General features: G+C 44.1%; 4 protein-coding genes and 2 non-coding genes across 12 annotated transcripts; 4 read left to right on the plus strand and 2 right to left on the minus strand.

Annotated features, from left to right (window-relative positions):
* Positions 1–8,467: 8,467 nt before the first annotated feature.
* Positions 8,468–47,342, plus strand: rbpjb (recombination signal binding protein for immunoglobulin kappa J region b). 3 transcript variants are annotated; one of them, XM_072376985.1, is made up of 11 exons: positions 8,468–8,695; positions 28,444–28,482; positions 35,427–35,522; positions 38,903–39,068; positions 39,339–39,534; positions 40,486–40,623; positions 40,749–40,861; positions 41,025–41,165; positions 41,268–41,423; positions 41,505–41,608; positions 43,190–47,342. In XM_072376985.1, exons 1-11 carry the CDS (start codon positions 8,676–8,678, stop codon positions 43,512–43,514), a joined length of 1,494 nt encoding a protein of 497 aa, XP_072233086.1. In that variant the 5' UTR covers positions 8,468–8,675; the 3' UTR covers positions 43,515–47,342. The 3 variants fall into 3 exon arrangements, with proteins under 3 accessions (XP_072233086.1, XP_072233088.1, XP_072233087.1); XM_072376986.1 differs by having other exon boundaries at positions 8,469–8,695; positions 39,339–39,513; XM_072376987.1 differs by lacking the exon at positions 28,444–28,482.
* cckar (cholecystokinin A receptor) lies at positions 47,336–58,829 on the minus strand. Its single transcript, XM_072376989.1, has 5 exons — positions 58,504–58,829; positions 57,706–57,957; positions 51,100–51,361; positions 50,672–50,799; positions 47,336–50,259 (listed from the first exon to the last, which is right to left on the minus strand). The coding sequence occupies exons 1-5, from the start codon at positions 58,628–58,630 to the stop codon at positions 49,652–49,654; spliced, it is 1,377 nt and encodes a 458-aa protein (XP_072233090.1). The 5' UTR covers positions 58,631–58,829; the 3' UTR covers positions 47,336–49,651.
* trnas-gcu (transfer RNA serine (anticodon GCU)) lies at positions 56,237–56,318 on the minus strand. The gene has a single exon. It is a non-coding gene; the product is annotated as a tRNA-Ser (tRNA).
* A 909-nt stretch (positions 58,830–59,738) lies between the features above and the next one.
* Positions 59,739–77,624, plus strand: tbc1d19 (TBC1 domain family, member 19). The gene is made up of 21 exons (XM_072376732.1): positions 59,739–59,987; positions 60,106–60,178; positions 60,263–60,308; positions 62,476–62,551; positions 62,705–62,779; positions 63,081–63,144; positions 65,011–65,057; positions 65,149–65,259; positions 66,436–66,508; positions 66,848–66,886; positions 69,534–69,646; positions 72,050–72,124; positions 72,270–72,332; positions 73,873–73,957; positions 74,055–74,099; positions 74,184–74,216; positions 74,505–74,614; positions 74,696–74,787; positions 75,230–75,345; positions 75,483–75,553; positions 76,226–77,624. Exons 1-21 carry the CDS (start codon positions 59,892–59,894, stop codon positions 76,298–76,300), a joined length of 1,578 nt encoding a protein of 525 aa, XP_072232833.1. The 5' UTR covers positions 59,739–59,891; the 3' UTR covers positions 76,301–77,624.
* A 1,768-nt stretch (positions 77,625–79,392) lies between these two features.
* On the plus strand, positions 79,393–121,647 carry stim2b (stromal interaction molecule 2b). 5 transcript variants are annotated; one of them, XM_072376396.1, is made up of 13 exons: positions 79,393–80,015; positions 80,594–80,749; positions 98,767–98,897; positions 111,022–111,133; positions 112,430–112,541; positions 113,664–113,779; positions 113,856–114,033; positions 114,134–114,311; positions 114,651–114,812; positions 116,301–116,401; positions 117,217–117,455; positions 117,542–117,785; positions 119,482–121,647. In XM_072376396.1, the coding sequence occupies exons 2-13, from the start codon at positions 80,623–80,625 to the stop codon at positions 120,101–120,103; spliced, it is 2,322 nt and encodes a 773-aa protein (XP_072232497.1). In that variant the 5' UTR covers positions 79,393–80,015; positions 80,594–80,622; the 3' UTR covers positions 120,104–121,647. The 5 variants fall into 5 exon arrangements, with proteins under 5 accessions (XP_072232497.1, XP_072232498.1, XP_072232501.1 ...); XM_072376397.1 differs by having other exon boundaries at positions 79,393–79,971; XM_072376400.1 differs by having other exon boundaries at positions 79,393–80,749; positions 117,542–117,731.
* On the plus strand, positions 112,626–112,697 carry trnaq-cug (transfer RNA glutamine (anticodon CUG)). The gene has a single exon. It is a non-coding gene; the product is annotated as a tRNA-Gln (tRNA).
* Positions 121,648–142,752: the final 21,105 nt, after the last annotated feature.

A 142,752-nucleotide genomic window follows, 5' to 3' on the forward strand; every position in this document is an offset into this window, starting at 1 on the left:
ATAACCCTCAAAGCACTCAGAATCAAATGATGATTTTTTTTTAAAGAAAATAAAACCCACTAATTTGAGCCGACTTCATTTCAAAACATCAAAAAGCAACCAGCTAAATGTTATACACCTAAAATGAATTAAGAAAGCAGACCAGCAGCTGTGTGACAAAACCTGGTGAGTTCAACAGCAGATAAAATCATCCTCACTGACAGTGCATGACACAGCAGAGCCATCTGCTCCAAGGCCGAAACAACAGTTAAACTTACATTACAGGTGCTCTCCTCTGACTTTCTGCTCTTACATTTTTCAGATTCAGCTGGCGGGACTCACTCCTCTTTCACTCCATTACAGCTGAACAATAAGAACAAGAACACCGTTCGCTGCTGTGGGAAAGAGCTGCGCTCGCTTCACATTGGTTAAAAAAAAAAACGCCTTGTTCAGGTCAAAATTTAAAATATGAACGCTCATTTTGGCGCTTTCATGCACAAAACTGCTCTCGTCACAGTAGTTGTCATCATTGACGTGATTTAAGATGTTTAGAGGTTATTTCAACATAAAAACATTCTCATATATCTCAAGAAATGTAACAATTGTTGACATTTTAACTAGCCTGTTAGCATGCTAAGTCATTGGGCTATGCCTGGCAGTGGAACTAAAAATGTAACATTAGTTTTGCTGCAGCAGCAGTTAGTATCTCAGATGATTTGGTGAACAGTGTGACGTATTCCGAAGAGTGGAATCGTGTTTGGGAAAGTTATTGGGAAAGATTTCAGTGCTCTGTATTAGCAGTTTCTAAAAAAAAAAAAAAGCTAATTTGGTGTTAAAATGGTAGCAAAGATCCCAGGAGCTTTAACAAAAGGGAATATTTGAGAATTTGCCCATATATTTTGCATGTTGGCTGCACCTACAGTTCTGGGATTTAACACCACTGTCATAAGGACAAATCTTTGTGTGAACCCTGTACATGCACAGCCATACAGCCGAGGTAAAAAGGCCACAAAGACGCCAATTTTTCTGGAAACATTGAAGTCAGTCTACTTCAAAATGAGTCGGAAGCATGTTGTCTTAAGATTCAGAAACGTCTCTAGTTGCTTTAATGTTCTGTGGATAAGCATGAGCTGTTGTAAGTATTGTAAAAACATGCCGCTTTCTGAGCTGGTGGTTGGCTGAGGCCTCTCTGTGTTGAGTTTGGATGTTCTCGCTGTGCCTTTTCTCCAGCTTTTCTGCCTTTTTTCTTACACTGCAGAGACGTGTGTGTTGAGTTAATTGATGGTTGTCTCTTTGTGTGGACTGGGGATCTGTTTGAGGTAATAACTAGGAGCTTTAAGTTAAACACTAATGTCAGCAGGCTCACAGAGAAAATGCAAACAGCCACTTTGGTTGAACATGCTAGCATCCTAAAATTTGCCAAGCAGCACCAACCACAAAGGACAAGTGTTCAGTTATTTTTTAAGATTTTGTTTCAAAAGCAAACCTTTGTTTATCAAGTGGCTTTTCAGTATTTTCTTTTATTGCAGAGCAGAACTAGAACCCAAATTACAGGCCATCTGGCTGACATCCATACAGCCAAACCTTGGCTTAAAATCCTATCATGCCGTGCAGTGTGTGTGAGTGCGGATGTCCACTATCTGGTCTGTGGGTGTGGAAACATCACAAACACACGCAGGGCCTCCTTCACTGCTCTCTTGAAGCAGCAGGGCGTCTGCCAGGAATGGGACAGAGGGTCAGGGGTATGCTCACCCCTCCTGTCATGCCCCCACCTCCCAAATCCTAATCACCAGTGCTTTCCTGCCCCTGGCTAACCCCCCGCCTCCCTTGTCTCTATCAGCCCACAGACAGATAGCCGGTGAGTAGGAGTAGGGAGGGGGGTGCAGAGGGTCACGGCCTCAGTGGTGCAGCCACTTGGTCAGAGAGCGTTTGAATTAGTGTTTGCGTGCTCCATGTGTGGGCGTTTGAGTGTATCTTGAACTGTATCAGCTTTTCCCTTTTTGTTTGTCAAGAGAAACTTTTTTTAAAATTTTCAGAACAAGGCAGGCTGCAAAATGCTGTTTGGATATATTTGTGTGTGTGTGTTCTTGTTGAGACACAGAGTGAAAGAGTGTGTGGGCGTCAAAGAGGCAAAGGTCAAGGTTTGAGAGGTTCACTTGGCTGAGGCTTGTTCCCTCTAAGCCCCCAGCAGCCAAATATGCTGTGGTTACCAAAGTAAGGCTGTCTATCTAAACGCCATCTTCTAAACAACTGCAACAGCAGCCCACATTTTTTAACAAGTCATAAATATACAATGCATAGTGTTTTACAAGTTCAGGAGCAAGATGAAAACTTAGAACAAAGTATGAATATTAGTTTAATAATCACTGGAGCAGCTTCTATTCTTCATTTTACCAAAGCAATTTATCAGAGAAACAAAAATGCCGTTCTTTGAGGTTTGGGCTGCGTGTAGCGAAGCACTTTGTGCCCACAAATATCTGTCCATCAATCTTTTTGTCATGATATAATGCAGCCTGTTGCTCACTCTTGTTAAAAAAAACAGAGTCTCTGCATTGTAATCTTATCATGCCGCTTGTGCTATGAGCCTTCACCACGCTTTGGGTTTAGAAATCTTAACTGACAAGGAAGCCAGGCCAAGCTAAACGAGTTATACTCTTAGTTTACTGAATGTGAATATCCCATGAGCGTTTGTACAAAGTGTACAAAGAGCTTTACTTTTGTTGGACGGTCCCGTTGTTATGACATTTTTGACCCTGTTCCTGATTAGTCTCTTAAGGATTTGAATTTTGGAAATGCTTCTGCTCTTTTTCTTGTCCAAAGCGTCTCTGAAAACACTGGTTTTCATTCTGGCAGACCGCTACGCTGAATCGTTAAGGCTCGGAAGATGATGTTTCAGCCACATCATAACAACAAACAATGTAAATTGTGTTGAGGTTGGATGATTCTTGCAGGATGCACTCCGTATAGCCTCGATAAATCCTGCATTGGACTCATTACACATGCAAAACGGGTCAAAGGGGGACTGGTTTTGGTGCTGCACGCACTGACTCATATTTTCTAAGTTGGAACATAGACGGAAGTGTTGCTAAAGTGCAAGTGATGCATCACAGCTGAGTCAGAAATAAAGTGCAGATGAAGAGAAAAATACGACTATCTGCAACAGTTCACTGACATATGACACAATTAATTCTGATCATGTGAGATACGTGGCTGTCATTATCGGATCTGATTCATCCAGGGAGGGTCAAAACTTACAAAACTCACCAAAAAAAGAACACTTAGATACTATTCAGCAGTGTCTGTGGTAGTTATGTAAGAGACTGGAAGTTCTCACAACATCCTCCAAACCTCAAAGAAGCCTGATCAGCTGCTCTCATGGTTTCCCTGTTCTGAAGTTTGATAATGACTGAATTATCAGACTTTACCACACATTTACCTCTTGTTTTCTTTTCAAGAGTGAGACGATAAGAGGACTGATCTCATGTCAGTGTGTTCAGTAGCTGGAAAAGACACATGGTTAGCCAAGACTTTTTGGCATTTTTTAACAGATTGTTTGGTTTGTCAATGAAAAGAAAATGATTTATTCCTTCTTTGTATGTTTTGCATGGAAAAATCTTGATGTACAAGGTCTGATGAGTGGATTTGTTACCAGAGTCAGGTTGGCAGTTAATCAACTGACACATATTTCACCTAAACAAGAGTGGTTACAATTTTATCTTCTTAGTTTTGGTAGGAAATGGAATAAGTGTGTTTCTCAAAATGTTTAAATTGTTCCTGTAATGAGCTCTTTGGTCCTTTTGTCTTGCTACCAGGAAAGAAACAAAGAAGTCTTTCTTCACCCAAAATGCGTAACTCTATTTAATTCATACTGAGAACATCTTCAGATCTTGTTATGCCTGAGGTGAGTACAAGAGTAAACTAATGCCTTGTAAATATAATAAGAGTACTACAGTACAGAGTCAACTTCTAAAGTCTCCATTATGTCTTTTCCAGGCTGCCATAGAGCTCCATCAAAGTATTTTTAGTAGCAGAAAGATGTTTTTATAAAGTGTTTCACAAAAAGAAACGCTAAATATGTGGTTGATGCCCACAACTATGGGACTCTACTTGTCACATGTCACATGTTTTCCAGAGGAAAGGCATCCATTTGCTTTTTTTATTCTCCATAAAATAATGCATTCAACATATTTTCAGAGCTATGCTTTTTGAATCAAAGCAAAATACTCCGAAGCAAAGGCTGATTTATAAAGATGGCGACAAGAAACAAAGCCAAGTCGGCCCAGACCGGCGCTCATATAACTTTTTATGAAAACGCTTCCCTCTAGTGAAAACAAGAATGTAATCTCCTGTGCTCAATCCCCATCAGGGTGATTTTAAAAAAGTGCTATTACTGCAGAGGAGACGCTCTGTCTTTTGCTTATTAAATTCATCTGTGCTTGTTTTATCTGCTGATAACCATCATGCTAATGGATTTAAGGGTCCCTCTGATTGTGTCATGCTTGTGAAAGCAAATACTTCAGTTCTGTTTCATCAATATGAAAGAAAAAAAACACACAAACTGAGGATTGATTGCGCTTCAATATAAATTCGATCAGTTATCAGACAAAAACAGCAGATTTTTCAGGCTTTTATTAAAACCACAGGTCATTGATTGCGTTTCTAAATGCAGATGCTTCAGAGCCACTGTGGTACAGGTCTGTCATTGCAATGCTTTCACCCTCTAATGTCATACACAGGATATGTCAAAGCTGCCAAACAGCGTGCATTTCTCACCCCGCATGCGTTTGGCAGCTTGAACTCACCGTGAACCATTAAAGTGCAGGAAGGGGGAAACGTCTCTTTCCTCATGCCTCTGATTCGCGTCTCTTTCAAAAAAAAAAGCCCGCTTGCAAAACAGGCAGCTTTAGCTCCCCTGACAGTCTGCAAACTTATCACCCTGTCGTTTTTCTTGTTTTTTTTTTTAGAGAAAGCAGCCGAGCTCGGTGATGTCTTTGGGAACTAATTGTAATGACAGTCATGTGATGAAAGCCGGAGGCTTTGGATGCTGGAGGGAAAGGGGAGGGAAGGCGTGTCCCCCTCAGACTCATCGTCCTTTCCATTTGTCAAACCGTCTGCTCTTGTCCACCCCTGGGTTTTCCCTTGTGGCCGGGGAGCAAGACAGATGCCGGGCGGATGGACAGACGCCCTTCTCTGCAGTGAACCCAGACTCACATTCATTTGTTTTAGGTTTTCTTTTCTTACACTCCAGACGTCCGCTGACGGAATACGATATTATATCAAGTGCTCTGGTTGTTGTTTGACTTGAAAGGATGAGTTTTACTTCTGTAGACGGATGACAGGCCAAACCCTGACTTCCTTTTACTGGCCGGTGGTCGGCCCATCCTTCACGTCCAGTCATTTGCATGTCTGTCCTCTCACAAGTGTTACACTTGACCCAGTGTCTTTAGACCCACCTGTCTGTCACTGTCTGTTTCTCGCTTTGACTGAGCGTCTGCGTGTCTGCTCATTTCAGGAAGTTTCACCATCCCTCTGGCTGCATCAAATGACTTTGAGTCAAGAGAGCTGCTAATCATGAAACTCAAGCTGCACTTCCTTAATCGTTTGCCCTCTCCCTTGTTTTGTTTTCACTCATCAAATCTACAGGAGTTATTTGCGTCTTTTCCATCTCCTGCATTTATAAGACGTTCCAGCGGTGCTTCAGCTTAGTGGATAAGTTTGATGTGAAAACTGCCTGGACTGCAGAAAAATAAAGCCTTTACAGTTTCATATTAAAAGAAAATGAACTGTGAGACTTTTCTGCTAATTGGTTAACCAAATAGGCCAAATCTATACGGAGACAATACAGATGGAATGATGTACTTGTGAATAGCGTTTCCACATGGGGATGAGGATTTTTCTTTCTGTCTGTCTCAATCTTTCTTTCATTTTGAGCCACGAGCTTAAGCAGTCAAGTGAGTGGATTTATAGACCTGAGGCTTATGGCTTAGCCATGATTGCTTGCATTGGCTCTGCCTCTGTGAAAATAAATGGTTTTTACTCCTAATGAGAGAACAAGACACGGCGGAAGATTGAGATGATGAAGAAAAATCAGAGGCATGGCAAAGAAAAGAGACCAAAAAAAGCCTTGAGGATGATTTAAATCAGGCTTGTGAGTGGCCTTTTAAACATGTTGCGTTTTACAAGGAGTTCAGATCTTGTAGTTGTTGAATTAGCAGTATATATTTTCTCTTGTGTAAAAGTGAACCAGAGAGTTCTGCTTTTCTATTTTCCACTCGCAGTTTCTCTGAAAAGGAGTTGCCTTTGAGTAGGACCTGCTCCTTTTTTTTCTCTCTACTGTGTTCAGCTGTAAAACATTTGAGGAAATTTTATGCTTCCCTATTCAACTCTGAGTGTAACTGGAGGTTCTCCGGCGGCTATAAAAAAAAAAAAAGAGGGGAAAGGAAAAATGGTTGAGGGCAGGATGAGGTCCTCGTCTCTGCATCTTCGTATCGTGGGCTGCAGGCCAGGCACGCTCTTTGTGGCTCTTTTCCTTTTCCCCCTTTCCTCTCTCCTTCTGGCAGGACAGTGAAGCTCTGTAAAAATGAGTTATGCATCTGAAAAATATAAAATGTGCAGATTTATACGGCGAACACTGGGGGATATCGCATCTGCTACTTAGTAGGAAGAAACCAGCGGTGTGGTTGCACCCTGAACAGAGGTGGGGCAAAGATGTTATTTTGTGCACTTGAATCTTATGATTTGCTCTTGATGCTCTTGTTAGTTGAACGGATCACACTTTTAAATGCAGACTTTTAGCTAAACTTGTAGCACAAACACTGGAAAGTACATTTTCACAGGTGGGCTTTCGAGGCAAAAAAGAGCCAAATTGCCCGTTTCTCCATATCTTCTTTGACAATTTGTTTATCCTGCTGAAAAACCCAAAGTTTAAGTAACCTTTACAAGAACAAATGTCACAAAATATGTCACAAAATGTTGATGTTTCTCAAATCTCATGCCCACATAACCAACTAAGCTTGTATTTCAAAAAATATTCAGCGAATTTAAACATGGCAGCATTTGCAAATCTGCCAGCTATTCCATTTGTTTTTTATTCTGTCTTAGTTTTTTTCAGTCAACCAAAAGCCACTCTTTCCCATACAAAACAGCCACAGGCAGAGCACACACGCAACATCTAACAAGCCCGAGCACTAACTTTGCCGTCAGTGTGGTCTCTGAGGCCTTCGCTTTGTCTTTGAAGTCAGAAAAACTCCCACCAGAAGTCACTTGTTAGGTGAACAAAGATGCCAAACACATTTAAATGAAGGCCGTGGACCTACACGACAGTTTATGGCTCTCTGGCCCCTCCCAGATAAACAAGAATGGTCTGACTTGTTTGTTGTGGGGATGATATAACGCACACACACACTTTAGGAATGCACTCAGGCTGGGGGAGAAACCCAGACACACACACACACACAGAAAGACTAATAACGCTTATGCCACATTTTCTAGTGTGATCTTTCTAAATAATAGGCTCCCTTGTACCTTTGACAGAGGTTTGGTTTGGAGGGTGGTCATGGGACTCCCCAATGTGATGGCAAATGCACTAATCTGCCCTGTATGGCCCATTCACATGTGTTCACACCATTGTTTCCACATTCTAAATGGGGAGTGCAATGTTACCCACGGGAATTGTAAATTTGGTGTGTAGACTGCCTCCATTAATTCCTGTACTTTATTTAAAGTCAGCGTGTCCTTGTAGCTCGTCACCTCTCATGCTTGTGTGTGTGTGTGTTTTATTTCATTTTATCTTGTTTTTTTTGTACTGTGCCGTCCCTGATGTGCAAAACACAGAAACATCAGACAAAACAGAACAACAAAGCCAGAGACAAAATTAAGAAAAAAAACAGCATTTCAGCCTAAAACAACATTTGCCAAACATAGAAATGGCCTGTAACGAAACCAAACATTTCTTCTTCTTCTTAAAACATATCAGCAGAGAGAAGGGAACAAGGTCACAGAAACACAACATTTCAGCAAACATGGAGGCTATTTTGTCAAACGGTTCTGTTTTTTTTTTTTTTTTTTTATGAGAAACGTTTCCTGTTTTGTTCTCCTCTTTTCTGAAATGTTGTTGGGTTTTTGGTTTTTCTGTGCTGTTCTGCACCTCAGGGGTACTATACACGAGTGTAAAGGAACATTATTTTGCCTTTAATTGCGTGCAGCTGTTCGCGCTGAAAACCCGCATGAGAAGACAGGATACATACAACATCATGCGCGAGCCTGGGAAAACCGAAGGTTCCCCCGCCACCAGCGGTTTTCCCCCTTAAACCAATCGGTGCTGTAATTTATTACCCGGTAAACACGTGGGAATAGTATTTCAGCGCTACAAGATAAACAACTGCTCTACTTCACGCACATCTCGCGATAAGGGACGCTCCCTCTGTGCTCGCCTATTGTGAGAGTTTTCCAACTCTCGCGTTATCTTCGAAGTTTCCCACGCCTGTTGTTGTGGCGTCTGCCCTTTTCGCTCACTCTGTGTGTGTTGCTGTTGCGTGCCGCCTCCCCTTTCTCTCTGTCTTCCTCAACCACCCCCTTTCTCTCCGTCTCCCTAGTCCCTGCACCTTCAGTCTGCTTCTGTTGTCTCGGCGGATTGTTGGGCTGTGGGAGAGAAAGGATATCGCGAGTATTGGAGTTTTGGTGAGAGTTTGTGGAAGATGGCGCCTGTTGTGACAGGGTGAGTCTGAGATTCGGGGCTGGCGGTGGGGGAACGGAGTTGAAGAGAAAATAAGTTATTGACATGATATATCTCAATTTTACTCCACGTTATCCTGCCTGTGTACACTTAAGACTTTTGTCCACCGATTCAGTGGTCAGAAGTCGTTTCTTTGTGTGAATGTGCTTGCCTGCGAGTGTATTTTCCCTCTTTGACCAGTTATCGTTACTTGCCTGAGCTGACTGTTGCTGCAGTGTTTGGTGAGCTAGCCCCAGCTAAAGCGTTACTTCACCCCCGGTGGTCTTTTCTCCGAACTGTTAGCCGGCTGGCTAACATGTGAGCTAAACACAGCCACCGAGGCGGGTTTTTTAAGAGTAACTTCACAGCGATTTGCCTTCCTATTCCCCCGACTAACTCACATGGAGGGCAGTGTCTGGGTCTGCTCAGCAGCTAGCCGGGCAGCACGTTTACGAGTCGGATTCGGGACTTCGTTAGCTGTCCGATAATGGACGCTAGCTAGCGATGTTGCACTGAAACACGTTGCTGCTTTGTGACCAGTGGCAATGTTTGTAAAAACGTTGCCCGTATTTTCTCCACTCCCTAACATGGTCTCATTTTACATGGCGTGCTTACTGTAAATAGTTAACCCCGGAGCCACAACACACGTTGAGTAACGTGTACTTTTATTACTTCAGCTCTCTGCAAGTTCTGCTCGGAAGTGGTATTTACGGCACGAATAGCGACCCAGATCTCACGAAAACTCTTATTTTGATACTGGTTTCTCGATACCGGGAGCATCTAAGCATAAATTCGCATATAAACACGTACAGCCATGTGTTGTTAACCCTGTCGTCGCCAGAGGGTTAATTTGTGAGTAAGTCACGAACCCCTTTTTGTGCGAGTCAAGGTTATCCGCACATATTTACAGTTTGAAAGCGATTATCATGAGAGGCATTTGCCACTAGACTCTTCATTTGGCACACACTTTATCTGCAAAGACTTGTAATGTAATTTCTGGCGTTACATTTTATTTATATTATATGCTTTGATGTGTCAAGTAGCGGTCAGTAGCCTGGTGATAGTGTTTTCCACATATTTAGGTCATTTTCTGAGCCTGGTGCCAAGTTTAAATTGGCTTTTTTGCTTAGTAAAGCCTGCTAAAATTCATTTGTCCTGACGTTAGCTAGACACAACCCAGTTTTTTTGCACTGTGAAGGCAGTAATCCCCACAGACAGCTCAGTGGGTGACAGACATTTGCAGGGCTTGTTGAAGGTGGGTGTGTGTGTGTGGAAGAAGAAGAGGAGGGGGGGGGTGGTTTGCTGTGTATGTTCATTTGAGGCTTTCCAGCAGACCTGAACTGATTTCAGTTGGGGAGTGTGTGCAGAGGGCGGAGGCAGAGGGGCCGTGGGGGCAAGCAAAAGGGCACGGGGGTCAGGTCTGGGTGGCTGGCCGGCCACCTGTCCAGATGATATCTCCAGATTCGTGTGTGTTTTCCTGTGAGTGGGGGGTCAGTGTGGTTGTGTGTGCTTTAACAGAATACAGAGTGCCATAAGGGTCTTATTTAACTAGCAACGGGCCTTGTTCACAGTGACGGTTGAAGGCATCAGAGAGGGCCGGCCAGTTTGCCCCCACAGACTGTGTGAGTGTTTCTGGCCTTACGTGAGGAGGGGCTGCGTAACCACAGGGTGGTTAATGGCATTATGACTCTCTGCCGTGCTATTGCAGGATGAATCTTTGTCTTTCAGCTTAAGGTTGTTGCTCACCCAGGGTTGTGCATCATATTGGCACTTATGTGTTACATTCCAGCCTAATTTACTTCACTACTTTGACTAATAACAGTTGAAGATGGAGTTTGGTTCCTGCTGGTGGCGGGTGCTATTTAATTTGGCAGTTGTCAGAGAGAGTGGCGCTCTGGAAACACGTCTCAGCTGGGATACGCTGCTAATGTTTTGTGTCAAACACTCACTCGCTGCAGGCCTGATAGGTGGTTAACAAGGGTTTGCAGTTCACTCCTCTACAAAGGAAATGAGCTGCACTTTAGCTGGATATGATGTGAGTTATAGCCGCGCCATCGACCGTAACTCGTGGGGATTTCTATTCACCAAACACACACTGCAATGTTGTTTAGAGGTAGATCTTTGGTGTGATGTAACTCACTATCTTCGATGCTTTATTTGGGGTCACAATGAGCAAATTTCTCAAAATGATAATGATGATGGTGTCAGATTACAACTACTTTAATTGCTGAGCGATTAGGAAGCTGTCACAGTACCTGCAGCTATTTGAAATAATCCCTGAATCATCCAAATAGGGGCTTTTTTATAGGGGTCAGTTGCATGACTGACAGTTTTAGTTCCAGCTTTGCGTGTGTGCTTTTTGATTCAGTCATAACATGAAAGCGAAATCCCCCGTCATCTGCCAAAGTGCACGAGATCTTCTCCCCAAGTTCACCGCCGTCTCATTCTGAGCATTAAGGTGGCTACAAAGGAGTGAAAAAAACCTCCCGGATCTCCATCATCTGTCTTTATGAGGGCCAGAAGATGGAAATGAACTGTTTTGACTCAGTATTTTTTCCCCTTTCCTCCTGCTAGAGGAAGTGATTGTGTATCTGAAAGAGCAGCACTGTTCACCTGAGATGATAAAAGCATGAATCACTTATTTCAACACTGCTCTGCCTTTGCTGTGCCCCTGGGAGATGCGATTCCATTTAGCTCAACTCCCCCCAGCACCACCCCTCTCTTTCCCCCTGCCTTTTCAGGCCAAAAGCCAAGCATTTCAGTGCTGGTGTAGTGATACTACTGAGCCTTTCTTTGAGTCCCAACTTGTGTTTGTTAGCCGGGGCGTGTGGTTCTGGGGCTGATCAGATGAGTTTGTGTGTGTGTATGAAAGAGAGAGACAACATAAAAGTTGTGTGCTTGTATCTGTGTGTGTGCACGTGCACGTGCAGCCATTCCCCAGGGTCCTCTCCTCTTCCCTGCTTCCTTTTATAAAAGGAGAGATTCAGAGAGAGCAGCAGATGTCGAAGCGCTGACCTTTATGGTGGCAAAGGCTCAGACGGGAGTTAAAAGACATGCCGAGTCACCCTCCCACTCCTCACCCCTCAAAGCAAGCAGCCCCACGTCTCCACCCGTGCACACACTGGCAGTCTGCTCCCTCAGCTGATGGTAGCTTCGGTTAGGCTTCGGTTAACCACGGAGACACAAACTACCTGATCTGAGCGTCACCTCTGGGTCCTGCAGCCTCCAAAAGCTGCATTTTATCCAACCAAACTTGCAACTTGGGGGGGATACAAGCCTGGGTGGGGGCTCTCAAAGCAAATATGTTGTTATTCTTATGCGTACAGTAGCCTATTGTTTTGGAAGTTCATACATATCCATTACGTCACATGATTGAAGTCCCCCGAAGCGTATAGTTTGGCTCAGATTTCAGATACAACTTGTTTGGTCAAGTGAGGCTGGGCCCGTTAAAGCAGCACACGCCCAGGTTTACTCAGCGTCTTCATTCTCTTGATTCCAGATTAAGGCTTTTTGTGTCTGTCTGTCGCAGGGGAAACCACTGCGGGAGGCACCCCGGGGGGATAGAAATGCACATTTTTTTGTGTAATTTGGCTTGGATCACAGCCAGCTCTTGGCACTCCTCATTCTTGGTTTTCGGCCACCTGTTCAAGTGTTCCACACACCATATACACAGTACAGCACGTACCTGCACTCTCACTTCCCCTCTGTTTACTCATGGCACTGCGGCTCTCTGTATTTATAACACCTTTATTTTCCTCCGTGCAAGGTTGAGAAAACCAGTCCACTGACTGTTTTAATAACAATAAGACATAGAAACATATTGCAAATATTGCCACTGAGACGGAGAAATACGGGAAAAATATGGGCTCATCTTGAATTTGATGGCAGCGACGTTTCCCTTTAAAAGTTGGGACAAAGGCCATGTTTACCCCTCTTTTAAAAGCATATTGAGAGAGGAATATTATACCATTATTGCCTGATTTCCAGTTAAAGATCACGGGCTTCCATTTTCGCTGTTAAAACATACTGTAGTTGGTGGAATATTTGAAGTCTTTGCAGATGCTGAAGTCCTGCTGCTGAGAGACTCGGCCTCTCTTAAGTGCTCCTTTTCACCACCGAGCTGTTGCCAGTTTAACCTAATCAGTTGCAACCTGCTCTAGCTAATATTTCCATCACTTTCAGCGTCTGAGCAGCTTTCTTTTTAACTATAATATTGTTTCATGATCACCACATTCTGTATTTAACTGCATTTTTATTTCACACACCTTCCCAACTTGTTTTTATTTGGGTTGTATTCGTGCACGGCATCTTTTCTGAGCCTTATAGATTTTTTGACTCCTCCGAAAAGGTCTTGCTGGGGCGACGCATTCGGATGGAAACCGAAAGCCGGCGTGGTTTTGAAAACAACCCCGGCGTCATGTTTGAAGGAGCATCGAGTCTCTTGACGGTGTTGTTGTTGGCCGCTGCTTAGCTAAGACAGGAGGCTCTGAACGCTAACAAGGCAAACACAAGATGTGGTGAAGGGACACACATCTGGGGATGGCTCTTTCTGTCTCCTCATCCAAGATAATTTCCTCACAATTGCCCCAGAGTTTGTGTGCCCCTGCCACATTTCCTTTGCTGCTTGTTGTGAGTTCAGCTTCGCCGAGGGAGCGAAGGTTTCTACGCTGTCAGCAGCTTTTGTCCGTCTACATTCAGGATGTTTCATTCAGAAAACACGAGCCGATTCGCCCCCGTCTGACTCCAGTTTGCTTTCATTCCGCTTCAGTGAGCAAACTCTTCTTTAACTTACTTCCTCTGCTGGGGCGGCTGACATTTGTTTGTCACTAGATGAGGAGGATGTGCAGGAAAAGTCACGATGAGTGATGATTATTCTGCTGAAACAGAGCTACAGTCGGGGTAGAAATGCTTTATTATCAGAGCAGATAATTATCATTTGATCCCGGGAGCTCTAACGTATGGTTCAAACGCCTCATTGTTGTGATAAAGTTCTGTCTGCTCTCATAGGGCCACGTCCAATCAGAGGAAAGCTCAGAACATACACAGGATCTCCCGTGATGGGAAAACCCCTCATGACACCACCTCCCCCAGCTATAAGCAACTGCCACTATTACTGTATTAGATAAGAGAGGAGCGGCGAGCAGTTAGCCAGCCCTTAATAAACCATCCACTAACAAATATTTTGGCTTTGGGGCTTTTTGTGGCATCATATAAGGCCTGCTGATGACCTCAGAGCCCCATCCTCAGAGCCCCAAAGAGATAATTGCATTGTTTAGTAAAATTATTGGCTTCCTATTTAGTTTTTTGTCAAATCAGGCTTATTTTGGGTTACTTTTCCCCCTCTTTTTCATAGCCGTACACACACATACTGCAGTGTGTCATCTTTTAAAGCCGTACGCTGTGTTTCTGCACATGGTTTCTGCAAGCCAGCCTCCGGGGAGAGAGCGCCGCGTTAGCCTCAGACGAGTGATGGCTGCCCCGGGGAGATGAGCCACCTTCGCTCTCTTCTGCGGGAGGAAAAAAAAAGGCGTTATCGAGTGTCCGGAACAGAGGGAGAGGGGTTGAGATTCCAGGAAAGGAGAACTGTTATCTCCGAATGTTTCTTTGCATTGTCTGGTTGTTTAACTAAGACTGGCGGAGGCTTTTTTTCTCAGAAGAATCCGCCTGGTGGCATTCCTGTGGCTGTTGACGTCAAGAGGTTTTGGCCTTTGCTTGGAATCACAATGAAGTAATGGACATGTGTGTCGTTTTCTAGAGATGTGTGTTGATTGTGGTTTCGGAAACAATGCTTTCTCTTTTCTCCTTCTTGATGAGGGGGCTTGTTTGTGTTGTGGCTGATCATCTTGCACTTGTGGCCGGAGTTTGATGTCCTCTCCGGTTTTCCATCACTTTGGAAAGCTCTGCTGGAGAATGTGTGTGAGGGTTTTCACATGAGCTCATGGAAGAAAACTTAACTGGTTTATTCGAGTAGGTCACCAGCGAAGTTTCTGCACTTATCAGCTTGAAGACTTTCTGCTGACTTTAACCCCCGACTCTTATAGGAGCCTGAAAGAAAGTCTTATCAACTTTCTGCCTGGTTTCTTGATAAGAATCTGTGTGTGTGGTCAAGATCGATGAAACTGCACGCCTCACATCTTCTTCGTGACAGCTGCCGTTTTCTTTTTGAAAGCTCGAATGCTCTGAAGAGGAACAGGTTGCAGGAACAACCCCCCCCCTTCCCCATCATGACAACACTGAAACCAGACGGCCGTCCTGAGCTGGCAGACTCATTGCTGAACTGCACGTACACTGAAAAGCGTGCTGCGGTCTCCACATTTGCTTTGCTTTGCCGGGGATCATCTCTCAGCTTGTGGGCTAAAGGTCATGTCTTGCTCTCCCTCTCTCCGGTTCTGTCAGGAATTCAGTTTTTTTTTTTTGTTCTCTCTGCTTTGGGTGGTTTTGAGGCTCGATCGGGGCATGGCGGTGGTTAGTTTGCCTCAGCTGATGAATCCCAAGAGGCCGGGCTTCATTTTGGACCCTTGAATGATGCGTTCAGTGCCGCGTCGAGCTAAAAAATGTCACATCTGTTTCAGTTAAATCCGCCTGGTTTGCAAACTGTTTTGATAAAAAACGACACATTTATTACTAATTGTCATCTCTCCTCTCCAATGTCACCATTTGCCACTTTTATCTGTGTGTCTTTGTGCTGCTGGTTGGATCAAACGAACCCTCTCCGATGTTGCTTTGAACTCTGCAAAAAGAGACGGATGATTTTCAGCCACTTTGTTGCCTTTATGCTTTGTAATTAGCGCGATGGTTTCAACCAGAAAGTGCCTGCTGAGATTCTGCCGTTAAAATGTGACTCGCTGAGAGGTGTTGCTGTGCAGCTCGACTTTGTGGGATAAAATCATTTCCACGTAGTTGTAAATGTGTTTTAGTATGTTTTTTTTTATTTATTCATTACCTTTAGGACTATCAAAGAAAGACTTTAGGACTTTGCAAAGGATTATTTGACAAAAGGGGGCATCTTTTGTCTGATTTAAAGGGTCAAACCCAGACAGAAATCTTCTATTTACTGTGAATGTTATCTACCTATGAATTATAAGCAGTAAAGAGCTTAAGGTTGAAGTTGTTTAACTCATTTTAGCATCTTTAAAACATGGGAGGAGGTTTTCCAGGCGCGGTGGACTTCTCCTTTAGCCGAACCGCTACCTGCTCCCTCGCCGAAGAGCGTTTCACACCGAAGCGCGAGCTGCTGTCGCGCTGCTGCTGCTGCGGTCGACGTGGACTCCACACAACGTTCCCCCCTGGGCTCCTTCTCCTTCCAACACTGAGTCATCAGCTCAGCAGAGTGAGAAGGGGGAGTGGGGAACAGGAAAGGACGGTTCACTCAGGGTTCAAATCTTTCTTTGCATCTTCCTCTCTCATCCTTTTCCTCACGGTCTCTTGGAGCACGTGAGCTCTCTCGGCCTTAAACCCACAGGCTTCTTCTTCAGCTGTAGTCACACTTGTGGTCTCTTTTCCATCTCTGCTTATTGTTCTGTATCCTTGGTTTTATTTTTTAAACGTGGGCCCGTTATATCGGTGCTTTGCCCTGTTTGCAGAGTAGCTCACCTGCGTTTAAAAGGAAAAACATCCCGGGGCTAAAAACAACGAGACAGCAGCCCAGATATTTATTATCGTGGGCTATGTGTAATTGTTGGTTGTTATCAGTGACTGCGAGTCACCGTCGTGTGTTTATGGGCTCGGTGATTAATTGAATTTTACTGTGCTGCATCCATCTCACAACAAAGCTCCCGTTTAGCCGTCTGTGATCAATGCAGCGTCCCTCTTTCATCGTGGCACCATTAAAGTTGTCTGTGTGGATGTTTATTTCAGCCCGAGTCAACATGACAGACAAGTTGGTTACAAGCTGGTTCGAGGAAATGTGTCACAACAACTTACTGATGTGGAAACTTCCACATAGGTGTGCTTTCTGCAGCCTGCAGGACCAGATTTACTAACCAAGGTTCTCATGATACCAGCTAAACATCTGCTTTTGTTGGTGCTGTACAGTTGTATATTTATCTTATCTGAAACTCGTGAAATCTCATGATTAAAAGGCAAATTTGGTTAAAAAAGACGTATAACTTAATGCTGCTTTGGCTGCTGTAATTGAATCGGCTCAGTGTGTGTTATAAGATGAGAGCAGATTAAAACAGGACATCAAGAGGTTGGTTTGTTGTTGCAGATGCAGGCAAAGATGGTCACATTTAAGTGGCAGATGTCGCCCACACGTTAACCACAAGCTTCCCGTGTCAAAGCTACCTACACAGAGTCCAACGCTCACGACTTTTACCGTGCGTGTGCCTCTCCGCCTGATCTGTTCATCTTTGTCAGCCACACAGTTTCCATCAGGGCCCAGATTTACCTTTGCTTTACGCTGTTGAATGTGGTTTAAACGGGGGGGAAATGAGTCTGGATCCCCTCTGACTGGACAGGGGTGTTGGTCTCAGTTTAGTTGGCAGGTTATCTGAGGACTGAATGCAAGCAGGTGGTACTCAGTGTGGAAGTCAGAGCTGTGGGATGCACAAAGGAGGCTTCATTAAAGATAAAACGAGTGTCAAGAGGCTGCCCGTGTGTGCGCACATGCTGGCTACTGCTCAGCACACACTGGAAATTTGATTACTTTGTTTTCGGGACATATTATATGTGCACAAGTAATGGAGTATGTTCTTGCTCAGTATGTTCCAGCCTCTGCGCCAGATTACACTCATTAAAGTGTACAGTTGGTGTGCGAGTAAGAATGCGTCTAGAGGTCTTATTGATTGTGTGCCAGGCCAAGAAGAGTTTTTAAAAAGTCTGTCCTGAGTGCTCCATATGGAGCATTGATGTCGGAGAGTGCGGTCAAGAGAGGGAGAGAGGTGGAAGAAGAGGAAAATGAAGGGAGGGAGACGGGACGAGGACTCTTTTTTTCTTCCTTTGGCTTCTCTGCCTCTGTCATTAAGCTCTCCCATGTCAAAGACAGATGGAGCTGGTGCTGTTTGTGTATATGTGCATGCCATATTTTGCAAGTGCAGGCTGATGTGACCCGCCCAAACACACACACACACACACACTCTGCCTCGCAGTCTGCCCCCAGCAGGGTGTCTCAGGGCAGCTACCAGACCTCTGCCATCTGCAGTCACTCAGCCTCCAGGGACGGACAGCTCATCAGCAGCTACTTTCGGCTCGCATCTGCACATGCAACTTAAGCAACTAGGGCCACTCCGGTTCTGATTAAACACCCATTTTATTTTCGTCTCATCACTTTCTGACACGAGTAGCACCGCCTCCGATTGAAGTCGTTTGAATCTCATTTTGGGGGCAAATATGGTCATTTACTGTTGATGTTTTCCTACTTGCAGATACTTTAGTGTCGGCTGAGCTTTGGGGAGCTTAAAAAATGTCCAGTTGCATACTTTTTACGGCTTTACAGACATACAATAATGAGGAGTTAAATTTCAGCAATTTATTGATCATATTTCTAAAGGAGGAGGGCGACGGATCTGAGCACTCACCTGCTGAAATGTCTCGTTAAACCAGACGACAACACGATAAAAGACCGGGTTGAGAGGGACGTAACTGAAGTAAAAAGAGCTATTTGATACATTTTTATTCTGTAACATGAACCCTGCTCTTTGATTAAATATCAAATGATCTAATTATTTGCCACATAGATGGAAAATAACCTCTTAAATACAGAAATGTTAAGCTCTAAACCCGACTGAATGGACTTCAGTTTAGTAAATGAATCTTTATATGCATTAAATCACCTTTTAAGGGAGAGATCCAGAGTGGTTGTTATTGGCCAATATTCGTCCAAAATAATGCAATAAATTACTAAAAGGGTCGTTAAGTACGTAATTTTAGGGAAAGCGGCTCAATCTCAAGCAAAGCCTGTTGGAGAGCAACACAGCTGCTGAAGTAACTTATTTAATTTGAGTTATTGAGGCTTCAAAGCCGGTTCAGATCATACAGGAACATAGTTTTTATGTCACAGTTGGGATTCCTTATTGACAAAATGCATTTCCTTGCTTTTTGCCCAGACCGTAACCATCACAGCTACCTAAATTTAACCAAAATAAACCTACGGCTCTAACCCTAGAGGCAAGTCTACACCCTCAAAAATCTCTTTGTACTTCTGCAGACCGCAATTTGGTCCCCACGCCTACAGAAAATCTTAAAAATGGCGTGCTGTCTGGTTTAGTTTCCCCATCACAACATAAAAACATACACACAGAGACTTTGGTCCCCCTTAAGTATAGTGGATCCTCGTTTTCTGACCCTACAGGAGTAAATATCAACAAAAAGCACCACGAGCAGCGAGATTAGAGCAGCAAAGCGTCTATCTATATTTAAATCACTCGGTAGATGTGCATAACTCTTACTTTCTTTCCTCCCTTAAATAGAACGACTACAGCTCGCATTGATGCTGCCTTCACTGTCATCAGGGAACAGTCAGTGTTTGGTGCTTCATGGTTGTTTCAAGGTTAATTGTTTTGTTGGACCTCTTGTGTATGAAGCGCCGTCTCATTCTAAATGGAATAAATCGATCAATACGTCAGTAGTTTTGACTAATTTACTAACAAACCTATCGTTTTATTTAAAGCTCTCACTGTTCCCGGGGACCAAAAACAGGCCTGGCTGCTGATCTGAACAGTAAATTAGCAAGTAGTGTTGGGTTGTAAGTCAGAGATGGAGGCTCCTTTTTACAGCATATACAGGTATCTTTTTAGTGGCGGTGCGTCCGCTGGCAGGCGGGAGATGTGGTCGTATCTGTGGCTCTGCGCTCGCCACTCCCAGCTGGCTGCTGCCGGTGTGCGCGGTGGCACATGCAGAGCCAAGCGCGGGGCGAGCCTCCAACCCGAGCAGCGTCTCAGTTTCTGTCTGGGGAGCTCTGCGTCCACTCCTCCCCTCGTATTCAGGCGTAGCTCTTTGTCCTCGCCTCCACCCCCTCTCTCAAACACTCATTCAGGGTCGACTTGGAATCCAGGTTGAGTGCCCAGACCGCCGTTGTTTCTTCTTAATGATTAAATATGTGCTTGAAAGATGTGTTTAATGCGCACGCTGCTGGCCACACACAAGCAAGCCACAGTGCTGCTGAGGAAGTGAGTGTGTATTAAAGGAAAAGCCTTGTGTTTATGCTCGCTGCGTGTTATTACATCAGTATGCAGGTATTTTTCCCTCCACTGCCAGGACTAATGCAGCCAGTGGGCTTGGATTTCCACATTTCTTTCACTGACACGCACATTCACTTGCTTGGTGAGACTTGTTATTTCCACCCGCTGCTCTCTGTCGGGTCTTGATGTTAAAATGCGTAACTGCAACAAGGAGCACAGTGTCTGAATCTCAGCCCGTTCTTGTCTCTCAGACGGCGCTCGTTTTGGGCCTCGGGGCGCGTTTGAACTCCTGAAAAGTTTCTCGTAAGCCACTGGAAAAGCTCGGCAACCTCAGCGCTCAGTTGTCGGATCATGCCTGGCGACGTCGATGCGTTTCTTGGCAGTTGTTCTCTGTCCTCTCACCTGAAGGCGAGGCCCTCTTTCTCTCCCTGGACGCTTTAGGAGTGGCGCTCCGATGATGTTTCTTTAGCCTCCAGCTTCTTCACCAGCTACAGACACATCTGTCAGCGCTTAATCAGCTCCCTTCACCTTTCTTTGTTCTGATTTGTAACACACCTTCAGTATTCAACAAAAACACCTGGAAAGAACTGAGAGGTTTCCCTTGCTAACTCTGTCCTCGTACCCTATTTTCAGCTATGATTAGAGCAGAGTTCATCTATTTGGTGTCACAGGGATGGCTCCCGGGCGGCGGACGCTGCGAGGAGGGCCGGTGTTGATAATGAGGTGTACCATCACTCCGAGGAGTTGTGATATCTGCTATCGGCCCTCAGGCAGGGAAACCAGACACCTTAAATCCCTCATCTTTCCCTGTGTGTGTGTGTAAATGCAGATTCATACACACAGGGAGATATGTGGTTTCATATTCACAAACGGCCCGTGTCAGAGGCAACTTGATCCACCCCGTTGTGCTGGACTGACACTTGTGTGAAAACATCTGAATTATGTGGAGCCTGAAACTGGACCAGCTGGCTTAAGCATGTAAAAGTACATTTAGAAATACAATTACAGCGACGAAGCAGGCTTATTGAAGGCTTGATGCACGTTATTTATGTCCAAATCTAGCATTCGAAATCAGTTGTTTCCTGCTGATAAACGGGGTCGTGCTTAAGGGGGTAATTTAGGGTGGCGGGCGGTTAAAGGTTAGACTGGATATCAGCGTGGACACACTACCTCTTAATTGACCCCAGAGGCTGCGCCCCAACCCTTGACCTGACTCGGTGAATGATGGCGTCTGGCCTCGTGTTGTGTTTTGGTCCTCTGGGAAGCGCAAACATCCACAGAAAACAGATGTGTTTGTGCGTTTGTTTGTGCTCCTCCGTCCCAAATCTAGCAAACACGTTTTGGGGCGCTCATCCGAGCAGGTTTGATTTACGATGGAAGTGACTCTGCAGACTCCTATGAACTCTGTGGAGTTTTTCTCATGCAAAGATCATCATTGGATGTCAGACTTTGGGCGCATACGGTGACAGCTTTACGTTACTGGTGGTCAGTGGAAGTCGCATAATAATAAGAAATAAGTTGATCAACGATCTGTTTGTCTCTGTTCATGTTTCTGCTGCTATTAGCTGCACCAGAGCCTGCTAATATTTTAATAATTCAGCTCAACTTTATGAAGAATAAGGATTAATGGAGATTAATACAGGTCTGCAGAGGACAGATGTGCAGCGAGATGACATCATTAAAAGGGAGGCAACTCTAAAAATAAAGTAAAACTACTTATTTACTCATTTTTCTTGGATAGTTTATGCCTGAAACTAAATAAACTCCTTTTGTTTTTACTAAATTATAATTCAAGTCTATTGAAAATGCTGGAAAAGATCATGAAATAACCTGTTTTCAAACCGTTTTGCAGCCACCAGCGTGATCACCTCCAATAGGAGGACTTGATGGATTGTTTCATGTGATTATTGTTCAGGCGCCTTGGTTACGGTAGATTTCTCCGTCTGAATGTGTCTCATCTTTAGTCACTTTGACCCACTTCACACGTCTCGGACTCACACAGCGAGTGCTTTTTACATGAGAGCGTGCAACAGCGTGGCCTCTTACGATACAGTCAGTGTGATGTCGCACTGTGTGCCGGCTTTACTCCGAAGACGCCAGCAGTTGTCTGTGTTTCAGTGAAGCTGGCGGTGTTACGGTGTCTTGCTTCCTGTTAGGGGAGAAACGGTTTCATTCTGTGGTGCGTTCAGGGGTTCGGTGCTCTTTGATCTGCGTGTGACGCCACCAGTGACGCGGTGGCCCTGCAGCTTTGTTGTAGATGTACACTCACACCTCTCAGAAAGTGTTTGGTGTGGCGGGTGGATGCTGAGCTCATCTCTTTGTTTGGGACACATGCTCCTCTCGGTTTGCTCCCACATTTATTGGCACCAGTTTGCAAACCCTCCATTCACTTTCTGTGAAGCTGCACTTGGAAATAAAGCGGCTCTTCGCCGCTGTGCGTGTGCCACGCTGCGTTGGAGACGTTTGCGGGGGACAACTTAAAGACGCATCACATGGCAGCAGAAGAGATAATGCGTCTTTTCAGTGAAGCGGACACACTGAGAACATGTCAGGGAGGGTATTTCGGTCCCTGCCGAGCCTTCGGCTGCCCCTCAGCGCCGTTTGGACGGCAGAGTTCACACCCTCTCTGTCAGCCCACCCCCCGCCGCTGCATGTGCGTGTGCTGATACTCGTTTGTGTTATCATGAGAAAGTGGGTGGTCGAGGATTTATTCCTAGCATCTGCCACCTCTCTCTGTCACCAATACCTCGTATGTCATGCTACCTGTCAGAGGACGATGACAGAACCGGCCCTGTTTACCCCGCTGAGCCCCATCCCAGAGGCTCACTTTACTCCATTACCAGTGTGTCGGTGCATCGCAGACACACTTCTCCGGTGTGTGAAACTTGGGCAGATATGTGGGAAGTGGCCAGTGAAAGCTGCAGTTAGAGGCCACATCTTAAAGCCACTTTTTCTTCATCAACTTAAACCTAAAATAGAGATGCTTCATGATTTCTGACTAATGTTGATATCTGGGAGAGTCCAGCGCAGTTTTATGTTATGATCACACAAAGAAATACTTGAAAAACGAATATTTCTAATCTGCAAACGCCAACAATCAGTCAGTTATTGTCACATACTTGATGGGTGCGACACCTAACCATCAGTCGGAAGTCGGTGGTTCGACTCCGGCTTCCCCGGCTGCATGTCGAAGCGTCCTTGGGCAAAACACTGAACCCGACGTTGCCTCCCGACGTCTCCATCGGTGTATGAATGTGTGGAAGAATGGTTAGAAAGCTGGGTGGGTGAATGTGGCGTGTTGTGTTCGAGGCGCTTTGAGTGGTCAGTTAGACCAGAAAAGTGCTGTACAAGTACAGTCCATTTTCCATTTGATGCATCGGTCTATTATCAACATATTTCTGCTCTCATTTGGTAACGTGAACGCGTTTCATTTTAGTTTTCAGGGTTAACAAAACCTGGAAAAATGACTGTTTCTGTTTCTTGATTTACATTCGTTTTGCGGCCTACGCAGTAACTGGATATCTTCTCCTCTAAAACATGCCAAGATGAACATAATCAAAGCATTTTTATAGAGGAAGACGTTTGTTAACCCTGATGAATAGCAGTTAAACGCTGCAACAGTAAAAACTCCCTTCTTATTTCTACATGATGTGTCATTCTCTCTGCCAGCTCTGGCCTAATCTGGACAAATGTGGACTTCTTGTTGTAGAAGGTGCTCACAGTGACTTGTGGTTTCATTTGTAAGGTCTCTGAAAAGGGGTTGAGGGGTGATTATCATCTTCTCTGGTTATGATTCATCAGTTTAATGGTAGAAAAAAGTGAAATCCCGATTGATCACTTTATGCTGCTGCATCAGCTCAGCTCAACCTGACACATTTACATGTGGCTGCCACAGAAGTACAGTCTTAAATTACAAATCTGGATTAATGGGATTGTTCGGAGGAGTTTTTCTGCATGAATACGACACCTAAAAGCATGACTCATGCTTTAAATGTCTGCCTTCAGGCCGTGTAAGTGCAGAATGACACACAGCGGGGTCGACTCTACACCAAACCAAACGTGTTTGCTGCCGCCCTGAAAGACAAACGGCACAGTTTTTACACTTCAGGACGCCATCTTTCAGGGTTCACCTTCACACGGCCCTGCCAGGTCGCTGCCCCACCTTCTGTAACCTCTCAGCAGCCATGCCGGGGTGAACTAACCGGCAGATGGTCTCAGTCGCCTGTCGGCCTCCTCTGTGGCAAAAAAGGCACAATATGCAGTGTTGATTTTGAATGAAGATGGTTCCACCTGGTTTGTGTTACGCCTGTTTATTTTAGGCACGTACTTGACTCTGGGAAGAAGAAGTAGGCCACCGAACGCTGGGATGAAACATCGCTGTTATAAGAACCGTCATCAAACCACTTCTAATCAGTCTTTTTCTCCTTCAGCCCAGCTATTTGATTACAGTATCAAGGAGAGGTGGGGGGGGAGCAGATCAAACACAGTGTCTCTGCTTGTTTTAGGACATCGTGTGCAGAAGAATCAGATCAGACACATTTGTGTGATTAAGATGCATTTCAGAAGAAAAGTTTTTTTAAATTGATTGAGCTTTGAGTGATTGTGTGTAGATTCATCCTGATGAAATCCACCACCTTCGTTTGGCTGATTTCTGAGCAAAGCCCCCTGAATTTCGCCGAACTCTGCAGCGAACTGTGGCTCTTCGCTGTCATCGAACCTTTCTGAGACGCTGCAGATGCAACAGTCGGCATGCTTTTTCCTCTGCAGCTCCACCTTTTGTGGTTTCCTGTGCTTTGTCTTCCTCTCTTCTTGGTGTTTGTCTCGAGCGAATGTGCTGAAGTGAGTCTGTAGGTGAGCAGAAATGTGGACAGTGGTTTTTCACAGAACTGGTAAACCCGAACTATGTAACATGTGACCAACTTGATTTCTTCTTTGCGCTGCAGCACTTCAAAGTAAAAACCAGCGACGCTATCCACAACCTTCTCATATAACCCAGTTAAAGCTGCTAAACATGGTGGAGAACAGCGGCTGTTAACTGTGATGAATGCATTCTGTATCATCTTAAAGGACTTCACTATTATTTGATCTGATAATAATAAGTAAACAGACGAGATGAAGTTCTTTCTTGGTTGAAAAGGCGTCTCCTCGTCCCTGCATCCACCTCTAAACCCGTACACTTCATCTCCACCCAGATCCCGTTCCCCCACAGTGCTCCACCCACCTCCTCTTGCCTGTAACCCAGCCCTGCACCTTCCCTGCAGTATCGCCTCCTCCACCGCTGCCTGTGTGCAGTTGTTGGGGTGCACTTTGAAAAACGAGGGGAACAGAGCACAGAGAGCCGTCTGGAATCCATTAGCCAGTGAAGGCATCACTGTTTCACTGTGGGAACCTTATTGATTGCCCTCCTTTATAATTATTCCACCTCCATTCCCTTCTTCTGGTTCTGGCACCGATCATCCTTTTGGATTTTCTCTTCCCTCCCTCCCTCCCTCCCTTCATCTCCCCCTTTTTACTTCTTTCCCCCACATATATATTTATTTGTTTGCTATTTACATCCCTCTTTGCGGTTTTAGTTCAAACCGTGAGCTGAACATCTTTGCCAGCTGAATATCAACTAACTCCTTCTGTGTTTGAGGCCGTGCAAGACGAAAGGAGAGAATCTAAATTGACACAAAATTCATTGTTTCTGGGGTTTGTTTGTGTTTCTCTCCTGGAGGAGCATGTTCCAGTGGAGGCAGCGAGCTCGAATTAATTGAAATATGTGTTTTTAAGCAACCTTTTTGTCCTCTCGGACGTGAAAATACATAAAAATCCATATTAAAGAAAGTAGTTTGGTGGATTATGCAGCGTTGCTTCGTTTTAAGGAAACATTCGGGGGTTTAGGGCTGACCTGTGGGAATAAGTCGCGGCCTCGGCTCTGGATATTATTGTTTCTGTATCCTGATTGAAGCATGAATGAAATTCTGATTCAATAAATAGACAACTGACTCATGTTTTCTAGCTCTTTCAGTCCAATGTCTTTGTACTAAACATGGATGTTGCCAAACCACCGAATTACAATATCTCACATGACTGACAGTGAGGCTAACTGGTCTCGATGATGCAGCTTACTAAATGGAAAAATAGGTTTTTGTGCAGCTTTTGTTCTGTGAAAGCGAGGCTCACTCAGAGCTGATGCTTATACCTTTCAAGCCCGATGTGGTATCATTATTTGTGATTTTTTTGGGGGGGGTTTTAAGACGCTTTAAACAGCTGCGACTGCACAACTTGCTTCAGTGTTTTAGTGAACCGTGTTTTCTCGCTGTCGGGCAGCTATGACCACATTATGTCCAGTGAAGTGTCATTTTATTCTCTCTGCTGTGCCCTCAGGAACTGAGCCGTGGCACCGAAAAGGTTGTAAAGCAGATGGAAGTCTCTCTCACGCCCTCTACGTTGATTTTTGTCGCAGAGTTTCCATCTGATCCTTATCTGGGACGCAGTAACGCTCTCAGACTGGGAATCTAAAACTCTTTGTAATCCCTGTGAGGATAAGAGCTCCGGGTGCGACGCTTACTGTAGTCTGAAATGACGCAACGCTAAAGATTTGCAGGTGGAACTCACATTTTTTGAGCATGACCTCCTCGAGTGCCGTGACACGGGCTCTTAATTTAACAGAAAGAGATGAATTAACCTTGTTTTTCAGTTCATAGGCCAACTGCTGTGTGATTGATGCCAAACACATGAACTCTTGTTCAGCCTGGAGAGCCGAAAAGGCAAAAATTCTGCTTCTGATTCTCACTATTTCCTTTTTTCTTTGCCTCTGATGTGTTCCTTTTTGGTATCCTGTGGTTTTCCACTGTGGATTTGATTAAAGATTGCATAATCCACCAGTTTAGGTTTTACTTTTTGGCATGTTCTGCTGCAGATACTCACCTGATGTGGAAATGAATCATTTGCGATTTGTGGAGGTATTTCTTTGCTCATTTGTCAGCTTGATTTCACAGAAACGTTTCATGAAAGCAGAGCAACACCTTTCGGATTCCTGGCTTCTGTCGCACATTCAAGTGTGCGCTTTTATCACAGGAAGATGCTAAAATAGCTCTGGCCAGATGGTGTTGCTTATGAGACCCTGAACGCATCGGCGCTGCCTTCACCAACAAATGACCCACAGATAAGAATGAATATGGCAGGCCTCAGCTGGGATGTGTTGGAAGACTTACTGTCCGTTCCTGTGCTTCATGCATCTTTACTTCAGTTTAGTGATTTATCAGCAGGTAGTTGGCTTTCCACTTTCAGGTTAGAGGTGTATGATGGTGCCAAAAGTGCTGCATAAATGATGAATTGAAGGCAGTAAATGTCATGAAGACACAGCTGAAAATGCCACATGGTTAGACTGACTGGAGGAGAGTGAAATGAGCCTCGATGCGTGTGTCACCCCTCCAGCTTTGAGTTTGAACTCTGCAGTTTCCTGTGTGTTGATTTCGAAAGCATTCGGATCACAAATGTTGCCAAAAGTTGTAATTGTGACTCGATGTGGTTTTAAACTGACTAAAGCTTGAGGATTGTGTTCAGTTATGCTGGTGTGATGCGACTCTTACAAGATTTGAACCTCTTTTCCTCTTAAGGGGGCAGTCTTGTTGGCATCTTACCTCAGAGCAGGGAGCTATGCTCATGCGGGAGCCAAGCTAGCGGCTACTCGCCCTGCATGGCGTATCCTCCCGCTGATCAGCTGGCTCCACCAGAACACTGCATCAGACTCGTTGGATATCTTGCTCCTTCGCTCTGTCTCTGTTCCGCATCTCTTATCAGCAGCTCTTCTTCTGGCTCATGCAGATATCCTCTTATCGGCCCCAGAAGTTGCATGTCATCGTCTTTGGCTTTTGTAATCGCTCATTTTTCACTGTTTCTGATCAAACCGGCGGAAATGCGAGTCACAGCAGATCGGCGGCAGGATACGACACGGAAAAAGTGGCACGAAGCTTCTTTTTTTTTAGGATTGAGTTGTTAAAGATGGTGAAAATTCACTGTTGGTGTTTAGCTGTGAGAATTCCTCCCGGCTTCTCCTAACGGCCCACTCAAAAAAGCCCAAACTGTCCCTTTAAGTAAAAGTTACACCATTTACAACCATTCTGCTTTTTTAAGTGAGAGTGCAGTGGTGAAACACTCTGTTACATCACTTGGCATATCGACCAGATGTTGCATTTTGCCTCCAGCTTTGTGAAATTCACCCCCCGTTTGATGCAACCTCCAACTGGAAGCTCCGTCGGATGCACTCTGCAGACGTTTAATTCTAATTTTTATGGTATTGTTGTCATATAGTCCAACATATAGTCTATAGGCTGTGTACAGTCTCAGATAAGAAAGATAAGACACTTGGAAGTTGGTCTAATCTCAAATTGTACACATGGCTGATTTTGTGTTGGTGCTTTTGGGCAGACGTTAGTTTGGGCGAAGTTCAGCCGGTGTTTCTGCTGACATGACAACAAACACAGGCACATTTTGCTCTGTGCGCACAGTGCTTCCACACTCTGTCAAGGCCACAGTGTGTGTGTGTTTGTGTGCAGCGTTTTGTAATGCAGTGTTTACCCTGCGTGTGTTTGTGGTCGATTACCGGCCCACTCATGCTTTCTTCTCGCTTTTGTGTCTTTGCAGGAAGTTCGGGGAGCGCCCTCAGCCACAGCGCCTAACAAGGTGAGTGTGACTGTGTTGTGATGGTAGAAGATGAAATGCATCACTCCTTTAACACCCTCGTCTTATTATTGCTACAGTTTGAGCTCCAAAAGCAAAGAACCAGAAAAATTGGGGTGTCAGAGACGAGTTGCTGTGGTTGTTTAACTTCTTCTTCTTCTTCTTCTTTCTATCTGCTGTTATTGATTATCAGTCTGAGCCCTTTTGGATGCATTTTTCAAAAGCTTGTGTGGAGGTGAGCCAGAGAAATAATTCACCTTATCCAAGGACTTGTGAAGCGAACGTGCACGCCGTGCGCTGCATTCAGCCCGGCTTTGACGAGCCGGCGCTGCAAGTTTTTGATTACTCTATAGCTCTAAAGTTTATTCCAAGTCATTTGAGTGAACACAGAGCGTTGATGGATGTTGTGGCTTGCTGATGGAGGTTTCTGTGTGTTGGAGGCCGTATGGGTGTGTATGCACTTGTTCGCTGACTGGTTCTTGCCTTTGTTATTAGGAACGGCCGTGGCTTTGCCTGTGTGTGTGTGTGTGTGTGTGTGTGTGTGTGTGTGTGTGTGTGTGTTGCACGTGGCGCTCGGTAGGGAAATTGAGGGGTTGCATATTGCCTGGAACAGCCAAGCATGGTTTTGGAAAAAGGGGCCCCAGCCCTTTTTGATGTGTCCCCCTCTTCACTCATGTGCTGCCAGTTCACTGGCTCTTGGACTCGTTGGATGGTTTTTTGAAGGCCAGAAATATGGTGGACATGGAGTTCTGTTTCTCGGGCAGCTAAGAGGCATAAAAACAAGACTCCTTTGGTGTGCATATGTGTGGTTGCACTGCTGTGTATCACGGCTTTCTGCTCTTTCTGTTTTCCCAACAAAGTCTCCTCATGTGTGCTGGTTCACTTTCACCCATTTGCCACCCCTTGAGTCGATAATGCTGCACCACTCTCTTTCGGGCAGCAGAACAAACCACAAAGATGCTGCAGCATTTCTGCAGGAGCTTTTTAGGGCAACTAAAGTCAGTGCACCTCTTAGCCAGCAGCGGAAATGGCTGCTGATTATATTTAGAGCAGGGCGGCAGATGCCAATGAGTGAGGCAAAAAAAACGATTAACTTGGATGAACGTGCCGACAACAGCATTGTCTTCACTGGACTCGGTCCACGTTGGTAATCAGAAGCATTGCTTCACAGAAGCCACACTGACAAGCTGCCTGCATGCAGATGTTTCTGCATTTGTTTTTGCCTTCATTGGCCTCGTGGGATCGGGCCGATTACGGGTCCCATCTGAAAATTGGTCCATTACCAGTGTGAGCAAACAAAGTCAAGCAGCGGCACGATAACACGGGGGTCCGTGTAGTCCCATTATTAGTGTAAAAAGTCTCTCCCCGAGCGCACCATCTGATTGGATACTGACTGCATTTGCTGGCTGTAGTAACCAGGAGCTGTATTTCAAGGACCAGTGTATGATAAGAAGTTGCAATAAACTATGGTTGTTGTTTTTCATTTAGCACAGATGTAGCTGCTGGATTCATTAGAGTGTAGCACACATGTCTTTTAAAGCCTGGACGTTTTGTGTCGTGTCGTATGAAAACAGAGGCGGAACGGCGGGTTGTCGTACATCTGCTGCACCTCTGCAGTGAGGCTGGTGGTTCCGGCTCGGTGACACGGGCCACAAATCACAGCTCGATAGTTTTTGGCTAAGTTGACATATGACATATGTCTTGATTTAGTTTTTTCTTGTAAAGGACAAATAAAAAGTACTTCTCTTCCAAGTGATTTCGGTTCTGTGGCTCAGATATTGGGTGACGGGTTTTCAGCAGCTGCATGGATCCGGGATCGTGTCCTCAGGGATATGGTCGGCATCACTGCTGCTCATCTGAAGCGAAGGGTTGGGCTGTGAAGTTGTGTGGTAGCCTGGGAGAGGAGAAAAGGCCGACCTCCAGACCCTCTCTGTACAATTCTAACGCAACATCTGTATCAACGACATTTTCTAATCCTCTACCTCGTATGAAATTATATCGATATCATTTAAAAACTCGAGATATCGCCAGCCCCAGAGGTCTGAGATCGCAGACCTCGCCAACGGCGCCGTGGTCACTCAGCTTATTGCGCGATGCCGGCTTGATGTGTGTGAGCACACAGCGATGTAGCGCTGAGCCTCTTCTGTTATGTGTTCCTGGACCACACTGATGTAACTGAGCAGTCTTTGAGTTCTCAGTTATGTACACGGTCTGACTGACATGTGCTGGTTAGAAACCGGGAACTGGTCATTTCATGACTAATGCAACTTCACTGGCGCCGACTCGGACTATATTACAGCAGCTTTTCTGTTGCCGTTTTTGATTTCTGCTTAGACCTGAATAAGAAAAGGCAAATGGAAACAATTTTTGAACAATGCCTGCTTCAGACAGCCGTTGATGTGCAGAAGGGGGCGTTGAAACATTTTTGGGAATCACATCTGACCTGGCAAAGAGTAAAATGGCACGACTCACCAGCTGTTTCTGGCCTTCGCCAGCACACAATAAATTATAATTCTAATTTCCCAGAGATGAAAGTGTTTCTGGAAGGAGACTTAATTTTCCTCTGATTTATGAGCGCCACAGTTGTTGTTGTTGTTTCTACTTTTACTCGCTTACAGCCACTAAGATGTAGCGTGTACCTCCACCCTCTGACCAGCCTCGTTCATCCATGTTTTATTCGCTTTTACACCACACGGAAAAGCTTTCAACCACCTCTTTCTTTGTTGACGCTGCGGCCTGTCGATGACTAGATTAACCCGTCAAAAGCTGTTGCTGTTCAGAGGCTCGCAAGAGTCCCCCGGAGGTCGGGCATCAAACGCTGAGGCGGACGTTTGTTTGAAGGTCACTTCTCCTCGATCCTCAAATAGAGTGAATGTTTGACAGGAAGCTGCACAGCCCAGAACGGCTGATTGCTAAGGTTTTAATAGGTTTTAATCCAAGCATGGCACCATAAATGTGTCTTTTCTGTCTTTTTTGGTGCATAAGGGCGCACGTAATTGCAAGCTGATCATCATAATTGAGCTATTTCAAGGCTGACGCATGTGTTAGGATGCCGCCTCGGTGTTTTCGTGTGTGTGTTGGAGCATGTGTGTTCACATGGGGGTCTTGTGACATTCCCACTCTGCTGTAGACGCTGTGACAGATGTATGGGCAGATGCTCTGCTTTGCAGCATCTGCAGCCTGGCTGAACCAAGCCCCTCTTTACACCCGTGCACATGCACACAAACAGTGCCTGCTGTTGAATATTTCTTTCCTTTTTGAGTGCATCTGACACATTTTTGTCTCACTTCTCGAGTATTTCCCTTTTATTTTATCCCTGACTGACCTTTTGTCTCTTTCTGCTTCCACTCATACACGCAGAAGGCTTCTTAAAGCGACTGCTTTGGTGAAGTTCCTCTATCATTTTGTTCTTGTTTCAGACTTCCTGCGGTGGTTTGTTTCTCTGCTATGACACCTCATTGCTTACCGCTGATAACTAGTTATTCCACATGTGGATGTGCTTTCGATTGCCCCCCTTTTTAATTGTTTATGAGCATGTTTTTGCTCCTGAATGCATGATGATATTTCACAACAAAATGTGTGTCTTCGTGCTGCTTTTGCATAGAAACTTGAGCTGTGCATCGTCTCACTTCTCCTTCTGTCGTCAGAGATCATGAAGGGAGTGAATCTGTATCCTGTGTTTATATTTCTACGTATAATCTCTTCAGTTTTGGCTCAACACGTCTCTCTTATTCATTGTCTTTACACCAATTTGGGAAACATAATCCTTCACAAAGACTTGTTGCCTGAGGTGACTTGAGGAGATTTTGGATGCTGTTGCATGCTACAGCAACCATCTGAGTTCTTGTTTTGCATCACTACATGCGTATTAATTCAGACACGTTGAGTAAGATACGGTTCAGGCGCAGTACATGTTCAGACTGAGTCATTTTGCTTCAGTTTGGGTGTTTTCTGCTCTTTTGTTGCACGATCTGAGCGAGAATTCGCCGCCCAGCTGGCTGATGAGTTGTTTAAACTGGCGTGCACAGATGTTGAGATGGTTTGGACCTACTCTGACATTTAAGCAGAAATCTCACATCAACACTGTCAGGAAGACCTTGAGCCAGGTTCAGGACTCCAAGTTGACCGGCGTTGATGGACTGTTGTGTTGTGTTGGATTGTCGGAGTTTACTTCAGGTTTAGAAGCTGCCGACTCGTCTGACTGATTTAGATGTCGGGTAGAAAGCTGAATATCTCTTTGGTCTGTCGAATGTTCATTTTCCTTTCACAGGATTCACTCTGATGAGTCACCTGACTTGCTTCTTGCACTCTCATTGGCTGAAGCTCATCCCAGATATTCTGTCTGGGACTGAGATCTGTCAGAGCCTCTTATAATGCGTCTTTGTGGCGATGACACTATCGATAACTGCTGATTGACCTGTAGATATGACTCAAATCTGCTCCATTTTGTCTGTAAAGTCAAACTGAAAATCCTCCAGTGTGAACTAGGTTTTAATCAGCTGGATTTTAAGTGTAGAATCAGGCCATTTCGCAGTTTATGGTATACTCTATTTGATTGTAATTGAGTTTATGTTTGTATCTGTTCATCTTCACACCTCTAATTCAAACCACACAAGCCAGAATTTCCAGGTGTCTCATGTCTCATTTAGTTGAACTTATACCTAAATTCAACCTGACATATTTGGTGTCTATTTAAGCCTTAGATTCCCCTGAAAACTGTAGATACTTTTGTAGGTTTGAACGATGCTTTGCTACACAACACAAGTTTGTTTTTTGTTATTCATTTGATCAGAGGCTCTACATGTTATCCATCTTTATCTATTGAGGCTGTTCTACTGACTCCCGGCACTGAAAGCAGTGGTTCTCAAGCTGTTTACATGAAGAATGGCCTCAGAAAACAGGCTCATCCTCAGTCCTGCTCATTTGGTTGAAAGATGCCCTTTAAGATGTGACGGCGTCATGCATTCGTTGCTCAGAACTTGAACACACACCGTGGCCTTGGCTCTTCCTCTCCTCCACAAACTCAAATCTGAGATAACTTGACTCATATTTCCTCGTTGTTTTGTGCCTTTTGTTGCTATTAGCTCCGCTGTATCCTTCACTGGCGGTCGCTCAAGTTGCAGCTAGCACTTACTCGTGATTTCACTCTTGTTCTCTTCAGTTTGGCTGCTTGAAACGCACCTTTGGAGTGGAAATACAGTTGCCTTTAACCATATGCACGCATGTTTACCATGGCAACCTCGCATATCCTGCGTCGACACAAGCAGCAGTATATAAGTGACGGGTAGGGCACTTATAAGCCTACTGTTGATGTGTTTTGCTGTCAGTTTCTCGCACTGTGATTGGTTTAGGTGATTAGGTGTCTGCCCTTGTGGAATCCTACTCTAAACAAGCTTAGTACGCAGTCAGGTATGTGAGAAGTTACACTGAGAATGAAGATGGTTGCTTATTATCAGCCTTTTTCCAAGTGATTCCCATTTGGAGCCGAGATCGTAGTGTATTTGAGCCGCTCATCTTTTTCTGCCTCAGCTTAAGAGCTCGTCGTTACGGTTTAACTTATGACAGACGGTTAGCTTTTTTAACTTTGAAATTGGTTGATATAGAAATTTCTTCCGTGTACCTCTGCGGTATATGAATAACTTTGATGAGCGAAAGCTTCTTCTTGAGCCAAAACATGTCTGTCTTGATTGGGAATGGTGTCTTGTGGGTTATTATCCTAATTATAAAGACTTGTTGTGTCCTAAATACCCTCTTTAGGACCATTTCTCTATCGGGGCGATCAGATTGGTCTATTATTGTTTTTTTGTGTTTTTTAGAGACTTATTAGAGTTGGTACTCAATAATAAGTTAGCAGCAGGAGTTTGTAAAACCAGGTGAAAAGATCATATTTCACCTCATTTCAGTTCTTAGAAAAAAAAACCCAAGTGTGTTAGAGGGATGATGGGAAATCTGATGTGATTGATACTGATACGGTCTCTGTAAGAAGGTGCAAAACTGTGCATCCGCTGTGTTGCATGTGTGATGTTTTTCCTTCCTGAAATAGCAGCAAGTCAAAGGCACCATCAGAGGTGTGACATTTGCCTGCAGGCCAGACTTCTGCAGCTCTGGACGCTTGTGTTGTCGATGTAATCAATCAGTGCTTTCCCTGGAAAGTGTGTGTTGCATGACGTGAGTATCGTCAGCCTCCCAGGAAAGGATTACATCCTTCAACGCGATCGCATCTTGAGGACGTCGGGGGCAAAACTGTTGAACGTTTCTTCTTTTGAAGCAACAAGCGTGATGCAGCTTTGCTTTCCAGTTGGTGGGGTCACTCACATCTGTGCATGTGTGAGATGTGTCCTCATTGTGCACATAAACACGACCTGTCCTCTCGGTCCGCTTTAGGTCCTCGCGGTCTCGTAAAAAAATTAAAATAATAAGCTTATGCGTGTGAAGGAGGTGGGGAGGTGGAAGGTTTTGGCAGAAGTAGTCGGAGCTTTTCTTGCAACATTTTGACACGAAATGAGGAGTCTTTGCTGGTGAGCTCAGCTCTGTTGTTTTTATTTTTTCAGCTCTGGTGTTTCCTTTTTTCTTCCCCTCTCGGCTCCTCCATGTTTCCGTGTCTTGCTCCTCAATGTCCCTCTGAGCCGGTCGTTAACGGTTCACCCCCCACCCCCATCTCAAATGGACCCAGCTGGAGCAGAACATAGCTTTTTGGAAAGCAGATTTTGCTCTGAGGTGTTCCAGAGGTCATTTAGAGTATGTCCTCATTCCATATTTCACACCCTCATTCATCTACACTTGGCACGATAATCCTCAGTGACCCCAACACGGATCCAGGAGGCGTCCCCCCGTTTCAGATTTAAGTTTGCTTGCAACCGATCCAGTAACACCTCATCTGCTCGATTATGACACGGTGGCCTCTTAATGAATCCCTGAAACATGTTTTGCGCCTTTCCTTCTTGCAGAGAAGCGATGAGGAATTACCTGAAGGAGCGAGGTGACCAAACCGTCATGATCCTGCACGCAAAAGTCGCACAGAAATCCTACGGCAATGAGAAAAGGTGAGTTGAGCAGCTTATTCCTCAGTGTTTTATGCGTGAAAGCTGGATTTTACAGCAGAAATGTCTGAGTACAAAGTCCAGAGAATGTCCACATGTGGGATAAAAAGCTCTTATTAAGAGTTTTTAATGGTCATCTTTTACCTGCTGATTCGGGAAACTTTGCTTCCGATCCGGTCAACCATTCACTTCTTTTATCGCGTCTTGAGCAATTGTTGGTTTAAATCATATTTATCTGACAGGCGTTTTTAAGTGTACAGCTTGGAATTTTCTTCTTCTGTGCCCTCTCTTTCTTGTGGGAGTACCTCAAGGGTCCATTTTGGACCCAATTTTGGTTGTTTTGGCTCTACATGCTACTAAATTAGCTCTGTTAAGATTAGTTTTTTCCAGCTACGACTGGTGGCCAAAGTGAAGCCATACTTGTCTTATAACGATTCAGAAAGAGTTGCACGTGCTTTTATAACCACACGACTGGATTATTGTAACTCAAAATGTTGCAGATTGTCTCTCCACTGGCTTTCCTGTCCATTTTAGAATTGATTTTAAGATTGTATTGCTAGTTTTAAAGGTTAGAAATGGGCTGGCACCATCGTATTTGAGTGACAGTCCTTGCAGTCCCCTGATCTAGACTTTTTTGATGGCCGGGCCGCTCTATGGAACGACCTTGTGTACAAATAAGAACGACTTGCTCCGGGTGAGCTTTACACATCTTGTTATTTCATATAATTTTGTTTTGTGCATATTATTTCTTCTGTTTGATCTTTACCTGTAAAGCACTTTGGTTCAGCTTCTGTTGTTTTTAAATGAACTATATGAGTAAATTTGACCTTGACATCACAGGCGTTTGTCTACATTTCGCTCTTTTGTTGATGTCTCAGATGTGCAACCGTTGAATTCAGCACAGAAGCAGACGATACAGATAATTTGACAGCATCCTGGACATGCTGTAAGCAAACCAGTGCAGCTTCTACGGCACGTTTTCTACATCGTGTCCGGCCCGTTGGCCCCATTCTTCAGACATTGTCTGGTCTTAATATGTGAAAACGGTATTAAGTTAGCTTAGTTTTACGCCCCCAGCTCTCTCGGGGAAAAGGGGAGGTAACATAAAGGATAACCAGGATTTAATGGACAAAATTAAAGTACCCAAATCTGACATCACAACCAGGTAGCTCAGGTCGCTGGCACCAGGGGGCCAGCGACCTGAGCACCGGGGGCCAGCTACCTGAGCACCGGGGGCCAGCTACCTGAGCACCAGGGGGCCAGCTACCTGAGCACCGGGGGCCAGCGACCTGAGCACCGGGGGCCAGCTACCTGAGCACCGGGGGCCAGCTACCTGAGCACCGGGGGCCAGCTACCTGAGCACCGGGGGCCAGCTACCTGAGCACCAGGGGGCCAGCTACCTGAGCACCAGGGGGCCAGCTACCTGAGCACCAGGGGCCAGCTACCTGAGCACCGGGGCCAGCTACCTGAGCACCAGGGGGCCAGCTACCTGAGCACCGGGGGCCAGCTACCTGAGCACCGGGGGCCAGCTACCTGAGCACCGGGGGCCAGCTACCTGAGCACCGGGGGCCAGCTACCTGAACACCTGGAACAAACGGGTTTAAAGGCCCCTGGCTGGCTCCAGGATTGGTGCATCTGTGGAGGATCTGGAGGGGAATGGACCAATCCCAGACAGGCAACTGCACAGCCTCCGATGAATAAGAGATGAAGGGAGATGGACGAACTGTTCCTTTAAAGTAAAATAAATAAATGAGGCTGTTCCGGCCCTTTGAACACCAGCATCTATTAGCTGTTGTGTAACACACTATTGGAGGCCTGATAGGTAGTTATTAGCATTAAGTATAAACACAGAAACCTGGCCTCTAATCATTGTCTGCCTTTGGGAAGTGGAGCCCTCTTTGTGGAGGATTTATGGACAGGTAGTGTACATCACTCAAGGGGCTCCGGCTGAGGAGTGGATGGAAAACGCATTCCAGCTCCTGCCTCTGCGCAGAGTGGGCAGCTAAACGCCGGAGGAAGCGAGTTGGAGCCCTTTTTCGCACGAGGTCCCGTTCAGGTGAAGGCTAAAGACACGAAAAGGGAAAGGGAGCACGAAGAGGGGAGTTTGGAGATGAACGTCTCCAGAGGGAATGTTCTGGTGAAACCAGGAAAAATGCAGACAGGTCCCGGAGGTCGGCAGGGTAACCTAACCTGCTGTTGTAATCCTTCTGCAACGCCAGATTCTGCAGTTGGAGATCGCCGCGTGTTGCAACGCTCAGGCTTTTCTTTTCTTCCTCAAACCCTTTCCTGAAACTCTGCTGTCACCTTTCTACCTCTCTCTCTGCTACTTTTTATAGCTTTTTTTTCCTCCCCCACCCCCCAGCTCTTGCTCATTTTGCAACTCGCCGTCCTCTCCGTCCCCCGCCTGTTTTTTTGGCTGAGCCGCAGCGCTGCTTGCGATCTCATCAGAGCTCTATCTTTTGGTAAATCAGATGCTGCACGCCAGCTCCGAGACACCTCGGAGAGTTTAGGAAAAAGACGAATTCTTCAGATAGTATTTAGGAGTCTCGTCCAGTTAAAGTGACAGCGGCGAGGAGGCCGCTCAGACAGGATCAGCAGAGCTTCCATCTCTATGCTCAGTCGTTACTTTGTGCCTCGGTCTGAGCCTATGAAACCCCTGAAAGTGGGTGCATGGAGAATGTTAATGTGCCGTCTCCCTCTTTCTCGCTGTCTGCAGCTTTTTATAGGAGGTGAAAGTAGACAAACACCCACAGAGACAGACACTGGTGTTGCGAAATAGGTCGCTCTCCAGTTCCACGCTGACGCACACGAATTCATTTGAAGTGCGCTGGTTCCTTAATGAGCCGACTTCGCCTCTCACGAAGCCAAAGTGGCCTCTTATCTTCAGTTGTTTTCTTGACATTAGATGTGTTTCAGAGCAGGAAATGTGGATATTTGAAATGGAAAAGAGATGAGTTTTTTTGTCATCTGCTGGTTTCTCTCTCTCAGCGTATCTTTCCTGTGCTGGACTGGTTGTGATAACATCTGCTAGACTTAGTTTGACAGCTTTAAGGTAAAGTTTCGAGCACATGCACGAGGATACAGGTTTTTGACTGTGGGGGGAAGTTGGAACAAGTCTGCCCCCTTCTGGTTTAATCTGAGACGTGCATTCTTCACCACGAGGTGTTGTTTTTGTTTTCATTCGCCATAACTAAGAGTTGTGATTCCTTTCCAGCATCTTTTCAGTTTTTAAATCAAGCAATTGAGCTATAAAAATGAAATAATAAGTTTTCTTATTCTTCTAAATACTCCGGATCAACAGCCTCATTGAAGCACAACTTTGATCCAACTGAGCTTGTCTGGAGATTTGATCCCAGGTGTTAAGAGAGTCTGCTTGTGTCCAGGTTCTTCTGCCCCCCTCCCTGCGTGTACCTGATGGGCAGCGGCTGGAAGAAAAAGAAGGAACAGATGGAGCGAGACGGCTGCTCCGACCAGGAGTCGCAGCCTTGTGCCTTCATCGGCATCGGCAACAGCGACCAAGAAATGCAGCAGCTCAACTTAGAGGGAAAGGTGAATGAATAACGCACAGAATTTGTTCTCTAGAGGTGATAAATGGAGGTGGGAACGTTTTAAACTGGACTGGTGACCAGCTGATAATCGCTCTCACATATATGTCTGATATCTTTGCACTTCATGGTAGATTTTCTTTTGCTAAGATGACACAAATCTTTCAATCTATCTGACGTTTTTCTTAATTTACGCATCTGAAAACGACCTTTCTGTTCACTTATCGCAGAAACACTGAATTCTTTTGTTTCGTTCCTCTGTCTCTGCCACCAGAATTATTGCACAGCCAAAACCTTGTACATATCCGACTCTGACAAGAGAAAGCACTTCATGTTATCTGTCAAGATGTTCTACGGCAACAGTGCAGACATCGGCGTCTTCCTCAGCAAGAGGATCAAAGTCATCTCCAAGCCCTCCAAAAAGAAGCAGTCCCTGAAAAACGCTGACTGTGAGTTGTGCTCGCATGTGTGTGAGTTGGTTCGTGTCAAATCTCCCCGACTGTTGCGGTTAAATGTGTCGTTATTGCATGAAACACTGTGGCAGCAGCTGCTCACTGCCAGGACAGGCCAGTAACCGCCTCCCCTCAGAGACTGTGAATGAATCCATTTGCAGGGTGCAGCCTCAGAGGCTCTCGGATCTCATTTCGCTCGTTTCTGATGGTTTCGGTTGTGTGAGGACTGGCTTGAACTGAAACTTTCCTGCAGTTTCTCTTCTGCTTTACGTTAAAGTGGCACAAGAGGAACCATCTGTCTATTTATAAAGGGATACAAACCATTTGAGGTGTTTTGCCTTTCTTATGAGGGGTTATTTTCAATCTAATGCTGCTGTTTTACAGCAAAGTGTTCACATTCATTGTTGAGTCGCTTCCTCTGGGTTTGATTTATTTCTAAAGCAGCTCATTTCCATTGATTTTGTCTCATTTGTGGACATTTGTAGGTTCTCTTTAGGCGTACGTTGCCTGCACTCAGGGTTTTAGCTAAATGAACACAGATTTTGTGAAACCCTTTTCTGTTCTTAGAGAGATTTTGAAGAAGAAATCCTTCTTCTTCTGCTTCCAAAAGGCCTTTTTTCAGCAGAGCCGAGCTCTTGTTGCATTTCATCTCAGAAAAAGCCACCAGAACCTTTTTCAGGTGGTATTTTTTATTGCTTTGTAATGATGGAATGGAAATTTCAATCAAATCCAGGCTCAAATGAGCCAAACTTTGAGTGGGATTTAACCTTCTCTGAGCGTCATGGAAGTTTTCATCAGGGCTGTTTATACAGCTCAACAACTAAAAAGTTAAAAATGATGTTAGAAATGAGCTCTGTGAGGCTGTAACCACGACGACTGTCCAGTGACCCGGTTATGCCTCAGACCGGCTGTTTTTGCACCCCTCCTCACACCATCTCTGCATCTGTCTGCTCTTGCCTCTGTCCACAGTGTGCATTGCATCAGGGACCAAGGTGGCACTTTTCAACCGGCTGCGCTCCCAAACGGTCAGCACACGCTACCTCCACGTGGAGGGCGGCAACTTCCACGCCAGCTCCCAGCAGTGGGGCGCGTTTTACATCCACCTGTGTGAGTCTCTCAGTGGAAGTGTTCAGAGAAGCTTCCACAGCTGGTTCAGAGTTTGTTGCTGTAATGAAACGGTTTAAGCATCAAAGAGAATGACCATCAAACTGTTTTTGTCCCCCCCCCCCCAGTGGATGACGAGGAGTCGGAAGGAGAAGAGTTCACTGTGAGAGACGGTTACATCCACTACGGCCAGACGGTCAAGCTGGTTTGCTCCGTCACCGGCATGGCTCTGCCCAGACTGGTAACAAGTCAAAGATTAAAGATCAAAGTGCCTGATCACAGCAAAGAACACAAATCAGGCCTGAATTTAAAGCTTTAAAGCAACAAATCCAACGATTTTCCAGCCAGAAACATGAAATCTTTCCGTTCTGTCTCACACTAACGTGTCCCCGCCTCTCTTTCAGATCATCCGAAAGGTTGACAAGCAGACGGCGCTGCTGGACGCCGACGACCCCGTCTCCCAGCTCCACAAGTGTGCCTTCTACCTGAAGGACACGGAGCGCATGTACCTGTGCCTTTCCCAAGAAAGGATCATCCAGTTTCAAGTCAGTGTCATCTTTACGTCTCGAAAATGGTGTCCGGGTCGCAGCGCTCGGTGCTGTTAGGTCAGGAGGCCTCACGTCTCCCCGTTCTGTCCCCTCTGTTAGGCCACTCCATGCCCAAAGGAACCAAACAAGGAGATGATCAACGACGGCGCCTCCTGGACAATCATCAGCACAGACAAGGCCGAATACACGTTCTACGAGGGCATGGGCCCCGTCCACTCGCCTGTCACCCCCGTGCCTGTGGTAGAAAGCTTACAGGTACGCAGACATCAAAGCTGCCGCAGCGCCGGCTCGCTGCGTCCGTTTTTGCCGAGCTTGCTGAATTATCTTTGCTTGCAGCTAAACGGTGGAGGTGACGTCGCCATGCTGGAGCTGACGGGACAGAACTTCACTCCAAATCTGCGAGTTTGGTTCGGAGACGTTGAGGCTGAGACCATGTACAGGTGGGTCTGAAGCTTGGTGTTCTCTCAGGTTTTCTGATCATTCCAGTCCGTTCAGTAGGATGTTTGATTAATATGATAAAGACGTGAATAAAAGCTCTCCAAATGCTCTCTGTCAGACTTGATGTTAAATGCTGTGGAGATTCATTCACAGATGCATGTTTTTATATGTCGAGTGACCTTTTTTCTACTTTCATGCACATTTTCTGAGGTTTATTAATGTGGCCGATGTGGCTGTTGCCTGCAGTGTCGGCTGCTCGGAGAACAAACTGAAGCAGATGTTTCAAAGGTTTAATGCTGCGTCTCACTGGTCAGAAAAGCCCAGTAACACCTGGTTTTAGAGGGCAGTGACACAGTGTAGAACCTGCAGTATTTGTGGGTTTTTATCGGCTCCGGCTTGGCTCAGCATTGATGGGGGACGTCCAGACAAATGCTCGCTTTTTCTGTACAAAAAAAGGACTTTCTACACTTGTAACGACTCGCCTGGAGGCTCCGACTCTGGAAGCAGCAGCTTGTGGACAAAAAGAGGGGAAAATGATCAAGTTGTAGCCCCTGCTGTGTGAGGCTGTCCAATCAGAAATAAGAATGTGGTGCGATTATTTCAGAGAGTTGATTAATCCCAGCCTGCAGGATACAGCGAACAGCTTAAAGCCGATCTGGGTGTAACTCCATGTAAATGTGCTGATGTGCTTTGAGTGGGGCCCCAGCAGGGTGGAGGGGGGGTGGGGGGGTATGGGCTGCTGTGGTCAAGGATGAGCTAGTAGGACCTTTTCAGGCTGAGGATTAACTGAAAATCAACTCTCAAAGCTGCTACCCGTCTCTGGAAGAGTTTCTAGATAGTGTTACACAAAAAGGCCACAAGGGGGCAGTGATGAGTCACATTCAGCTGCTGGGATCCAAGCTAAGACTTCAGAATGATGACCTGAACTCTTCGTCTTCCCTTGACTTGAATCCTGTCGAGGACTTTAGAAAACTTGTAAAATGGCAGATTTAGAGGGAAAGAGTGTTTCGCATCTCTGTGAACAGCATTCGGACGGCTTCAGAGAACATTTGGTCATAAATGTGGTTGGAAGGAGGGCCGTCGCTGCCATTGTTCAACATGAGGAGAGAAGCTGTGCCAATGAAGGTCGAGGAAGTTGTCATGAAGCTCGGAGACATCACATCGAACCTCAGGATGACCAGAATCGACTGTCATGAAGGCCATGAAGAAGAAAGAGTGCTCTGGTGAGCTCTGTAGTCACAAAGGGAACGGTAGGCCAAGGAAGACAGAAGACTGTGGAAATAACTGCCAAGTTCCAGTAAACGCCTCCAAGCTCATAGGACGGAGCCACAAGATGATGATCCCAAACACCAGAGTTTCTCACAGCTTCCTGAATGAGCCGATTTAAATCCAGCTGAGGTGTCTTAACTTAAAGGGACGATCCGCCGGAACAAGCCGGAGCTGCCGGTGGCAGAGCATCACCGCTGAAAGCTGTGCGTCTAATAGCAGCAGTAATGAGCTTTCTTCTTCTGCTCAGGTATAGATGTTGCCTGCCAGCTTGCTGGTTCTTGCCCCCCAGGCCTAACGTTTCCCCTCTCACGCAGGTGTGCGGAGAGCATGCTGTGCGTGGTGCCCGACATCTCCGCCTTCCGCGAAGGCTGGCGCTGGGTGCGGCAGCCGGTCCAGGTGCCCGTCACGCTGGTGAGGAACGACGGCATCATCTACTCCACCACACTGACCTTCACCTACACGCCGGAGCCCGGGCCGAGGCCTCACTGCAGCGCCGCCGGCGCCATCCTGCGCGCCGGAAACTCCAGTCTGCTGAGCAACAGCGGCCAGGAGGCCGGCTCCGCCGTCTACGGCCCCAACAGCACCTCCAGCGCGGGAGTCACATCCTCATCCTCCACCGCCGCGGCTGTGGTGTCCTAACGCACACAGGGGGCCACTCATTACAGTATGCCTTGAGAGCAAATATACCGCCAGGTATAGAAAGACTATAGGAAATAAACCGAAAACTGACTTCACTCTAAAGTGCTGCGTATTACTTTTGGATACAAAGAAGCTGAAAAGAACAGAAGCGGCAGGACAAAAGGAGCAGGCGCAGGGGACATCTGAAGGGGTGTGGGCTGCGTGCCGCGCCCCCTCCCCCCCCCACACCTTCTCTCCTGTGGTCACTCTCAGAGGACCTGCCTTCCTAGTCCTGGTGTGTGGAGTGAGTGAAGTTCCTGCAGGCTCAGAGCACCAGCACCTTCCTTCAGCCGTGAGAAACCACAACAACAATACATCCACCGTGTACAAAAAAAAAAGGAATATATATTTTTGCCCTGCTTCTCCCGACCCCTTCATCCACTTGTTTTTTCTAATGATTCCTCTTCTTTTCTTTGTCCTGCATTCATCTGCGGATTCCTAAAAGGGGGCTGGATGTATTGTTGTTGAAGGGAGCGTCAGGATGCAGAGGGACACACAGAAAACGTGACGATAACATAGTTTTTATGGACCAAGGATCTTGTATAAGCTTTAGTAAAGGTACATTTTTCTCCATACCTTTTTTGTATTAAACATATAGTACACTTTTGTTACCAAATAGTTTCTATTCTTCCTCTGAGCTTGGGCTTTGTTTTCCCCCGTTTTGAGGTCCAAAATCCCCGACCTGTATGTTGTGACCTTCCAAAACGCCTGCTTTTCAGTCTCTGGATTGATTTGTTTGTTTTGATACTTCTGCATCTTCTTTCTGGGGATAATCTGAAGTCTGGGGTTTGTTTGGGGAGGGGGGGGGGTAACCTCAGAGGGCCTATTTTTTATCATTGGTTTTTATGAAGTCTTTAAAAAGAAAAGCTTTAAGCAACGCCTCTGCCTTGCCTGCAATACTCTACGTGCGCTATATCTCCTGGAAAGTATACACATCAGTACCATCTCACACGGAGCTGTAGCAACATTTGCAGAAACAAAAAGAAAATAAGACTTTTGTGGTTACAAAAACAAGCTGGTTTTGCCATTTTCAAACTTGTAATAAGCGTAGTCATGACTTTAAAGGATAGCCTTAGTACTGTATATTCTACTGTGTACACAGTTAGACCAGTCACATATCTAATATCCTCTATCTGTTGCTCACTGCTAGCGTATCAAAACAATGTCGTGAAACTTGTCTCGAACTGCACCCGGCGAGGTGTCTTCCAGTGTTTGCTCTAGTTCTGGTGGCATTAATATCTGGTGGTTTTTAAAGGAAAAACAAAAAAAAATCCGAAAAGACAAAAAAAAAAAAAAGATGTGGCCTTATTGAAAAGTTCAATTCCATGAAAAAATAACAAAAAAACCCAACTTTTTCTTATCTGCCGTTTACTCACGTTGGAAGAAGCTGTGCGTAGCACAGAGCCTGGCGTCTTATCACAGGAGCTCTGCCGTCTGGAGCTCGCCGCTCTCCAACCACATTTTCATGCAAAGCAGCCTTCGGAGGGGACCTCTCAGCCTTCGTTCTTGGTGTACAAGTACAAAAAAAGCCCGTTTATTTAGATCCTCACTGTTGGTACAATGTGTGACGAGCGCTTGGGAGCTCCTCTCGGCCTTCTTTTCTTTCCTGTGATTTCTCGTCTCTGCAGAGCCGGCGTGGAAACGCCGTGAACTCGCTGTCCGACTCGCTGCACTCACGCATATTCACGGCGACTGCATCTCCCGTGGGAGCATAAAGGCCTTCTACATGTGTGTTATAGAGTGAATATGTGCGTTTTTCCAAACTATAACAGCAATATTGTACAGGTCATTTAGCCGTTTTAGTTTTTTCTGTTCTGTTCTTGTCCGCCTGAGCACTAGTTCACCAGCCAGCAGGAAGCGTATGTGCGTGAGTGTTTGTTGTCGCTGTTGTGGATATTTGAGTCAGACTCTTTCCATTTCTTTTTAAAAACATGTGTTCCAGCTCCTCCAAGAAGAAGAAAGTATTGGGTTTTTCTGTCTTCCACCAGGATCCAAATGTCTGCAAACATTCATTCAAAGGCAATACTCTTACAGTTCAACTGTAAACGCTTTGGGGAAAAAGAACAGCTATACTGTAACTTGAATGTCTGCTTGATGAAGTATTTCAGAGTTTTGTTACACCTTGAAATAGGAACAGAAAAGGATTCGCTTGCACCCCCTTCCATGTATGAGAAAAAAAGAGGAAAGAATTAACTTATGCCCCCGTTTCGCCTTCTTTTGCCCACCTGTTTGTCATTAATGTTAAATGTTTTATATTGTAATATTGATATTTTTAAATTATTGGTACAGAGTCTCCCCTTGTCTTATGTCGGAAAACAAAAAAAGGAAAAAAAAAAAAAAGAGAAGAAGAAGAAGTGCATTATTGCCCGTGCTGCCTAGGTTGGTTTGGGACGCCGCTTCCTTTCTGTCCCGGAGCGGCGGCGTAGCATCCAGCCCGAGTGGTGGCGCTTCTTCACGTGGAGCTCCTGAGGCGAGCCGAGGTCAGCCTGAACCCTTTACTCTGCAGGAAGAAGGGCACCAAAACTGTGGATTTTTAACATGAACCTGTTTCTACGCCTCTTCTAAAAATAGTTTTTAACAGAGCCTCTGCATTACCGTCCCCCCCCACCTCACCTCACCTGCCGGTCAAGCTTGGATATTTTTGGGGTTTTGTTTACATTTGGCCACCCCCCCCCCAGCTCCTCGTCGTCTCTTCCTGCGAGTCTAAACAGAGCAGCTTTGTCACATTCGCTCAAACTAATAAAAGCGGTGATGCATGCTTCCCACAAATATGTCGCCTTGACAATCGGAGCCGGTTTACAGTTTGGGGTTTTTTCCCCTCTTCGGACGCGCAGACTTTTAAGGGATCGCTGCGCGGCGGCGTGAAGGGGGCGAACTGTCAAAAGGGGTCAAAACATGTTACAAACCTTCTCACGTTGTGTTGATATGAACCCGGCGGCGAAGCTGTCGCAGAGAACGGCGTCTCATCAGCGTTTGCTTTTTGCAGAGTATCTTAACAGTTTTTTCCTCTCCTACGTGTCCGGTCATGTTTGTTTTTACACCTCCAAAAAGCAGCTGTTCTTGTGTATGTGTTTTTATGAGCTCTGAACAATGTATGTATCCTCTAATATGCCAAATGTCTTTTATAATGTAGTTTCCATGCACTGCTATACAAAACGGGGCAGAGTGAGAGGCAGCTTTAAACGATTACATAAAAAAAAAAGGAGTGTGGAGCTCTTCTCTGTCGCACTCAGCCTTACTTCTCCTTAAGACTATTTGGCTGTTTGCACTACAGAGCGCTAACCTTTCTATTTCTCTCACACATTTCATCCTCACTCTTTATGGCTCATGTTTTTCGGATGAACATTTAGAGCGTGCTCACCTTTTTGTGTTTCTAACAGCCTGTTTATGCTTAGCTTTGCTACAGTTTGATCACCTTTTTTGTTGTCGGCTTCTCCCTCCTCTTCGTCTTCTTCACATCCTTCCACTATCTTTAACTTCTCTCACTCTTATCTGTGTATTATTCTAGTAAATGGTAAGCAGAGGTGTCATTGTGGTAGAAAACTCAGTGCTCAAAGGGTTGCTGATGGTAGAAACCTGTGCCGTTTGTAACATTTAGCAATAACGTCAAAACAAAGGGGACGTTTTTTTTGTTTTGTTTTGTTTTTTTTGATAACATGTTAGTTTGTTTTTGTACATATTGCAGCTCCAGATCATGCTCAAATCTGTATGTCATTAAAAGAAGAAAAAAAAACAAGAAAAAACTTGCAATATTGGCATAAAAACGAGAATTAAAAAAGTGATATAAAATCTTGTTTTGTGTGTTTTTAATTGAAGCTTTTAAACAAGTACATTTAATTTTTTTACTCTTAATTATGGTTGATGGGTCCAGACGTGTCCTTTTCGTATTTAAAGCATACTCCTTTGTGCTCCGGGGCTGTGCATCAACAAAGAAGCCCCACTACAGTCCTTCTAAATCCACTTTCATGAAAGCTGTTAAAAGCATCGAGTTATTCTTCCCCGGCTCTGCACACCATGCCAGTCAAAGTCTTTACACTTTCAACCACAAACCGGATGAGGTTATGGGTCATAGAGAACATGATACGTCTCGCAGAGCCACACTTGGATGAAGGTTACAAGTGAGGAAAATCACTGGGATTGTGTTTATACATTCAGCTATGTGCCTAAAATTGTCATATGTCATGCATCTGAACAAAACGCTTAAAGTTACAACATTTTCCTTCAGAAAATGACAGGAATTACAGAGCAATATTGTCGTTATCAACATTAGAACTTACATAGAGACACAAAGAAAACAGGAATAAATTGCTACATCGACGCTGCTATATTTAATAGAAAGAATGTGTGGAAATCACTCAGGTAATGGCAGGAATTTACTCTCGTAAGAGAAGTTGCAGGTGTTCAAAATCCCACAAACTGATAAGGCCTCTCCAGCTTCAAAGTGCCTTATGTACACACATACACAGGGTCAAGGACGGGAACTATTTGTACAGTGGGGGACTTTGTTGTGGAGCTACTGGGTGCAATAGCATCTCAGTGTGAAGATGACAAATAAGTCGGTTTACAAATATCAGAATACCTGCAGCTGCATGTTCAAAAGTGATAAATAGTTTTACTGCTTTTCTTTCTCCAAATGGGTTCTCTCAACCTTCATATATTCCAAGTATGCGGTTATTTCAGAAATATAAGTGGTGTGTTTTAAGTTTTTCATTCCATTACTGGCTGCTAAGTGAATAGTCAAGTTAAAACTTGGTTTGTCTGGCAGTTAGCTCAGATAGCTTAGCATAGATAGCACTGATTCGCATACAAAAACGCTTTTATGTTTGACTACAGATACAATATTTTTTAAAAAGGATGGGTATTAAAGTGTTTGCCATCTCAAAAAGTGGGAAAATCACAACTAACTAGTCCTTTTTGAGGATTTGACAAGCTAGCTCTTTCCCACTATTTTGCTTGTCATGCTAGCCGCTAAGCTAACCACACGCAAGCTTGTAACTTCAGTAAACCTCCACTATTGCTGAGAGTTTGCTTCAAACTGTATTATCATGCAACAGTTGGAGTAATACAGCTAATTACACAAACATGGAAAGTTTCTGAAGCAGCATAACATATTGTGAAACAGTTATACAGATATAAATGGAAATAAATGGCTGCCTCGATAGACGGGCACGCCAAACCTGTGAGGTCTGATTAGCAGCTGTTGAAGACTATTGGTTATATTCCACTGCATGAAACAAATATGTAAAATGTCTTTTTGGTTTTGTCTCTTTTTTCCACAACACTTTAAGAGGGGCTATTCTAAGTATTTAATTTAGAAAGAAAGTTCTGGCATTGCTAATCAGCTAGCTGTAGCCCATTCCCTCCTGCATTTCCTTTACTGCAGGCTTTCTTTTTTTCTAGTCTTATTTTAAAAGATGTTTGACAGGAACAGGGTCAGTGGGCCACAGGTCGGGACTCTTAACCAGTCCAGCTGTGTCAAGGAGCTTCAGCCTCTGTACATCGGGCGCCAGACGTCAGACGGCTCAACTGGTTGAGCAGGTGCCCCAGGCTCTAAGTTTCTGGCAGATGGCCGGGAAAACTAATTAACACCGTGACTTTAGATCTGTAACTGCTTGCATGAGAACATTAGGGGAAGCCAAGTAGGGCGGGTCATGAAGAATTTTATTTGGTAGTAAGTCGTAAAATTAAGTCCTTTTTATAGCAGATTGTCATTTTAAAAATGCGCCACCTTTATGCAAATGGAGCACAGGAAGAATGAGATATTAACTGGTTTCCCTCTGTGTCAGACCACCTCATGTCAAACTTGTGGTTCCTGACACTGACAAGCATCTGGCGTCAGTCAGTAAGTACTCTTGGACGCTGAAAGTTTTGAGTAAACATTTTGGCTGTGCTGTGTGCTGTGAGAGTGCTGAATGCACAACAGAGCTGCTCCGCAGTGGCTAACCCCATACACCCATGTCATGTCACACTGAGAGAAAGCAACAAAGCTGCTCATAAACCAGTCCAGAAAACTCTGCGAAGGCTTTACAACGCACCACAGATTCCCTTCATGTGTTTGCACTCAGACCAGCACTCCTGCACAGACATACCAGTCCAGGTTACGTCAGCTCACTCCAGGCAGATGCACGGATGCCAGTGTAGGTGAACCGTGTGCTGGCTCCACTTGGAGGAGTATGACCATTCTGCTCGGGGGTCCTTGGCTCCGTTCTCGATCTGCCCGCTTCCCCTTTGGAGATCCTGCTTCCAGCTGACCTGCCTAAGCTGCTGTTCCATCTGAAGCCCGTCCTGAAGCAGCTGCAGCAAGTGAAGGTGGATAACATGCCCTGGCGGAAGCGCTTGTTCATGAAGCAGTAAATGATGGGGTTGACGCAGGCCGAGGTGTAGGACAGCAGGTGGATGAAGGAGATGGGAGCACCGGTGAGTCGGTAGGCAGAGCGACGGTCGAAGGCCTGCCACGCGTTGACCACAAAGATGGGGGTCCAGCACAGGAAGAAGAGAAAGACGATGACCAGGAGCATGCGGATGACGCGCTTCTTGGCCATGAGGTTGGATGTGGAGCTGTTGCTGAACACTCGCACCGGCGTGGGGGTGCTGCTGGGGTTGGCTCCGGTGCTTGTAGTCACCATTGAGCTCTTCTTTTTAGAGGGTTGCAAATAACAGCCGTCACTGTCACCTGGCTTTATACTGCTAGTGCTGGACTGCCTGCCTGTCAGGGAAGAGAATATTAAAAGATAAGTGAATTCGTATCAGCTGCACATGGCATCTGTAAGCTTCACATTCTGCTTTAAACTGTATGATCAAACAATAAGTTATAAGAAATGTTACACAAAGAAAGAATGCTTCAGTCTCTTAATGCCATTTATGTGCAACCAGATGTGAGTGGCTTATTCATTCTTGATCAACCATGCAATGTGATTAAAATGGGCACCGCGTTATATTTCAAATCAGTTCCAGAGACGCTGGCATGTTAGGAATGCTTAATGTGTGTTAGTCCACAGCATAAAAAGCACATGTTTGGGAAGTATTTGGTTAGAACGTTTGTGTCCTAAAGTTGTTTTGATGGTAGAACAAAAGAAGTACGAAGAGAAATATTTTGTTTTAATCCGTTGTTTTCATACCTCTGATAGATTTCCTGCTGGACAGCTCAAACCTGATTCCCCGGTAGAGTTCCAAGGAAATAAGTCCATAAGCTGTCATCATAACGATGCCGGGAATCAGAAAGAGCAACAACAGCAGAGACACGTACCTGAAATATTTAAGACTTATTAAGAGCAATGAGTGCATGGAAATGAGCATTTCTTTTATCTTACTGAAAGAAAGACGACAGCCAAACGGCTCTGTGAACAGCTGTGTTTTTTAATGTCATCTGTAAACATGCTGACTTGGCAAATCAGCAGCAACTGAGGTGTTTGCTTTTACTTTTTTAAGGGTCAGAAATGTGTGTTGCCATTTTCCCCAAAGGCTGTGTCACACCTGCAGCACCAGGGTGAGAAAATCAATAAAGTTGCCATCTGAACCTAACTCTTTTTAAGTTAACTCAGCTCACCAGGACTGTTGGATGATGTCATTTGGCCACACCAGGCGGCACATGTGCCCGGTGCTGTTGTCGAGGCGGGTGAACGGCTTCAGGGTGCTGGAGATGGGGTAAGGCAGCATCAGTACGAAGGACACCACCCACGTGGCAGTGATGACCTTGGCGGCGTGGGATTTTGTCTGCCACGTCCTGGAAGTCAGCGGGTTACAAATGGCGCTGTAGCGCTCCAGGGAGATGGCCACCAGGTTGAAGGTCGAAACACTTACCGAGACCCCTGCACAGAGAACAAAACCCAAAAATGGATCAGAGGAAGCTGATTGATTTCAGCGTTGAGCTCTGATTGGCTGACACCCAGCAGCCTCTTATAGTTCCCTGTTCTTTAAAACAAATGCCTTAAAAACCTACAGAGGTTATTAGTGAGTTATTATCCAGAGTCCATACAGATGCATGACATAATTTTCTTTTAAAACTTGATCTGATTTTAAGTTCTCACAGTTTTGAGAAGCTAATTGATTGTTCAGGTTGTTAGCTTGCACCCCTTCAGTCATACATGCTAATCATAACCCACTGAGCTAACGAACCAACAAACACAGCCTAAATACAGAAAAAATTTATTCGATTTAATCCATTTTTATGCACTGAAACTGTCTTTGAATTGGCCACGTTTTACTAACCAGTGGAATAAAGGACTTTGGAGAAACGACTTTACACAAATCTGTTTCTATTTCAGCTCAGAACCAAAATAGTTATCAAAAATTGTGAGCAGATATATATTTATTAAGATGTGTATGCTGTAACTGCTTTTCCACAGGTTGGAAAAAGTAAATGCTCAGTCCAAAAAAAATAGCATTTAACTCGAAATCTTTTAGTTAGTTACTTAACAGTGATTTTTGGAGGAATTTTCTATTTTCTATTTTATTGTAAAAAAAGTGTACTTATAGTCTTAGATTCACTCTTGTACCTGTATGAAGCTACAGCCAGAAGATGACCCAGATAGCAGACACATTTGAGCCTTATTCTGGGATACTTTGGGGTTAGTTATGACACTGATGTGTGTTTGAATGGGCCAGATGTGGCCCAAATGTCATAAACCATCTTTTTATGGCCAATAAGGACCAGGCGAGGCCCAAAGAAAAATGCAGATTTGGGCAATTTCTAGTGGATATATGACTGCTTTGTCAACCACAATCAAAGTCAGCATTGGCACCATCTAAATGTGGGCCAAAGAAAACTGGAGATGTCAGCCATTTGTAGGCTAAACACTCTTTGCTAAATGAGGATTAGCTTAGCATTAAGAGGGTAAAAAAGGCTAGCATGTCTAAGGTTTCCCTGATTAACATTTTACGTCTTGTTTATACAATATTTAACTTAACTTATTAGATGGGCAACAGTTAAATGGTTAAGTTCACGCATGCATTAAAAACTATCAAAAAGTTTGAGTAAAATTGCAATTTGGAGTTTTTAACACTTGTGTTTTTGTACAAATTTCACAAATAGCACATCATATGTTAAGCTAGCTCAAGCATATCTTAGCTAACTTTTAAGCCACGCTAAGCTAACCGGCTCCAGTTCTGTAGCTTTATATCCAACGTAAATTAATCTTATTTTATTGATCATTAATCTTTTGTGACTCGCAGACATCCTCAAAACATGTCCACTGTAATGTTTTCGATAATTTGGCACATTAATGTTTTGTCACAATAAGTTTAACTACTGAGCAACAACAGAGCACATCCTGGGTTGCCTGATCAGCGTTAACACACTCCATAACAATAACAAGAAGATCTATAAATACACACAAATTACTGCTGCCTACAATCCAAGAGAGCGACACACAAACAGATAAACACAAGGAAAAATGATGTAGTAATCCCAAAGGACAGCACACTGATCTCTGTGTACGGCTAAATGAAGCAACAGGAAGTGAAGAAGAAAAATTAAAATCACATTTCCTTGTTGGCCAGTAATTGGATGAAAATGAAAAATAAGTATACAGAGCATCATCTGTAATGATTCCACCTTGCTGCAAAGATCTCTGCGGAGGCTTTCTGAGAGGCAGGAGAAGAAGTAAGCCGGTATTTAACAGAATAAAAGGCAAATTAAATCGACTGAAGACCTAATTCACATCCCTGAATGCTCTGACTCTGCTTCCTCGAAGCTGTCTGGGTGGAAGATTTCAAACACTTGAATGAAAAGACCTGGAACCATTGAAATAAAATGCAGTGCAATACAGCTATGAAGACGTAATGTTTCCTAATGAAGACAAAAACATGTAAAAAGTTGAGATATTTGCCGTCTAGTTGTGTAAAGGAACAATTTTTCTTATTATGACATTACTGTTGATCTACTGTCGATAGAACATAAAAGAATTTGGCAGCACTGTGAAGTTATGTTTGGTTTATAGATGAATAAGTAATCATATCTGTGGTTTAAAGGGGAAAAAGCAAGTGTTTACTCTTGCTTTACAGCTTTAGACTCTATATGGACATTCATGCACCCTTCAAACACCATCTTAAATTAAAATGAGAGCTTACTTTGAAGAAAGACGGCAAAGAGGTTTGTTTTTATCAACAGAACATCTTTGTAATTTGTCTTTTGAAGCGTGTAAATATAATTAAATGTGTTTAAAAAGGTGGGAACTTGTCCAGACTTTGGGAAAAGACCAAAGTATCTGCTGTCAGAGGTGTCCGCTTTGCCATTTTGTGTCAAACACTTGTTCCAAGCAAGGAAGCACCGTAAGAGCATTTCTGTCTTCATGGTGTTCTTATTTTGCCCAATTTAGAGGAAAAAACAAGAAGGAGTCGTGTGGATTTAATGTGGAGCGTCAAATAAAGGGAACAACACAGAGTAAAAAAACAGCCAGATGAGGGAATCAACCGCTATGTGGTTTTGTATCTCAACCTCTCAGCTATCGGGTCATAAACTGCTTCACAACAGACAGAGAGCAGAGCAGAGATCTGTGAGCAGAAGTTCTGCACATAGAAGAGTTAACTGATGAGGGGTTAGTCTGAAATACATGAAACCTGTGAGACTGTCCTCCCACAGACAACCTCATGCAGTGTTTACCCATGGTGCTGACGATCATGCAATAAAAAGAGTAGATTTCAGCCCTAACTATGGTAGTTTTTTCTAACCCTAACCAGCTAATGGTGAAATCCAACCAGGACATAACAGAAAAGTCCCTTTCTGCTAAAAATCTGTTTGGTTTTATGCATCATAAGACATCACAAGCAAAATTACCCATCAAAATTACAGCCTTTAGGGCCACCAAGACCTCACTTCGTGGAGGAACCGGCACCAACCAGTCCAGCAACGTGGAGAAGCAAGTTTAGTTGGTGTGTTTTCCTCTGGTTGCCAAAACGACAGATGTGACATGTTGTGTTTATGACTGCGATGGTGTGAAATCAGATTCCTGTCAGCCGTCATGTCTTATTCAAAGAATCAAACTATACATAAATTTGGAGACCTTAAAAGTGCCAGAGCTCCAGAGTCAGCAGATAAACCAGCGGAACTCGTAAACAGCTCGGTTTTGCTACTAAATTAATTATAAAGCTTGTGAGTACGAGCAGCCATGTCTGATGTTTTCATGCTTGACGGCAGGTCAGATAGCCGTCTGTAGGCTGAGGTTTCCTGCTGTGGCCGCCGGGTCAACTTGACCGGGTCAAAGCGAGACAGAGAGGTGAACTCCTCTGGGAGTGACTCTTCTCTTCCCCAGCTGGGTTTACCACTAAACTTATCGTGAAGACTGAAGCTATTCCAACCATTTATCTGGGAGACACTGCAAGTATGAGAGGGCATGTCGGTAACTTAATAGTTTCCAACATGTCTTCTCTGTCTCAATTGTTCGCCATTCATGCCGCCGGGGGAAAAAGCCACGAGCAGCCCGGCCATAACTGCCTGTATTTCCAGGTCTTGTCCAACGTATCCCAGGAAAACGCTCAAAATCCTGCTGGGAAGCGGGTTTTTCCCAGCTTCGAGCAGCAGTGAGTCACACCGATTTGTCCCTGAAAACGAACTAAGCTCAACTGCTGCAACTTATCTAAAAGGAGCGAGACTTTAAATAAATATTGTAGATCTGAGGGGAAAAAAGAGTTCTCATATGTGGGTCTTGAACACGCCTCACGAATGCGTGAATGATTGATAGCGCTGCATGTTGCCAACCTTTGTTCGTCCTCCTGATGGGGATTTTGTGACTTCTTGAAGGAAAAAACTTTAAAATGACATCTACTCTGACGTGGAAATGCTCATCCGAGTCGTATTTCCCTCCTGCTGGTTGCTGGGTTGGTACTTTAAGAGATTAAGATCAGATTTTATTGCCAAATACATGCAGGGAAATCCACAAAATCCACCTGTTGAACCCACACATGCACAGGGTCACACACTGTGGAGCCAGAGGCCACACACTGGAGCAGTGGGCAGCCGTTCACAGCACCCAGGGAACATGGGGGTGCAGTGCCTTGCTCAAGGGCACCTCTGCCATGGCAAGGAGGGGGACTGTCACACCTCCAGCAATCTTTTTGAGTGGCAAGAGAGGGAATCAAAGCACCAACCTTTGAGTTATTGGATGACCCACTCAATATGTTGTCAATACCAATCAAGAAAGCTCCATTTATTTAGGTTGATGAGTTGCACTCAATCGACAAAGAAAGGTGTAAAAGAAGCTTCCAGCTGAGGATACATTCATTTAAAAGTTGTGCTTGAACAGAAAATGCAACATAAGACCTAAGTCTTGTCGGATTAACGTCTCACCGAGTTTATTTGCTTCTTCACAAATCATTAACACCGAGTCTTCTTCCTCCTCACTGCAACATTTCTGGGAAGTGCTTGGTTTCCAAATCCTGTTCATACGTTCTTGAACTCAGACTGATGATGTGAAACATCTGAGTGAAGCTGTCAGGGACCCAGACTTCCAACAGGTTCTGTTTACCACAGCGACTGACATTCATCCTTTTTTCTGAGGCATGAACATGACTTTTATAATTATGTTTATGCATTTGGCAGAAATGTTTTTATCCAAAGCGGCTTTGAAGGAAAATGACGACTCAGGCTGTGTCAGTGTAGAAATAGAGCGAAGGCATAGAGGGAAGTAAAGGGTTGGAGATGCTCTCTGAAGAGCTGCGGCTTCATAGCTTGTTACGGTAATAAATGTCGACGAGGATGGGATTCGAACCCACGCGTGCAGAGCACAATGGATTAGCAATCCATCGCCTTAACCACTCGGCCACCTCGTCTCCCTCTGCTGCATTCACTGACCAGGAAAACAGACGCTTGGAAAGAAACTGAGAAAATCAGTAGATGGAGAAACTAGACTTGCACCAACATGCCCTGAGTTTCTCTCACATCAAGTCTCCCTTGACCAGGACTGTCTTTAGCTCAAGGTCATTAAGCCTCGTGGAGCATTTGAACTTCCAGGGAAACAAACATAGCGCAGGATGGCCTCAGATGATTTGAATGACCCTTTTATGAGTGCAGCTATAAACACTGAGAAAAATATGAAACCATCAGATGACACAAAACTATTTCATTCAACAGCTAAACATTCTGGTTTGGTCATTTCTAGCTTTCTGTTTTTAATTGAGAAGAGGAAAAATGATGGAAACACGAATCAAACAGTTCCCAAGTTTGTACTTTGTTGCATCTCTTTTGGTTTTCACGACAGCTTGAATTCTTTGATTCACTTAATCAGAAACATTGTTTATCAGTCGGGTTCCGACTGTCTTGGACAGCAGCTGACGGCTCAGCTTTGTGCCAATTTTCTTCAGTTTCCATCAGATTCAGATTAGTTCGTAAATCTGGAAAGATGAATTATCATCCTGCAAAATGTCCTGAACATCACCAAAACTCCTGAGAAAAGACTCCAAAATGTCAGTGTCTACCTGAGCTTTTACTGTAGAGCCCATCTGCCCTCGTCCTTCACCTGATATCAACCACATATCATCTTTATATGTTTCATTGGACCTACACCAAACTAAAGCGATTCATCACTGAATATCACTTTCATCCAATCATCCACAGCCTCTCTTTCGCCCACTGTGACCTTATTTTCTTTAGCTGTCCGTGATGGGTCACATTTGGCTTTTCTGGATGGAAATCCCTTTTCCTTCAGCTGGTTTGTTGCAGCTGAGTCACTAACATCGACTCATGTTTCTGCCCATTTCTCTTTCATTTCTTTGGTCGTACATTTTCTAATTTCAGACATATTGAGTCTGAGTTTCCTGTCCTGGTGCTTTGACTCCTTCCTTGGCTGACATGTATGTTTTCCTTTTACAACATTCCCATTTTGTTTGTTCTCCAAACACTCCAAGCTGAATTATCTTGTTGAAGGAGTTTCATATTCCCTTCTTCCGTTTCCACTGACAGCTCTCTTATTGGGGCCCGTTAACAGCCCATTAACCTCTTTGAGCTTCAGGTTCATTAGCATATTCAGACTTGTGCAGGTTTATGTCTTAGAAATGCAATTTAGGTGTGATTCTATATCTATTTGCTCTACTTAATATGAAAAAAATAATTAATTGCAACATTCATTTTTAATTTATAAGGTATGTTTGATGCAGCCTGAATGTTCAGCTGTTGAATGAAAGACTTTTGTTCTTATAAAACATCAGCATATCCACATACCCATGAAATACATGACCAGCTTGCATATGCCGATGCCGAAGATGAAGTCCCTCATGAGGTTGGGGATGAGGGTGAAGGGGATGCACACCAGGGAGACCATGAGGTCACTGACGGCCAGGGACAGCAGGAAAAGGTTGGTGACGGTTCTCATGCGCCGGTTCCTCACCAGGACAACGATGATGAGGCTGTTGCCCAGGACACTGAGGAGGAAGATGAGGCTATAGAGGGCGATCCGAACTGTCTGGTTGATATCTGAGAGAGACACACATACACGCGTAATAGTTATTCTTCAGTTTGGGTCTTTACGCACCCTTACCATCTCCCCACCTCTCATGCAGCTAATATTTAGGCTATAGTTTTAAATTAATTTATGTCCTCTGAGCAAACATCGCTCTATTTATTCCTAAAATACCCACTCGTGTACAACACACTGAGGATGCTTGGTACGCGCATTTTCATCTGTGCATGACTCCGGGCTATAAGTGCGTGGGTTTCCCCCCCTAAAATACATAATAAACGGATTATTCTGTGCTCTCTGTCTGCGTGTCCTCAAAGTGCACAGATGCACTTGGGTGCACTTAACCGCCCAGAAACCAACGTGCGCTGAAAAACAGCTCGTGGAGGACCTGAGCCATACGCGTAACGCGCACTGACGCAAGAACAAAAAAAAAAAACGAGTTCAGATTATGTTATTCTGTTTAGACTAATCTTTATCAGACATTTTAATTGACTCGTTAGCTGTTTCACGAGCCGTTCTATTGCATTTAACTGTTATAAAAACCCATAAAATCACTTTACCTTGAGGCTCGGGAGGCAAGTTCTCCTCGCTCTCGCACTCCGAAATATTCTTGATCCCAAAACTGCACAAAATCCTGTTCAGATCAGTGGAATTAACGAGCACGTCATGTATGGTGAACGTCTCCATGTCGCTTTCTTTACGTGAGCTCAAGTCAAGTCTGTCACAAGAACCGCAGCAGTCATGCTCATTCAAGAAAAAAGAGAAAAGCTCAAAAGTGTGAGGCGAGGCGCAGTTTTAAATATCCCTTTGAAAATGAAGCTATCAGAAAGGAGAGAAGTGGTTCTCTTCAAGTTGTCGTGCTCTTGCGCTACGCACCACTGGTACTCAGCTCATCCAGCGTCTGGTAACTTGTGGAAGGATTCCGTAGAGCTCAGCCCGCCTTTTGGACCCCCAACCCCTCCCCCAATGAAAAATAATTAAAAACAATAAACAGAGCGAAAAACAACCACCAAGTGAGATATATTCTGGGGAGATTTAAGCACTCCCGAATACTCTTGGAGGGAAATTGGTGCCAAGTTCAAAGCCGTCTCTGTCGAATCTCAGTCATGTTGTTACAAGCTCTGGTATTTCACGTTTCTCACTGTGTCAGACTGCCATTGTTCTGATGTGAGAGGAGACGGCCTGTCAAACACCTCCCATGACGCCCTATCAAGTCACACGCGCAGCAATTAATGCGCTCTCACTCCCTGCCACATTTTGACTGTCGTCTGAGAGAAAGAAAAGAAAGAAAGAAGCCTGAGGGCGTAAAGCTGTGAGACTCACAGTTGATGATATTTTAACTTACTTTAGTTGCTATTGAAGGCTGAAGTCTACACAAAAGACTAATTAATTCAAAATGCAACATAATAAGTTCCGTGTGGAGCAACTGAAGCAAACAAAAACAGCAAATTAACTTAATTTATTGTTTCTTAGACATAAGGAAGCAATAACTGACAGAACTGACGGCACTGGGGGCTTGTTTAATTGTTGGAGCAAAGCATCCACAAATTAATCTTGGAGAATATCCTGAGCTCAGTCACCTCTCAGTTATCTCATTCAAGGAACCAGGACCTCATATTTACTGCCATCGACATTTGCTACGAGGATCCATCTAATTATTCAGGTGAGGGTTTAAGGTGATTATGTTTTTAAACCTATGAGAAAATCAAATTAAAATGATAAGTGGCGATCTAAATGAGATGTGTATATTTATCAGATCTGATTTTGATGTGAAACCTCTTTCTGAGGTCGGAACCAAAGCATCTGGGCGTTGTTTCTCCTGCTGTTAGCTGAACCGACCGCAGTTGCTAAGTAACCTCTGCGGGGCAGCAGGTGCGTTGATGGATGCTGAAAGTGTCGCAAAGGAGTGAAGCCGCGCCTCGTCAGACATTTCAGCTGAACCAGGAGGATGGAGGAAGACACCGAGCTGTCTGTGAGCATCGCTCAGGTGGTCCAGCGGCTCAGCGGAAGCCATTTACACTCTCAGATAGAGAGGCAAGCCAAAGTGAGTCGGTTAGCATGTTGCTAACGCTGCGGAGCGGCTTTCAGGGTGCACTCACCGTTTAAATCACCGTTTAAACGTCTTCTCACAGTTTAACACAAGCTACATGACTTATTTTCAGGACTGTTTACATCGACCTGACATAAAACTGGAGTCTTTAAAAGAGGACGTGCGCAGTTTCCTTAAAACATCAGGTGCCACATCAGTAAATGACCCACTTTTTATTTATTTCTTTTACTCTGTGGTGCGTTTTTATAATATGTCTTTCTGTTTTTCAGGCTGGGAGAAGAAGCTACAGAATGCAGTGTACAGAGAGCTGCACATGTAAGTGTTACTGTGAAATGATGAATGTTTTTTTATCCTTTAAAAACACTGATCAGGATCCACCTTTCTGTTGTTTGCCTTCCAGAGATGTCTTTAGGTATTCCCCTTTCAGTGTGTTGGTATACTCCGGTTGGGTGAAGTGATCAAACTTTCCCAGGTCATGGAGTTACAAAGCTCAACGTAAACACCACAAGGCGTTCTAATCTCCCACAGAGACAGCTGCTCCTGAACTACCCGCAGAACCTAACTTTTAGACCTGTAACTTTTATGATCATTTCTTATTGCCTGCCCAGCGGTTATAATGGCACGCCTCAACCAAAGAATGAGCATGTTTTGCTCGTGCTGCTGTATGTGACTAACTTAGCTAACAGTCGGAGCAGACTAAGGCTTTAAGGTAACCTGAGAAACCCATGACTACATGCTGCTTTGGAAAAATACGAACAGCTATGTATCATCTGGCTTTTTGGTGCAGGAGGAAAGTGTTTGATGGGCATTCAGCTCTCATATAGACTATTTATATTACACTCGGATAGGTGCACACGCTCATTTTCTGATGGAGTTGCAGCTGTCGAATCTACAAAAGGAGGCATGGTGGATTTATTTCTGTACAGAAACCGTGTTTACTGTTTTACTTGCAGCACGGAGGTTCAAAACTGCTGTTTGGGGCTGATCAGAAATGGTAAACGAGCCATATCATCTCAAAAAGTGGTCCAACCCAGCCTGTAGGCGACAGCGTGATTAGCAGAGTGCGGTTTCACCTGTCAAACTGTCAAAAGGACGGCCTTAAAGAGACAGAAGCCCAAACTGAGAAAGAAGGGGACGGCGTCGGTGATGGAGCCGTGTTCAGCACAAGAAAAATGTTCTTTTTGAGCATTAGATCATGTAATCGTCCTCTAAGAGACCCCAAAAGTAAAACTATGACCCTGCAATTGAGCTCGATTGGTTGCTCTTTAACGTCACAGGATACTTGCAAAACCCTGAAACACTTTCATACACAAACGAATCTTTTAGAGGTTTGTCTGCTTCTTTTTTAACCTCACTTTTAACCAAGTGCTCACGTTTCATTGGATCGGGTTTAAATTGATCAATAAACGCTGAAGGATGGTTTTTAGTCCATATCAGGAGCCGTTTCAGGGTATTACACAGTGATCCAGTCGATGATAATCACTCATTTTCAGGCTTTTACAACCAGATAACTGAAATGTAAAAGTTATTTGGGCTTGACTGTGACACATCTCACTTTTCAAAGCATTACTGCTAAATGCAGATGGATTAAAACAGTTTTCTACTTCTTCAAGGTTTTCTCTTATCGTCCAACCTTATTCGGTTATATTAGTTAATGGGGCCGACGTCTGTGATGAGCACGATGCAGAATTATCGTATGTTGTTGTTAATGTTTCATGGATGGTTTTTTGAGCGATTAATGAGGTGGATAAAGTGGATAAATGAAGACATTTGGACCCTTTTTTATTTAAAAGACAAAAATGAATCTTTATGAGAACATTAGCTCATCAAAAAGGGAACTTTATTGTTTTTAAAGGTTCTGGGAACTGAACGGGACAGTAATCCAGATCTCTTCACCCGTTTTCTTTTCAGGCTTCTTTATAAGAGTTTTCCAGCGAACCGTCATTGGATCTCTGTGTTTGCCAATAAAAGGCCCTGAAAAATGTGCTGCTCTCACTCGTCTTTAAGGACATCTTACCCTCTTTGCTCTTTAGTGGCTCATATAGCAACATTGGATGCTTAATGACCGATTCCTTCTCTCTCTGGCCCGTAGTCAGCCCTATACGCTCTTATATGTGTTTATGTTAGGTCGAAGGCTGTTTAATGCACTCAGACCTTGAGTCATACAACATGCCGGGAGCTGCCTGAGCGAGACACTTGGAGCATCTGGTGGAGATTTGTTCTGACTCATCTGAGCTCTATTCACAGGGAACTAATGATGACAGATTGCCTGTTTTTGAAGGAAAATATTAAAAATGTTCTTTTTGGTTGACAAATTCCTCCTTTTGAGCGCTTTTCTTTCTTAGATGAAGCGACGCTTGTGCCTTTTATTGGTGCCTTTTGGCCAAAACGAAGCGCTGCTGTAACGTGTTTTCTTGATCAACCCTCAAACATTTTCGCATTAACACCCTTTGCCTCCAACTCTTGTATTTGCTGATCCCAGTCGGCTGCCTCTGAGCCATCCCACGGCCCCTCCAGAGCATCTCAAAGAGCCGCTGGCCTACATGCGCAAGGCTCAGGTCAGTATGTCTCCTCTTGTCTCCATCACTCCCCACTCGCGCTTCCTCTGTCTCATATCGTTTTCGCCTGCTAAATTCGGAGACGTAGCCTTCATTTCGTATAACTTGCATGGTATCTGAAGGCAACTGGATGTGTGCGCTGTCTCCTTGCAGGCCAGCTGGGAGAAGCGTGTTCTCAAAAGCCTGAACAGCATGAGCACAGAGCTGGGAGTGCCTCTGGCTCGCATGGTAGGTAAAACGCAGTCCGTCACATCTGATTTGGCTTAATTTCAACACATCTCGACTCAGGTTCTGTTTAATTGGAAAATCCTTCGTTATATTGGATTTGTCCAAACAACCTGCTGATGTTGTTTTATTTTCTCCTCCAACTACAGTTTCAGATGATGACAAGCAGACTGGGTTGTTTGGGAACTGTGTATGCTTTTGTATCCACAGCTAAACAAACTGCTGTTCTGATGTGACTTTTTCTGGATCCGCTTTCTCCTGGCAGCTGCACTATTGTTTACTCGGGTCTCCTCTTGCTCCGCAGAGGCCGGCGGCCGAGCAGAAGGAGCTCACCAACAAATGGAACGAGATGGGCACAGATGAACCAGGTCTGCAGACATTCCCCAGGGGCCGGGCCTCCTATTATAGATTAGTGTTGACTCGTGTATGTGCGCTGGTGTATTTAACATGAGGCTAACAAACTGTATCTGTAAACCAGCTCTACGGCTTCTATGTTTGCTCTGTAAGCCGTATTTATCCAGCGTAGACTTTCTCAGACAGCGGACTTCTCAGGCCACAGTGTGTTGATTCTGGTTTTGATTTTATTGCATTTGGGTTTGCTTTAAAGGCGTCAGTCGAGAAGAAACGCAAGAATGTTGCTGATCCTGTGGGTCAATGTCCGATTATCAGCTCACGTGCGTTTGAAAAGAAACACCAAGAGTTGTTAAATCTGGGATTTCTACGCTCATACCTGCCTTGTTTTCGAGGGAAGCGTTTCCAGACAACACGCTAATCTGGTGTCCTAACAGTGCTATCGCGGCTCAGGGGCGTATCATAACATTTAGGATGTGCAGTCTTCTGGCTGTAAACACTTTGGACTGTGAATATAGAAGCTGTCCAGACCCTCTTGCACGTAGCTGCGATAACGACCAGCACCCCTCCTTTCGCCCCAAACGCCCGTCGTGGGGATGACGCGCCACTTGAATTTACAGCCATGCTATGAAGACGATGGGTGGAAGTCCCTCTCGGAGCCGGCCTCAGCTCCTCTTTTGACTTGTGTGAATGCAGCCAGCTGTTGGAAGTTTACAAAATGACCTACAAAATAACTTGATATATGCGTGTGTTTTAGATCTAAATTCTGTAAATGCATGTTTCAAAAAATCATGTTTGCACTTTTGACTGTTTGGGTTTGAACTGGAGGGATTATCCGTGTGGTCAGTTCTGCTCAGAGGCTCATTTGGTGCTCCTCATCTATTGAGAATGGATACAAAGGGCTCCGAAAGAGATGGATATGAAGGATTATCTCTCTGAGTATCATCAGCATGGCAATGAAAATTTATATGTTAACTAATGCAAGCATGTATAAAGTGAAAAGAATCGGTCCAAGCACAGAACCCTGAGGAACTCCATGACTTACTCTGGCGAGGAAGATTGTTCATTAACAAGAACCAACTGGAATCTGTCAGATAGATATGACTTAAACCAGCCTAATGCAGGTCCTTTAATCCCAATAACACGTTCAAGTCTGTATTAAAAAAAATTCTGTGATCAATCAACAAGAACAGACACTATCAGTAAACGCAGTGATCGATAAGTTCCAGCTGGTAACAAGTTAGTAGTGAATAGCTTCTCACTTCTCAAGCAAAGTCCTGAAACTACAGAGCTGGGGTTAAAAGCTGTCCAACACATTAAAACCTGGAAGGATAGTTCTGAACCATCATCTTCAAGGAAGAAAGTGTTAAATGTTCGACTTGGAGGGAGTCAAAGGTCAAATTAAGAGCATTTTCACGCACAGTTTAACCCAGTTGGGATTAAAACAGCTGCTTATTCTCAAGAAAACCACTCATTAGTGAGGCTGATCATTGAAAAAAGCTTCCATTTTCTGGTGATCATAAAGAGACGGATGAAGCGCTCCACCCATCGCGCTCAGCTCAGCGTCAGCATCACATCATGTCTTATGTGGATTGGCCACTTCAGAGTCCAGACCAGACTGTTTATGAGAAGATTTTACGCAGCACTCCAAGATTTTGTTGTGAAATCGGTGTTTCTCTGGATGGAAATGAATGTTGTGATGATGCAGGAGCTTTTTAGGCCCGGCAGGGTCTATTTCCTGGTGATCTGTTGCTCGCTGACTGTCACTGGCCCAAGGAAGAATTTCCCCAAAGGGACCACTTGATTGTATTGATTAGAAGAGCCAGATGGAGATATTTTTAAGCGGTGCTGTTTAGTAATACATTTAAAATGTCTTGCTGCAGATTTAAGTCGCTTCCGGCCTGTTTACGCCCCGAAAGACTTTCTGGAGGTAAGCGTTCGTCCACGCTGCTCAGCGCTCTTCTGCGTAGGTTTCTGCTGGATTTAAACTCCATGACGTTGCATCTTTGCTGTCTAAACAGGTTTTAATCAGTTTGAGGAACCCTAACCATGACAGCAGCGAGGACATCAGCGCCAAGAGCCACTGGGGTCTCATCCAGGTTCCCCTCAACGTTGGGGACATCCCACAGCTGGTAGGGATCTGTGTGCAATTACTCACATATACAGCTCTGGGAGAAAACGATGAGACCACTGCACAATGGCCAGTTTGTCTGCTCTTACTGTGTTTTAGTAACATCAACATTTGTTTTATTCTGCAAACTGCTGACAACATTTCTCCCAAATTTCAAAAAGAAATATCTTTGTTTAGAGCAGAAAATGACAAATATTCAAAATGACAGAAGAGATGCAGTGTTTTCAGACCTCAAATAACGCAAAGTAAACGCGTTGAAACAACTCAATGCTGATGTTTTAACGTAGGAAGAGGTCAGAGGTCAATATTTAGTGGAATAACCCTGATTTCCAATCACAGCTCTTGTGCGTTTTGGCGGGCTCTCCTGGCGTCTTTCACACTGCTGTTGGGTGGCTTCAGGCCACTGTTGGTGCAAAAATTCAAGCAGCTCAGCTATGTTTGACGGCTGGTGACCATCCATCTTCCCCCCGATCACATTTCAGAGGTGGCTCATGGCCTCTCCAGGTCTCCGTCTAACCATTAGACGACCAGATGTTGGGCGGAGCCTGTTTACTCCAGTCCTCTATGGTCCAATCTGGGAAAACCTCACCCTGGTTCTTCTGTGCTTCTCATTGATGAAGAGATTTTTTTCTCTCGGAGCCTGTTTCGAACTGTTCTCTCCGTGCACCGTTGCCCACTGACATTGACATTGAGTTGACGCTCATCCCGGTCAGCAGAGGGTCGTTTTCGCCCTCGAGCTTTGACGTCCCCAATATCTGCTGCAGTCTTCGACATTTTCTGTCATTAAAGCCAGAACTGAACCCTCCTTTTTGTCACTCAAAACCTTTCTTTTCACAGTCAGTTGTTATTTTTTGGTGCTGTTTTTGCCTGCCAGCTGGTCCTATTGGAAGAGTTTTTATGCTTTTCCTGGCTGAATAAGATTTGGATCAGCTGGTCGTCTTATCGGTACCTTTAAGTATTAAATATTAAGTAGACTGAGGTGGAAATCGACAGACATTGGAATGAAATGGCTGTCATACATGTAGAGATGCTAATTGCAGAATTTTTCCAGAGCTGTCTGCCAGTGTTTTTGTCCATTAGCGACCTCATGAGCCGAACCCAAACAGAAATACTGACTGTCATTCTGGCTCATAGAGTAGCACACTGAAGTGGAAACCTGTGTGTTGCTCCCTCTCAGAGGCAGACCTACGCAGAGCTGAACCTGAACACCGGCCAGTTGGGGATTGACGACTACGCACACATCCATCCAGGTATGCACAGAAAGTTAAAGAAGTCCAAGCCTTTGTTACTGTGATGAATATGAAGCTCATCTCAACCCTGAAGTCAGAACATTCCTGCTTTGTAAAAGCAGACACAAAGACATTCAAGTCTCCATTAATCAGACAAACTTCAGAATAAAGTTTGTTTATTGACAGAAATGTCTGTATATCAGCACGTGTTCCTCTTCGGTGCCTCGTCTGGTGTTTCTCAAACAATCTCTTTGAAGTCCAGAGATACAGTTTGGTGTTTGTGCTTTAAATAGAATCGTCTGTGGGTTCGTAAATCAATCCGATAACTTCTGCTGTTCTTTCTTTCTGGTCTCTGTGCAGATTTGTTTGAAAACGACTACGTTCAAATCGGGAAAAAAGGTCAGTGTTTTTCGGCTCTGCAGCGCTGTTCCCCAAAAGGTTGGGAAGATGTTCAGGACAGAGGTGAAAAATCGAATGTAGTGATATTATTTTAGCTATTTTAGCTATTTAAAGGGTACGAGTGTCACAGATGTTGGAAACAAAGTCCGGTTTATTGGGTTAACTTTCGACGGGTCGGTTCCAGTCCCGGACACTGTGTAAAATGTCAATAACAACAGAATTCAGTGATTCATAAGTCTCATAAACCAATATTTTATTCACCAAAGAACATAGAAGAAAGATCAAGTGTTGAAACTGAGACATTTTACCATTTATCAATGATTTTAACTCTAAGATTAAAAGATTTAATTTGATGGCAGCAGCAGCACGTATCAATAAAGATCCATGTTTCCCAGCATCCCCGTCTGTAAACATCTGGATTCTAGCTGCTCAGCAGTCCTGGGTCTTCTTTGTTGTGTTTTACATGTTTTCAGGCAGGTCAGTCCAGCACCTGGACTCTTCTTCTATGAAGCCACGCTGTTGGAATAGATGCAGTGTGTGGTTTTAACACGGTCTCGCTGAAGCATGAGACGACATCTGGAAGGGAGCAGATGTTGCTCTAAAACCTGCATATACCCCTCAGCATTGACGGAGCCTTTCCAGATGTGCGAGTTGCCAGTTCCACAGGCTCTTATCCCCTCCCCACACCGTCAGAGATGATAAACAGCTGGACGGTCCCTCTCAGTCCATTTAAAAGAGCTTTGACCCACACAGAGTCGCGGCCCCTGTTCACAGAGACGTCTCCAGATTCTCTGATTCATCCTTTGATAATATGATGTACTTTGGTTGGTGAAATACTCAAAAATCTCCTCAAATTTACATAAAACTGCTCCACTGTCCATCCTTACTTCTGTGTGACTCTTCCTCTTTAAGGTGCTCTTTTTTCAATTTTTTTTCTACCCAATCACGTTACCGACTTGTTGCCAATCAGTCTGTTTCCTTTTGGCACCGCTTACATTTTTAGGCCTTTTGTTGCCTTTTTTCCAGCTTTTTTTGTTGTGCTGCTGCAAACAGATTCAAGATGAGATGAAAAATTGGTTATAAAACGAGCATCGTGGTGAGGCTGAGTTTATTTGGAGTGAGGATGGTGAGAGGTTCACCACACTTAGCTATTTAAGAAATTTATGATGTTAATATAAAGGTTTAGACAGTTTATGACATCATTAAAAGACAAATAAATCCGGAGAAATGTCTTCTGTGTACATGGGACAAGACTGAAAAACAGCCAGTTAAATTTAGGCTTCAAATTATTTACAAATAGTCTTTTTTTATTTTTTTCTGCAGATGTTTCTAATTTCTTTCAGAAAAAAAATCCCATCAAACCCAAGGTTTTGTTTAAAAACTCGACGTTTTTTTCTCATTCTGTGAAAAAAACAGAAACGTGAAATAAAAAAACTACTTGAGAGATAAACCTTCAGCTTTTATTGTAGATTTTCAACTGCACTGATGTTTATCAATAGATTTTATTGAAAAAAGATGATGTGATGCTCATGTTTCATGCCAAATTTAGTCCTGAAATTGGTCCTGATGAGATGCAACAACTAAACCTGCAGGTTGGGTCCAGAATTAGAGGCGACTTGGAATATAATATAACTATATCGTTAGAATTATTCAGCCCTAATTGTGGCTCCAGTTGCAAGCTTGAGTCTGAGTTTGCTCTCATATGTTAGCTTAGTTTAGACCTTTAGACTCTTTGGTTCCATTGATCTTTAAAGAGGCTTTTTGTCCTCATCATCCCAAATAAAAACATCACATTAAGTCCACTGCGACCCATTTTTAGAAACTGATATAGCAGGAATATCAAGAAAATACTGTAAAGGTTCCTTTGTGTGATTCACCCATCGTCCGTCCTACACGAACACATCTCCCACCATTGATAAATGATCTTCTTCCCTCTCAGTTTAACCATTAAACAACCCTATTATGGACACCAATCAGGCATCAATAGACTTGTATACACACCCACATGCCCCTCGGTCCACTATTTCACCCGCGGTTGGCTGTGTTTTGGCTGCACGGCTGCAATTTATGTTCCAGGCCAAGTGTTAAGTGCAGTCAAACAGGAAATTTAGGGGGCGAGGAGTGTGATAGTTTATGTTATGACTGGCCAGCACCTTAAGCCAAGGGTCTGTGTGTTTTTGTCTACTGTCACATCAGAGATTTAGGGTAGAACGGGTGAGCTGGAGAGCTTGTTTGCAGCATGTGGCCGGGAGGTTTGGGAAACTTAATAATCACAATTATTAGAAGGTCTGTGCTAGAATTTGTGATGTTTATACTTTTTCAGAAAGAAAACCATGAAATTCTACTTCAGTCATTTTTTTCTGTTTGCAAAACTCTCAACAGCTTCAGAGATTAACCGCCTGCTTGTTGTGGTGCGAGAGTCCGTTTTCCCTTTTGTACACATAGAGTCACGCAGAAGGCGAATCGTCAGGCCTCCTTCTGTTGACTTAAAACTGAGAGTGTGGCGTTTAATTGATGGTGGTCAGAAGTCGCAGCGACGGGAGGAAGCTGAACGCGCCGATGTGTTGCAGCAGGACCACATGCACAGCTGTGAAGCTCTGTGGCGTGGCGTGGGTGTCTCTCACTGCTCTGTCTCCCTCCTGTCCAGTGGTGGGGGAGCAGGACAGCGCCGCGGCGCAGCAGTACAGCAGGCAGGGCTGCCCCACCGGGCTGCGGGCGGACCTGTGGGCCCTCATCCTCAACTCCACCAACCAGCCGCAGGTACGGCAGTGGATGCACAGCCCTCTGGAGGCTGCCGTCAGCTGCATTGATTCCCAAACTGTTAACTGTTCAGCTGCAGGTCTTGTTTGGCGTCCTCTCTGCTTGTTTCAGCCTTAATTTTGTAACCCGGCGTTTACACTGTGCAGTAAAAGCCAACATATGACATATAACACCGACTGACCTATAATTTTTACATAATCTGTGTATTTGCAGCGGTGCTGTTTATCTTATCTGGCCTTGGCTTGTCCTGTGTGTACGAATGTTAAGATAATCGAATGCTTTAACTCAGTTAGCCCAAACATTGCGGCTGCCTGCCTGTGTGGCAGAGGCCTGTGTAAACGCTGCAGTCTGCCGTCTTCTGTTGGGCCCAAGTCAAGAAAACAATGCTTCTGATTGGAGGATCGATTTGTTAAGGAGACTTAGTGAGGTCTGGACACTGTTCTGTGGCTCTGGACATCTCAAGGGCAAACACATTAAACCGAGTTGGCCAGAGTCGCACACTGTGGGTTATAAGTAATGCAAAATTGACGACATCTTGTACACTGCGTCAAGTATGAGCTGCAGTTTCATCTGGAAAGAGTCTGTTTCATTTCTTGCTAAAGTTTGTCAGTCTTATATCTCCTGGTAAACTTATTAAAGTTTTGTTTGACAGCACTTCAATCACATGAAGAAGAAAGTACACACTCTTTAATTCTAAGGTTTTATGTGTAATGATATAAAGAAAAAACATCTGGATCTTAAAATGAGGTAACGACCACTTCAGATGAACATATAACACCGTGTCATCACTAATTCAACCAAAACTAAGCCAACATACAGGAGCAGGGCGTGAAAAGCTAACTATACTCTTACTGTTTCCATATAAGGCCATTTCCAAACGAGAGAAAGATTATTCACAAGTGGAAAACCTTCAGGACGGCTGTCAGTCTTCCTAAGAGAGAACGTCCAGGAGCTACATCTCAGACTCTATGGGCCTCAGTTAGCGTGTTAAAGGTCAAAGTTCATGACAGCACAGTTAGAAAAAGACTGAACAAGTATGGCTTGTTTGGAGAAAGACTGCAGGAGAAAGCCTCTTCTCTCTAAAAAGAACATGGCAGCACAGCTTAGGTTTGCAAAGCTGCATCTGAACAAAGCACAAGACTTCTGGAACAATGTCCTTTGGACAGACCAGAGCAAAGTGGAGATGTTTGGTCCTAATGCACAGCAGCACGTTTGGAGGAAACCAAACACAGCATATCAGCACAAACACCTCATACCAGCTGTCAAGCACGGTGGTGGAGGGCTGATGATCTGGGCTGGTTCTGCAGCCACAGGACCTGGGCACCTTGCAGTCATTGAGTCCACCATGAACTCCTCTGGATACCAAAGTATTCTAGAGTCAGATGTGAGGCCATCTGTCCCACAGCTAAAGCTGGGCTGAAACTGGCTCATCAACAGGACAAAGATCCCAAACACAGCAGCAGATCTACAGCAGAATGTGTGAAAAAGAAGAGAATCAAGGTGTTGCAACGGTCCAGTCAAAGTCCAGACCTCAGCCTGACCTCAATGCACTGAAGCAAAGTTGTAAAGCAGATTGGGACATAATTAATTTACAACAATGTGACAGCGTCTCAACGTCAAACAGAAAACATTTTCTCCCAGTTATTGCAGCTTAAGTTGTTTCACGCTGTTGAATCGTGACGCTCCTGCTTTTCGGCTACGCTTGTGTTTGATAAATATCGACGTGATGTGTTGTTGTTCATCTGAGGTCGTATTTACATCGTTTTAGGAGCTGATGAGGACCAGATGACTCTTATTTCATGTTAATGTGAAAAACTCAGACCTGTGTTATTCTCTCGAATATATCCTCCTGGAACATTAACTGTCGTTCTGACTTGATCATCTTCAAGTGTTCTCGCAGATCTTATTTTAACCCCGTTGCGGGGTGCGATCCATCTCACCGCGGTGGTTCCAGTGTCCTCTCTCAGCTGCCAAAATGACCATCTCTGTTTCTGCTTTCACATCCGCGGCTCTGATCATTGTCAAGATGCTTCGCAACTGTCACCGAGGACGTTTTTATTGCTCTGTTTGGTTCATTCTTGATAATCTGTCTCAAACCGGAGGCACTTTTGAGTACAACCATGTGGCCGGAAACTTGATACTCCTCCATTGAGCCTGGTTTAATCCTGCTGTCATCACAGTGGTGAAGGGACATAAAGTTAATTTAGCAGCATCTCAGCAGAGAGCCCTGAAGACGTTTGCTCTCACCATAACTGTTAAAAACAAGAGCATTTCTGAACAGAAGTAACACTTTGTGGACAAATATTTTGTCAGCCGTTTAATACCCCACATGCTGACTTTTAGATGACATCTTTACACAAGTTATTGCCCACTTAAACACAGGCTTTATGTCTGTCCTTGCAGGATGTGATGTATTACGAGCAGCTCAAGGCCGGAGTCATTCAGCACGACCTGCTGGTAGATAACCTCATCTATAAGGTGAGCTTGTGTGCTCGACACTGGAGATTTTGGACTCTCATCACTTACTTTAGACACTAAGATACTCTTATATATGCGTATACATTAACAAAACTTCAGTTTAAGCTATTTTTCTGCATTTGCTGAAGTGTTTTTTCCCCAACAGGATGTGAAGCTCACCGCCAGCAATGACGACTACTACTTTGTGTTTGAGGACTTTCTGTACCAGGTGAGCTTCTCCCATCATTTCCAGTACTTCCGCTTTAAATAAACGGCTCAGTTGATGTCAGAGTTGTTCTACACACCCCCCCACAACTCTCATTTGGATCTTAAATGTTTTAATGACCTTTTTGCATCTACCTGACTTTGACGAACAAGCTGTGGCGTCATCGTCTGCGCAGACGACAGTTGGTCATAATTAAACTGTTATTTTTGTTTCTTTGACTGAACAAGTCTGGAGGCAGTGAAAAAATCTTTATCTGTTGTTACACACTCAGCCCAGACAGTGGTATGAACTGGTAATAATGGCTTCAGTGGGAGTCCATTTGCCTTTGACGCTCAGGTGATAAACTTGTTTGAATACTTGGCAACGGCTTTATTTGGCAGCTATTTGTTTGTTACGCTCCTTGGTGTCAAACCAATGTCTACACAGATGTATGACGAGCAAAGCGCCAATTATCCCGTCAATATTGACTGATGGTGAACTCACCAGACAGTCAAAGAATCCACTCATGTCAGGTGTTGTTCAAGAGCTTATACGAGAAAGTATTGAAAGTTCCCTAGAAAGTGTGACGTGTTTTTCTTTAGAAATGTTTCAGGAGGGTGGGTTTGATGTCTTTATCCTCCTTCCGTCCACATGTACTGTTTGCAGACGCAGAAGTCAGACCTCGCCCGTCTTTGATGCGTTCAGATGTCGAAAGACGCTGCAGGTCAAAGGAAATCAGAGATAGAAAATGTAATTTACCTTTTGTTTTTGAGCAGGTCTAAAACACTGGGTGGGACCCACGTTGGCAGACTGTTCTGCCCACTGAGCCCAAATCTATGTTGTTATAGTCCTTAAATCCAAAGGTGCAGCCCATAAACACCCTGAACGCACCACTTTATGAAAACAGTACCAGCACAGCAGAGCGTTGCTGCAGAGAAACGCGCCGCAGCAGACTTCCAGTGAGTCATCCCACATGACTTTTGATGAAACATGCTGATGAAAAACATGCTGCCTGAGCGGACGTATCAAGTCAAAGTTGCTGCTTCTTTCTTATCACTTTCATAGTTTATGTAAACAATGAGAGGATACCTCACCATAAACAGACTTAAATTACAAGGATAGACCACCCAGGTTTGCACCCAGTAAAGAATCTTTAAAGACATCTGCGACTCTGGCTTCACTGTCGTCTGAATCCCTGGTTTTTCTTCCCCTGGTGGAAATGAAATCCATGCTTGAAACTGTTCTCCACAGAGCTCCCATTTACGTGGTTATTTTGTGAAATGAGGGGCCACCTGAGGCTCAGTTCTGTGAGCTTCACTGGATCAAGGTGTGCTGCTTTATTAAAACTCAAGAGAAAGCAACGCTGGCCATCAGCAGCAAATAAAAGGAGCATGATTCACCTCAGTTGACGGGCAAATATGTGCACATGAGTGTGTTTCAGTGAGAGGCAGAAAGAGAAAATGACAGAGGAGGTGACTAATCCTTTCACTTTAAAGGTAAATGTGGCCTTTCTGGTCTCACAGGATGTTTGTGTGCGTTTAAGACCAAACTTGTGTGTTCGCAGGTGTTGTTGTGCTTCTCCCGGGACACCGCCGTCCTGGAGCACTTCAAATACAACAGCGCCACTCCTCCCAAGTCCTACATCCACGGTGCGTCCCTCATCACCCCCCGTATAAGTGCGCTTTGTGCCCGTACACATGTGCCAGCTGCTCATCTTGGTTGTCACTTCCTGTGTGTGTCTTTTAGGGAAAGTAGGAGATGAGGAGTGTGCCGTTGTTTATCCTCCCAACGGTGGGTTTGCATTGAGATATTCTCACCATACTGACCACCTTCATGTTGAGGTAAAGCGCTCACTTGAACATCTCATTTGAACAGGTGTCATCCCCTTTCATGGCTTCTCGATGTACGGTGAGTGTGTTTTACTGGATAGGGTAGTGATATGATTGCCACCTTCCATGTGGGAGACATGGGTTCAAATCCCCTGCATGAAAGGTATTACCTCCAGTAGGGGTCCTCAGGCAAGACCCCCTTACCCTGACTGCCTACCTGTTAGTCGTTTTAGATAAAAATGTCTGCTAAATGCATAAACATAAACATTTACACCTGCTGCTCTTCCAGAGGGAGCTCACAGTGAGTCGGATATACCTGGCAGTCTGTCTCTCTGTGTGTGTGAATTTGTGGATGTTTTCCCCTCAGTGGCACCTTTATGTTTCTTGTACAACGAGCCATCCAAACTGTACAGCGTCTTCAGGGAAATGTACATCCGCTACTTCTTCAGATTGCACTCCATCTCGTCGTCTCCCTCGGTGAGAGTCGCCGCTCGCTACACGCTTGCCTCTCCGGCCTCTGTGTACGCGCTTCTCATGGCTGCACGTGTGTCCCTGCAGGGTATCGTGTCTTTGTGCCTGCAGTTCGAGCGGCTGCTCCAGACCCACCTTCCTCAGCTCTTCTACCACCTTCGGCAGATCGGGGCACAGCCGTGAGTTTCCGCTCCGTCCTGCTGCATTAGTGCGCTGGAAGATGAGCTTAAAATCAATTAGAAATCCAGAAATGAAATAAACATTTACAAAAGGTTTCTACTGCAAGAAGATCAGATTCAGTCCACCAAGGAGCCGTGAAGCTAAATAAAGGAAAGACTAACTGCAGCTACCTCTGAATCCATCAAAAGAATCTCTAAGAAATGCATTTAGAGTAGAAGCTTTCAGTATTTTGCTCATACGCTCATTTCCCTCCTGCACAGTTGCAGCCTCATGCCTTTGAGACGCTGCCATCTAGTGTTAAACTGCTTGAATCACAACTTGATCTCAGTTGTGGAGAGAATGCGGAGCAGGTTTGCCCCGCAGTTAGTTGACAGATGAGGAGGATTAATTGTGCTCATTGTTGATGTGTTTTCCAGGCAGATGTGATGTTTCTGCCCACAGGTTGCGCATCGCCTTCAAGTGGATGGTGCGCGGCTTCTCTGGTTACCTCTCCACTGATCAGCTGCTTCTTCTTTGGGATCGAATCCTTGGATATGATTCATTAGAGGTCGTTGCAGGTAGGCAAAAGCTCCACTCACACTTGGCTCCAAACTCTGCGGGTTTAACCTCATAAACAGGCTTCTCTTTTCCTTTTCTATCACTCCTTCTTTTGGTTGTCTTATTATTTCCTCCTTTCTCATCCCATCTCCTCAAGTTCTCGCAGCTGCCGTCTTTGCCTTCCGCGCCGAGAACCTGATGGAGGTGACGTCGCTGGCCTCGGCCGAGGTATGTCTGTCCCACCGTAGACTTAAGAGTGCCTGCAGATGTCCTCCAGCATACTTATGTAGAGCTGCAAATAGACCAGCCAGTACCAGTAACCCAGTCTTCTGAATGCACATGTCTTGAGAGCCCACACCCTCGGACCCCACCATGTGCACCTTCCCACCAACACTTGTCCCAACACCACCTTCAAAGGAACAGCTTTGATTTGTTTTCGTCAAGAAAAGATGTTATGATTTCAGATTTAGTCATAAAATGTGTCTGATGCAGTTTATGTGAATCCTCACCCTTTGCTTTCCGCCCCCCACTGAGCATAGGATGGGGGGGGGGGTTAAACTACGACATGGCGCAGAGGGCAAAGATGCAAGCCGGCACTATTTGCTTGCTCATTTTCCACCTGCCCCACTTGACAGAAGATATCATAACACACTGCTCCTTCTCTTATATTTAGAACCTCAGGCCCAGCACTGAAACTTTAGACCCTCACTCTAAACCTGATAGGGTCCCTAATTTTAATCTCCCAGTGATCCCATAAGGACAGGGTGGGAAGCACGGGTGCTCTAAAGCACGGATTGTCACTTCCGAAGAATCCTGCATCATCATCATGTCTTTTTTTTTTTTAAATCACGCCTCTCAGCTCTGGTCTGATTTGTGTTTTCTTTGACAAACGCACCGCAGGCCGTCCTCGCCGACCTTTCAACTCTTAAGGTTATGCCACTCATCCAGATCTTTCTGTTTGCCACCGCCATCTGAAGACGGCTGAGACGACGGCCCGGGTCGACGGCTACCGCAAGGAGGAAGCGGTGACACGGGGAAAAACGCCACTTTGCTTTGCCATAACCACTCAAAAAGCCAAACCCACCTTTAGCATACACGCAACACTAATTGTAAATACCCTTTATGATGTTATTAGATATCATACCGTATGTAAGTATATCCTACAGACCTGTAAGGCCAGGCCAGCCCCCTCAGGCCATTAGGAAAGATGATCTGCAGGCCGTGCTGGGATCAGCTGAGGAGCTCAGCAGGAGATAAGTTGCACGCAGCAGTAATTGTGTTGCGATAACAGTGTGCGAGAGGGAACAACAGCAATGTCTCCAAGCTTGGCTAATGAAGTGTTAATTAGTTCCTGCAATTTCTTCAGCGCTGCGGCTCCTGCTTGTTATTACGCCATTAGCTCTCGCTGTTGCTGATGAATGAGGAGGTCGGACGTGCCCGTCTGCTCCAGCATGTTGACAGAAACACACCGTTACTCATTTAATTGGAAAGCTGTGTACGTGCTGCTCATTGTGTTTGTGAAGGGACGGCGTATTACTGCACTCGTGGGGACATTTAGCATCTTCAGTGCCAACATTTATGTGAATTATGTATTTAAATTATGCATTTTTACTGCGTTCATTGTGTCCCTGAAAGTATTCACTGTCACTTGTTAAATGCTCTCCTGCTGCCTGAAAGGACTCCTTTCTGGAAAATAAAATAAAGCGTATGGTTATTTATGGCTCAGAGCCTTGTGTCGGATCGGTATGCTGCTGTGATCTTTCCCGTCTCCCAGGTCCTGTGACGGGGGTAAATATTTGGACAGGCCTCCTTGTACTTCAGAAGCTGACTGTAGTGAGGAAGGTGACATAAAGCCTCCCTCCCTCATGTAGCATCTGCACTATTCCTCCTTCGTTGTTGGCTGCCTCCCTCTTCCCCCGCTGCCCCCTCTGCGGGCTCATATCGAATTATGCTGTTCTTCTCTTTCGTCCGCCCCCCCCTCCCCTCCCTTCTTGGTTTCTGCTACATCTGCCACCTGTTTACTCCGACTCCCACGGCCGACTCTTTTATCAGTCATGCTCCTCCTTTGGCCCCCACAAGTCTGTTTCTCCTGAGAGGCGTACCTGCTGCGGTGCTGCGCTCATACTACCGCCCCCCCTGGTGGCTGACATGCTGCATTGCAAGGCGACGTGCGCTCTGTCCATCACCGCTCTGAGGTCGGCCATCACTGGAAGGTCACAGTTGGTGTTTGGACATCAGCTCCCTGCCCCCCATCCAGTGCTCACTATAACGATGATTGGATAAGAATTACTGAAAAATAAAGCTCTGTTTTCATGTAAGTTTTATAAAGGAATGTTTATGTTTATTAATTCAAAATGTTTGAGACTTTATCCCTGCAGTGAACTCCAGTTTCTATGACATGCAGGAAAAATAGTATTTTAGGAAAGTGGAAAATACGACAGGCTGTTTCCAAAGAGGATCCCACTCCAGAACAGCTCATAAAACGAGCAGCGTAACATATAAACGGGTAAAGATGGAAACACACGAAGCCTGATGCTCCTAGCTGTGCTTCTGCTAGTTTACCAGTGAAAACATCCCTGTGAAGAGTCTCTGCTTTAATCAGTTTATACACGTCTCTAAACAGCTGAGAGTGCACAGAAAAGACGAACAAGGAGCCAGGACTGCCTTTTTAAATTGGATTAAATGGTTAAATCAAAACTGCAGGAGAGGTTTGGACTGTCAGAATAACTGTTCCAACAAAAAGCTAACAAATATTCTTTAATCTGATAAACCAAGAATATTTGGCTGTCTTTGGGTTTGTGGGAAGCTTTTACTGAGCTTACAGTGTAGCCTGAAACTGCATCAATAGTATTCTGCTCCCAAAAGGATGCAAAGTCAAAAAATATATCTCACTCAGGGGAGCTTACCCCGTGTATCAGAGCTCCTTAATACTTTGATTCTGACCGGGGTCTTTTCTTTGCTTCTAAAAACCTGAAATATGTGTTAAAAATATTCCCTCTTAGATGATAAGAATGCAGAAGTGAAGGATTCATGACTGCTCCTTTTACTACATTCTTATTGATGAATTTTTCATCTCAAAGGTGTCTAAATAGTGGCGAATAATCTTAATTTGTTTACTCAATGTGTAACTAAGTGTTACAACTATTCTTATTGATTTTGGTCACTGGAATTGAGACCAAGTAGTTTTCAGAAATCAGCATCAGGTTCTGATTATTTTCAGTTTTTAAGGTTTTAAACTGCAAAATCCTAAACAAATGCCAGGAAACAGACGTTTATTTTAGTGGAGAAGTACTATCACTTAATAGCTGTACTTCCCTACAAGTCTGAGGTAATTGTACCACACTTATTTATTTTCTACAACATTATATTCATTACCAATATGTCACAAGAAAAAACAGTCTTCCTTTTTGTTTCATGATGTAATTATTTGTTGGTTTTCTGCGGACAGCTTTCTCAACTATAATAAAATAGAGAAAGCCATCCCATTCTTTATTTGAATGAACGAACCTCTCCTTTGCTTTAATATGATTAACTTATTGGATATTCAATAGTATGTCAAAGGGGTTAAAAGCTCAGTCTACAGCAGTAAAATGCAACATACATATTAATGCAGCAGTTACATCAAATCAAAGTTAATTTGTTGGCTTCATGTTGGGCTCTCACATAGAAGACAGGAATATTAACGAAAGACAGTTTATAACAGTAAAATACTGTTAAGGAACGTTTTAATTGTATTTGTTTGTACTTAAAGCATATTTCTGACTGCATATATTTAAAATTTTTGGTTGTGAACGCATTTCAATGTGTAACACAAGTATTTTAACTAAAGGATTTAGTTATACTACGACATTTTTATGTAAAGGTCGGTGTTTATTCAGGAATATTAGCACTAAAAAAACACCGGCATTGCCCTTTAACGTCCCTTTATTTTCCGCGCGCAGCATCTTTAAAAGAGACGAGGAAAAAAAGTGCCGCGTGAGACAGCCAATCAGATTCTGCCATGTTGGGACAGTCCAGCCAATGAGAGCGCTCAGCCGGGAGCCGGCGGAGGACCAGGGAAGCGACGAACAACGAAGTGTGCATCCCGCTCATCCTCCGCCGCTTCACCGTGAAGGAAAACCAGAAGTTTCTGTGGTTCTGCCGCGGTTGGACTGAAAACATCCACCGTCATTGAGTTGTCAAGCGCATAATCTCTGTACTAACTCCCGGATTGTGTGGAATAAAAGCAATTAATATCCGTAAATGCGAGAAAAGGGCCCAATTCACATCAGGTTGTGCCCCGCGCGCGGCGGCAGTTGAGGCCAAATTAAAGTCCTCCTCCGCCTCCTCCGCCGCCTCCTCCTCCACACGTCAAACCGTTTTGCATACTGACTTCCGCCCCGCTCGGCTTTCCTTCTGCTGGTCAGCATCAGCCGGCGAGCAGCTGATACGACAGGAGGATACAGTATCACGTCGAGCCGTGAAAAGCTGACTTAAAAACTTAAATTGGAAAGTAGGCGGATGTCGTGTGCGGCCGATACAGGCTGAAGACGGACCGGACGAAACGGAGGAAGAGGAGGAATGTATATGTTTTTGATGCCATGGGATTAGCTACTTTCCTGTGAGGAGACGGAATATGCTGAAGCTGTCCCCGGTGTTTGTACACTGTACGTGGAATTACAGACTATTTCCCCCCAACTCTCAGCTCCGCGTAAGGATCCGCACCTGATATATTATCTGTAGCTGTCGGATATCCACGGCTGAAAAGCTACGTGGGTTGTTTTTTTCTCGGTGTTTTCGGTTTGTTTTGGAAAGGGGATTCCGCCAGAAACGCTGCATGTGCTCACCTCTAGCTCGTTTTTGTTTTTTTCCTAAGCTAATATTCATTTTTTAAAACTCATAAAACCAGATATGGGGTGCTCGGCTGTTATAACTCGCACCAGTCGCCCCTCCGCGACAGCCAGTAAAACCATTAGAGGCTATTAGAAACTGCTAGTTTTTCCTCTCACTGCACTTTGGCTCGCCTTTGACCCACGATGTGCTATTATTTCAACCCTTATTTTAACGCTTCCACGCCAGCAGTGATTTCTCCTCTTTTTAGCGAGTGTTTTTATTGATTTTATTCCTATTTTAAGTCGGCGCGTTTCGCAGGTGTATCCTTGATTTTCGTGACACTTCTCATTCTTCCTGTTAATTAATAGGCTATGTAAACCCTGACATATTTCCGTGTCTTCTTCTTTCCGGGATTTCCCACCTCCCTTGATTTAAACCCTCCATCCCCACTCGCAGGATACTAGATTCCTCCCCTCATATGCACCATGAGTTACATGGTCGTGAATGTATTGCTACGTGGACTCGTCATCTATGCGGTACTGGGCTTGGAGTGCACTTACTCGAATGATCTACCCGGCCACTCGTCTGATGCTGCAAATGTAGCCACCACAGGTAAGCGCAGTCCGTGTCTGATAGGTGTTTACAGTTTATTTACATATGTGCAGTATCACCACCCCCCCACCCGCCCTCCCCTTTCCCGGGTCCCCGGTGGTTTTCTCGGGGAAAGCCGAGGAATGCCCTGCGCAGTGATGGAGAGGACGCATTTTTACCCCCCTGCCACGCTCCCCTGTAGGAATTCATGACATGACAGGAATCCAGACTGCATCCTCACTGACGGCAGGAGTATTTACTGTAATGTTGCATGCCACACATCACCAAGAATGCTGTTAAAAGGCATGTTTTTGCCTTTGTAAAATCCATAAATGGGAATACACAGATGCGGTAAATCCACCCAAATTGCTGCCTGTTTACACGTGTTCAGGGCCATCCTGATCATCCGTCTCTCTTTAATCGTACTGTTGGCTTGTTCTAATGAGAGCAGGGTTTTCCATCTATTTGCATGTGTTTTTAACCAGGCAGCATCGATCGTTTGTGCATTAAACAACCTTCAGTACACAGTGGTTGCCTTATCTGGCTCTACTTTCATTTCACCATGTAACATACAAATATTGCTCCTTGCATCAAATGGAGCAGATGTCGCAGCTAATTTGCAGACCCTTTCCTCGATATGGTTTATTCCGCAGCTGACGGCCAATTTGATGTTTAAAACACACTGAATGAGTTTGTTTTAGTTGTGTCATTTTAGGCCAAACGTCAGATTCTGCAGAACTCAGCCTTCTAGTGGTGGTTCGTGTCATTTTGGATGTGGACTACGCAGCTTTTGCTTTCCAGAAAACACTTGCTTTTAACCCCTAGAGACTTCCTCAGTCTCTGCAAGGTTAAAGAGTACAGAAGGTATCTGAAATAACTCAGTGTCAGTGTGTATAGCGACAGCTGGGATAGTATTGTTTATAGTAGTGCAGTGAGCCTGTTTCTGCTCTCTGTTAACTAAGCTTAGTACATGGACTGCCAGGCAACCAGTGAAGAATTCAGGAAGTGGTTATTCCTGACATAAAATCCTCTCTCACTTAGCACAATTATCCTTAACTAGAAAATAACTGAGTTGTTGTGTTGGTTGGACCAAAACCAGACTGTTAAAATGCTTCTAAACATGTCAGCCGGACCAAAATCTTACAAAATCAAGCATCTCAAAACCAGATTTAACACAACCGGATGATGCCTGGATACACTCAGCCTGACTCACATTTAAGCTGCTCTCATTCCCATATTTTTCTGTCTTTTTGTTTTTGTTTCAGGCGTCTTAAACGAGTCGTAAATCGTCTCAACCGAAGTTCTTGGCCCGTACCGATATGCAGGATAATAATGTGGTTAATGCATTAGACTGAGAGCTGTTTCAAAGTGTTTTCAGCCCTTCGTTACACGGTCTTTGAGCACAGATTCTTTCATGTAAATGTCTTTAAAAAGCCTTTGTATAAACCGTGTAAGACTTTATCGATCCTTGAAGGGAAATTACATTGCTGCGGTGTCATTGATTATTAAAGATATGTTATAGTTATCGATAGATAACCAAACTAAAACCTCTTTGTGCCAAATTTGTGCTGAAGTTGAATTATTTTAAATGAAATCGAGCCGAATCGCACCAGAAAATCTGCAGCGATACCCACCCCGAGAGATCGCCTCGTTGTTTTTGTAGCTTGGCAACGACTTATCTGATGATGTCACACGGCAACGGGTCCACCAAAAGAGTCGGGAGTTCTCTCTTTGTGCACAGACGAACGTGGAAGCCCAACGGTAATGATTTTAAGCCTCCTTTGGGTCGGTGTGCGCTCTGTTCATCAGCTTGAGATGGATCATTTTAAGTTCTGGAGCGAGAGGCATCGTCTCATCCTTAATACTCACAAAACCAAGATATTTGACCCCAGGGATGTGGGAGTTCATGCTCCTCCGTGGCCGAGGTTGTTTGGAGTTAGCACAAAAGATCATGTCCACTTTTTATCATGCAGTGCTGGAAAGCCTCATAATGGACATGGAAAGGCAGCCTGGTTCGGCTCTCTGTCTGTTCAGTGTAAACATAAGATTGAGAAACCGATGAAAATAGCCATGAAAGTTTATTGGCAACGACAATCCTGACGGACCTTTTCTGATTATGAATTATTACCCTCTGGGAGACGTTTTGGGGCCATCAAATGTAAGTTTTAAGCTGTCGTTACTTGCAACAACCTGCCTTTAAATAGGTCACATTGTTTTTTGTCCTTTTTATGGTTGTTCTTTACCTCTCTGTCTGCAGTCTCTGTCTGTTCATATGGTCTTAAAGCTGAGAATAACAATGGAGTAAAATCGCCTTGATGATACTCCAGCTGTGTCCTTATCAGGGCTCCAATCTCATCCATTTTATCCACCAGCGATCTCACATTTCTCATGAGGATCCGTGGAAGAAATTATTTAAACTTCCTCCTCCCTTTTCTCCATTTTGTCCCCGCTCTGCCTCCTCTTCAACTCTACTTATTCCTGTCATTACTTCGGGCTTGGAAAGCCCAATCAGCTGCTCGTACGTGCAAACAACTTCCCTGTTGCCATAGTTACATATAACGCGAAGACAGAAAAAAGCGTTACCAGCATCACGGCGTCAGAACCAGCACAGAAAAATGGTTTTGCAGGAAAAAAAGCTCCATTAGATGCAAAGAAAGATGCGTCCTCCACAGCTTTCACAGGATGGTCACATGATGGTTTGCTCGGTTGTCATAGTGACACTTTCTTAGAGACTGGGGTTACTTTCATATATGATCAGCGGTCGACCCGTGACACGGTGACTGATCTCAAACTCAAACCATGTCCCAGTTTTCACGTTTACAGACGTAGTTTCAGGCAGATTTTCAAGGACATTTCAAACGATTTCTCACCGATTCGAATGTTTTCTTTCATCTTAAGTTCCCTAATGGAGAACCAGTGTGATCCCTTCAAGGTAAATTGAAAGTCTCAATTTCAGGTGTTTATTTTTTGACTGAACTGACGGGACGGCTTGTAAATGCAGGCCTGCAGACTCACTGAAGCTGCTCGAGGAGATGATGAACCTCATCCCAGGCAGCTGGTGAGCATTCACAACTGTCTGTTTACCAGGATGAAGCTGCTCCTGAAAATAAACCGAGGATATGCGGTATATTGATGAATGAGGCCAAAGCACACTTGGCCTTCTCCATAACAGCAGCATGACGGTGTAAGAGCGATCCAACGGGCCGACGTCAGCGCTTACTCCCCGCGTACAATGGAGTGCAGTGGATGGAGAGATAGTGGTGACTTAATACAATGTCAGTAAACATGACCGCAGTGTTGCCCGTTTCCCACACGGCTCCCTGGAAAGGTCAGCTCCCTTCTCAGTGGTCCTGGCGTCAGGCGAGGAAAACACAAGTCTGTGTGTGTGTGTGTTCATGCAGAGCTTCCCTCAGAGTCTGAAACAGGGTTTGTGTTGCGATCAAATATCCCCGAAACTTCAGCTTTAAAGCTAGACTTTGCTACAGTAAAATCTTAGTTTGCTGCTATCGAACATGTACGACTCCCAAAGTTTGTTGCTTTTAACAGATATTTCTGCCTTTAGCAGTTAAGTGCTGAAACTGTGGGGTTTAGGTTCAACATTTGGAGGTTTTTCTGGATCTTCAGATCCGCAGGTTCGGGGTTAAAGTTCAACACTGTTTACGTCTGTTTGGCTTGATTTGTGCCGGAGTTGATCTGAGGGTTTCATACGTGTGGAAGCAGACTGACAGCATGTGATCGGAGCTGAATTTGAACATGTTTGGCAGCATGTGATCGGAGCTGAATTTGAACATGTTTGGCAGCATGTGATCGGAGCTGAATTTGAACATGTTTGACATGTGATCGGAGCTGAATTTGAACATGTTTGGCAGCATGTGATCGGAGCTGAATTTGAACATGTTTGACATGTGATCGGAGCTGAATTTGAACATGTTTGACAGCGTGTGATCGGAGCTGAAGTTGAACATGTTTGACAGCATGTGATCGGAGCTGAATTTGAACATGTTTGGCAGCATGTGATCGGAGCTGAATTTGAACATGTTTGGCAGCATGTGATCGGAGCTGAATTTGAACATGTTTGACATGTGATCGGAGCTGAATTTGAACATGTTTGACAGCATGTGATCGGAGCTGAATTTGAACATGTTTGGCAGCATGTGATCGGAGCTGAATTTGAACATGTTTGACATGTGATCGGAGCTGAATTTGAACATGTTTGACATGTGATCGGAGCTGAATTTGAACATGTTTGACATGTGATCGGAGCTGAATTTGAACATGTTTGGCAGCATGTGATCGGAGCTGAATTTGAACATGTTTGGCAGCATGTGATCGGAGCTGAATTTGAACATGTTTGACATGTGATCGGAGCTGAATTTGAACATGTTTGGCAGCATGTGATCGGAGCTGAATTTGAACATGTTTGGCAGCATGTGATCGGAGCTGAATTTGAACATGTTTGGCAGCATGTGATCGGAGCTGAATTTGAACATGTTTGGCAGCATGTGATCGGAGCTGAATTTGAACATGTTTGGCAGCATGTGATCGGAGCTGAATTTGAACATGTTTGGCAGCATGTGATCGGAGCTGAATTTGAACATGTTTGGCAGCATGTGATCGGAGCTGAATTTGAACATGTTTGGCAGCATGTGATCGGAGCTGAATTTGAACATGTTTGGCAGCATGTGATCGGAGCTGAATTTGAACATGTTTGACATGTGATCGGAGCTGAATTTGAACATGTTTGACAGCGTGTGATCGGAGCTGAAGTTGAACATGTTTGACAGCATGTGATCGGAGCTGAATTTGAACATGTTTGGCAGCATGTGATCGGAGCTGAATTTGAACATGTTTGGCAGCATGTGATCGGAGCTGAATTTGAACATGTTTGGCAGCATGTGATCGGAGCTGAATTTGAACATGTTTGACATGTGATCGGAGCTGAATTTGAACATGTTTGGCAGCATGTGATCGGAGCTGAATTTGAACATGTTTGGCAGCATGTGATCGGAGCTGAATTTGAACATGTTTGACATGTGATCGGAGCTGAATTTGAACATGTTTGGCAGCACTTTCTCCTCATCGTGGCTCCTTTCACCTGCACGCCTCCTTCTTTGTTGTGAAGAAGAACCATAAAGCTCAACCTCGAGGAAGCAAGCGGAGTCACGATTTTTGAATTTTTTTTGACACTCTGCAGAAGATTTCAACGGAGGCGGCGGTTTGAAATGCGAACGTGGTCGTCTCCTGTTTTAATGGTGGTGTTTGGCGTTTCAACAAACAAAGCTCTTCCTTCTGGCTGCGAAGAACATGGAGCCATGATGTAATGTGTCTGCTCTGTGATAGTTGTCTGGGATACAGGCAGAACCTTTATGTAACCCAAATATGCACCAAAACAGCCGCCTGCACTCCTCCGTCATCCATCAGGTTGGAGCAGCCCTCATTAATCTTACTCTGTGCGTGGAGCTCAATCAGAGGTGACTCTTGTTATCTTCGAGCTCAGTGATTGCATTGATAAAGTGGCTGCTTTGGAGAGGATGCGCCGCATTTGCCTATCTCACCGCCGCTCGCTGAAGTCCTGCAGCGAAGGACGGGAATTTGCATTTTGAGATGCTTCAGTCGCCGCCGGCTGGCTTCGGCTCGACCAATCTGACAGACGTGCACACTTGAGCAAAGACAGGCAGGAGTAGGAGCCTCAGAGGGAGGTTTGGGTTTAGCTCTGGCGGCTTATCGTGACAGTGTCAGTGTGAACGTGTCACAATGTCCTGGTTCTGTGGAGCAACAGGCTCTTTTTTCTTCTTCTGATGAGAACAGACTGTTCTGAAGGCTACATAATGGGCCCCAAAACACAGCCCCGCCCCCAAAAGACTCACATAATTCCCGCAGGAGCAAGTGGAAATAATAAAAAGAGCAAATATTTACTTTATTCTAATTAGTCGGCCTGAAACTCACACGGCGTGGCCCTAGGGTGTGTAAATGGTCCAAATGACCCGTTTGATCGTCAGAATCGTCTTTATTCACCTGAATGAAAAAGGAAACTGACAGAAATGGCTTTTACTTTTTAGTGGTATAATAAAGGAGCAAACACAAGTGATTTATTACCATTACGGCAGTTAGTCTTAACCAGATTTGTTAGCTCGCTGTGAGCATTTTATTTATTTAGAAATGGAAAACTCTTCAGTGATGAACCCAGAGAGAAATGACGTCGGTTTATCACGTGTTGCTTCATGTTTTGCTTGCTTATTTTGCAGGTTTTCACTGTAAAATGAGTGTTGGATGATGGATAACTTCAAATAAAGAGGCGACGCAGTTGAGCAGCTGCTGCCCATCTAAATCTGGGGCTTTAAGGTTGTGATCCGTGGTAACCGTGGCCCCTCCGGATGTGTTCAGGAGAAGTTTTCCATGTTTGTTTTTCCACAGGGTTCACCTTTGAACCGCTGGCTTATATTAAAGATCGGAGTCCAGGATGTTTTGTTTCGTTTGTTCCTGACAGAAATCCTTGTTGTATCTTGTAGGAGCTCGAATGCTGAGGGCTTGAGCAGGAAATGTAGGTCACTGTACTCAGCTGTGAAGTGTTTCCTGCTGCGTACAGTAGCTGAGGATGCCCTCACCCATCCATCAGGGGGCTATTGTTGTCCCTCTGGAGCTCGTTTTAAGGTGCTGATCCCCCAGCTGGCAGCTCACGGGCTGTTGGCTTACCGAGTCCTTCACGACAGTGACAAGTCGATGTCAACAAGGGGAAAAATGACACAGAAACATGCAAACACATGGGTAGAAATGGTTCCTTTTTTTACGTCTCACTTCCTCTCTTTTTGCCTGTCGTGCACAACCTGTTACAGCTTGTTCGTAAGAAACTTTTCTCTTTTTTTCTCTTTAATTTGACACAAAAATCCCACCTGACTCTGAGGGGGGGGGGCGCATCCTGTTCTGAGAGTCTGATCCTGCTGCGCTGATTCTCGTCACCTTAACACCGGAAGGTGCCCTTCACCGAGGTCTAAAACTGTCACCGCACCCGTTGTTGTCTCCTGGTTAATCGCATCACATCTTACGTCGTGTTTGATGTAAATCTCTCTTTTGAGTGGAATTGGAAGTGGGGTTTTGGATGTGAGAAACAGCCCCCTCTGATTTCAGGGACTTTCCCCCGGCGAGGGGCACGTGACGCGGTGGCCTGGGCAAGAAGGGCAAAGGAGTGGTGTGGATTTCTCTGGTATGCTGTCCCTTCTCAAGCCTTACGAGACGAGGCCAAGAAGGAAAAGGGAACCTCACATGCAAGAAACCCAACAAACTGAAGCGTGATGATGCTTCATCCTTCACTTTCAGCCATTGTAATAAAGTTTTTATATGATAGACTTTCCTGCTTTTAATGTAAATGCTGCTTGAGAACAGGTGACTTCTTCTTCTTCTTGATGGTTTTCAGTTTTATTAGACGTCAAAGCATCTGATAACATATTCTCTCTTCCTCTGACCCAACAGGTCATAGCTCGGTTGCTTCTGCTTGGTTTCATCTTGTGTTTTTTAGTTTGTCGCCTGTAAAATTGCCCGTAAAATGCTGTATTTTTTGTTTCTCTCGCTCGACCACTTTGTTTTCCTTCGATCAGGTAGTGTGTCGCTTCTTATAAGCGTCCATATTTCAAAGCACCAACAAAAATAAATAAATAAAAAATGAATGAGACAAGCGGGAAGGTGGAGGAACAAACTCGGACGTCACTGAGCACACGAACCTTGTATGTTTAAAGGCAGCCACTCCTTATTTCTTTGCTTATTGTCAAGAATAATAACTGTGAAATAGGTGCAGGGAGTTATTGAAACATGCAATAACTCTCCAGCACAGCCTGAACCCTCTGAGACGAGCTTTCTGTCATTTCTTTAAGGAGTCTTCAGGAATAGTTCTCCAGGCTTCTTTAAGGACATCCCAAAGCTCTTCTTTGGATGTGGGCTGCCTTTTGTTCCGTTCTCTGTCAGATGATCCCACACTGCTTCAATAATGTTGAGGTCCGGGCTCTGGGGAGGATTCATCCCTCCATAAGACCTGTTGCCACTGATTTTCAGTCCACTTCTTGTGTCATTTGGCACAGCTCAGCCTTTTCTCCCTGTTTCCCTTCCTTAAGAATGGCTTCTTGACAGCCACCCTTCCATGGAGACCATTTCTGATGAGGCTTGGGCCAACAGTAGATGGATCAGCTGAAGGTCCAGATGCATCTCTCAGGTCCTGTCAGGTCACAGCTGGATTTTTTCCTCTTTCTTAAGGACATCACTTTCAGATCCTGTTCATCTGCTGCAGATAGTTTTTTAGGCCTGACACTTCTTCTTTTGTCCTCCACTTGTCCAGTTTCCTCAAATGTTTTAAGGACACACTGCACACCATGTTGGGATATGCCAAGTTTTCAGCTAATATCTCTTTGGGAATCAGCTTGTTGCTGCAGAAATCCTATTTTCTGTCTGTCAAACTGTGTTTTCTTTGCTGTTTTGGTGGATGCAACCAAAGAAAAATGAACAAATGTGTCTTTGTGACTGACTTCTTGTGAAAACATGCCTAAAGAAACTATTTAAAATGGGTTCTTTGTTCATCCCTTGAGTTAGGAGTCCCTAAAAAGTGTTACTGCACTAAGATTTCATCTTTAAATACTCAGTGCTGTCTGAGCTTTGCTATTAATAGCTTCCTCAAACACCTGGTGACTGATTTTTGCTTTTATATTGCTTAATTTTTGTCGCTCTTTCAAAACGAAGCACTTCCCTTAAGTCCAGCGGAAAAGTCTTAATCCTTGGTTTTCCACGCCTGAGGCCATGTGACAGATGAGGAACGCTTAATCCCCGCTGGAGTCATCCAGGATGTGTTTTCCTATGTGGATGACTTTGACTTTGGGTGAGCTATTTTGGTTCAATGCTCAGTCACTGTGCAACAAGTAAACCTCGAATACTTACTGAATTCTTATCATGCTCTTCATTGTGAGCTCTTAAGTGTAAAAAGCTCCAGTCGTCTGCTCTGATTGCGGCGCTCCCTGGAGACACTCAGCCCATTAACCTTCAGTCCAGCGGAGCATGTCGGAGCCGGATAATTAAACGACTGCTCGCCCTCGTCGTGTTCAGGGCTGCTGTTTCTCAAACATTCCAGGGAAGGCGTAGCGAGCGTCTCCTTTTCTGGAAGTTTTCATGTCAGACTTGGTGAGTTTTGACACGTTTTGCTCTAGTTGCACCCCCCATCTTTTGATTTTTTTTCCCTTCTCATTTTAAGCTGTGGCACTAAGCAGAGGATTACTGATGCCCATTATGGTGGTTTGGATGTGCAAGATTATCTCAGTTTAACTGGAAAACACTCTCTCTGTAGACATGTTTGTTTTATTCCATCTTTAAGTTTAATCTACTCGTCCACTATAAGAAAAACAATGCTCCCCATCTGTGGGACCTTATTGCTGTCACCTCAGAAATCTGAGAGCCACGCCCGTTTGCCTCCGTAACCGCGGATACCGGAGCTGCTCCACCTCCACCTGTTTTATTTGCACGATCTGTTGTTTCATTGCCACTTTAAGCAAATCGCAATCCAGTTCAGGGTGGATCGGGTGCAGTTGAGACACGCAAACGCGTGGCTTAGCCTTCTGGATTTCTCTGTTTCTGTGTAGGCGGCTCTTAAGAAATCTTGATTAAACGCTCATGAATGGCAGAGGTTTCTGTGTCGTCTCAGCGCCGCAGTAACCGTGTGTTTGCGTGGGCCTCGGCGTTGTTGCTCCTGCTGTTTTGTTGCAACATGTCGTGTCTGAGTGCTCCAGGAGCTTAAAAGCTTGGCTTTTATTTTGCAAGGGCATTGAGACAGAATACTGGCTTATGAGTTTCTGGCTGATTCATCCTCACCTGGCGACCAGTTTTACTCCCAACCCCCCTCTTTAAGAAGAAAGCATCACGAATGAGGCCCGATAAAAGCGTCCATTTTAACATCTTGTGAAAACCGAGAGTAACAAACGCGTTCTGTATCTTGTTTCTTTATCCTCTCTGCTTCTGCCTCCACACGAGCTGCTGGTCCATGATATTTGTGTCATACTAATGGCTGCTGATGAGCTGAAATGGTAGACTCTCCAGAAGCTTCATTTACTCGCCTTTAATACTGACCCGTCAGCTTGACTTATGATACTGCCACATGGGCACCACTTACACCGGACCCGCCTGCTACACCCTGACATCTCATTCCTTCACCCGGATCCACACAGCGTGGGACATCTTTGTGTTCATTGGCAATTTGTTTATTCAAAAACCAGATAGTCGCTGATAATAGACGCCCCACGTGTTGTTTTTATGGTGAATTATGAGAGCGCAGCGAGCGGGTTCAAGAGTCCCCGCAAGGCCGAGGTGTCCATGAATAAACCGAGTCCACAGCGGCTGGTTTTCACCTGTCTGGACGGGTCAAAGATCTGTTCTTTGGCTCGTCTGGACGGGTCAAAGATCTGCTCTTTTCTCCCTGCAGTCCGGTCTGTGTGGCATCCTTTGTGTCGCAGTAACAGAAACAGCAGCCAGCCCTGCTGATTTTGACAAGGAGCTTATCTATAGTACCCTACAGCAGCGGCAGTAAATGCTATCTACATCATGATTTAATGACCTCGAGCTGCACCCTCGCAATTCCTTGCAAACAAACTAACCCCATGTTTACATTCGGTATTTCCCACAAAACATAGTTTGCATTCCCGAGGCTCGACTATCAGGCTGAATGATTTTTCTTCCTCCTCAACATAGTTGCAGTGCAGGAAGAAGGTTATTTAGAGTCCTGCACTGTTTACATCCATGTTGGCAAGGTGGTGACATCCATAATATCTCTAAATGTACTTTTTTTATTCCAATTAGATGTGGAATAATCACTATAAAGATCTTGGCATTCAATTAAAATGCCACAGATTTGGTGTATTTTAGAGAAGATTTCTTATTTCTTATTTTACGCAAGCGGATGAACTTAAAGGCCTCTCCCTAAATCCCTTGCCGTTTCACTGATGAACACGAGGGAAACACAGATCCTAATAAGGTTTTTCACGAGAGAAACTCTTTGAACCGAAACGAGAAGAAGGAGTTCATCCTCGGCTGATATTCTTCCTCCTTCTGCCAACACTCGTGATGCCGTTCGGCCCGGTTCACACACACCTCTCGCTCTGTGTGGAAAGGTGTCGTATGAGAGTGGAAAAGGTGGGTTTGTCTCACATGTCTGCTCTGCCTGCAGCGTAAAGAGGAGATTGTGTGTGTGTGAAAGCAGGAAATAGCCGAGGACTCTGAGAAATCTCAGGCAGTGTAAGGCGCCCCCCTCTTTTCTCCCTCAGCTCCCCACAGTCACACATCAAACCCATCATATCCTGCTGTCTTAATTCCACACCCAGCTGGCTCCCGGATACACTTACGCTTAATCTGGATCCTCTTCCAGGATCGGGTTTTAGGTGAGACTATCTCCCAGGTAGAGATCTCCCTCTGCTGCTGCTGGACCAAGCCTCTGCTGAGGCAAAATGAGTTTTATCTGTGCAATCAGGAAAAACTCGCCTCGATAATCATCGGTTTCTCACCTTATCAGGAGCACATTCTGCTTCTTTTTTGTCTGAAACATAAAACCAGTCAAATACTGTTTGTTTGGTATAATTTAAGTGCTTTTGTGCAGCTGCAGGACGGTTTAAGTGGAGCCGACTCGATCCAAACTGCAGCAGAGTCCACTGTAAGGAAGGTTTCCGGTACGAGTCCCAACAATTCATCGGGATGATGTCTGCTGAATCAATTCACTTGTTTTAAACAAAGCATGTGTCGCAGTCACAGTAAACACTTCAGACACCACGCCGTCTTTTTCACCTCTTAACTTAACTGCATTTTGTGGAGAGGACAAAACAAAAGAAGCAGCAGAGGAACCTCTTAATGACATGCGAAACACACTCAGAAATGAACTGTTTTCAAGTGCAGGGATTCACTTTCAAGGGAGCGTCTGACAGCTAAATGCTTTTATTGTCAGGTTCCTCAGAAGCCGACGTGCTGCCCTCGGTGACAGCTCGCACGCATCTGTGAGTTAAAGCGGAGTGAATTACTTTCCAACCGCTTTCCTGCGCGTTTGTGTGTGGGCGCACGCCACATCCGTGCGTTCAGGCAAGGGAGACCTCTGCCATTGTTACTCCTTTACATGCTGACAACCGCGAGACTGACGGGCTAAAAATAACCCGCCGCTTTCCAAATTTGTCATCTTCCAGTCCGGGCTGTTTTGATTTTTAGCGTGCGTCCCCCTGGAATGCTCAGGGTCACCGACGGCCGCTTCCTGTCACATGTTTTCCTCTTTGACGTGCAAACAATGTCTTTAAATGCTCTCAGACATGCTAAAAAACGAGGACACCTGGGGAAGAAAGGCCTGTACAGACACATCTCAGCAGGTGCCGGGCTCTAAATGCAGCCGATAAAAAGCCATCTTTACGGTTGTATCTTTTCCTCTGAGCTGGAGAGGGTTGGTCTACCGACGAGAAAAGGATCAGCATCAGATGTCGTGTGTGCTTGTAAAAACCAAAGTAGTTTTTTTTTGTCTCTTCAAATATCCAAACAGCCAAATAGATACTCATGCTGCTATGCAAACAGCAGACTATGTAAACTTCCAAGCTAAGCAAATGCACTATGTAACTTGTGTCCAGGCATCAGGTGCTTAGATAAAACCTGAAAGAGCCTTACTGTGTACATGTAGGCTTTCAGCAGTTAGGCCTGTTATGCTTTTAACCGTACGGCGTTTACAGCGATCACACCTCAGATTGCGGCGTTAATCTGAGCGGCGGCCGATCGGTGAACGCCACCGTTGTAACCTGTGAGTCTTTTGCTTTATTTTTCATTTCAAATTTCAAGCGTATAGTCGAAACAAAAGCCAGCTTTCATGGTCTGTGACGTCACTGCATCATGTCAGGAGATTTTCTATTTACTCAAGAACAAGTAACCACAGTGTTATCTGAGCTCTCTCTGAGTCCAGTTGCAGCCCTTTGCCAGTGCTGGTTCCTTCGTTTTGACACATTCATCCCTCCTCAGTGTCCTCTGGTCCAAACTTAGCCCGGGCAGGCGTCCAGTCAGATGCCTCTTTCGGCCTCTTCTTCATATTGCCAAGTGTCGAGTCTATAAGTGACACGTCGAGTCTTCAGCAAGCAGATCCTGCATCAGAAACCCACAGAAAATGTTTCAACACCAGATCAACACCGCTTAACTAAGTGATCGGCGCCGGTCGTAGCGTTTAGCTTCTGCAACGTTCATAATTTAAAGGACAGGGTTTGCACAAGCTTTTACAGAGCTTTTAAAATGAGAAAATGCATTACTCTTTCTTTTTTTAGAAGATGCTTTTATCCAAAGCGACCTTCGAGTGTTGGGGTTCAGTATTTTGGGGACTGAAGCAGCAACCATCCGGCTGAAAGATGAGCATTTGAGTTCCTGCCCCAATATAGATGGAGTCCTGGTTTATGGAGTATGCATTATCAGCAAACACTTACAGCCTGTTATATTTTAAATTTGTGCTCCTCAGATACTCATCTTAGGCACAAATGAAGAATACCAGTCACAGTTTTCAGAGTCTACATTAAGTACAGGAAGGAAGGTACAACGTTGGTTACAGGACAGCGTTTTTGGGCTTTGCTTCAGTCACACAGTGAAAGCAGGGAGGTCTCTGGGGTTTAAAGGCAGCGGGGGTTTTGCCCTGAGGTTGCCCCTGTCTTCTGTTGAAAAACATTATTATAATATTCATTTAAGCACATCAAACCTGTATGGGACACGGAGGAGGACATGCAGAAATCTTATGTGAGCAGTGACTTAAATGTTTGATTAAAAACATTAAAAGTTGCAGGTTTATCCATCTATACATTTCCATTAGTTACTCTTTGGCTTGATTTAGAATGACCAAATAACATGGCTCATACATAGGTGCTTTACCCAGTCTAATTCAGTCTCTTCTTCCTTAATAAATCCAATTTAATACTCCTAAATTGTCTGTTTCCCGAACTATTCTGCAGTCAGATCCTTCTAACATCAACTGCAGATTTCTCTTTCCCTGTCCTCTGTTTCAGTCTATATATAGATGACAAGAGGATTGGAGCCATTATTATTAAACTTATTATTTTATTATTGAATACCAACCAGTGGACAGAGGAAGCTTGTATTTCCAGAGCTAACACAACAGTAACAGAGCTCAACAATTTCATTTAACATGGCCAACAAAGGTTTTATATGTCAAAACAGGGAGCGTCTAACTTAATTAGCGACTCTTTTAATTAGCTGGAGTGTTCGCTCATTACTTCTACCAGCAGGGATGAAGACTTACTGTCTTCTTCCAAAATCTCCGTACATTCAACTCAGTCACAAACTCGCAGTGGTACCTTCAGGTGTAGCTGCAGTCGATTTAAAAGATGAAAACGAAAACTTGCAAAGTTCAATGGATTTGGCTAGCTGTCCATAATTGTTCGCCAATACAACGATCATTAAAGTCAATAGTAACATCAATTAAATATTCATTTCTAGAGGGCATATAAGGACATTTTAGGGTGCTATGGCCCCCCTAAAATCAGCCTAACGCCGCATATAAGTAAAAATCCGAAATAAATTAGCTTCCACGCCCACGGTAACGTTAAAAGTGCTCACTCTTGTGAAATTTGCGTAGGATCCTGTTGAAACTCAATCTCAATGCGGTCCTCTAGTTTCAGTAATTTAACACATTAAAGAATGGGACTAAACTACTTACTGTGTTTCCTCCAATTAAAAACTGGGACTTAAATAAAAGGCAGGCCTCTTAGAATGGGCGGGGATGTAGGTGTATGAACACAGGATGGAACAAAAAAAAGTTTAAAAAGCACACAATGTGCAAAGCACATGGAAAAAAATCTCAGGTTTTAACCAGTTCACTGAAATAATTGTGCTGTGTCTAAGTAAACTTATAAAATATTTTAAATTAATTTGCTGCTAGAGGTGTTAAGTGTCCAGTCACGAATTTTCAAGCTAATAGTTCGTTAGCCTGATTGCTAGTTCGTTAGCTTGATTGCTACTTCGCCTATTCAACTTTCTGGCACCAACCCACTACAAAAGTTAAACTTCTTTAAATGTGCTCGAGGCAAATGGAGGAGAAGAAACTGAAAGTGGAGTTTTGCATACTTGCATGCTCCCTATAGGAATAAATGGATTTTCAATTGACTTATGAACCGAGTTTGCATTCGTTTCGAGGTATTTTAAAAGGGCTTTGTATGAAAATATGAAAAGTTATCTAAAAAACGGTGAGAATTTTAAATAAATAGACCTTAATAGAGGCCTGGTACACCAACCTGTTGAAGTAAATAAATACTTTGGCCTTCATTTGCAGAAATATGGCAATAAAGTCTATTGTTATCTCACCTCGTTACTAACATGCTATTTGCTAGCTTAAATCACATCTAGATAACAGCTGTCAATAAACTGTGAAAGGTGAACTTGGCACTTAAAATTCAGCACCTAAAATTGAACTTTTCCTGAATGCACATCATCATGAGAAAAAACTTCCAAAGGATAACTCAAAGGATGGGAATAACTCTTATATATTTTGTTCTCCCCTGAGTCTTTCTGACAGACTCAACTCGCTTTGTGTTTATCATGTAAAGTCTTTCCCTAAACTTCCTCCCAACCTAAGTTAACTTAATTCTTACCCTTGCAGTTAAAGCTAGCGAAATACAGAAGACCTTATCACTGCGGGAGCCAGAATTAATATTTTGACTGTCGAAATCTTTGAATAAATCAGCTAATTAGAGCTAATATTGAATCTTAGAGGTTACTAGAGTTAGTTAGATGGTTACTTTGAGATTTTATATGGATTCAACAACCAAAAACATATTTATTAGTGAGTTTCATGGGTGCCGGTGGAAGACTTTTGACACATGGAACGATTCCAGACTTTATGCTAAGTTTAAATTAGTCGATTTCTGCTTCAACATCATGAATAATTTATATGTTTATACACAGTTTTCTTCGGGGCAGAGCCAAAGCTTTTCAGTCTGTGAACATTCAACATTTCTCATTATTGATAAATTGTTGTTGGGTTATTTCACCTTCAAGTTCGTCTCAGCTCTCATTTGATGTTACGGACACTGACGTTATCAGAAGCAAGCTTCTGGATGCAGTCTATCACCTGGAATAAGTTTAGCCTTCATACAGCTACAACCTGCATGCTAACAAGTTCTTACATAATGTTATCAGCTGTGGCTAATTGTCAAGCTGTCAAAGTATTTTTGAATATTTCTGACATTTAATTTCTTTCCAGTCACTCAGAAAGTGCAGCAGTGAAGCAGTTTTGAGTGTTTGTGGCTTCGTTTTGTGCGTCCACAGGTCTGCTACGTGTGCTTGGATGTGTGTTGTTTATTGTTGTTGTGTTGGCCTTGGCTGCTGTGCGCTTGTTTGTTTAGTCTGGAACAGTTGCCTGCAGGGAGCATCATTATTCGTCTGACTTGGACACAGACCTTGACATGACTTCGATTGACAGTGTTCAGTACAAAAACCCCCCCACAACGTTCATGATCTCGTGGACGGACGTCTTTCAGAACGCGACGGACGCTGTTCGGTGTTGTGTGTGTTTGAATATGAGCTTCTGTGGTTGTTTTGCTGCTCCAGTGAGACATTTTGGCTCCCGTCCAGCTCAAACTGTCCATCGCTTGGAAGGCTGCTTGTAATGGGCTCGTTTCCCTGGTGGTGATGAAAGGGGGGGGGGCTGAATGAAAACAGGGCCAGGGGACACTGCAGGAATGACAACAGCACATGAGGGGAGTCCAGCAGGAGCTCCAGTTATTCTGTGTGTTGCTGTTTAAAGACTGAGCTGCTTTGTACTGTACATTAGCACAGATGAGAACTTAAAGAGCGAGTGGAAATCAGGAAATTTAGATAGACAATCGATTGATTGATTGATAGATAGATAGATATACTTTATTTATACCAGCAGGGAAATTTGTGGGTCACAGCTGCATAACACAAAAAGGCAAAAGGAATATACAGGGAATTAGCATACATTTTTCAGATGTTATTGTCTTTTTTTTCTGCTGAATATACGACTGTATTAGTTTCAGATGAAAGGTATTTAGCGCATTTGACCTCCACCTTCCTGACAACTATCCTCCTCCAGGTTACTGGTTTGCTACTCAAAATGTGGGTCATCAAACACGAGAAATTAAGACAATTTGTTGCCAAAAGTCATAGCAGAAGAAGGAGGAGGAAACACTGGAAATATCGATGGAAACCTGACATTTTGTGAGTTCCATCAAAGCTGTTTTTAGTCACAAAGCAGATCCTTGAAATTCGGGATGTGGAGTGGAAGCCATCTTAAAAAGGTCACATGCCTGTTGAGTTTTTCACCTTCCTTCAGCATTTGGGGTGACCGTGGCTCAGCTGGAGCGGTCTTTCTCCAAACTGGAAGGTAAACTGATCGACCTCTGCTTGTTGAAGCGTCCTTAGGCAAGACGCTGCACTCTGCATCGGTCACGATACGTTCACCGGTGTGATTGCAGAGGAAATACAGTATATAGAGTAAATCTGGGTGAAAAAGGCATGAGAAGAATTTTTCAATGGTTTTTCGTGCATGTAAGAGGTCCACAGCGCAGTTAGGTGTGAGACGCTGTCCCTGAATGACCTGAAATCTGTTGTTTATCGTCCTAGAGTTCTGTTGCTTATTTGCATCGTTGCTGCCTGGCAGCTAAATGGGATTCCTCACAGGAAAAAATGAGAAGCTGTGTTACGTAGCACCATTTTTAGCCAATCGCTCACCAATCGGAGCAGACTTGGCCTTTTGGGAGGTGTTTCCTGAAGAGACAGAAGCTGCTACAGGAAGTGCTTCAGCACCACAAACGTTGAAAGAAAGTAAACCCATTTTAGTTGACAATTTATTTGTTTCCGTGTGATTAAAGTTGAAGAAATCAGTGGGAAAGATGAAATGAAAGCTTGAAGTCTGGTAAAGCTATGGCTGGTATACAAAAAGTAAAAATGACCAAATAAAATCTGATTTTGTGACTTGAAATCAAAAAAATCCCGACACACAGGAACTGAACATGTGATCTGACCTAAGTTTCTCCTTCCTATAGACCCCTGTCTTATAGTGATGCCGCCATGCATGGGCGAGGCCGACCGCTTCAGTCTGGAGGCGCTGCGGCACATCCACAAACAGCTGGACGACGACAACGATGGGGGGATAGAGGTCAACGAGAGTGTGGAGGTGAGTTTTGTGGTTCAACATCTATGACTTGGGTTTATCAGCGCTGACTGGCACAGGATGCTACACCTGAGTTAAAACAACAGGCTCAACCTGTGGCGTTTAGCCTGGGGTCAGCACATCCTGAGAAGGACCTTTCTTAACAGTTGAGATCTTCAGAATCTTTCAGATGGTAAGACGAGGGAAAAAAGAAGCTCTTTGCAACTGGTTCAAAGCAAATGTTGGACCTACTTGGACAATGGATCAGCTGTTTTAGGCCCCTTGTAGAAGCATTTCAGCGTATAACACAGCTTCGTCTCGGTCGTTCCCATCGACGCCTTCTTCGGCTGATTGAACAGGTTAAAACGGTGTGTGGTCTGTGTGAGAGAGAGCGCTCTGATTGGCTGTTCAGGAAAGTAAATTAGCTCTATTGTGTTGCTTTTTGATGCCTGTAGCTTAAATCCATAATAAAATCTTACATGTACAAAACAGTCCTCGTGAACACATAAACACGCCAAGCTAAGCTACAACTATGTTGGATGCTAAAATCTGAAATCTTAGTAAGCCGGATTGAATGATTTTTGACTCGCGCTCCATGCTGCGCTACAAAGTTTTGCTGTCTTGCGCGGGCCTGGATCGCCATGTTTGGTTCTTGGAGGTTGTCTTTGCGTTGTGTTCAAGTGTGAGACGCTGGTGACATATGGGGACACAGCAGGAGGTTCTGCCATTGTCCTGCCAAGAGCTTTTGGACCTTACTATAAAGCAACACCGGAGATATTTGAGAAGCTTAAAAGCTAAGACTAACTGGGGGCTCACACCAAAAGCGTCTTGAGTGGCGTGAGCGGTCAGCTGCCATTCATTTTTAATGTAAGCTGGCGTCGATGAGCGGCCGGCGTTGTGAGCTTCGTGAGCTTCAAAAGCTGAGAGAGGCTCAACTTTATGCAAATGAGCAGCGATGCGACGGCGACGACAGCCAATTGGGGCCGATCTGGATTCCGAAGGCGGAAAAAAGCCGGTGAAATTCTCCGTGAAGAGGCCTGCTTCTCAGGACATTGTGGACCCAAATGGACCAACGACAACGGGACCTGTGTTTCCATTGCAAATATGCAGATGCAACACAAAGAAGGCTGCCCAGAGTACGATCCATGGTGAAAGAGGGAACCGATGTATGGATGGATTATTATATATGCCTGCTATTTGCTATGCATATAAGCCCCGCCCCTTTGGCTGCTTCCGGCTTCTCTGGCCGCTTCCGGCAGCAGAAGAGGCGGGTTGTGAGCCCCCGGTAAGGCTAAGATAACGCAGTTGGTTTCCAGCCTTACGGTCACTTGACGTTTTTGTGGGCTTTTGGTGGTGTCTTTTTGGTCTCTTCAACATGACTACAAGCTCATGTGTGCGGCTGTGCAGGACTCACACAGAGGCTTGTGGCGTTAACTCTCACAACAAAAGAAAGAAGAAATAACGTACTTTTACAGGAGAGAAAGGTGCTTAAATGTTGCTTTTAAAGGCTATCATCTGACAGCGTGCTTGGTTTTTAGGATGTGGTTTTCCACGTTGGGAGTGTTTGCCCGTTGCCGGAGGTTTTCCTTGGCAGAAATGCTGTATTTTATGGATTATTACATAAACGGTTCAAGTTGACACAAGGACACCTGCCTGCTGCCTCCGTAAGTGGATCGGCACACATGGCCCAAGTAAATATTTAGTTTACAAAGCTTGCAGTGAATTCGAGGCAATGGGTCAGGCTAAAAGTCAAATGATTTTAATATTTAGCAGCCAAGTCGGCATTCCTGACATAGTGACCCAAGAAAATACAGTGGAAGTGGTGTTTGTAGCACTGGTTCTGCAGTGTGTGTGTGTGTGTGTGTGTGCATGTGTGTGTGTGTGCACAGACCGGGTTTCTGTGAGGGACCAAAGCGGGTACGACTGACATCTGAGAGCACTCTGACCCGCCGTGACCCGTGTGTCTCCTGGTGATAAACGCGGTCACATTTTCTGGTTGTGTGTGTGTGTGTTGGCACCGAGGTGCTGGTGTCAGAGACGGTTATACCCTGCAGCCCTGCGGTGGCGCCTCAGCGAGGAGCTGGGCGCTCCATAAGAACCCCCCCGGGCTGCAGGACTGGACTCGTGCCCACATTAAGCAGCCGTTTGCATGGTGGCGTGCACACGGTGCCTGTGTGTGCAGTACAGCAGCGCGTTACAAATTGCCCCCTTGCCTGCTTTCACCCGTCGCCTTTATAAGGGCAGAAAGTGGCGTCTGTGTCTTTCCAGCAGGAAGCCTGGGTTGTTTTTGGCTGATGATCGTGATCCAGGATTTTGAGCTTCTTCGCTGAGCTCTGGTGGAGCTCGGAGCCGGTGTTCATTTCACCAAATTAGTTCTGAGGCTGTGTCATCAAAGTGGGAGATTGTGATTAAAAATAAGGTCTGAGATCATGTAGCCATGGCTCAAAGGAACCCATAACCTGTGAAAAAACACGCTTTAATGCAAGTTTGATTGAATTTTTTTACCAATAACTAAACAGAAACTGATCAGCCTCTAACAAAAAGGTGCAGAAGGCCTGAAAGAGTAGGAAAGTAGATTTAGACGAAAGCTGATCAACTGATCTAATGAAACGTAATAAAGTTCAGGAATTGATTTAATCACTGGGAATACCTGGAATATGACATCAAATCAGGGACGATCCCTTCAGTCAAGTGAGTTTCTGTTTGGCAGCTCAGACCGTAAACGGCTGCAGAGTCACGCCATGTTAATCTTTGATAAGCTTCGCAGAGTTGTTCCCATTCCCCACAATTTGTAAGACGAGTTTTATTTGCTGTTTCTATTCACCGTTTTCTTTTCTCATCTTCTGAAAGAAACGAAACAGCAAAGGAAACCCGTCTCCTGTCATGTCTCCGGCTGTATTTAGGCACCAAACAAGAAGGGAAATGTAAAAACAGGCTTGTATTTAACAAATTAACCCAGTTTGCTGATGTGAACCAAGCATAAAGAACAACAAACATGCCTATATCGGCCCGTCGTGTTCCCATCAATCAGCCCCAAAAACCCTGAATGATTTCATCTTCACCTCGTGGCATGTGGGGAAAATAAATACTGTCACGATGTTGGACACTTCCTGGCAGCGATGAGTTGAAAAGAGTTGCACAGTTATGAGGTGTCAGACCCCATCTGGCCTTCAGTTGACAGACCTCATCACCCCTGGAGCCCCTTTGCTCCAAGGCTGGAACCTTACACTGACAGCACAATATCCACGAGTCCAGAAACCGAGAGGACGGTCATGTCTGAGCCGTGAGCTGTTGATGACTCGCATCTTTGTGCTGTTAGTGATAAACTGTGGATGTTAAGTAAGAACCAGTCATTGGTTTAAAGTGTTGATGAAGAGTAAAGTGAAACTGCAGCGTGGGGCTCACTGGCAGCTGACCAGGCCTGAAAAAACCCCCTAATGTTCCTCAGATCTGGTCCTCAGGGGCCCTCTGCCCTGCATGTTTTAGACTTGTCTCTGCCTCACTAATAGATCAATAACAGGGCTGTGCTGAACTCGAGGACAAGCTGTTGAGGAAAGCCGCCTCATTTGAATCAGGTGGGTTGGAGCAGGGAAACATTTAAAACACGCCGGGCCGAAAGAAGGAAGGGAAAGCACAGAAAACCAGAACGAACAGGCGTGCACGGCTTTTTTAGATGTATGGCTGATGGGGGACTGTCGGAGGTGTAGTCCTGCTCCTGAACTCGAGCCAGAAAGATCTCATCTTAATTACACGGTGACTTCCACGAGTGGCTTTTCACAAAACACAGAGGACTATTTTCAAGGCTTTTTTTTTTTTTTATCATTCTGCCTTCGTGAAGATTTGAATTGGCTCCGCTGACAGTTCTTTGTCATCTGATATGTTCAAGTTCATCCTTATAAGACAGTAAAAGAGAAAATCCTTCATCTGTCTGTTTTTTCTGCCCCCACCCCCCCCAAAATGCTTTCCAAGGACACTTTCCCCACTGATTCTGTGTAACATGTTGTTAATCTTTGAGTCTTTCTTAGAGAAGAACCTAAAGAGGCTCTAAGGAGTTTCAGGTGACTGTTTGAATGTGTTTGGTTCAATCGTCTCTCGTCTTTTAGCACCTTTTGTCTCAAACTGACTGTTGTTTTTCTACCTAAATGCAGACGGTCTCAGTTAGAAACCAGTCAGGGAACATTGGGAACCATTTATCAGCTAAAAAGCTGAATATTTCCAGAAAGAGAATGGAAACGGAGTCTGTAACGGGAGAAAAAAGTGGGCGGCGTCTTTAACGTGGGACACGACCTCCAGGTTCTAGGTGCTGGTTCCAAGGCTCCCCTGGCTTCAGTCGAGTTAGAAAAGCTTCCACTTCTCTCAGGAAATATGAAGTCATTACGTTTCTTCCCACGACATCATGGTGTCACTGTTTAAATTTACCCTTTCTGATCAGTGTGCTTGTGGTTTCTCTACAACCTCATTTCCAAATATGGTCACTTCTGACGGCCGAATGCTAAACAAACCAGTTCGACTGTAAATGAACCGAAGTCCTGAGCAAATAAACAACAGAACGTTCAGGTTCTATATATGAACCAAATGAAAAAGGTTAAGACATTTAAAACCATAAAAACCACAGTAGAGATAAACTGGAACTCTCCTTTGAGCTTCTCAGATGTAACTAACTAGTAATTATAGTCCTTTATATAGTCGGTTATATATTTATAAGTGAGGATTTGGTATTTACAAGCTATGGGAAACAAATAAAAGCAGTAAGAACTGTCCTTATAGTCATGTTTACATGCTAAAGTAAGTCTTACATACATCCTTTGTCTCTATTTAACCTTTAACTACGGCATTTCATCATGTTTAACACTGATCAGAACAGTTATTTTAAAGCTTTCTCTAAATGAAAAATCAATCCTGTTGCTTCATCACAGATCTGCTCGTGCACATCCAGTTTTCACCCAACATTTGTTCTTAAACAGTTGCTCTGGAGTCGTGTCAGTCCAGTCAGGAAGTGGAATATCTCCGTTATCCTTCAGGATGTTGAACGGTAAAGGCTTTGGCTGCTTTTGGAGGTCATTTTGGTGGTGAAATACATGTGAAATCACATGTATTTATGATTTTTCTGCTCAGAGGAAGAGTGTTTGTCTGCTCTTAGATTAAACAGTCAAAGCTTTCTCTGCTCCCCGCTTCTTCAGCCTGAATGTATTCGCATCAAAAACTCGGCGCCTTTAAGATACTTTCAAAGCGGTCGCTGCTTTTAATCGTCTTCCACGAGCATCTGAAATCATTTCTGGAACTTCACCCACTCAAAGCTAATCCTGCAGAAAATAACTCTGCCGCTGGGCGCTCTGGGAGGTTTTGAATGACGTTTGGGGGGGTCTGTTGCTGAGCACGGGCACTGGGGACGGCAGGTGCACGTCCTCGCCTCGGGTGCAGAGCGGCCCGACTGGCAGGGCGGCGTTGGACTGGATCGTGTTGCATCACTTGAATTGTATGAAGTCGATGGTTCTGCTTCTGATGTGCGCTGCTTTATTAGTTCTTGACAAGTTGTGCATAACATCTGAGTGGGAAAACGAGGCTACATCGACGCACTGTATTTACAGTTGGTCTTACTTATGTGTTGACCTCTGTAAACAGAGGAAACTAGAGAAGGCTCAGAGAGCATCGAGGGTGTGGAATATCTATAAAAAGAAGGTTCTCCAAGGTGTTTGTGGACTTGTCTGGGAATGTTCCAGAGGGAACTTGCAAAGGGATATTTTATTTACAACATAAAGCTTTGAATGAACAGGCTTTTTATCTTGAAACACTTCAAAAGTTGGCTCCAAATCCAAGAGATTCATGGAGAGAAAAGCCCCAGAAGTCAGGCTGTACACCAGAAGGCAGTCAGCAAGGAAAAGAGGTAAGGAATGGGTGGAAACCAGATCCCAAAGCAGTAGAAATCCACACAAGGAAGCATTTAACTACTCAGGGAAACACCTGGGACAATAATCTAGACTAAAAGGGAATTGAGATGAAAATCCAAAGCCCCCAAATATGACAATATCTCCTAAACTCGGGTTCCTGAGCGAAATAAACCACAGCCAAGCTATAGCTAAGACACAAGATTGTGGAATGAATAGTCAGGAAAGGAGCTTCATGTGAAACAGGAGGGTGAGTGTAAAACTGCAGTGTTATACTTTCTATTTTCACTTTTTAATGATGTCTGGGATGCTTTTGGTTCTCCACCTGGATGGTTGTGGTTGTTGCACCCCAGCAGACCCACATCGCTCTGTTTAAGTCTCTGTTTAAGTCTCTGTTTAAGTCTCTGTTTAAGTCTCTGTTTAAGTCTCTGTTTAAGTGTCTGTTTAAGTCTCTGTTTAAGTCTCTGTTTAAGTCTGTGTTTAAGTCTGTGTTTAAGTCTCTGTTTAAGTGTCTGTCCTGAATCTTTTACCTGAGCAGTTGGACTCTGTTTAAGTGTCTGTCCTGAATCTTTTACCTGAGCAGTTGGACTCTGTTTAAGTCTCTGTTTAAGTCTCTGTCCTGAATCTTTTACCTGAGCAGTTGGACTCTGTTTAAGTGTCTGTCCTGAATCTTTTACCTGTGCAGTTGGACTCTGTTTAAGTGTCTGTCCTGAATCTTTTACCTGTGCAGTTGGACTCTGTTTAAGTCTCTGTTTAAGTCTCTGTTTAAGTCTCTGTTTAAGTCTCTGTCCTGAATCTTTTACCTGTGCAGTTGGACTCTGTTTAAGTCTCTGTTTAAGTGTCTGTCCTGAATCTTTTACCTGTGCAGTTGGACTCTGTTTAAGTCTCTGTTTAAGTCTCTGTCCTGAATCTTTTACCTGTGCAGTTGTGTGGAGGTGCGCAGCAACGCTCCCACAGCTGACGGCCCGACAGAAACACCAGGACTGCAGGTGTCAGGAGACAGATATGAAGGAGTGGAACCAGGCAGCTGAGACTAAAGGATGTAATAAAACGGCATTAAGTCGAAGGAGAGCGCCTGGAGTGTAAATTCCATTTTTGTTTTGGCCTTGATGCGGAGCGCCGTGCACTGACCCCGTCTTCACCTGTGTCACGCTGCCAATTATGATTTAATCTGCCGGTTTGTTGTCTTAGTTTCTTTCAGGTGTTTGACGTTTAGCAGTAAATCTGTTTGAACTGTGTTGGTTTGATGCTCTTGGACTAAAGCGTTCAGCTTCTGCTGCTTTTAAAACACGTGAAAATGTTCAAACAAAGTGGGCTAAGCACTGAAAATGTGTTTATTTTACTTTAGATCGACTGTCAAAGACGTGCGGGATTCTGCTCAGTTTCTATGGGACCCCTCTTCAAGGCACTTCATCACACTTAGAAATGTCTCAAAAAAGAGAGAAACGAGCATGAGCTCGTTCATTTTATGATTGTGAACTCGTATTTCAAAGCGTGACATGAACATGAACTTTGAATTTATTCTTGTGAAGTTGTACAATACGGTCTTTAGTAATATCTCCAAGAACAAGATATGGTGTCACATGGTCCTTAACAACGGAGCACATTGTAATGTGAGGAAGTCACAGGCTTTGGTGCACCGATCAGAACAAGGTGAATGGTGCTTTTACAGGTGAGACTGCTCAGATAAGTCCTCTCAGTGCTCTCAGGTCCCAGAAATCCATGACATATTGGGAACAATTACTCTAAGCGCCGTGATTAATGCCGCTGGGTGGAAGTGTCACCGCTCAGGTGCACAATGACAGATAAGCGGTGGGTGTTCTAATATTCGGCACATTAAACGTGCACAGACTGACTGATAAAGTCCATGTCCGAGGTGAACGGAGTCACAAGAGCAGATGCTCATGGGAGGAATCTCAAAGCCAGCCAGCTCCCCCTGAGTCTGGAATGTTATATGAACAAATATGTCTTTGTTTGCTTCTGTGTAAGTGTGAGTCTGTCCCAGTCTGCGTCACGCTGTGCTGTGCCAGGCCTCTGTATGTGTGTGTGAAACATATGGACGTATCATTGTCTTCTCAGGACTGACTGACTGTCCCAACCATTCCAGCAGGCTGCATAATGTGGCTGTGATGGTCAGTGCTGTCGAGCTTCCTTAATTCTGAGCCACCGAAACCACGCTGCACCGACACAGTGACCCATCTTTACCTTTATATGGCTCCATAAAGCATCCCGATGGCATCTTTCACCACAAGCAAATCAGCTCTGACAGGCTGCCCACAGGTGCTTTCATGACGCAGCACTTAAACGACCTTTAAATAGATGATTAAGTATCTTTTTTTTACCTTTTTAGGTAATTAAAAGTGTTGGAGTTTAAATATTAAGTTCTGTAATGAAGAAATAAACACGTCTGCATTCCAGATTAACTCAATTTAACTTGAGATTAGCTCAAAAAAGATCTGCTCACTGACCATCCAAACCTCTCAAGGCCCTAAAATCAAGTGACCAGAGAGAATAGCAGCCTTTTTTCTTTTTAAAGGCCTCACCAGACATTTGTTTGGGCTGGAGCTGCGTGCACCGTGGCTCCAGCACTGACTCACTGAGCAGTTTGTTCCTTTGGCTGCCTGGTGTTACATCAGTGAGAAAACACATTTGCATTTGTATTCTTAAAGGAAAAAAGCACCTTGCAAAGCTTTCCGTTAATCTCGGGCTCTCCCTCCCTCCCTTAGATCCAAATGGGAATCATAAAACATCTTCTGATACGTGTGAATAATTCGCTCTTTTACGACTGGAATCATAATTATTCCAACTATACTTGGAGAGGTGGCATCAGTTCTGAAGTATTACCCTCTTTCTTACTTTTTATCGACCACCATCATCAAAACTAAATCTATTTTGGACGTTGATTTACGACCTAAACTCATTAAATTCTTGGCTTGAATTACCAAATTTTATCACTTTGACTCGCTTAAGGACGGCAATACAAAAGCTGCAACACAACACATAAATACAACGGAGGTGAGCAGCGTTCGGCTGCTAGCTGACGGACAGAGAAAGAGCGGGAGAGGCGTCTGAGAAGTAAGTGAAACCCAAAATAATGTTTTTATGTGTTGTGGGCGCCGTTATGAATGAGCTTGAATGTCGTTCACTCTGTTGTGTTCACGTTGGAGATGATGGACGACATCAATAAACTTTATCTGGCATCAGTGTTGATGTTTTGGACGCCTCTCCGGCTCTTTCTCTGTCCGTCCGCCAGGACCTGAACGCTGCTCACTTCCACTGTGGCTTTTGTGCTGGGTTGATCCTTCTGGGCCACCGTACTTAACCAGGGCGTTATCAACCCTCCAGCTGCGACAGATATCTTTATGTAAAGATACGAAATCTGTTAGCAAAGCAGGAGGCTGCGTGGTGGTTAGCACCGTCAGGTATGAAGGAAATAAATAGATCGATACAATGAAAGGGAAAATAACAAATTAAATTAATTAATTCCAATTAAAATGGCAAATAAAATGTAAAGTAGCCACATCAACATGAGCGTAATGAATGCAGTTTGAAGTAAAAGCAGAAAAAATGAGTTTATTTCACATAATATTCAGTTATTTAAGCAGGAATTATTTTTGGTATTTATTTTAGCAGCATTTCTAATTATATAAACTTGTTTATTTTTCTATTTATTTCAGATTATAACAGCTTCAGTCCTCCACACTCCCCACATCTCTCAAACGTCTGATTAGAAAACACTTGATTAGATGTGCCAGACTGGACTCTCAGGGGGAATTCGTACAGTTCTTGACAGTAAAATGATTTATTCTCTGTGACAGAAGGAAGCATTTTCTCGCTGACAGCCTCTCAGCACCAGACAGCTATTATGTACTCGATGTCAAACTGGCGGCACTCTTTAGCTCCGGCTTTCTGAGCACCCACCGGAGACGTGAGGCTTCTGATGCCGACTTCCACGGCGACATATCTGTGTCACCAGTAATATCGTTGCTCAAGATGTGTCTCAAAATGCTGTTTCAAAGGAACTTTGTGCAGTCAAAAATTGGTGAAAACATCTGTCTGAAATTTCCAGAGGATCTGAGTTTATCTTCATCAAGTCAAATATGAAACTCACTGATCTGTAACTTGGATTTGTGTCCCTATGGAAAGCCAAAAAGCCCTCAGATGCAGCTACAGCACATAGTTGCTGATTAGGTTCCTATTTTGTGTCTTCTGCCTCAAAAAAAGGAATTTTTAGCACCTTTTATTTGCTGCTGACACAAAGAGACAATACCTTGACATCCTTACTTGTTAAAAAGAGGGAGAACTTTTAATTCCTCAGTGAATTTACTTGCTCAACTTTTCTTTATTTGCTTCTGAATTAGCTGCTTGTTTCTGTTGGCGTACACCATTAGCCTTTAGACCGCCAAAGGTATGGATATGTTAGAGTTTATTGGTTTTGATTTAAATATTAATCCCACATTTCAGAAACAAGCTTTCTCTCTTAGAGCTAATGGGAAATTAGTGGCCGATCTTAACATGAAGAGGGGCGGGAAACAAAAAAGAAAGAAAGAAGAAGCGTCTTTTAGCACCCCTTGACGTCTCTAACTCGCACGTTATCTCATGTTTTGTTTATTTGATGTGTTCACAAAGAGGAATGTAAAAAAGGAAATCTTGTATCTGTAATTCTGGTGACTGTTCTGTACTTTGTTCTCATGTAGGTAAGTAGGTAGGTTGGTGGATAGATAAATAGATAGATAGATAGATAGATAGATAGATAGATAGATAGATAGATGGGTGGATAGATGGATAGATAGATAGGTGGATATGTAGATATATAGATAGATAGATAGATAGATAGATAGATAGATGGGTGGATAGATGGATGGATAGATAGGTGGATATGTAGATATATAGATAGATAGGTGGATAGATAGATAGATAGATAGATAGTTAGATAGGTGGATATATAGATAGATAGATAGATAGATAGATGGGTGGATAGATGGGTGGATAGATGGATAGATAGATAGGTGGATATGTAGATATATAGATAGATAGGTGGATAGATAGATAGATAGATAGATAGATAGATAGGTGGATATATAGATAGATAGATAGATAGATAGATAGATAGGTGGATATATAGATGGATATATAGATAGATAGATAGATAGATAGATAGATAGGTGGATATATAGATAGATAGATAGATAGGTGGATATATAGATAGATAGTTAGATAGATAGGTGGATATATAGATAGATAGATAGGTGGATATATAGGTAGATAGGTGGATATATATATAGATAGATAGATAGATAGGTGGATATATAGATAGATAGATAGATAGGTGGATATATAGATAGATAGATAGATAGATAGGTGGATATATAGATAGATAGATAGGTGGATATATAGATAGATAGGTGGATATATAGATAGATAGGTGGATATATAGATAGATAGATAGGTTGGTAGATACACAGATAGGTACTTACTTCCCAAAAGGGAAATCATTTCTTTCTTTCTAGAACAGCTACTATATTTAAAGCTCCATGAATGGGAACATGTGATATACCAATTGCAAAATGAAACGTAAAGCCTTCAAAACATGGCGCAATATGGTGCTAATAAGAGTGGTTCCTGTTTAAATCTACACATAAAGTCAGTGTTGAGCCAGTGGAAATATTTTTGTAAACGGAGGCGTTGCAATAGCACCCTGATGCAGTACTGTCAAAGGCTAATTGGTAATCAAGAATCGGTTGGATGTATGAATTAAACGGATGTTCTTTGGTTTTATTCATGCCCAGGCCACACACACACACACACACACACACACACACACACACACGCACACACACACACAGTCGCGGTGCTCCAGGATGAATGCTTTGAGGTGTTTGGTAGTCAGCCATGATCCTTGTTAATGCTGCTGGTATTCTGGCAGCGCTTTAGTGGGATTGTTTGCTGTGGCTTTCCCTGCAGGCGCTTTCAGTTCTAAGCAACCAAAGGAGAGCAGCCGGAAGTTAAAAACACACACACACACAGGTGGAAGCAGTGCCTCTGCCACGGGGCTCTTTCTCCTTTCAAAGCCCCTGAAAGGAGGAGGAAAGCGTGTGCGTGTGTGATCCAAAGCGAGACTTTTAGGCAAAGCCAACTCTCTGCAGCGCTCTGCGTCAGAGCCACACAAGCACAGCCATCTGTACCTCCTCCAGGTTTCTATATGTGATGTTGCTGGAAAGTTTTGGCAGCTCAGCCGTGTCTCTCTTCTTTTACCACTGCAGTTCATTATAGAAGACATGAAGCAGCAGCAAACCAACAAACACAGCAACCTGCACCGCGAAGACCAGCACATCACCGTGGAGGAGCTGTGGAGGGGCTGGAAGACCTCTGAAGGTGAAGCGCAGTACCGTCTCTCACATGTATTACATACAATATACTAGTAATACCAAACAAATCCCATTTAAGTAATAAACTGTGACATCTATTGCTTAGAAATTTGATCTCAGTAGCCTGAAGTGTCTCTTTGTGAGTAAACTGACTCCTCAGACGACTGTCTGTCGTCATTTATCTGCATCTGTAAATTAGGATGCTTAAGGGTAAATTTAAATAAAATTATAACCCCCCCACGATTCATCGCTATAATTAGATCTTCACAAAGCTGTCGTTATTCTCTCTCCTCTGCTTTTAAGTTATCCTCAGAAGACACGCACTCCTGCGTGGTTCATCTTCAAACACGTACCCCCAATCTGTCATTTTCATGCTGGAAATGCCAGAGTTTGCTCCTCACTCGGGTGGCGAGAAGATTAAAAACAAGATCTTGACGTGCACTCGTGCTTTCTTACCATCCAACACGAGACGGCCCGGTCATCAGCTCGTCACATACTGACGCTTTTTGGTCTTTAACCGCCCACCCAGGTTGCTTTGAATAAAGCTGGATCAGTAAAATGAAAAACTATCGTCTCTAAAACACCGTTTGTTTGAACCTCGTGGAAGAAAACTTAACTGGGACACATTAATAGTGTAAAACACTCTGATAAAACAATGATATTTATTCTTAAGTTTCAACTGAAAACAGTCACAGTGTAAGTCACACACATGTTTCTCTATCTCATAAATCCTGGGCTGGATCACAGTCATTTTTGGCCACTTTTACGTCGAATCATCTGCAGCTCGTATTCACAATTGTTCCATTCCTTCTACCCTCCTTTCTTTTATCCTAAACTGTTGATTAACAGCTGGAGGAATGGCTAAAACAAACACCTCCAGTCCCGCTGCAGCAATAAAAAACTTTCATTAGAAATGTAAATATTTTGTTGCGCAGCTTCCTGATTCGTGGTGCTGTGGTACTTCTGCTTGTCTGAACTCTTTTTGCTTTATCAGATCTAACTGAAACATCCAGCGACATGTCACACCACACAAAGAGCTTGCTGAGAAATTACACCCAACCGTGTGGCTGCTATTAAACCACAGTTTCTCCTTTTCTGTGCTGTAGCTTATGTGCCGCTAAACAACCGGCAGATTATCACCGCTGCCTGATATGTTGGTTAAATGCTGCTCGTACCACACTAAATAATGAGCATAATTTCCTTTGATGCTCATCAGACAGCACCTCTGTGCTTTTGCTTTACATGAAGACTATATTCGAATGTTATGTTTAATCTGTACATTGCGCTTTCGTCCCCTCTTCAGTCCACAACTGGACCACGGAGGACACGGTGCAGTGGCTCAAAGAGTCGGTGGAGCTGCCGCAGTACGAGAAGAACTTCCGGGACTTCCAGGTCACGGGGAACACTTTGCCTCGGTAAGTCGGCTCAAACAACCTCCCTGCTCATGTTGTCCGTCCCGGGAGTCGTTCTGCCACCTCTTATTAACACATGCTTCCATGGGTTCCATGGTGCAATGGTCAGCACTTTGGACTCTGAATCCAGCGATCCGAGTTCAAATCTCGGTGGAACCTGATCTTTGCTTTCAACAACCAATTCTTCCCTTTGTGGACTGGATAGTGTAGTGGGTATGATTGCTACCTTCCATGTGGGAGACCTGAGTTCAAATCCCCTGCATCACTCCAGTAGGGGTCCTTAGGCAAGACCCCTTTACCCTACATGCCTACCTGTAAGTCGCTTTGGATAAAAGCGTCTGCTAAATGTATAAAAATAAACAGGAACTGTGACCCCCAATCTAAATGTATAAACTGCTCAGTCTCTCACGGACACGGAGCCTCTCATGGAGATGTTTTTGTTGTGTTTTGCCAGCAGGTGAAGTGAGTAAAACAGCAACTCTTACTCGCTGCACTAATCAAAGGAGCTGTGGTTTTCATTGCTCTGTTTACTGCTGCCCTCTGCTGGTTGAAGAAGGCAACGCACAAAGAAAGACAACCAGTTATAATTCATCGTCTTAAATTAGGAGAGATTCTGAGGATTTATAAGTTGCTCTTTTCATCGCACAGTAACATGTAGACTGCCTCCCAATGCCAAATGCTCCATGAGTTTATTTTGTAGCCAGTAATGAATCATAGGCTGATGGGAAGTCCTCCCACATGCAGCTCAGTGAAGATGAAGTTGTTATATAAGGGCTGGCGTGACTAAAAAAACTCTGGTGGGACATGTGGAATGTGACACGCTGCAGACTGCATGTACTGAATGAGTAGACTGTAACAGGGTCGCTGGCGGATTATTGAGGGGTTTCATGTTGCGCCACAGAGCTGATTGGCGCTGACTCATGAAGTGATGTCATGGCTACAGTTTTCCCCCGCTTCATGGGAGCCATTTTAGATGGCCAAACTGAGGCTGTAGAGCCCCCCCCCCCCCACCCCTGTTCCCCTTAACAGACACGTTCTGATTCTTTTCTGCTTTGTTAAAGTGAATAAAATGCAAAAGAGAGACGAATGTGCTCATGCTTTGTCTTCGTTTTTCTATGATTTCAGAATGGCGGCGAACGAACCGTCGTTCATGTCAATGCAGCTGAAGATAATAGACCAGCGGCATAAACAGAAGTTAAACTTAAAGGCGCTAGATGCCGTCCTCTTTGGGCCTCCCCTCCGTAAGTTAAACCACAACCTGCTGACCTAAAAAAACATGTGAAACGTGTGTGAAGCCTTTCTTTTCTCCACCTGCAGGTCCACAGCATAACTGGATGAAAGACTTCGTCCTGATGGTTTCCATAGTGATCGGGGTTGGCGGCTGCTGGTTTGCCTACATGCAGAACAAGTCCAGCAAGGTGCACATCTCTCAGATGATGAAGGATTTGGATAGCCTGCAAAATGCCGAGCAAAGCCTCTTAGATCTGCAGAGCCGGTAGGACTCATTCATTCGGTCAGATTCATTCAAGATGACGGTATTGTTTGAAATCTGGTTCGCGCTCATCTTGTTTGTTTCTTTTGCCGTCCTCCCCCAGGCTGGAGAAGGCTCAGGAGGAGAACCGGACGGTGGCCGTGGAGAAGGAAAACCTCGAGCAGAAGATGAGAGACGAGATAAACGGGGCCAAAAAGGAGGCTCACAGGCTCCGGGAGCTGCGAGAAGGTGCCGAGTGTGAGCTCAGCAGGCTCAAATATGCAGAGGAGGAGCTCGTGCAGGTACAGCCACCCAGACCGGTTTCATCTGCTGTTCAGGAAGAAAAGCATTTCATCCTGTTAGATAGCTCCTGTCAGTGCATGTAAACCTGCTGTAAACCTGCTGTTCAGTGTTTTCAGGAGTGCAAAATGGTCAAATTCTTTGTTGTTGTGCCAACATGCAGCACAAGGAACAGCATAGTTCAAAGCCTGGTCTCTAAAATCATTCAGAACTGAGGCTGCACCACTTCACAAAGAAGAGATTAATGTCATCAGGAGCTCTCTTCTTAAAGTCCAACCAGGACTGAACTCATTTTCACTTCCCGCCCCTGGATTACGATGCATCCCCTTCTTTCTGTTTAGGTGCGGAAGGCGCTCAAGCGAGCTGAGAAGGAGATTCAGTCGGAGCGCTCGGTGCCCGAAGCTCTGCAGATGTGGCTGCAGCTCACACACGAGGTGGAAGTTCAGTACTACAACATCAAGAAACAGAGCGCTGAGTTCCAGCTGTGCGTCGCCAAAGATGAGGTAACCCCACGGAGACGAGTCATCAGATGGAGTCAGTCAGCTGGACTCATTCTCCCTCATTTTGTACCAGTTTGACGTAATTAATGATACCATTAAAGGCTGAAAAGAACCTTTCAGCTCCAGGATTTTACAAATAATTTGGTCCTCAGCAGATCTTTGAAAAAGGTAAATACAATCAGACAAACGACAACACTTGATCAAAAGCTTAAAAAACTGTATCCAATGATTCAACAGCTTGTAGAGCCACAAGTAAATATTTTCTGAATGAATTTAGAAGTCATTGTCCTGCTGATGAGCCAGTTTCAGCCCAGCTTTAGCTGTGGGACAGATGGCCTCACATTTGACTCTAGAATACTTTGGTATCCAGAGGAATTCATGGTGGACTCAATGACTGCAAGGTGCCCAGGTCCTGTGGCTGCAGAACCAGCCCAGATCATCAGCCCTCCACCACCGTGCTTGACAGCTGCTATGAGGTGTTTGTGCTGATATGCTGTGTTTGGTTTCCTCCAAACGTGCTGCTGTGCATTAGGACCAAACATCTCCACTGTGGTCTGGTCTGTCCAAAGGACATTGTTCCAGAAGTCTTGTGCTTTGTTCAGATGCAGCTTTGCAAACCTAAGCTGTGCTGCCATGTTCTTTTTAGAGAGAAGATGCTTTCTCCTGCAGTCTTTTTATAATTGTGCTGTCATGAACTTTAACCTTTAACACGCTAACTGAGGCCTGTAGAGTCTGAGATGTAGCTCTTGGGTTTTTTACAGTTTCTCTGACCTTGGGCTGAACTTTCTGGGACGTCCACTCCTGTCAACTATCTGTAGAATATAGAATAATGGACTCTAAATTGTTTGGGAGTGGCCCAATAACCCTTTTAATACCTATGGAAGCAGTGTGAGCGAACTTTGGTTGGAGGAAGAATGACATAGTGTAACATGTCATGTGTTGTTGTTCATCAAAGGTTGTATTTACTGCCCTGGGCTCATTTTTCTTTTTCTTTTTCTTTGTAATGAGCCTGAAGCTTGAGATCCGCACCATGACGTGCACGTTGGCATCAAACTCTAACGACTTTAGCTCTTCCTGTTCTGCCTCATTCTGCTTAACACCACAGTTTAAATGTAGGTTTCATTCGAACAATGACAGCGTCAGCATACCAGCGTTAAGCATAACCAAGATGTTAGAATAATAAAATGTTCCACAGATAATGATGGTGTTTAACAGCGTTTTTGTGTGTTTACAGACTCTCTCTTGACCTGCGCTTTTGCTTTAGAAATAAAAACACTACGAACAAAGTTACTCTTTACTAATTTAACAGATGAAATGACCAAAATGGCCACAATGTTAATTGTTTCAGCAACTTTAATGTAATTATCTGATCAATTCTGATCAGTGTTGGTGCTTAAGAAGGACGACACACTCAGGTCCTATTGAGCGCTCTGTGAGGTGCAATTTATTCGTCCAGCCAGTGTAACCTGTTATTTTTTATTTCTTTTCCAGGCAGAGAAAATCAAAAAGAAGAGAGGCTCTGTGTTTGGAACCCTTCACGTTGCCCACAGCTCATCTCTGGATGAGGTGGACCACAAGATACTAGAAGCAAAGTGAGAAAACGCACCAATGAGCACACAAATCATGAGCTTTGGTGGTTTTAATTCCAAGTTTCTTAACATAATTGTTTATTTTTAACGAGTCAGCTGAAAAAAATGTGTATTTTGATCAGTAATATACACTTTCTAAGAAAATGACATTGCAGATACCAGTTTATGTCACTAGGTGGCAGTATTGTTCAGTGTAGCGGGATTTAAAGTGAATTAAATGTTTACCATGCGAACGCTTTCAGTAACGTTTGAATATAAGTTTAAACTCATCTGTGGATACAAACTACTTCAATATTAAATGATAATTAATGCCTCTGCAGTGAGCTTTACGCTCACTTTACAAACAGAAAACAAACAAAAAAAAAAAGCTAAAGCACCATAGAAGAAGAGCTGCCACAGGGTAGGAGCCAGGGTGGAGTTAATAGTTTCTGCTTATGAACCCAAACACGTGAGGAAGAATCTCCTGCGTAATCCCAGGCTTCGCCCCCGTTTTAAATCATTAAAGGAGGATTTCTTATCAGGCAACTGGAGGTGTGGATTCTAATCAGGATGAGTCTTTATGGGCCTTTTTTAACTCGAATCATGACTTAAACTGCGGTTGATCTTCTTTGTTTGAAGCTCAGATTTCACTAAAGTAGTGAAAGAGATCCCTGCGGTGTTACTAAGCCTAAACAGAGTAACATTTTTAGCGTGCAGTACCAAACCAGGCGGCCAAACGATGGTGTAAACCCTGACTAATCAAAGTAAAGAGGACTTTTAAGGAGTCATTTAGGTGCAAAGCCGGCCCTCCTCGCTCAGCCGTGTCTTTTTCTTTGTAGGAAAGCCCTGTCAGAAGTAACGGCGTGCCTGAGAGAGCGGCTCCACCGCTGGCAGCAGATCGAGAAGCTCTGCGGCTTCCCTGTTGTCAATAATTCAGGTCTGCCGAGCCTCACGGCGAGCCTCTACTCAGACCACAGCTGGGTGGTCATGCCGCGAGTCTCGGTCCCTCCCTACCCTATCGCAGGGGGCGTGGACGACCTGGATGAGGACACGCCTCCCATCATTCCACAGTTCACCAGTGAGTTTGAGAGGACTTTTAAACCTTGTGTTTAGAGATGCTGCATGTCTTGAAATATACTCCAATTTCCTCGTGTTTTCCCTCAGCAGCTACGTTGATCCGGCCACCGCTGACGCGCAACAGCAGCCTGTGCCGTTCCCGCCGGAGCCTGCTGAGCTCCCAACAGTCCTCGCTCATGTCTCCAGACCCGGACCTGCTCTCCATGGCCGGCTCGTCCCTCTCCTATCGCCCTGAGGCAGACGACGAACATGTCATGTTCAGCTCGGATAGGAGGGGGTATGTAGCAGAGGCCGGAACGCCGCGGAATGGTTTTGCAGTTTGGACTCACAGGTGTTTTATCTGGACATTCACCCTAATGGATTAAGCTTGGGTTTAGGTGGTAACATCTATTAATCAGTGTCACAGGCTTTGTTCACACTGCAGGAATCTTAAAACTATGTATCCAAAAATCACCAATCAGTCAAAATCTCCACCAATATGCCACAAGGCCAGGTTTAGGTTTAGGTTTAGGTTTAGGATACATTAATGATAACGTTAGGCTTTACTAACGCAGCTGCATGCAATCTACGCTCAAAAAGAGGCCATTTTCTTACCCAAATGTTTGATAAATGCTGACCGGTTGTCAATAAAACACAGATTAACCACCTGACATTTCAGTATTCAGCTCTGCACTCTGATTAGATCAGAAGTAAACTGATAAAACTGTGTTTTAACGTCGTATCAGTTAAAATATCACATGAATCGCTTATATTTTCAATGCATAATAACACGATGCTGCTTGTCAACGTGTAAAACGGGTGGAGCTGCCATCCGCCGCCCAGTCACCAGCTATAATCTTATTAGACTGAGAAACAGCGTAGATTCTGCCACCAAAGCAGGGAGAAAAGTCAACTAAAAGGGAAGAAAAACACCAGCAGCCGACAATGTGAAAGCACGAGTGGATCTGATCGATCTGCCAGTGTAGGATATCTTCCAAATACAGCAGGAACAAGCTTTAGAGGGACAGTCCCTGCTTTAGGATCCATAAACATTCCCTTTCGTGTGTCCACCTCTTATCTCCGAGGCAGATGAGGTTGGAGCGTCAGTGTTAGCATCAGAGCTAATTCCCACACCGTCACATACCTACAAAACACTAAAGAAATGCTTTACAAAGCTCACTTAAAGCGCAACTTTAAAGGTTTTCTTGTGCTTTCTGAGACGTTTTTTGGGTCATTGTTGTTGGCTAAGATGTGAAATGTAAAGCCTTTAGTTCTGTGAGCTGTTTTGCTTTTATTTTGGGGGTTTTGTTGCTGTATTTTGTCCCTCCTGTGGACCCGCCGGGCAGGGTTGGGCTTACTCGTTGTACCCCGTCCTTTCACTCAAAGAGGACGGCTTCCTGCTCCGACGGATGATGCCTATGCACCCAGCGACAGTTCAGAGTCGCCGACTTGAACGCTCGCGGGCGACCTTGAAGGGTGCGGTTAGGAGGGAAGGCCGACCGCAGTGGAGCACAGCGGCGTTCAGCAGTGGGTGATCGTATCAGCAGATCTGGGATCGATAGACGAACTGAGCTGTCATCTGACACCGGACAGGGTTTTCAGGCTGAAAAAGTAGTCGTACAGTTTGGTTGAACTCCGGAAGAAGTCGACATGCGGGCAGTTGTGGAAGCATAAACTCCGGTGTGGGAGGTCAGTCATCTGGGGGGGGTCAGGGGAGAGTTGTTGTGGTGGTTTGGCATCTGGTCAGGATGCCCCCTGGACGTCTCCAGGGGAGGTGCTGGGAGCATGTCCTGCCAGGAGGAGGCTGCAGGACAGATCCAGGGCTCACCGGAGGGGTTATATCCCACAGTTTGCTTGATTTTTTTCCTCTGTTTTGCCCCTCAGAACCATGACGGTTTAGTGATGAACTTTAATCGAGAATTTAGAGCAAAACTGTACCAAAACTCTGCTGAACTTCTGCTGTTGTGTTTCCAGGTTACAGAAATGATCTTCACACAGGAGAGATGTTTTTCCTCTGTCTAACCGGAGCTTGTTCTCTTCTTCGTCAGGGATTCGGCTCAGGAGGGCGGCTCCGACACAGACTCTCTCAACTCGTCCCTGGGCCGCAAGCAGCTGCATTCCCCCTGCACGCCGGGCCCGGAGACCCCCTACCGGAAGATCTCCCGCGAGGAGCTGCTGCTGTTCAGCCAGAGCCAGGAGCTGCCCGCCTCCACCCACACCCCCAGCAGCAGCAGCAGCGGCAGTCTCAGAGACTCCACGCCCCCTCCTCTGCCTCCCACCCCGGCCACCACCCCCTCCGGCCCGCCCTCCACCTCGCCCTCCCCAGCCTTGGAGCACCACCAGTTTGCACAGAAAGGCTCGCCCGACATCACCCGCGTCATGCCTGAATCCCAAAGCACGGCGCTCTCGCAGGGGAGCGCCACCTCTCCGACGGGAAAGAGCCTGTACAACGGCATCCTGGAGAAGTCCTACAGCTACGGCCAGCTGCCGGCGAGCATGCTGCCTAACGTGGGCCGGAACCCGTCTCTCACCTCGCTGGACTCAGAGGGCCGGAGTCTGGGAAGGGATTACAAGCTCCAGAGCACCTCCTCCCAGGACTCCAGCGACAATGGCGAGAAAATCAAGCGGTCCTCCTCTAAAATCAAAAGCTTATTTAAGAAGAAGAAATAAAACCCGCAGAGTGAGATAGTGTGTTTTTGAGTGACAGAAAGAGAGAAAACTAAAAGAATAGGTTGTTTTATCACTAATATGAATAAAAGGACGTCACTGTAAGATAAAACATTTAATTTTCTCTCTTTTTATCCTCAGAAATGGAATGTAGCTCAGTCCGGGAGCTTTTAAACGCTCCTCAGACTGCTAGCCTTATTTTTCAATAATGCCTTTTTATTTAGTTCTCATTGCCTCACAGGGAAACCTGCACAGGTCAAGGAAGTGTCAAGGAAAGCTCAAAGCTCGTACCCGCTCACTCTTCTCTTCGCGTGGTTTTAAGTTTGAGTCAAAAAGCCTCTGTTAAAAGCTCAAAAGGTGAAGTTTAAAGCACACGGCGTGTAGCGTCTCACTGCTGATGTATAGTAAGCCGGCGTTTGCTGTGTCGTGACAGCAGCTCACGAACCAACGCCCAGAGAAGAGTTCAGACTTTTTCCAAGTTTTTCTTTCTCCACTTCATCCTGTGAAGAGTCCTCGCCTCCTGCACTTGATTCATTTCCTTCAGAGAGAGAGAGAGTGAGAGAAAAATCTGCTAAAAAGTTTGTTGCACTACTGCTTTTCTGGTGTTTTGGGAAGGAGTACTTGTTGAATAAAGATGTAGACATGAGAGGAATGCATGAGCAGCTGCGACGAAGATGCAGCAATAGAGCCAAAATGACCTGATGCATCTTCAGTGGCACTGTTTATGGATTTTATATATCACATTATAATGTTCTTATAGATGTTTTTAAATAGGTTCTTTAACGGTGGGATTTCCCTGCAGACTGAACCCACGTCGGTCACTTTATCTCTTTTCTAGCTGCCCTTTAAAACTTGATTAACTGCATCCTGAATATCGTTTTGAGTATCCTGCCCCCTTCTTTTGACTTGTTGTCGCTGTCAGATTTAGGTCAGAATCGGCTCCGCTCTGCTACTGTTCCTCCTGGAGTGCACGTGCGAGGGCACGTGCACGGATGCCGGGAAGTCTCGGAAGGTTGCAGGAATGTTTATTTTAATTTCAGCTACGATCATGTGGCCTCCACCGGCAGCCTTTTCAAAGACAAACACTAAGGAATATTTGCTCAAAAACGGAGCGGATCAGTGCACCAAGGCTCCCCCCCTTCCCTCGCCACCCGTCCCCTCCCCCCTCAACACACTAAGCTCGAAGCCGACCCACGCAATACAGCCCCGCTCCTCACCTCTGGGCCCGCACCGAGCGCACTGATGTCAAGAGCTTCACACTGTGACTTCTGGCCGCTTCCCCCCCCCCATCCTGGACCTGGCTGTCACTGCTGCAGCTCAACACACGTCTGCGGGGAAGGAAGTGTCAGGATGACCCGAGCATCTTAAAGCAAACAAACAAAAAAAATGGAGGGCTGTGGACACTGCAGCACACAATGAAGGAAGCGCAGGACAGACCTGCGAGGCGAGGAGGAAGCGAATGTTTACGAAACCATTAGGGGGGTTTTTGAGGACATTTTGTGTGTGAATATTTGTATACTGTAGAAGAATTAATTAAAAAAAAAATGGAAGCTTTCGGGATGTTTCAGAGTCTTGTTTTCCGTGGCGTTTGATTCATTTCCTCAAAACTTGGAGTCCTATTTCAGAAAATCCCCCACTCTTTATATCACAGTATCCCTGAGATTATGTCTTAGAGACGAACAATTGTCAAAACTCCAAAGATATTCAGCTAATTAAAGCTGCAAATGTCCCTTTTTTCCCTTCTTAAATGACTAAACTACTCGCTTAAAGTGTTGCTGCATCAAAGCTCAGCCACTGATCGACATCCAGCTGAGCTCAACGTTGGAGATGCGATTCGTTTCCCCACAGAGAACAGCCCCGACCCTCCTGCCAGCACAAGGGTGGGGAAAAAATACCACATCCGACACCCCATCTGTCTTCCGAGTGGAGAAAGCGTGAAACACAGAAGAAAGGCACGCATGATGGCTTTATCAATATAAAGTGAACGTGATGAAACTCGTGCTGATGGTTCATCAATTGTGGCACACCAGGAGAGGAGCAGGGACGTCTGCTGCTGATGAATGTTGCTTTGAGTTCTGTTGTACACAACAACTGCAACTCCCCAAGCAGAGAGGCGCAGATCCAGGGTTTGGCCACATGGTGTCAGCAGAGCATCAGAGGACGGCAGCTGCTTTTTGCCACTCCCTGACTGAAATCTGCTGGCACGTGTTGTCTGTATCCAGAATCAGATTTATCTCCTCTGTAAAACACAGAATGCACAAAAACAGTTAAAATGAGAGCTGAACTGATGTGTTTCCTGCCTGCTGATCTGATCCGTGGCCTGTTCTGGTTGTCCGGTACGTTAAGTACTGTTCAGATTTCAGCAAATGAAGCAAAATGGCATTTAATGTGTTATATATTGGTGAATTGCTGTTTAAAGTCCTCCAGTGGGTGAAAATCTGGATTTCAATCTTGTTAACATGGTTTTAAAGTGTATTTTATATGAAATTATGAGCCAGTGCTGATGTTAATAATAATTTGGCAGAAATAGATTGTTTTGGTCATTCGTTTCCCCTTTGATGCAGTGGAAACAATTAAATATGCATTATAAGATACTTATTAAGCCTTTCATTAGACTACGCATATAAATGTATCAAAAATCTTTCACATAAGAGGATCATTTGTGTAAAACAAAGACTTTTCAGCCTTTTAAACCATGCCCAACAATGACTTTTCAGTGCTTACGTGGCCCTACAAAAGTAAGCCAGTTCACATCGGATAGATACAGAGGTTGTGGTTATGTGCTGTAGGAACTGATGACTTGAGAGGTTAGCACAACATGTTCCTTGTTGTGGGCTAATTGTTCACGCTCTTGCCTGTGAACTCTGCCTGTTACCACTAAGGGGCACACCAGATGGCACAGGCCCATAAAAATCTCGCCATTTGCACCATCCCCGCTTCATTTCTCCACCATTGTCATCATCAACCGTTTTCACGAGCATGTTGCAAAAATACGTCGAAAAAAACGCGTGTAATTTCGTACTTTCTCTGCAAACTTGTCTTCAAAACTTCCCGCCCTAGGAGCCCACATCCGGTCAAATTTGGCCCTATTGGTCGCTTACATAATGCGGCCCCATTTAAAAGCGCGTTAATAACAAGTTAACGGAAATTCCTCGCGACTAACGCGGGCGCGTTCTATAAATGTGACCGTTGGTCCGCGCCGTAGTTGGACAAACCACGAAGGGATTGGGCCTAATCCTGTGGGTGGGAAGCTAAATTGGATAAAGAAAAAGGGTCTTTTGAATGGCAAGTTCATCTTCAAAACCCTGCCAGATGGTTATCGCGACAGGACCAAAGTTATCTGCGTCACTGTCGATGGTTATTGCGTCATCACCGGAGTACTCGACTGTTAAATATCACCTGCTAGCTAAACACGCGGCTGATGCAGAGATCCTCCATTTCCGCTTAGCAGTTTGCAACGACACCAGGACAACTCCACCTCCGGTAAGGTTAGACACGGTTACAAAGTATGAAAGTATTTTTTTAAAAGTGTGAATGTTGATGAAAGAATGGCGCATTCAGGTCAATGTGTCCTTCTGTTGTTGCTTGTTGGATGAACAATGTTCTGAACAGTTTGTATCAGGACACTTTTGGGTTATTAATGTAAATATAAAATGCATTTGCATAAATAAAGCATATTTATCTGCTACCATGTTGATAAGAGTATTAAAGTATATATATTTAAGCTGCATTTAGAACATTTTAAAACAAATATTTTGTGATTAATCACGAGTTGATTATGGACAATCTATAGATTAATCACGATTAAATATCTAAATTGATTGACAGCCCTAATATTCATGCTTCATTATGCTTATACCACCATTTCCATGAGATTTTATATAATTGAGCTTCTGGTTCATACATTACATCTGAACTGGCTCTAAACTAAGTGTTTCTCCTCTTAAAGGAGCATCAGTTAATGGGTTTTGGAGCTGTGACTGCAGGCATCTGTACAACCAATCAAAATCCAAGAAAGCACAACTGTTGTAAATGTCACAACAACACCAAAAACCACTTAAAGCTGAAATAAAACTGTATTTATGTCTGCTTATGCATGTTTTACTGAATGTATGACTTCTTCTGAGGCGCCATTGCTTCGGTAGCGACGCCTCAGCGCACTTGAAGCGCCGCTATAAACGGTTATGGCGCTGTGTTTACGTCACAATTCGCTCACGCCATGACCAATGCAGCGAGCATAATTGCAGGTGGGTATATGGGCAGGGCCAGATTAGCAAATTCATAGACAAGACTTTGAAATGGGACATTTTGAAGAAAATAGATGAGTTTTTAGGGGACTGATAAGTGATGTAGTTTCAGTTTAAAAGCTTTCATATGTTGAAGAATCAAACCTGGAACCAACCAAAAACTATGGACAAATATTTCTCCAGTCTGATCGTAATGATTCTGATTAGCAATTAAATTGTAAGGCGTAATTGAACATCATATAGATATATTTATAGATGGATAAATTAAGTTATTCCTTCACAGCAGCATAACACAAAGGACAAAATGAACTTTTTAGGCCCATGAAAAACACATTTTGCCCATCGAAGATCTGCTGGGATCTTTCTAATCCTCAGATATCACATCCTTTCCCCCACATGTTTTGAGCGTACACAGAAAGAAAAACAATCAGATAAAGTGTGGACAGAGTTACGTTTTCCTGATCAGATTATGAAAAGACTCAAAGCGCCACTCTTTTCTGATTGAGCCAGATGGGACCGGCCTAATCTGACTGAGGCGTTTACAAGAGGCCTTTTTATTCCGAATGGGCTATTTTTAATCTGATTAAAGGTTGTCTAAAATTAAGCTTATATTAGCTATTGAAGGCTGTAAATCCACATGCTTCTGGCTGTATAATGTAAAATATGAAGCATCAGAGCACAACTGGTTGATTTGGAACAAGATGCTTGAAAGTCACACCCCTACTGGATCATTTTGAATGGATAGTTGTATCCAAACTTTTTACTGGTACCGGATAAAATCCTGTATCGGTGCCAAAAAGAGGACTTCCTCTTAATGCAAACTCTCACAAACCAAACAAACGGCTTACTGCTGCTGTTCTGTCAGTATTTACGGACATATTGGTGATTTATTTATTTCACACTGACCAAAAATACAAAGATGTTGAGTTGGTGTGATGTTGATCAGCGGACGACTGTTGATTGTAACTGGCCTAAAAACGCTTTGCATCAGTGGAATCACGAGAACCTTTGCTTTTCTAATGGTATGTTGCATGTTCATCCATTCACACACAGCATCTGTGTTGTCACGTGAACGTTCATGTTGAATGGACGCACCCATCGTTTCTGCCGGACTGTAGAAAAGAAGAAGCACCAGTTTTCTTTAAAAGGGGCTGAAGGGTAAAGTGGGCCAGGTTTGAGGCTGAACGTAGAGTCATTTATATTTCACTAAAACCTTGATGGATGGAGTGTTTAACAGTCGTAGCAGTGGCTGATGGTCTGTTTGTAAGTTCAAAAAGTGAAAAAGTGGGGGAGGTTTTTCGGCACGTCCACCTGGGAGGAGGCCCCCGGGGCAGACCCAGAACTCACCGGAGGGATTATATATCCCTTCTTGCCTGGGAACACCTCGGGATCTCCCTGGAGGAGCTGGAGAGTGTCGCTGGGGAGATGTCTGACTTTCTCTCCTTAAAGGGTAACTCCGGTATTTTTAAACCTAGACCTTATTTCTGGCATGAAATACGTTCATCTACTCGCCGAGAACAGTTTGGCGAAAGTCGGCGTCCTTCGGAAGATATTTAGATTCCTCCATATAACGGAGTGAACGGGGCTTAGAGGATGCAGCCTCTAAATAAGGCATTATCTGTCTTTATTTCACCAATACTTTAAGAAGAATGAATTAATGAACGTGTGCTATAGCTCTGTTAGCTCATAGCTGCTGTGTTGTTGTTATTGGCGGCTATCGGGGGGCTTATTGAGGGCTTTATACACACTCGTCTGCTGGGATGACGTCATCGATGCACGCTGCTGCATTGTGGTCAAAAGGTTCTATCTTAAGCCTAAACTAGGGCCCCTTTTAAATCCATCGGGGAGCTAGTTTAAGCATTAATCTGACACTTCTGAAGCCTGCTAAATGTCCCTGAAGGTTAGCTGTTAAAAATGGGTTTGGATTTGCATTTCTATCAATCTTATTGCCAGTTCTCTGCCAAAGTTTGCTTGGTGTTCCAGACCTGAATTTGATCCCCGCTGCTCCTGTCAGTTGCTATTTTCTTTATTGCATTAAGGAAACAGTCTAATGTAATAAAATGTCTTGGAGCAGTCTTTTGTATCAGCGAGTATAATATTAAGATTGCTCGGAAGCTTCTAAGAGGAGCCTGTGTTGTTGGCCCAGGGTTTTATGGATCAATGTATTCCTACTCCAAAGCTTTGGCCTTTCCTGATGGCCACAGTGAACAAGCCAAGCCCAACTTTAGCGTACACTGGAAGCTGGATTTAGTCTTTATCTATGAGTGTACTGTTCATTCCTTTTGCAGAACAGTTCTTGGCTTATAAACTGTGACATTGCAGTGTTTAAATCCTGCAAATGTTCACTCTGCAACAAACACTTTCACAGGGAAATTATTCTAGAAAAGTACTTTAAAACTGCTTTCAGCTGCAACTTTGTCCCATACTCTCCTCCTACCTTTCTTGTCTTCTGTTTCCTCTCTAACCTCACTGGAGCTCTGCAGGTTGGGGACACATTGCAGATATTTATGGCCCCTGAACGACACTGCAGTGTGGTAATTGGCCCCACAATGACGCTAATGCTCAGTAAAAGAAACTGTGTATGAGAGCAGAAAGTGATGCAATGGCAGAAGATGGCAGATCCTCCCCTTAATGAATGCTGGTAGAAAAAAGCAATGAACAGACATAGCTGGGCTTAAAGACACCTACATAAAGTGAATGTGTAATGGTGAGGTTTTACCCACCCTGCCACTGTGCTTCGTCTCTCTCTCCTCAGTATACCTCTCTGCCAAAACCAGCCTCTCCTTTCTTTATCCCCATCACTCAAGCCTCTCCCCTCTCTCGTTTGGATCCCATTCCATTGCAGTGTAATGGGTTTATTAGTGTGGTTAATGCACTGTGACCTACTGGGGCCTGCCGTCTACCTTTTTTCATCCCCTCCCCAAAAAAGAAAAGATGGAATGTTTTTAAAAGGGAAGCAGAAGTGTAAAAGGGTGGCAATAAAGAAAGAAGGAAAGACCATTAGAGAAGCACAATTAGAACTAAAGGATGAAGTAAATTAGGACGCAAAAATGGGGAAGTTATTCAGTTCACCTTGCCAAATTTGGAGAGAGGAAAACAGAGGCTGCGAATGCTGAAATTCAGCTGAACATGAACACGATCAACATAATAAACAGCCTGGGATAGTCGAGAGTTGAGAGCTGCCATGTTTACCCAGACTGGGAAAGATAAATTTGAATTTGGAAACACTTGGTGCAAATGAATGTTTTTGCTCCAAAAATGTGCCAGTGAGACCTGCAACCAGTTTTCTGTTTTGATGAAGTTATTTCAGACGGGACTGTAGTGTTCTTCTGCCGACAGGAGCTGAGCCAAGAAGGAGATTAAGGCGGTAGAAGCTTTACCTGAGAGGGAGTTTGGGTTTGAACAATGAAAACTATCGAAGCACATTTTTAGGGTTTGACTAGAGGTTTAGCCAAAGCACCTTCTGTGTCATGCACTGTGTTGAGAACAAACAGTCTCATCTGTTTAACTCTAAAGTTGTTGCTGGAAATGAATAAAAACTACTGAAAATAATCTCTTTTAAGCTCTTGGAGCTCGGTGTTTGGGTTTTAGGACACAAAGTTTTAATTTGCATTATGTAGTATCACAATAGACGTACATTATGCTTATATTTCACATGAAGTTTTTATGTTAATTTTAGTTGATTTTTACATTTTTTGACTCCATTAATGTAGAAAGGGTAGATGGAGAGAGCTTTTCCAAATGCGTTCCCATCATCAAAATGTTTCTGCTTCTACATAAAATTGTAAAATGTAAATTGACAAAACATGAGACAAAACTCCAACATGCTTATTTAAAAAAAGGTACATCACCACTTTCTGATTGTGCAACCGCTTTTTACTCCAGATAATAGAAACATGCTGTTAAAATCTTCTGTTTTACATGATCAAAGCTACAAGAAAACACAGTTAGCGTTAGCAAAAAATTTTAACGCTAATAATAAATGTTAAATGAACTATATGTAAGAATGTGAGTTTATGCATATTAATTGCTTTTTGGGGTCAATGTTTGAACAGATTTCATCCCTTTTATTTCACACAAGTTCCCCAATTCTTTAGCTAATGATTGTTGCTAGCATAGCGCAACAGAGAATCACAACAAATAAAGTTTACATAAGCAAAAAATAAGAGATTAAAATAAAAATAGTGAAAAAGTTGATTCATAGTCCTACGGGAATATGATCAACGCTGAAGGAAAGTTGGTGTCAACATCTGCCACATAATGGAGTGACAGATCGACCCTTAGCTTGGTTCTGAAACAGGCCCAAACGTAGATGATAATTAAACTAAAATGTTTGTTATAATCAATCAATCAGATACTGGTCAGTAGTTCAGACTAGTGAATATAGCATCTGTTGTGATCAAGGTAGAGTAAGTAAGACAGTCCTTGAACCCTGGCTAAGGCCTGTTTGAGGGTTAGCATGTTTCCCCTGTGCATGTGTGGGTCCTCCCAGGGTGCTGTGTGTTCCTACTATGATCCAAAAACACGCATGTTGGGAAAGTTCAGGACGTCCCCCTGCCTCTCACCTAGTGGTAGTTAGGATAGGCTCCAGCCTCCATGTGAACTTGAATTCCATTAAATTGGTGTAGAAAATATGTAGATGGATGTTTTGGTCCAAAGTATTCTCATGGCAGTGCGTAAGAATAGCTTTTGGCACTTATTTGCATTTTGGCGCGTCATTCTACGCCGTGTCATTCAAATAATGTGTCTTAGGGTTAGGGTACAGTATGGTGGAGGGTCTCCTATCACACCACATACCGTCAAAATGACTACATACAGTGAAATGGTTTGGGTTTGGGAAAAAGTACAGTGCAGGACGTCATATCATTGACATATGCAGCGTAAAATACCACACAAATGTACAAAAAAAGCACAACAACTGTGCCTTTTCATGAGATGAGGCTGTTTTGGACGATACCCTGGATTCTTGATAGGGCCAAGTATGAGCAACAGGAGCGAGCCAGTGGTTTACTGAGCTGGAAGGCTGAAGAACTGTCATGAATAACATATTTAATGATGAATAGAAACCTGATTGTGAATAAATTATGGCATCGTTCCATGTCAACCAATGTGTCGACATTATAAGCTGATATTATATCAGTACTACCATAACTGTGACTTCTCGCTGGGTTACACATTCAACATCCACTATGAGACGGCACATTGTGTCCAGGCACTCACAGAATGGGATCTCATGAAAGAAAAAACTCAATTTGAACTTCATCTCCAATTTCTCGGAAAGGTAGATGTGAGTAAAACTAAAAATAATACGCTGACACTTCGCTGCGTGCATCTTTTTTATTAAGCAGTGATGAGTTTCATTCGTTTGGCCTAAAGCAGCTAAAACAGATCAAGGAACCCATTAATAGAAATGAACAAACTGTAGAAATGTTTATTAGGGCTTGAGTCGTCTAAATGTATTTTGACATGAATGGCTCGGCTTGGATTGATTTGGTGTGCTGGAACAGAGTTAAATCAGATTTGCACAGATTATCACAGGAATGAAATCAGCTACACCTATAAACTGATAGAAATAGGCAACGTTATACCCTCCGAGGCCCAATGCTCTCTCTCTCTACTTTTATGTCTAATTTAACTAATGCAGACTGCTGTTACATATTAGCTGTGAAGTGGTCTGATTTATGCAGTGTTGAAGTTCCTGAAACACTTGCATGGACAAAGGTGGGGCGGTTTTTATCAAAGACACTCTCCAGGGTCATGAATGTGTCTTAATGTGAATTAGTTTTCCACCCCGGCGCTCCAGCTGACCACAAAATATTCTTTTTAGACACTTTGTATTTGCATGCCTATAAATTGACGCCCCGAGTGTGCCTATAAAAATCTTAAATATTGGAGGAGGAGGGCAAAACCACCGCTATTAATTAAATCTTCCATCTGGGTAGGACAAAGCAAGACAAAGCAATGGACAAAGACACCTTCATTGCCAGTGGCAACGTACCACGTCACACTGGCTTTGTATCGGGGCCAGAGTGGGTCAAAGTCAGTCCAACGTCGGTTGTGGCTGCATTATCTGGCTGTCTAGATGGTTCCAGATGACTTTAGTGGGTGCAGGTGGTTCTTAAACTAAGCTGCAAACCAGTTAAAACCAAAAAAATCGTTTTATAAATGAACAAACTGCCTTTTAACTCAAAGTTTATTTAACTCAGGATGTGAAACCATGCTTTTAAAGCTTGTGTCTCATGACGCTTTATGCTCTAATTTAGCCTTTTTTACATTTTAAAATGTACAAAAACAGATACTGAATGTTGACTAATTAAGAAAACCAGTGACGTAAAATAACTGAATGGTCTTACGGCTTTCTGAGTTACTGTAGGATCAGCTGTTGGACTTCAGCTCATGAAGCTGTGTCTCGATTGCAATCTTTTTGCCTGCCAGCTAAAATTAGGTTTCATAGTAGCAGTCAAGCCCTTCACAAGGCTCCAGCTACAGAGAAACCTTCAATCAAGTTCAGAAAAAACATGAAAGCTTGGAGTGAGGTTGGAGGGGGGTGTATTGGCCACTCTAAAAGGAGTGATGAAAATTTCCCTTGCAATTACCTTGTTGTTACTGTCAACAGTGTCAGAAGGCCTGATGGAGTCCAAACAGGGTTGGTGCTGAGATCTAAGACATGTGACGGCGCCTGTTAGATTAGCAAAGACGCCTTCAGATCAGTGTGGCTGTTATGGCTGAGAGATAAATGTCACCTTTTAATACTTTGATGTTGGGATAATGACATAACGATGGAGGGTTGACTCGCGATTTGTATGAAAATGACGTTAAAATCTACCTTCCATTCAGATGGAAATCAGATTTCTGTAAGATGTTGGTGATTATAAACTGTAAAATGTCATTTTTAACACGTTAGTCCCCATCATGGGGCTGGTGAACATCGGATAACGGTCAGAATTTCTCTGTACTTATGCCATGGTTTCAGTTCGGTCGTATCTTTTATTATTTTATTTTTTTAATGATTTGGTCCCATCTTTACCTGGACCCTGCCATCCTCACCTGGCTGGAATCAGTCAGTTCTGCGGTTCAAACACACGTTTTCCTGTGTGACCTCGTTTTATTCCTGGTTTTACCTTTTGTCTCACCCTTGCCTTTAGCGTTCAAAGATCTTCTATTTCATTTAATAAACTTCACCTTTATGGATTTCAGCTGGCTGCGGCCGGTCACCTCGACACGAAACCATCACAACTTATCCCTTATTAATTAATTATACGATAATGATAAAAGCAGAAATGAATGCTTTTAATGTCTCCTTTTAAAAAAATGACCAATAGATGAATAAATAAATGAAGATAGGGCCGTAGATAACATTTATCTGACATTTCTAAAGAAAACATGGATAAAAACACCTTGATTCTTACACCTGCGGTTGAATTCCTTAAGTATCTAAGTATTTATTTATTTTTTATCAATTTAGCCCAATAAGAAACTTAAATCTCCATTTTTCAGTTTAGTCACAACCACATCAACTGTCATCCGTGGTTTTCAGCGCCACTTGTCAAACCAACCAACCAGTTTCCAACTTTAGAAAACATTGGCCACTGATTTCTGTCATAAAAGACAAATATTTCTCTTTTCGGTGCTTGGTTGCACGGAAGTAGCCGCCTTTTACAGGTGAGAAACATGCCCCGGTGTGAAATCCCAGGAGTTTTAAGCCAAGTGTTCATCTTTTGAAATTCCTGCGGGGCTCGGCTCGCCTTCATGGGGAGACGAGGCCTTTCTGGCAGCTTCGGTGTCGCTGAGAAACTTTTGAAACAAATTCCAAATTTTTGCAAAAATCTCTTTTGACCTCGGTGTGCGCTACTCAAGAAAAACTTGAATTTTCTTTTGACAGCAGGAGATCAGAGCGGGATGGAAAATGGAATCTGAGAAGAGAGCGTTGTGGGAGCGAAACACACAGGATGAAAGAGCTGAAACAAAACAAGTGAATCAGCAGGGTGCCAAGGTCACCGGAGTATGAGAGCGGCTGACTTATCGGGAGACAACCGCAGAGGGAGAAAGTGAACCAGAGATGAAATAAACCCAACGACGGTAAATGCTTTCAGTGGGATTCATTAATTCATAGAACAGCACCGAGCTATTAGGCAAACTAACAATATTAAAAGCACATCTGTTTTGGGTAACCTCCCTCAAACATCAGCCTCCTCTCCCACGCTCACAACTCTCTCCTTTTGTGATTTTATTTTATTTTTTATACCTCTAAGAAATCCAATCATTTCTATACGTGTCAAACCTCAAGCTTGATCTCTCAAACAAAGGCGGGCGAATTTGATTTGAGCGAATTCAGGAGCTTTGCGCCGATGAATAAAACATCTCTTCTCCTTGATGTTACCCGGACTTATCAAGTCACAGATTCCCCCTTTGAGCTCAGCGGTGACACAGTATAGGAGCCCCCTGTGCAGGATGAAACAGAAAAGATGAAGTTTCTGCTGTGTATCTTCAGCTCCGGCTACGAGGCGAGATAACTGCACAAACGCAAAGATATACAGGTAGGTGCAACACATGGACGCGATGAAGGAGCCTCACTTTGGATCGGCTCTTTGATGAATGATGCATTGCACACAGGAGAAAGAAAAACACAGAAAAAGGGAAAAGTCGATCTTTGATGTCATCTGCAGTGTACAACTTGTGCAAATACCTTCAATTGTGCCAAAATGGGACACGAGGGGATGAAGAGGCCTCTGTGGGAGTTATAGAAGATATACATTAGTCCTTAATCCACGGCTTCTCTCATAAGTGACTGTATGACGGCCATTTAGGTTTGCTGGGGGGGGGTTTATTAGTAACTGAGGTCCCATTTGCCTTCAGTCATCAGTCAAAAGTGGGATCCTGCTCATAGTTATTCATTCATGTACTCAACAACTGTGGGTGGTCACTGAAGTGGGGGGGGAGCTGGATTAAATCACCTGGGTGATAAATCAGACCCACCTGGGAGCCGCACCAGAGGGAAACAATCACCAAGGAACCATGGAGGAGAGAAATGATCCAGTCTATATGAGAACGGTCCAATTTGTGGACTGTGTTTGCTCCACAGAGGAAGGTTGTCCCTGGACCTGTATGGATTTGATGATGAACTCTCTTGTCCAGCACGCTCTGCTGGAATCGAGCTGATCCCCGGAGCAAATCTGTATGAACTAATTCTTTGACCTGCTCGGACACAGAGGTGGGCTCCTCTTGTCTCGCTTGGACCAAAGCTTACTCTCACACTTCCCTTTATCTGCTGCGGCTCCCCTCGGCCATTAAATCGAACCGCGAACCTGCGCGCTATAATCTGAAATGAACAGGTTCGTTAATTTTTTTGAGTTTAGGCTTTTGTTTTCAGGACTCTGCAGCTGAATGAAGGGTTTTTATATCCAGTGGACAGTTTGTAAGTAGAAGATATTTGATTTTGATGAACTGGGTTGGACAACCTCATCTCATGAGGTTTATTTTTGTAGTTCCTGTATTTCTGTTGTGATGTTTCCCCTCTCTGAAGCTCAACCACAGTTTGAGTGATAAGAATACAGCCACAACTCAAACGGAAGGGAAAATATCAGCCTCAACATTTGAAAACCCTTTGAAATTGACTGGGCCTCATGAGTATAATTCCTTCTAATCATGTTTGTTTGTGTTTGTTTTCATCAGTTTAGCTCGGTTGTGCACATTAACGGTAACTTTAAGTGTATACAGGATGCAATATGGAGGTGACCAGTAGAGGCAGTGTTGAGCCAATGTGACCAGATATCCGAGCTCCTCGATTAAAGGGCTGCTGCTGTTGCTTTTTAAACTTTAAACCAAATACTAACAACCTTTACTGTCCCCAAGTTCATTATTAACATCCTGCAAATCTGGAAATTCTGTGCAGTCTGGAGTTTGCTATTCTGCCCCCTAGTGGAGGCCTCCAGAAATGCGTGTAGCATGTAAGTATGTCACAAAACTATGCTGACAATGAAACTGGTTGCCTCTGTGAGGGTGAGGTTAAAAAGCAGGTATAACTTAATCTTAGCTGCGCTTCGTAACATTCAATTAGATCCAATTTATCAACTTAGGTGAACAGAACACATGACGGATGAACTGGAACATAGAAAGTGTCTTTTGTCAGTTTTAACTCTTGTTTTTTTTAAATACTACAGTAAAAACAAAGGACTCTCATCTCAACAGTCCCCAGTGAATGAATTTTTGGATGATTTAATCGCTGAATTTCCACCCATTTGTGACGTGAATGAGAAGAGAACGTCTGAAGCTTCATACCAAATGCATATTGGGTTAGTTTGCATGGCTTGCTTTGGTCGGGCTGCATAGCGTCGTTAGCAGGAAGCGGGTTAGGCTGCGTTACACCTGACTGTGACACGCGCCCTCCTAGTTTCTAACTGGGATCAAACCTTTAACGAAGAGGACACAAACTAAACTTGTGGCCTAGCCCGAATGTGAGAGCTCTTCGCACATTTTCCCTCAGATGTTTCTTCTTTTACATGACCAGAGAGTACCGGCCACGTTTATTCTCCAGAAGAGGAGACGGCAGACTGTTCGTGTGGCCAATCACGTGAGTGACATGTTCACCGGGTCAGAATCGATTGTGCAATAAGCGTTTAGGTCCGTCATGATGTGCATCAACAAAAAAACTAGAGCCAGTTGAGGTAATTTCTCATGTCTAATTAGCCTTTTTCAATGGCTCCACAGACATGTGAAGGCGGTGGAAATATCTCTGGAGGCATACAGATGTGTGACGGCGCCGTGTAGCATCAATATAAAATAAATCCTATCGAGGCTCTTTACAGCATTATTATTCAACATCCATGGAAGGAGAATAAGAGTCTTTTTTGAGCTGATAAACTTTAAAAGGTATGCTGTGGTGCTGTTTGTGAAGCTATATGTGACATAAGATTAGTTGAAGCACGCCGGATAATGGCTGTGAGGATGAATACCTGCATCATTATCATCTAGAAAATGCAGAGGCTGACATGTGAAAGGTGTCCTCTCTTCCACAGTAGATGGCAGACTTGCTCTGTGTAGGCTTTTGGGCTCAGATGAGCAGCTCCACCCTCGCACCATTAACACAGCCGGCATGCACCGACCACTGAGTCCAGACCACTGGATGTCAGAAGGAGCAGAGAAAGAGGTGAACTTGGCTGCCTAATGTGTTTGATTTATTTATTCTTGAGGTCAGACGTACATGAAAACAGTTCCTGTACTCAATCCTCCAGCCTCCCCCCCAAAAAGAGAAAGTAAGTATGTTTTGTTTTCCTGTATTTTTACTCCACACACTGTATGAGACGTTGGTTTAATCTGGATTTCTGATGTATGCCGACTGCTGAATGAGCAGACACCGCAGTGACTGTGCAGTTCAGTCTTTTTCTGATTAAGACACCATCAAATCAAGTAAAGGTTGATGCTTGGCACAAATGGAGTCATCCCAGTGATTATCTGATTGAACTAAGAGCCAGAGGTGCATTAAGTAGTGTACAAATGAGCCTTGGGTGGTACTGAGGTATATTTTCATTGAAATACAACCCAAAACACAACTATTTTAGTCATCTTCCCCCATTCTATGTACAATACATAATACATGATCTTATGTTGGTCTTTTTATGGCTAAAAAAATGTGAACTGAAGGAATTTCATGTGCCTCTGGTTCTCTAACAATGAGCAGAATGATGCTGGTTTTCACTCCTATGAGTCATGTTTATTTTTTACTGAATATTCAAACACTGGCATCTTCTGGATAAGAAAATAATTCCCACAGTTTGTGACCGCTACTATTTGTCCGTCAGCAGGAGTGCACGAAAACTACAGAATCAGACTGAAATTCATGAAGTTTAAAGTGATAAACCTTGGGCAGTTTCTCATGTTTTGCAGCAGATTCAAATCACTATCTTTAAAACTACAATAGCCCAAAGGGCCCTGGTGAAGGACCAAATAGTTTAACTGGTGATGAGCACAGGAGCTGCTGTTCCTCATCGCAGCGGCTGTTGGTTTGAGACCAAACCCATGGTCCTTAGCTGCTTGTCATCTCCTTCTCTGTACCTGGACACAAAGACCACCTGTTCATCCATTTTCTGTAACCACTTAATCCAGTTCAGGGTTACGGGGGGTGCTGGAGTCTGTCCTAGCTGCCATTGGGTGGGAGGCAGGGTCCATCTTGGACAGGTCGCCGATGCATCACAGGGTCACACAGAGACGAGCAACCATGCACATTCACTCCTAGGGACAATTGAGTCACAAATGAACCTAAAGTCCTAAATGTTTTTGTACGGTGGGAAGAAGCCGGAGTACCTGGAGAGAACTCCACACAGAAAGGCCCCAGCTGGGAATCACAAACCAGGAACCCTCTCGCTGCGAGGTGAATAAAGACCACTAAAGCCTAAAAAGAACAGATCTTGTCCCATACGATCGTAAAGTCCATTGCTCAAAATACTACAGCAGCCATGAGCCTCTAGTGTTGTTGCAATGGGAGGGATGGGTGTGAATTCACATGCATTCACATGAGAGCAGAAGGAAAGTAGAAATCTCTAACCAGACTCTTGATTGGTGGAATTATTCGAGACACGTTAGAGAAAAGTAGGGCGACGCCTTCAAGAAATCCAGTGAATTAAAGTCTTCTTCCTTGCGAGTTTGTAGTTTAGAAACAGGAAAAGGCTAAAATGATTCAAACCTACAAAGTTTGTGGCCAGATTTGATCTTTTTTGTTTCCTGGTTTAAAGTTTCTATCGAGCATTTCTAGTCCATAACTTGAAAATGTGCACCAACATACCTGATTTGTGTACAAGGTCTGGTTTGGAGGGGGTACACTCCATATCTTTTTCTGAATCTCCTGGACCCCCTGATGAGACAATTATTGTGACAAATAAACCAAACCCATGTGTGAAACTGGAGCCCCCGTTGAAGCTCTCTAATAACCGTGATCATGTATTATAATGCTACTTCTACAGACTCTGTCTCTTTAGCTTTGAATCTATGGGCTGGTGTTCTACATCTTCCTTTGTGTTGTACATGTGCATCTAAGCTAACTGTATTTTACACATATGCACAGCTAAAATTAGCCCCGCTTTACTGTAGGCTGTGAACGTGCCACTCCAGACCTATCATCATGTTTAGCATTCCCTTTGACTGGGCTGTGATTGGCTGCTTGTTTGCACCAAAAGGCTGAAAACTGGGGAAAAGCTTTACTTTTCAAGAACTCACAAACTCGCGAGGCAGTCAAGGAATTGAGGCTGGCGCTTGGCCCTGTGCTGCAGAATATTTTTGAATAATCTCATGCAAGTGTAACGCTCTCTGTATGGCTCAGTTGGTAAAGCGTGACAGCAGCACGAGGGGGGTTAGTGGTTTGATTCCCTCTGCGGCCGAGCATGACCAAAGTTTACACGCGAACGGCAGCGAGAGGTGATAAGAGGAGCCAACACACGGCATGTAGAGTGAGTGCTTATTTTCTCTGAAACAGCTGTAATGTAAGACTTTATCCGTGTGTCTTGACCTGCACAGCAACTGTAGATCAGGGTTGGAATAATGCAGTCTCTGCCTATGTTCAAGGTAAAACATAAGCCTTAAACTTGTCAAAAATACTGCTCCGATTCATTCAAGTACCCTTCAGCGAAGGAAAATGACAAGGGGACAAAAGAAGAGGAGAGCGGTCTTAGAGGCATAAAGGGAAAGGGGAGGAGGAGGCAAATTAAAGCAGCGACGAGGTGGAGCGGCTGTGTTTCTCATGTGTTAAAGGAAGAATTGATTGGGGGGGGGGGCTTTACTAAGTTTTGTGGTTTAAGAGTGAAGACGGAAAGGTGTGAATGAATGATGAGACGTAAGATGAAGAATGGTCTTGTGAGAAAGCCAGACATTAATGAAAACCATTGTAATTGTCAAATTACCTTTTTTGAAGTTAAGAAGCCATTTCCAGATTTAAGCCGAAAGACCGTGAACTATAAAAGGTGAACGGCAGGGAAGAATAGGTCTGAGATCGGAGTGACTGCGGGTTAATGGCAGGGAATTGTAGGCGGTACAAAGAAGTCAAGAAGCAGCTTCCTCACAAGATATTGCTGCTTCAAAGCTCTATACTTATTGGGACCCTCTGCGTTTGTAAAGACATCAAACTTTTTTGCAAACATGACTAAGTTGTGCAAATGGAAACGCAAAAAGAAATGGAAACGGATGATATTTTCCTGCTTGATGTGCTGGTAAACTTTACCACTCTTTATGTGTTCTTGTTATGGCAAATTGTAATGAAAAAAAAAGTCTTTGCATGTGCCGGTGGACGTGAATTAGGCTATTAGGGCTGTTTGGTTAGGTTTAGGAAAACATAGCAACTTGTTTGGTTAAAAATACTCTCTTTCACAACATGGAGCCAAGGCAATCGGAATAATACAAGGAAAGATGTCGCTCAGTGGCTGGAATACTTGGATGTGCTCCATCTATTGGACTGATCATGGGAGACCATCACAATAATGTGTTTTTAATCAATTCTTATACTGTAAATTGTTGTGGCTGCTTAGTGAGGAGCTTGAAGAGGATGATTGGATCATAACCTCATCAAACAGCTTCAGTTTTTTAACCCAATCCTTAACCTTAACCATTTGTGAACACCCCGCACGTGCTTTCCCACAATGCCTCTCTCATCCCAGTTGGGTTCGCTGTGAACAAGGGAACGCCACGAATGCACGGAAAGACGCCACGACAGTGCGGAAAGTTGAGCTGTAGTGAAACTGAGTTGGTGTGCTGGTTGTCTTGATGCAGATTGCTCACTAGCGCTGTCTGATGTCATGTGCATCCAGCCTCAAATACCTGCTCCTATAACTGAAAAATGGCCGTCTCTGGACTCTAAAAGCGAGTAAACTCTCCAGCTGTGCTTGCACTTCAGGTCACACGAGTGATGGCTGTTGGGCATGCCATGATAGCACGATAAGCTTTAAATGAAATGCACTACACCGTTTATATGTGCATAAACACCCATTGGTGAGATTTAGTGCCTGTACTTTACAGCAATGCATCTGAGATGCAGTTAGTTGGGCCTGTTGCTGTGGCCTATATGTGGGTACCGTAGAGAAGTTTGCTGTTATGCTTTAATCTCCGTTTTTTAGTTTTTTTTTTTTGTCTGGAGCTTGTTACCCTGTGAGCACTGTTATCGCAATAGCTCTCCATTACTCCCATAAAGCCAGCTCTTAAATCATTCAGTAAGCCTATTCAATTTCAAAAGTGGGCACCATGGAGGTAATTTATCGACCCACTGAGGATTTCTACAATCCCGCCTCTTCCTGTGCTTCACATCGCCGGTCTGATCAGAAACAGATCCGGAGCTTAATCTCCAGAGCGGAGATAAGAACATTAATATCCATCAAGACATTGTGTTAAGATGGGGAAAACTAACAAAACAAGCAGCTTCTTTTAAAGATCACACACTGTAGTGGCATGTCAAATGTGTGGGCTTTGCAAGTTTTGACATTCCAGTTAAAGCAAAGCACAAGCTAAGAGGGTTGGCATTCAGAGCTGGCCTTGGACTGCATGCTTTGACCTGATGTGGAGGCACCACCCTTGTGATAGCCAGAAGGGAAAAACATTTGCACACCACTGAACTGATAAAGCCCTGCACACGAGAAGCAAAACATCTGCAACCTTGCAGTCAAGTGGACAGTTCAATTTTCACCTAAAGTTGTGAGGAGCTTCACGGCCTGCTGATATCTCACACTGGTTTGATGAAAGACACGGGGAGACATCTTTATAACTCTGGCCCTTTGGTTTGTTAGAGCTTTTTTTTTACCTTGAACACTGCAGAATAACCTATTAAAATGCTACTTCGGTCAGCTAACGAGCCGAGCTGCAGAATCCTCCACTTCTGTGTAGATAATAGTTTGTAAAAACTGTTCAATATATTTGGAAAACAACATATTTGATGGGTTTTGTTCCTGTTCCTGTGTGTCTCTGTGGGTGATGTCCCTCTGTAGTCCAGCTCTGACTGAGAGGTAACGCCTCTACAGGAGCTGCATGACGAATCCCTACGTTTCATATTGGCATACGAAGCTGTGAGGATCACAAGACCGGAGATGACCATCCGTCAGTGGTTGGAGCAGGTGTCTTATTTTCTTTTCGTCTCATCTTCATGTATTCCACTGTGGTGTCATAAAGCTTTTTTGATAAAATATCGTGGCTCCAGATCTTTCGGGACTTCCTGAACCACTCTCCCAAAACTAAACTACGGGCTGCTTATTTTTGCATGTAAATGAACACGGTTACTTTTCCAATGCATTTGCGTGTGTTGACCACATGCAAAACACAGTCCAGGCGCTGAAACCGAACTTCTCACTGGCTTTAATATTTATGTGTCGTATTCGCTTGGTACAACAGATTGTGCGCTGCTATCTCCTTGTTTTTAATTCACAATATGTGCCCTTCTCCCTTTATCTGCTTGGCAGTGGCAGACTTAGCTGAGATAGGCTTATTGCTAAGCTTGCAGAGGGGACTTTATGCATGTAAAAGGACAGTTACATGTTAAGGAGAACAGTGCTACTTCAAGACAACCTTTAAATGACTCTGAGCTGCCTTGTTTCTATGTTAAAGGGCAGGAGGGAAAATCAGTGTTAGAAGATACCCTTGTTTGTGGGGCTGTGAGATGATGCTAAAGGCGCTGAATGCTCGATGTTGACTTTTCCTAAATACTCCAGATTCTCCAACATACTCTACAAATGAATGGAAGCCATTTTGATTTGAGACGTGTCGTCTGTGTTTACTGGATGTGGATTCGATGACCATCAGGGTCATCGAATCCATGGTTAGAAAGTGAGACGACGTCTTAGAGAAGGTGTCCGCCCGATAGGGTAGAAAATCCATACCAACAGTCGTAAAATGTCTGACCCCCTAACTGTGTCCTTTTCTAACCCTAATCCTGTATTTGTAACAGCAAAGTTGAAGGTTGTTTACATCTTTTGTGCAACAGTTGAACTAATTTTAAAGAATTCCTCAAGTATTTGTTAAGGATACGTCCAACAAAATCTTCAGGACAGAACTTAAGGGTGTTTTGTGCAACTAATTTCATATTGTGGAATACTTAACCCGGGTTGTAAGGACAATCTTAGCTTAAGGTGCTTTGTGCAGCTGGTCCCAAAAGAAATCTTAAAAATGGACCAAAATCCAGTTTATTTGGAAGATGCTTATAATATCTGAAGTTTAAAAGGAAGTCGTTACAAAACGTTTAAGCACAAAATTAGATTTCAACAAATCCTTTTAGTTATCACAACTTATTTCTTCATATGAAGAAAAATCTGGAGTCTACAGCATAAATCAGTGTCATTTTAGTGTTTATCTGTGTTATGTTGGCTTAATTTAAAAAGAAAAGAATGAGCAAGTTTTATCAAAAATGCACGTTTCCATTTCATAATTACCTTAACCTCAAAGCACTAAAGGTAAATGTTCTTTTAATGGGAATTTTCTATACTTTCCACACAAAAAAAATGAACTCATTATGTTAATCACATCATAACTGACGGTAGAGTACCGTCGTCTAATGGTACGACACAACGGGAAACATCATGATCTATGGCCCGTTTGTACTTTTTTTTTTTTGCCTTGAAAAACTTTTATCCTTTCTAAAGTGCAGAGATTAGTCACTGGGCTGAGGGACAAAAAAGGTCTTATGTATTAGACTTTGGATCATCAGTGTCACTAATTTTCAGCGTGAACAGCGGCAGAGACTAATGATGGGGGCTAAACTGGGCCAACATGATGGAAGCTGGTGGTTTCTGTGGTGGCAGGCGTCTTTTCTCATGGAAAAACAATCCTAAATGCACTTAACTAACTGTTTGAAGAATGTTAAAACCAGATTAAAGCGTAGCATGACTGGAGCACAATGAATACAGCAGAGGATGAGGGGAGTGTTTTCTGTGAGAGTAAGAACATGTTATCAGCTTTGACTCCGTTCAGGACTGTTTTCAATGAACCGTCGTAGAAGTGGCTGTGATAAGACATCTTTCTGCACAACCTGCATGACAATAAAACGCGACTGCGTGACTGGTGTGTTTTTCTAAATCAAGTTAGAAAGCAGCTCCACTGTAGCTCAGCTGTCTGAGCCAATATCTAATGGCTCTAAATACAATTGCTGTGTCGGAGAACATCAATATGGAATTGAATTGGAGAAAAAAATGGTAGAGAAACGCCGACGAAAAATAAATGGGTGAAAAAAAAAAAAAATGAACACGGTTAAGTGGAAGAACCAAGAAGCATGAGGAAAAAGATGAACAGTGTGGCAGATGGAGAGCAATAAAAAGACAAACTATCAGAATAAACTGAGATCCAGAGCGGGGGTCTGGTGACAAAGAGGGATTTCTGCAGGAGTGGAAGAACAAAGTTTGGCCGTTCAGGAGAGATGACAGTAAGAATGTGAGAGTGTAAGCACAAGAA

The sequence above is a fragment of the Leuresthes tenuis genome, unplaced genomic scaffold, assembly GCF_036924035.1.
Source record: "Leuresthes tenuis unplaced genomic scaffold, fLeuTen1.0.hap1 SCAF_22, whole genome shotgun sequence".
Classification (NCBI taxonomy): Eukaryota; Metazoa; Chordata; class Actinopteri; order Atheriniformes; family Atherinopsidae; genus Leuresthes; species Leuresthes tenuis.

Coding starts and splice junctions, on each gene's coding strand:
- tbc1d19 (XM_072376732.1), top strand. CDS start 59,892: ATGGAGGAAGACACCGAGCTGTCTGTGAGCATCGCTCAGGTGGTCCAG. Junction 73,958..74,054: donor TCCCAAGTCCTACATCCACG/GTGCGTCCCTCA, acceptor TGTGTCTTTTAG/GGAAAGTAGGAGATGAGGAG. Junction 75,346..75,482: donor TTCATTAGAGGTCGTTGCAG/GTAGGCAAAAGC, acceptor CATCTCCTCAAG/TTCTCGCAGCTGCCGTCTTT.
- rbpjb (XM_072376985.1), top strand. CDS start 8,676: ATGGCGCCTGTTGTGACAGG. Junction 8,696..28,443: donor ATGGCGCCTGTTGTGACAGG/GTGAGTCTGAGA, acceptor GTGTCTTTGCAG/GAAGTTCGGGGAGCGCCCTC. Junction 28,483..35,426: donor CAGCCACAGCGCCTAACAAG/GTGAGTGTGACT, acceptor TCCTTCTTGCAG/AGAAGCGATGAGGAATTACC.
- cckar (XM_072376989.1), bottom strand. CDS start 58,630: ATGGAGACGTTCACCATACATGACGTGCTCGTTAATTCCACTGATCTG. Junction 57,958..58,503: donor CTTGCCTCCCGAGCCTCAAG/GTAAAGTGATTT, acceptor TGTCTCTCTCAG/ATATCAACCAGACAGTTCGG. Junction 50,800..51,099: donor GACATCATCCAACAGTCCTG/GTGAGCTGAGTT, acceptor TAAATATTTCAG/GTACGTGTCTCTGCTGTTGT.
- stim2b (XM_072376396.1), top strand. CDS start 80,623: ATGAGTTACATGGTCGTGAATGTATTGCTACGTGGACTCGTCATCTAT. Junction 113,780..113,855: donor CCTCTTTGGGCCTCCCCTCC/GTAAGTTAAACC, acceptor CTCCACCTGCAG/GTCCACAGCATAACTGGATG. Junction 114,034..114,133: donor CTCTTAGATCTGCAGAGCCG/GTAGGACTCATT, acceptor GTCCTCCCCCAG/GCTGGAGAAGGCTCAGGAGG.